This window comes from Mirounga leonina, unplaced genomic scaffold (assembly GCF_011800145.1).
Source record: "Mirounga leonina isolate KUSES-001 unplaced genomic scaffold, KU_Mleo_1.0 Mir_154, whole genome shotgun sequence".
NCBI lineage: Eukaryota > Metazoa > Chordata > Mammalia > Carnivora > Phocidae > Mirounga > Mirounga leonina.
Window position 1 is genome coordinate 19,289,307 of NW_023270389.1, and position 144,179 is coordinate 19,433,485.

A 144,179-nucleotide genomic window follows, 5' to 3' on the forward strand; every position below is an offset into this window, starting at 1 on the left:
TAAAACTATGCCTGGTAAGTTCACAGTAACAACTATAATAAAAGGACAAAGATAAATCCTAAAACTAGAGAGTAAACAAGGTGGATGATGTTCAAAGTAGAAACATTCAATTGATAATGGATTTCTAAAAGAACACAACTGAAAGTTAGAAGAATATAGAATGGGATCTTTAATATCAGGAATAAATGGAGAATGTTAATAGAGATTCCAAAGACATCAAAAGGATAATAAAGTAATATTAAAAGTGCACAACTCTATGCCAATCTATTTGCAAACTTAGATAAAATTGACAAATACCTGAGAATACAAAAATTACCCAAACTGATATAAAAAGAAATAGAAAAATCTAATCAATCCTAAGTCTATTGAAGAAATTCTTTTGATTTAAAACCTCTAAATACAACTCCACACTCATGTAAAGTCACTGATATTTTTATCATATTTATGGAAGAAAAGACACAAATTCTATATAAAATTAATCAGGAAATATAGGAGGGGCCTTTCCCAATTCAGTTTATAAGGCCAATATGTCCCTAACACCAATACCAAACAGTGTTGTTTTTTTTTTAAAGATTTTATTTATTTATTTGAGAGAGAGAATGAGAGAGAGAGAGCAGGAGAGGGGGGAGGGTCAGAGGGAGAAGCAGACTCCCTGCTGAGCAGGGAGCCCGATGCGGGACTCGATCCCAGGACTCCAGGATCATGACCTGAGCCGAAGGCAGTCACTTAACCAACTGAGCCACCCAGGCACCCACCAAACAGTGTTTTAAAAAGAAAAATAAGTCTATAAACCAGTATCAGTCATGAACATAGATGTCTAAAAGCCTTAACAAAATGATAGTAAAGAGAGTCCATTTATTATAAAAATAATGCATAATAAGTAAAGGGGATCACCCATGAAATGCAGTTTTATTTTTATTCAAAATAAATCTATATTAATTTATCACAATAATATCAAGTGATACTTTTAAAAGATGCATAAATGGAGGAAGATGGTGGAGTAGGAGAATCCTAAGCTCACCTTGTCTCATGGATACAACTAAATGATACCCAGTTAAATAACCCAGAAAAAGACATGAAGATTAGCAGAACAGACTCTTCACAGCTAAATGTAGAGAAGAGGCCACATCAAAGAGGCTAGGAAGGGCAGAGACGTGTTTGGGAGCCGATCTGACCAAGAGGATGTCCATAGGAGGGAGGGGTTTTGTGGGGGTGGAATGGAGAGAGGAACAGACCCCACACCAGGCACCACAGGCACAAGGGACACGCACTGGGCAGACAAATCCCCATAATACTTAGCTGTGAAAACCAGAGGAGCCTAACTTCATGAGTTCTTACAATCAGTAAATCAACACCTGGAACTTTAAAAATCAGCAGGCTCAGATCTAGGAGAGCCGTAGGGTGATAGGACACTGAGTCCCCACCCTAAAAGAGATGGCACAATAAACAGCCCTCTTGAGATACAGCAAAGCAGCAGCAATTTAAAATTTAAAAACAATTTAAAAAACAACAGAGAGATTTGGTTACTAATCTCAGAGCATGTGCTGGATGAGCAGGGATCTTTAGGAGATTTTTTTAGAACAAAAGAGCTGATGGGTACCATTTCCTTCCCCACCCCCAGCCTAGATAACAGACACCTAATGATACTCTTCACCCAGCTAGCTAGCAGTGCACCCAGCCTCGTCACTCTTCCATGGACCTGCCCCTCCATCCAGGCCTCTGTTCCAGATCTTCTTCAACAGCAGGCCTGCACAAACATTGCTGTCACTACACACCCCATCCCCATGTTCTCCTGTAAACTGGCCCTCAGCAGGAGTCCGTTCAAAGCAGCACCACAAGAACGGCAGGTGCAAGCAGATCCCAAAGGGGTCAGCACCACTCCAAAGGGATTCCTATCCCTGAGTCAGGAAAAGATAACCACACACACCAGCTTGACTCCACCCCAGCAATGGTCTGTGGACAGACATCTGGTCTGACTGCAGGCCCCACCCACCAGTGAAAGCTTCTCAGGAGACAACAAAGGGACAGTGCCCCACAATAAAGTGCTTCCACAGCTCTAGCAAACATCTAGTCTGACTGGAGGACCTCAGTGAGACCCTCAACAAAGAGAAAGCATAAAAAAGAACCGGGGTGCCTGGGTGGCTCAGTCGGTTGAGCGACTGCCTTCGGCTCAGGTCATGATCCTGGAGTCCCGGGATCGAGTTCTGTATCGGGCTCCCTGCTCTGCAAGGAGTCTGCTTCTCCCTCTGACCCTCCCCCCTCTCATGTGCTCTCTGTCTCTCTCATTCTCTCTGCCTCAAATAAATAAAATCTTAAAAAAAATAAAAATAAAAAATAAAAAAGAACCAATCAGAGATGAAGAATTCAGTAACTGAAATTAAAAATACATTAGAGGGAATAAATACTAGACTAAAGGACGCAGAAGATTGGATCAACAAAATGGAGGACAGAGGAATGGAAAGCAATCAAGCTGACCAGGAGAAAGAAAAAAAGACTAATAAAAAATGAAAATAGATTAAGGGAACTCAATGACACCATCAAGCATAATAACATTTGTATTATAGGGATACCAGCAGGGGAAGAAAGAGAAAAAGGAGTAAAAAATATATTTAAGGAAACAATAGCTGAATACTTCCTGAATCTGGGGAAGGAAATAGACATCCAAATCCAGGAGACACAGAATGCCTGCAAAAAAATCAACCCAAGGAGGTCCACACCAGGACACACAGTAATTAAATTGGTCAAAAGTTTTGATAAAGGGGCGACTGGGTGGCTCAGTTGTTAAGCGTCTGCCTTCGTTCGGCTCAGGTCATGACTCCTGGGTCCTGGGATCGAGCCCCGCATCAGGCTCCCTGCTCGGCAGGAAGCCTGCTTCTCCCTCTCCCACTCCCCCTGGTTGTGTTCCCTCTCTCGCTGTGTCTCTCTCTGTCAAATAAATAAATAAAAATCTTAAAAAAAGTTTTGATAAAGAATTTTAAAAGCAGCAAGGAAAACAACCAATCAAACAAACAAAAAATAGTTACATACAAGGGAAACCCCTAAGGCTATCAGCTGATTTTTCAGCAAAAAAATTTCAGGCCAGAAGGAAGTGGCATGATATATTCAAAATGTTGAAAGAAAAAAACAAAACAAAACCCTGCAACCAAGAATACTTCATCCAGAAGGCTCTCATTCAGAGATAAAGAGTTTACCAAAGTTTAAGGAATTCATCAGTGCTAAACCAGCCTTATAAGAAATGTTAAAGGGAACCCTTTGAGTAGAAAGGAAAGACCATAACCAGGAGTAAGAAAAGTAGGAAGCACGAAAGCAGTAAAAATAAGTATAACTATAAAAAAAGTAGTCAAGGGATTCACAAAAGTATGCAAAGTGTGACACAATATACCAAAAACATGCTTTTAGAATGGGTTCAAACTTAGGAGACCATTAACTTAATAGAGACTGCTATATGTGTAAGATGTTATGTATAAACCCACTGGTAACCACAAATCAAAATCCGGTAATAGATGGGTGCCTGGGTGGCTCAGTCATTTAAGTGACCAACTAGGTTTCAGCTCAGGTCATGAAATCAGGCTCCTGAGTCTGAGCCTCACATCAGTCTCCATGCTCAGTGTGGAGTCTGCTTGAGATTCCCTCTCCCTCCCACTCCCCTCTTTGTCTCTCTCCCCCTGCCTGTGCTCTCTCTCTCCCTGCTCTCTAAAATAAATAAATAAATAAAATCTTTAAGAAAAACGGTAATAGATATGCAAAAAATGAAGAGAGAGGAATTAAAGAATATCACTAAAGTAAGCCAGGAAATCATGAGAGAAGAAAGCAAGAGAAAAGGGAACAGAGAAGTACAAAAACAACTATAAAACAGGTAAGAAGATGGTAATAATACATACTTATCAACAGTTATTTTAAGTGCAAATAGACAAAATGCTCCAATCAAAAACATAGGGTGACAGAATGGATAATGTGTTATCCATCATCTACCTCTCAAATTCCTACAACAAAATTTTAAGTTTTATCATCTCTGATATTCAAGTAAGGAACTGAGGCATTGATGAGTTAAGTTTCTTGCCAACAATCAATAATTAGTAAGTGATAAAGCCAAGATTTAAAGCTGTATCAGTTTGACTCAAACAATAAAGGGAGTATCTGGGAGTAAGATATAGAGGGAAATTATATGGTGGGAGAAAGCTGGAACACAGACAGAGCTGATAGGACAGGGGGGTCGTTATGCCACTGTCCACCTCTAAGAATCAGAAAGAGGTTCCAACAACTATTTTGAGAAAACTCTGTTATATATTCGTAACTTTTTAGACTGTTACATGAGCACATTCTTATTTTCTACATCTCCCGAAGGCATCAATTAGCTACCTCGATTTAGCTGTATTAATTGCTAAGTCATTACATCGTTTCTATAGAATAGCCAAAAAGAATATCAGCTTCTTGTTTGTTGTGGAAAACACTGCCTCAGGGACAGAGCCTCAGAGTCTAGGTACCTGCTTGAACCCTACCTCCTCAGAGTCCCACTATATCCTATATTATTTTCCTCAAAACACCTAGTGATATCTGGACTTTGTGTGTGTTTATTGATGATTCCTTTCATTAGCATATAAACTCCTTGAGACCATGGTCCTTGCTATGGTTCTTGTTGTGTTCTAGCTCACAGAAGACATTCATTAAATATGTACTAATCAACTGATTATGAGGTTTGTGAGATACACACACACACATATACATATTATACATATACACATTATATGTATATATTTATGTGTACATTAAATGTGCATATACATGTGCATATATGTCATACATATGCATACATATATCATACATATACACATCGTATGTCTATATTTATTCACATAAGGACACATACATTTTTTTCACCCTGCTCCTTCCCTTTTCTTTGAACTCATCCATGTATAATATGAGAAAAGAACATGAGATGCAGTTAGGTAGGAAACTTCTTTTCCGTTTGGAGTTTGAAGAATCATTTTTTTAGCACATATGGAGGCCGCATCAGCAGAACTTGTTACTAATTTTGAACAAGATATGCAGAATATTGTGTATTATTATTAGATTGCTGAGACACACTAGTTCACTATTTTATCTCCTCTATCACTAGAGTGAGGCTGTTCTATCATCACAATAATGGAAATTGCTGAAAGATTGACAGAACAATCCCTATGTGAGTCTCAGAACACTTCCAGAATAGAATCAAACAATAAAGTCATATTACCCAAGTCTCTATGACTATGTCCATTCTCCCTGACATCTCATCAATATCAAAGCTAATATTGTTCAGTGCATAATATCAGTCCCTTGTCTTTTATTTTTTCTTCTTTTATTTTGCTTTGAAAAGCCTGAGGTTGAAGCTGCATATAATGATAAATACTCCAGATTTCAGCTGCCTATGTGACTGAAGACTCATGACACTTCTCCATAATCAACATAACTGATCACAATTCTTTGAACAAATACTGCAATATTGGTTAATTAAAAAACAAATATGTTCATTGGTTGGTGTCATTGCATAAATGTTCATTGTTATCCAACAAAACTGAAATTATGTTGTTATCATATAGGCCATTATTGAAACATTCACAAAATCAAACCAGAACATAAAATATTGAGAAAGCTAGATCAGGAAAGGAAACAAATAAAAATTTGATAAAAGTATTTACTGAGTTTGGTTTGATTTGAAATTGTGTTTAACATCATATTTCCTGCACCAATAAGGGGCATGATACCTAGATATATGTTCTAACGAGCAACTCACTAGCTAGCAACATGAATTATGAAAATATAAAATTATGGACTTTAAAGTTGTCATTTGGATATTTTTAGTTTCATCATTTTTCCAACTACAACACATCCAATTCTAAAAATTCCTCTTATAAATTGACCTGTGAAGGGGAATGGAGTCTTTTTTAATTTGAGAATCCCTGTTAGCCTTTCTATGAATAAATATCTTATACTATTACTTACACTTGCTCCTAGTGCTTGTGGGGTCACTTTTGGAAATGTGTTGCTCAGATTTTGCCAGTAGCTAGATTTGTGGATTATCTCCATTCCTGTAACCAGCTATCCACCTCCTGGCTCCTGTCTTCCTATCACAGGCATACCCATTCTCAAGTTTCAATGGAGAACAATCACCTTTGCTAACTAGGTTTTCTCATAAGGGGATCAGAAAGTGACAAATCCACCTGTTTTTCCCTATTGAATAATCCTGAACACATCCCTGAAAGAGACCCCAGGAGTCCTTCTGTTCCAGGGCATTTGTAGCTCTCCTGGCTTAATTTCCTTACCTTGGGCTATGAATTCCTTCTTAAATCTGATAAAATCTGCCCTTAGTCTTTCTATGATTTCTCTTGATTTCTAGACATTCTTCTGATATCTCATAGCTGTTCATGAATTTGTTCTGTATTATGGGATTTGAGGTAGAAGAAAGAGCCATGTCCATGGACAGCCTCTGAATCTTTTTTTTTTTTTTTTTTGAATTTAATTTTGTAATTTGAGTATAGTTGGCATACAATGTAATATTAGTTTCAGGGGTACAACACAGTAATTCAACAACTCCATATATTACACTATGCTCACCATAAGTGTAGTTACCATCTGTGACTATGCAATGCTATTACAATGCCCTTGACTGTATTTCCTATGCTGTATCTTTCATTTCTATGACTTTTTCATTCCATAACTAGAAGTCTGTTTCTCCAACCCCCCTTCACCCATTTTGCCTGTCCGTCCACTCCTTCCCTTTGCCAACCATCAGTTTGTTCTCTGTATTTATACGTCTGATTCTACTTTTCATTTATTCATATTTTTTAGATTACACATATAAGTGAAATATGGTATTTGTCTTTCTCTGTCCGACTTATTTCACTTAGCATAATACCCTTTAGATCCACCCATGTTGTCACAAATGGCAAGATCACATCCTTTTTATGGCTATATGATATTCCTGTATGTGTGTTTGCATATGTCTATACCAAAACTTCTTTATCCAATTATCTATCAATGGACACTTGGGTTGCCTCCAATACTCAAAGAAAATGAAAACACTAACTCAAAAATATATATGCGCCCTTATGTTTATTATAGCATTATTTACAATTCACAACCTCTGAATCTTGATCCAGTATCTGAAGTAGGCTATGAGCTCTTTTGACATATATCACTCTATTAACATTTGGATTTCTTTCTTACTTTTAATCTTTATAAATACAGAGCTCTACCACTTCTGATTTTTCCAGAGAGATTATTTGGTGTTGGTGTTGTTGATGTTAATTTCAGAAAAAATATTATTTATATTTTATATTAATGGTGAGCGCTGTGAATTGTGTAAGACTGTTGAATCACAGGGCGCCTGGGTGGCTCAGTTGGTTAAGCGACGGCCTTCGGCTCAGGTCATGATCCTGGAGTCCTGGGATCGAGTCCCGCATCGGGCTCTCTGCTCAGCAGGGAGTCTGCTTCTCCCCCTGACCCTCCCCACTCCCATGCTCTCTCTATCTCATTCTCTCTCTCAAATAAATAAATAAAATCTTAAAAAATAATAATAATAAATAAACTTCTAAAAAAAAAAAAAAAAGACTGTTGAATCACAGACCTGTACCTCTGAAACAAATAATACATTATATGTTAAAAAAAAAAAAGAAGGTCGGGACGCATGGGTGGCTCAGTCGTTAAGTGTCTGCCTTCAGCTCAGGTCATGATCCCAGGGTCCTGGGATTGAGTCCCGCATCGGTCTCCCTGCTCCTTGGGAGCCTGCTTCTCCCTCTGCCTCTCTCTCTCTCTCTGTCTCTCATGAATAAATAAATAAAATCTTAAAAAAAAAAAAAAGAAGGTAGTAGGAAGGGAAAAATGAAGGGGGGGATTCGGAGTGGGAGATGAACCATGAGAGACTATGGACTCTGAGACAAATTGAGGATTCTAGAGGGGAGGAGTGTGGGGGGATGGGTTAGCCTGGTGATGGGTATTAAGGAGGGCATGTATTGAATGGAGCACCTGGTGTTATACGCAAACAATGAATCATGGAACACTACATCAAAAACTAATGATGTATGGTGATTAACATAACATAATAAAAAAAAAATTACACTGGTGGCCAGAGGGATAGCATCTTCATATGGACTCCCTCCTTGCCTGCATTACTCACCTCGGTGCCTCACTCCTGCTACCTGAGATTGTACTTCCTAATAAAATTATAGCAGAGAAAAAAAATCAATAAAAAAGAATTCAATATTATTTTCCCTATGTACATTCTACAGTTATAATCATAAAAATGCTTTTTTAAACTTATATAGGGTAGAAGGCATATGTTTTAACATGTTACGCTTCAAATTTTTATTTTACCAACATATACTAGAGCTATTTCCTTCAGTGAACACTTATTTTTATTTTAATCATATTGTTAGTCAACACAGTAAAACTTCAGTTTACATAAATATTCACTGAAATTTTTGTCTTATCTGACTGTGTAAAAAGTCAAAATGTTGTTTAACATAGTGAATTCAAAACTGGACAAACTTCTAAATAGAGTATTCCTAGAAGATACAAGATATTAATAATAAATAAGAGGACTAAGATATTTGATAGGGGAAATTGAGGAATATTTAATTGAGACTCTATTATTATAGCTTCTGGGCAAACACAGGCTAGTTAGGATGAGGTACATGCCTCTATAAAATAAAATTACATTTATGTACCTTCCCAGACTTCTTTGAAAAAAAGTTAGTGAATATGATGAATATAATTTTCTTGCCTTTTGAAAGCGCTTTCTAAAGTTACCATAGAAATTTTTTTTTTCTTTTACTCTTTTCACTTTAATGAAAGTTAAAAGAATTGTAAATGTAACTGAATTGGCCTTGAAATACAAGACATTATTATTAATTTTCAGTGCAGTAAAGTCCACAGGTATTATATATATGCCCTACAATATTCAATTATAGCATGTATGCTCTAGATAAGAAAATAATAATAATTAAGAAACTAAAAAGCACTCCCTACAACTGATTTCTTACATCTTTATTTTTAAATGATCTACTCCATAATAATATGTACTTTCACAGAATTCTGATGTAAAAATGTACTTAATATTCTTCTGCAAGCTTGAAAAAAGAGTGTTAAATACATTTTCAAGTCCAACTTTGTCAGCATTCTTTTTGCCTATCTACAATATATTTATTCTATCTGCATTGAAGTATTTTATCTAATCCCTTTATACCCAAATCCTACAAATATTGCTCTATACTATATAAGCAAGGCATTAAATATTCAGCACCTAAAATCTAATTTTATTGAAATGTGAAAATCAAGACCAGAGTCTATTGAACTATTAAAGTAATGGACCTTTTAAAAAATAATTTTTTAAGTGCACATACACATTTTTTTAACCAATGTGGAAGTCCCAATGGTTCCCAACTGTCCCTTTCCAAGGAAATTTCATATAAAAACTTCTACTTCTGTACATTCCTCAATATTCTTTCTTCAATTTCTTACAAACAAAAATAGGGAGTTTTCAAGTTCTGGTCAAGATATTGTATCTTAACCTTCTACCAAAAATCAAAACAAAACAAACAGCAACAAAAGAATAAAAACCCTATAAAAGCTAGAAATGTATGAAAACGCAAGCAAAAAACAAAGCCTCTGACAGGACTGAAGAACAGCTACAGTAAGCAGCACCTGAAGCTCTACAATCTATGAGAGGCTGAGATACTGTAAGCACTTTATTCACCACTGGCTTTTCATAGCAGACACAGACAAACTCTGAATAGAGTTCAAACAGAAATTACATTCACATGGGCTGAGGAGGCAGGATTTATATTTTAGAGATAAAGCAGGAGGGACTTAAGGACCAAACCCTAGAAGAGAGGACATCTCAGTGAGTGAGCCCATATTCTGTGAACAATTTTTCCTTTAGGCTATAAAAAAGTCTACAGATTTCAAAGAAAAGTATCTGGCATCCAATCAAAAATTTGTAAATGCTAAAATTAGAACCAAATTTTCAAAGATTAAAAATAAAACACAATAGAAAGAGATCGATAGGCATGTACTATAGAATAACTAATATTAATATGTATAAGAAAATACTGGAAAAGGTGGAGAATTTCTGAGAAACAAGTGGATATAAAAGAATGAAACAGAATTAGAGCTAAAATACTTTTAACTATAATTAAGTATTCAACATATAAATTAAAATGTTAGGTAGAAAAGAACACCAAAAGGGAAGTGAGGTAAGTAAAAATATTCAGATTAAAACACAAAGAGAGAAAATAGTGGAAAATACAGAAAAGAGTATGAGATATATGGGATATTGTGAAGAGCTCTAACATACATGTTAATTGGAGTCCCAAAGGAGTAACACAAAGGGAAAGGGAAAGTAGAATATTTGAAGAACTAATGAGTAAGAATTTCTCAAAACTGATGAAATATATCAAAATAGATATTTAAGAATTTCTAAAAACTCCAAAAAAAGATAAATGCAAAGATAATCTGATCTAGGTATATCAGCACAAAGCTAATGAAAATGTGGCATGGGGGTGGGGGTGGGGGGAGAGAGAGAGAAAGAGAGAGAGAGAGAGAGAATGCATTTGAAAGGAATATCCAAGAGACGGAGAACAATATTGCAATAGTGAAAAATAACGCTGACATCTGATACCAATATCTGAAGTGAATATTTCACCAAACAAAAATTCTACAGTATCTCACTTAATGATATTGAAGTGTGGCTAAGTGTTTGAGGCAGACTGAACAGATCAGTATCACTGAAAAGAGCATGGGGAAGAGAAGTAAGTCAAGTGTCCAGAGTGACAATGTGACTGAGATTTTACTCTAAATGAGATAGGTCGCCATTGGAGGATTTCAAGCAGAGGAGTGACTTGTTTTGAGTTAAACAGTATAATTCCAACTCCTGTGATTGTCATAAAATGAAGACGTACAAAGACAGAAGCAGAATATAGAAGATAGTTGTTGTAATCCAGGCAAAAAGTTATTATGACTGAATCTGATTTTTAACAGTAGAAGAGAAATGGTTGGCTTCTGGATATAATTTGAAGACAAGGGCTCTCTGGATTTGCTGATGCCACAGATATAAAGAGTGAGAAATGAGGATGGTAAGGAATATTCTAGATGATGGGGTGGAAGAAGGAAGCACCATAAATAATTGAGATTTCACATGAATGTATTAGGTCTTTGATCATAATTAAGAAAAAAAAAGTCAATTGTGCAGCTTCCAATTTCTAGGAAACAATTTTACATTGGTTTCAGCTAATTTTTTTTATTGTTATGTTATGTTAATCACCATACATTACATCATTGGTTTTTGATGTAGTGTTCCATGATTCATTGTTTGTGTATAACAACCAGTGCTCCATGCAGAACGTGCCCTCTTTAATACACGTCACCAGGCTAACCCATCCCCCACCCCCCTCCCCTCTAGAACCCTCAGTTTGTTTTTCAGAGTCCATCGTCTCTCAGCTAATTTTAATTCAATTAAATCATATTGATGAATCTCAGATCACAAAATCTCAGATAACGTCAGTTATTGTCAACTCCTGATAGTCTTATTGATGTATTTCACAGTGATTCAGCATGTGAATTTTTCTAAAATTTTGGTAAAAACAAACAAAAATCCCAACCTTGAAACAGGTTGTCAGTTTGAATTTTATGATACCAACAAAACTAAAGGCAAAATCAACTCATGCTCTCATCTCATAGCTAAACATGATGAACAAAAATTATGTAAACTTTGGCATATAACTCAAAAAATGCAAAGAACTAATTGGTATTTCTATAATATAAAAAACTTTCTATTTATATTTTAAGAATTATAGCAACTAAATTAATAAGGAAGTTGGGCTAGAATTGATAATCTCATTTTACCAATAAGTAATGGTCATTCACAAATATATGAATTCAGGATAATTAATCTCACATATTCCATTAAGACATGTCTTTTTAATAAAATATTTTTATACTTAATAACTATTTATCAAGTTATTAGTATGTGTATTTATTTTGATGATTGTATATTATTACAACTAATACTAATACATGTCAATAGTTTATAAGCAGTTTATACATAGCTTAATATCCTAATGGTCTCAGGAAATTAAAAGAATTATGTTAACATTTATATCTTTCATAGCAGGTATATGTGCTATAAAGATGAAAAGCTGAGGTTAAAGATACTTTTTATATGTTTTACATGTGCATCTGCAAAAACTTATTTGCAAGAAGTGGAATGGAAATTTGAGATCATGAAGAAAAAGAAATGATGTAAATTTCCAAATGTTAAGAAAAAAGTTTAAATGTACATTTTAATTTCTTTCTTTTCTTTTCTTTTTTCTTTTCTTTCCTTCCTTCCTTCCTTCCTTCCTTCCTTCCTTCCTTCCTTCCTTTTTTCTTCCCTCCTTCCTTCCTTCCTTCCTTCCTTCCTTCCTTCCTTCCTTCCTTCCTTCCTTCCTTCCTTCCTTCCTTCCTTCTTAAAGATTTTATTTACTTGAGAAAGACTAAGAGAGAGAGACAGTAGGAGCAGGGCAAAGGGAGAGGAAGAAGCAGAATCCCCGCTGAGCAGGGAGCCCGACACTGAGCTCAATCCTAGGACCCCAGGATCATGACCTGAGTGGAAGGCAGACATGTAACCAACTGAGCCACCCAGGCGCCCCTTAAATGTATGTTTTAAATAAATACTGTCGGGCTTTAAATCCATGTATGATTTATATTCCATTGGATAATACCAGATTAATTTTTAAATGTCATTATATACAGGGGCGCCTGGGTGGTGCAGTTGGTTGAGTGTCCTACTCTTGGTTTTGGCTCAGGTCGTGATCTCAGAGTCCTGGGATTGAACCCCAAGTCCCACTCTGTACTCAGAAGGATCTCTGCTTGAGATTCTCTCTCCCTCTACCTCAGCCCCTCCAGATCGTGCTCTCTCTCAAATATATGAGTTTTAAAAAAATAAATAAATGTCATTATATACTATATACTATATGATTTCAAGCAGAAATATATATATATATATATTTACATACATATGCATATATATATATAATATTACATCCTTTGTACCATTTAAACTTACTATGGTGCATCATTGTTCAAAATTATTTGAAAGCAAATAAACATTTTTGAAGATCACTGTTTTGGAGGAGGTTTTAATTAATTACAACTAAAGTTTTTGATTTACCCAAAAGCTTTAATTTATAATGAATTAGTATAATATTTTTTCTAATTTCTTAGGTTAGTGCATTGTAAGATTTCAGGGGTTGAAATAATTTTTTAAAAAAATGTTCATTATAGGGTGCCTGGGTGGCTCAGTTGGTTAAGCTACTGCCTTCGGCTCAGGTCATGATCCTGGAGTCCCGGAATCGAGTCCCACATCGGACTCCCTGCTCAGCAGGGAGTCTGCTTCTCCCTCTGACCCTCCCCACTCTCATGTGCTCTCTCTCTCTCATTCTCTCTCTCAAGTAAATAAATAAAATCTTAAAAAAATAAAAATAAAAATGTTCATTATGTTAGAAACTTTTGAAATAAAGAGCAAAATACAATGTATTGAGGGAGACAGAGATTTTGTGCAAGGGCCAGAGTACACATTTTATCTATTAAGGTATTATAATGACAGGAAATTAGAGTTAGGGACATTAGATTGCTTTCAAAAACTGGAAATACATGTTTTGGAGTTATATGCTTTTTTTTTAAATAGAAGGTGCTGGTTTTCTGAGACTTGACTGAAATGGTGACTGACATTTTTTTCAAAATATGAACCCAAGATAAAAGATCTAATGAAATAGTCAAGCCTCACTTTTGAATAGTAAGCATCTCTAAATCAGAGATAAATGCAGTGGACTCTGATATGATCTGTGTTGGGCCAGTTTGAACTGAATAGCTTAGTCAGATCTGATGCAGGCAATCTGCTGGGTTTGTATTTCAGAATATTACTAAATGGTTATGAAAATCACTTGCAAAATGTTTTAAGTACTATTTGCTGTACTCTCTGAAAACAATGCTATAAATATTTTTTAAAGGTGCATATAATTCATGAATATTAAATGATGTTTCAGCTCTATGAATCTTACATTGGATAGTAGCTTGTTTGCAGAAAATTCAGTCTATTAATTTTTTAGCTTTGAGGTAAAGTTGACAAAATTGTTAAGTATTTAATGTATATGTTATACATATTTTTAAAATACCTGTATGCATTGTTGAAAGGAGTCCCACCATCTAGTTAATTAACACCTTTCACTTACGCGCGTGCGTGTGTGTGTGTGTGTGTGTGTGTGAGTGAGAACATTTAGCAAATTTCAATTATGTAACACAGCATTAACAACTATGGTTACTATGTGTGATTTACATTAGATCCTCAGACCTTATTCATCTAATAATTCAAGTTTGTACACATTTACCAATTCCCCCTCCTATTTTCCCTACTCCCCAAGCCCTAGCAACCACTTTTCTAGTTTCTATGACTTTTATTTTTTTATATAGATTTCACATGTAAATGATATCATGTGGTATTTGCCCTTCTCTGTCTGGCTTATTGCATTTAGCATAATGCTCTTAAGGTCCATCTAAGTTGTTGCAAAATGTAAGATTTCCTCCTTTACGTGTCTGATTTATATATATATATATATATATATATATATATACACACAGAAATACAGAATATGTTTATATATGTATTATATATATATACAGAAATACATAATATGTGTATATATGTATATATATATATATATATATATGTATACTCACACACACACACACATACATCAGATCTTCTTTATCCATTCATTCATTGAAGGGCACTTAGATGATTTCCATATCTTGGCTATTGTCAATAATGCTTCAGTGAACATGGCCATGTAGATATCTCTTTGATATCCTGCTTACATTGCCATTGGCTATTTACCCAGAAGTGAGATTACTGGATATAATTGTTTTCTGTAGTGGCTGCACCAATTTGCATCCCTGCACAACTGCTTCATTTATTCCACATCTTTGCCAACACTTGTTACCTCTTGTCTTTTAGATGACAGTCATTCTATAAAGTGTGAGGTAATATCTCACTGTGGTGATTTATACTTCCCTGATGATTAGTGATGTTGAGCACCTTTTCTTGTCTCTGTTGGCCATCTATATGTCTTCTTTGGAAAAATGACTACTCTGCCCATTCTTTAACCAGATTTTTTCTACTGAATTGTATTTTTTTATATATTTTGGTTATTAACTCCTTATCAAAAATATGATTTGCAAATATTTTCTCTCATTTCATAGGTTACCTTTCCATTTTGTTTATAACTTCCTTTGCTGAACAGAAGTTCTTTAGTTTGATATAGTCTCACTTTTTATTTTTGTTTTTGCTGCCTTTACTTCTGGTGTCAAATCCAAAAAATCACTGCAAGACTGATGTTAAGGAGCTTATGCATATGTTTTCTTCTGGGAGTTTTATGGTTTAGGTCTTCTGGTCAAAGTGTGTGTGTAATCCACTTAAGTTGATTTTTGAGTAATTTGTAAGATAGGGTTCTAGTCGTTCATTCGATACGCTTTTGATTAAAGTTATATATATATATATGTATATATGTGTGTGTGTATAAAAAATAGATGTTTTAAGACTTTTGCTTAATTCACTGTCTATGCCCACTTAGATTTATTTTATTGCCTAGGTCATCATTTTTTTTTCTTTGCATGTTTAGTTGGTTGGGAAATAGGCATTGCTGAGATTAGATTGCAGTTGTTCCATATTCTGCTGTATTCTTTTAAGGATATTTTGTTGTTGCAGCAGCAGACAGTCAACTTGCATGGACTCACACTAAAAATGCTGTCTCCCTCTTGGTATGCAGCAGCTGATACCTCTTCCTTACTCCTGTTATTTTCTACTGCTGCCTTTTAACCAGGACCCAGGGGCTCTCCATTATTTATACATAATTTGGCTTTCAGTCAAGGATTTTTTTTCAGCAATATGGCTTGCTCTGTGATTTTCTTAAATCCATAGATTCTGCCCCAATGTATAGCTGCTTTACTGGCCTCAAATTATCTTTCCTCTGATGCATCAAGCCTAGAAAGCTTTCACTTCTGCCACTTGAACTGCTCACAGCTAAGAAATGCACTCAGTTGAAAATAACAAAGTGATAAAAATAAAAAAGGGAGGAAACATTTCTAGTTTTATCTTGTCCTAATATTCAAGAACAAATCCTCTCTTGCCTCTACTTGCATTAACACTGGATCATCTTGCATGTGTGTGTGTGTGTGTGTGTATACCCAAATATACATATATAATACATATATACACATATTATGTATTTCTGTTAAATAAGTTAAACAAAAATTTTATTTTATTTATTATTTTTGTAAAGATTTTATTTATTTATTTGAGAGACAGAGAGCATGAGAGGGAGGAGGGTCAGAGGGAGAAGCAGGCCCCCCGCCGAGCAGGGAGCCCGATGCGGGACTCGATCCCGGGACTCCAGGATCATGACCTGAGCCGAAGGCAGTGCTTAACCAACTGAGCCACCCAGGCGCCCCCAAAACTTTTATTTTATATTTCTATTTCTTGCTTATATTTATATTTAAATATACTTTCATATATCTCTCTTATTTTATCTACACACCATATGAATTATTAAAATATAGAACGTGGAGGCGCCTAGGTGGCTCAGTTGGTTAAGCGTCTGCCTTTGGCTCAGGTCATGATCCCAGGGTCCTGGGATCGAGCCCCATGCCAGGCTCCCTGCTCAGCCAGGGAGCCTGCTGCTGTTCCCCCTGCTTGTGTGCTCTCTCTCTCTCTGACAAATGTATAAATAAATAAAACCTTTAAAATATAGAATGTGGAAAGAAGGATGTTTGGCCAGCACGGGTGATGCTGATGTCAATACCCCAGATGAGGACACTGGTAGGTAGGACAGGTTTGGACACTCTACTTTTAAGGTACCTACAAGGAATCCAAGAGACTGGCAACTAGTCAGTTAAATATATAGGCTTGGAGCTCAGAGGTGAAGTTGTGTTAAGACAGAAGTCTGATTCATGCAGACTGGCAGGCAGCTGACATATACTAGTGCAGCCTTTTTGGCTGTTCTCTGCTGTCTGCTCTGCTTGGCAGTTCCCATGCCATTACACTTGCTTCTGTGAAAGTGTTGGAGAGGTCTCCTTTTCTCTTTCTCTTCACCTTCTCATCCATCATCCCCCACCCAAACTCTGCCTCCTTTATTTCTCTTCAGTCTGTCATTCCCTCCCTTCCTCCTCTTTCTGTACTTCCTTTTCTCTTTTTACTCTTTTTCTCTTTTTAAAAAATTTTTGAAATCCATGTTAAGCCAGCATTTTCTACTTCTGCCTGTTGATTTTGCTTAAATTCTTGCAACATCCAGCTCTCTCATTTTTTTTTTTTACCTATTGTGTACCTCTTCTTTGTATGCATATGTTTTTTTTCTTTTTCTACAGCTGACTGTATCTCTTCTTTTCTCCTTAAAAAAAACCTCTTTTAACTTTGTTGAATGTACAAATAAACTATAATATAGTTTCCTAATCCTAATTTTGAAAAGCAGGTGAGTTGATTGTTTACAGTTCCTCCAAGAAAACAGTTAACACAATTCATTGTGCCTTGGGAATTTTCCTGTGGTTAATGATTGCTGATTAAAGCCATCAGGAGGAGCCCTCAGCTGGTATCTTTGGGTGTTAATGTTCATTATTGCTGGCACATCTTATTTCAAACCCTTTCCCATTGGTGATGTCATTTGTCCTCTTCTCACCTCCTTTTGGAAGTTCACAGATTACAAGTGAAGTTAGATCCAAAGCACTTCATGTGCTGCTCTGATTCAACTGTGAAAACCCAGCAGAGAAAAAGTAATTGATTGTTAAGTTCCTAAGTTATTAACACAGTCGATGGTTGACTTCATTAAACTAAAGCTTCCTCTGGATTCTGTAGCCACAAAAGTAAAGAGCCATCTTCGTCTTGTAATTTTTTAAAAAATACAAATAACTAAAAGTTTCCATTCCATGGACATAAATGGAATAAATGTTTGCAGTGTGCAAGACATTCTGCTTGCTGCTAGCACAAAGATAAATACATCATAATCCTGACCTTGAAGTGTGTTTCATCTGTGAAGAATCCTATAATAGGAATATAGACAGGGTCTATATACACCAAAAAAAAAAAAAAAAAAAAATTCCCAACAGTTACTACACATCCTGCCTTCAGTAAAATTATGGTTATATTTCATAAAAAAAATAAGTGGTATATTAGAGTTCAAGGAAATAATCTTGTTCACCATCTCTTTGCAAATACTATATATATATATATATTTATATCCTTATTCACAGACTCATTTATAGACTGTTAATTTAAGCAATGCCATTTAAAGTTATTGCATTAGCATTATTTATGTGACAGTATATATACATTATTTTATACAATATCTGAAATTATGCCATACAAACAACAAGCTATTCCCCTCAAAGAAATCTGTGAGTGTAAAATAAATAGCAAATAATGCCTGGGTATTTGAAAATGAGTCCCTGTATATATGTTTGTGTTGTTTTTATGTAAAGAGTGATCCTAGAGGCTATACTGTCTGTTAATTATTACTACACCATTTAGGTTTGATAAAAATAACTCTAGAAATCCAAGGACTTTTGACTTATAGTTTTAGAATGAAAGAAATGCCCTGTCTTCCAAGAGAAAAACAAACCAAGGAAAAATCTCAAAATACCTGGAGCTTATTAAACTTCTTTTTTTCAACGTATTTAGGTTCTTTATGCCAATTCCATTTAAGAAAAAAAAAAAGATACCTTTTTTTCCAAATACTTTTGTTCTGTTCCTCATTTTTGTTTGTGTCTATCAGAATGCTTACAGATATAATTCATAAGTGCTTGCCTGAAGATCTCATATGTATTTAAAATTAAATTAGGGACTAAATAAAAACTACATTAATTTTGCTACAACAAAACACATATTTTTTTTAGGGTAATGCATTAAATTTCTTATGAAATAGTATGTGACATACATACAGCATGAGATTGCAAAGGATTTTAAAATTCTATAACTCAATTATCCTAAAAACAATCCAAAGAAGTAAACTCAGAATAATCAGAGCTCCTAGATATTTTGTTTCTAATTCTAGTGTTCTATCTTTGTGGACTCTTTATACTGAATATTAAAATTCATGTCTTTGTTTTAAATATTTGAAATTGGTATGGATATGACACATATACAGATACCTTTAGCAAGTAAAGAATAGTCGAAAACTAACAAAACTCCTTAAAATCAGTTTGTAGATATGGGAGATAGAAATAAGTAGATTTGAATAGTGTTTGTGATGAAGACATTATAGGGTATTGTATTTATTTTCAAACTTTCTAAATAGCAGCATTAACAATATACCCATAAAGTAATTACCATGAGGCCAAATTTCTGAGATCCTGTATTTGACACATACCTATGACAAAACAGAAAATTCAAAGCCAAAAAATAAATAATAAATAAAAACTGAGGTAACACATATTTGCCAGACATATATCTGACCAGCCTAAAAATAATCAAACCCAGAGGGAAGAGGCACCATGCAAATGGAAGATTATTTAGAAAGCCGTATTCTAGCAGGACTAAGGAGGAAAATAAAATAAATGGAAAAGGAAGTAATCAAGTCTCTAATAGCTGGGAAAACTAATAACCCAGGATGCCCTTGCGACTCATTAGAGTAAACAAGAGGAAATGAAAACCTGTATACAGATAGCCCAGTCAACGTTTTTAATCCATGGAAATTAAAGCTAGAGAGAATATTGTAAAATAAATTCACAGAAAATCCTGACATACCATTTTAGATTTTAACGGCTTTAATTTAATTATATCTGTTTTACCTGTTATTTCTCTTCTGTCATCTAGCATTGATACACAAAAGCAAAGTGAGAAAGAATGATGAAATCAACATTTATGAACCAAATAATTTCCAAATATGTATTTACCTGGAAGCCTTATATTTTTGTCAGGACTTCTGGGCATTTTATGCATTCATTCAACAGTCATCATTCCGAAATCCAGACTCATTATCTTCATGTCACCATGTATCATACCTTTTTGGAGTGTGCTAATGACAAGAATCTTCAGTGAAATAGCCTTAATTTTACATAAATGGTTGTTATCTCATTTTCTTCCATTCCTATAATCAATTACTTATGCATCTCTTTCAATTCTTTCTTCAAAACAAATAATCTACCTATCACCCTACTGTCTTTTTTTTTTTTTTTTTTCCCTTTACCTTAGCTCTAAACATTACATGTTCAGGCTTTATTTAAGTTCCAAATACATTTTGACATTTTAAAGGTGTTCAAAATATTTTTGATTGATTTAAGAATATACAAACTGGATTTTCAATCACATAATAATTTAATTTATATAATTCAGTATCTTATTCTAATGTATCTCTATAATGCTTAGTGTTGTTTTATAAACATTTAAGATTAAATCAATATGGGCAATGACATTTTACTGATTATATAAATGTACTGAAAGAACTCTAGTGTTGAGATTTTGTATATTAACAGATGTGTGTCCACATGGGATGCATATACTTAAACATGTAAAAAAAGGTGAACTACAAAGAATACAAATGCATTCCAGAACTTTTAAAATCAGTCTCAAGCCTAAAAAATTCATTTTCCTCAAGTTAATTAGGTTAGGCTAACACTTTCTTGCCCCCACCCCCACCCCCCCCGGCCTCACTCCTCTATCCTGCTGCTTCCTCTGCCTATCCTTTGAGCCTTCTTAGTAATTTCATTTGGATTCCTTATAACTGACCTTGGCTTTTCCCCTCTATTCTAGCCTTTGTCACTGGTACTACACATCATGTTTCCGTCTCTAATTCCATTACCGGTGTCATTTGAAACCTTTGTTTATTTCATTATCTTATTACATTTTACACCACTGTGAGAAAGATAATGTGAGAAACAAATGAAATGAGAGATAGCTTGGAAATGTGTAAATGAATTTGTTTACAGTGAAACGGGTTATAGAATTGTGCATATATTTTCACACGCACACCCCAATAGATGGAGCAAGGGAAATGTGTTTCACCAGCAGCGGAGCCAGGTCTCTGCAGCAACAGAAGCTTCTCTTTGACTCCATTCCTGGAACACACGAATCTTAGACAACGAAACACAGCAGCACAGATGGGATATTTCCCTCACAGGATATAAGTGATTTTAATGAGGCTTGAAAATTATCAGCTGCGTAGATGAATGTATTTACATTTTTTCCTTATTTATTCACCTACAGCTAACTCTCAATTAGACAGCTTTTCTTGTCCTCCTGATGTTTTTTTGCTGATATCACAGACTTATATCATTCTACCTATTCATCAAAAAATTCCTTTATTCTATATTCTTATTTGCTTTTAGTAACACTCTAGAATATTTTATTTTATGTAATGGTATTAAGCAACTTGCTGAAATAAAATCTCATATCTAATAAGTCAGGAGCAAAACTCAGATGTTCTGTTTTTGGGTCAGTATTTTAAAATACTGTACTTTATTATTATATTATAATTCCTAGACTGAATTCCAGCTGGATCCATCATATAATGTGTTTTGTCCAATAATTTTACTTGACCCCCAGAAAGAGAAATTGATTTATATTGGAAGTATAAATGTTTATTGCCATAGTGCTCAAATATGAAATATAACATTTTAAATGACAAAATTTTGTAATTAAGTTACAAGATTATCATACCTTGCATACAAAATGTATTATATTTTGTTGCCTTGAGTCACTCACTGACATTTATATATATTTTGTTCTCTTCTATTTTCTTTATTTCTAGAAGAGCTGCTTGCACTCAATACATGTTAAAAAAAAGTGAATAAAAATTTAATGAATGGGCCTCCATTTCTCCTCCAATAGAACTTAAAAATTAAATTAGTATTTCAGACAAATTGGCACATTAAATGGCAAAGTAAAGAGAATATAATTAGTATTTATAATATAGAATGTATAGGTTTAAGGAGTAAAATAATTGAAGGAACTTGGTGAAGATGCTCTCTTACTACTGACAGGTTTTCATTGAAAGACAATTCTTTCTTAGAATTTCACGACAGTTGCACATGTCACATCTACAATACTGAAACACAATATCCAGAGGCAGAAAAAGAACCCTTGGATATTTTGTTTCTTTCTTAGGGATAAGCAACATCTTCAATGTCCCCAGGAGACCTCTCCCAAGCCTCTGTGGGTATGATTGGGCGACATGCTCACCAAGGAGGAAAGCTTCAATGCACAGGTTCATTTCAGTATATAGAACGTGGCCGATGCTATGTCCCCTCCAGACCTCATTCCACCAAGGTGGAATGTCGGTTTGGGAATGTTAGCATGTGACTCCACTGTGGCTCGCTTCCATGCAGAGTGAGTTTATAGGTGATGAGAATGAAGTTGGCTATACATTTAATCCTGAAAACATACTCTGTTAAGTGGTCTTTCACCTGCTTTATTTAAACTCTATTATCTCGAGGTTTTAGGTATGTAAATAACTCCTTCTATAATTTTTGGCAACAATAGAATAATTTTCATCATCCCAGGGCAAATTTCACCAGAAATTATGGGAGGAAATATTAAAAAAGGAGTACTCAAGATGTCACACTTAGAAATCCTTAGGTGTTTTGTTTGTTATAAGTTTTATTGCTAATCAAAAAATGAACAAGATAATTTTAGTAACAAACATATTGTGAATGCAGTTAGGAACCAAACTGATATTCCTCTGATATCTGCTTTTAGGTAGAAAAGTGAAAGGTTATCAATAACTTATTAAACTTATTCAAACAAATGGTCCTTTCCAGTAGATTTATATGAAAATAAAGTTTGAAAATAGTTTTATTTCAAAATCCTGTCATTACTACAACTTAGTGATCAAGACTTCATTCTCTATATTTGAGTTCAAAAAGAATTCAAGCTTTTGGATTTTTTTTTTTAAAGAAAACAGTAAACTGTCTATCTTGTCTGAATATATCACTCACATGTAACAGAAAATATCATTCTTAAATACCTACAATGCTTTGCAAGGATAAAGGAAAGAAGGTAAAAATGGTAGTCACTTGAAATATATTTTATAGGCAACTTTATTTCCTACTGTCCTTCACAACTGTCCTAATTAATGTAACATTGAGAAACTCTTCATAAATAACCATTCTTCAGAAAAATGTAACATATAGAAAACATAATTTTCCTATATACAGATCCCTTTGATTCCAGAGAAAATAATCATTTCATAAAGGAAATAGATATAGGATTTTCAGATCCTTTGTGAGGAAAGGGAGCTTCTTCAAATCATTAGATAGGGGACTAATAAATTAATATAGAGACTACAGTAATACCTTTTTGGCTTACACAGTGTTGAAAGTAGTTACATCACAATGAATTGGTTAAGAAGACTCATTGTATTATGTTTATCAATACAATTTCAATTAAGTTAGCAATGGTCTCCTGGGCAAAATATCATTTCATCTGAATGCATTTAAAGACTACTGCACATTTAGAAAGGATATTTATAAACTCTCTGAGGACAGAGACTCTGTCTATATCACCTCTGAATTTTGATTATCTACAACAGTACTTAGCAGATATAGCAAATCCTCAAAAATAATTGGTGAAGGGATGCTGAATGAGTTTTCTATCATAAGGCAACTTCCACAGCCAATAACTATGTGGAAAGTGAATAAGAGTTGAGTGAATTGGATAGCATACTTAATGCAGATAAAGTTTAAAATATATATGGAATTTCTACTCATACTTTTTATTGTGAAATATAACACATATAAAAAGTATATAAAAAATAATTGTACGCTTCAAATTTTTGTAATGTGAACACTGATAAAACTCTCACCCTAATGCATAAAACATTGTCAGGACTCAAGGATCCCCCATAAGCTTCCTTCAGCAAATTCCCTCCTCACTAAAGTTAACCACTATTCTAATTTACATTAACTGTGTTTTTTTTTCATATACACCCCTAAATACTAAACTTTAGCTTTACCTGTTTTTGAACTTAGTATAATGGAATTAGGCAACATATGTCATTTTGTATTGTATCTCTCTCACTTTGCATTATGATTGTGTTTCATCCAGGTTACTGTGTGAAGGTATAGTTCATTTATTTTCAAGGATATGCTGTATATCACTGTATGAATCAATACAATTTATCTATTTACCTGTTATTTTTTCCATTTATAGCTCTTTTTAATAATGGGTTATTCATATTCTTGTACATGTCCTATTTATGTAGGTATGCATGCACACATGCATAGATTTCAACTAAATATATACCTAAGGCAGAAATTAGTGGAGCACAGACGTGTAGTTAACATTACTGATCTTAAAATCTTAAAAAAAAAAAAAAAATAAGTCCTTTGTTGGTTACATATTTTGCTAATATACCTTTTCCATTTTTGGTTTGCCTATTTACTCATAAACAGTGAGTTCTTTATTTTAATAAGGCCATTTTTATCTGTTGTTTAATACTGGCTAGTGATATTTTTCCCTATTTAAGAAATATTAATCAGAAATCAGGGTCATATCATGCTATATTATAAATAATTTTATTTTTAAACTATTTATTCCTCTTGAGACTATTAGATGCATGAGGACAGTAACAATGTTATTTTGATGTATGTTGTATTTTGATGTATGTTGTATAATAATATAGAATAGTGTATAACACAAAGCAGACAAAAAAGTAGCTATAAATGTATTTATCTGTCTATAGCTATATATCTCTATATCTCCATATTTCTATCCATCCACCTGCTAACCATCAAAATATCCATCCACACATATGTACAATATGATATCTTCACACAGTAATATATATTAATCTTTTAATTATTTTCCTATTAATTAGAAAAAAACTAATTGAAATCTAAATAAGATAAAAACACTGGAGGTGTTTCACAGAATGGAAACTTTTGTTGGAGTTCTTTTCTGATGCACATAACCATTTATATGCAGCTTTATTTTAAAACATTTTAACATTTCCTTTAATTTGAGGTTCTGAGTGATCCTGTTAGGACTTCAGAGTATATAAATACTCTGAAGTTATACTGATATTTTTCATGATGAGTGAAGTCAAAATCCTAGATTCCTGAATGTTCAGGAATTTGACTATCACGAGCCCTTAGAATCCTATGAGATATATGCACAGCATACCGTTGTTATACAAATGTTCTTTATTTAATCCAAATGCTTTAGTTCTAGCTTTTGTGTAGGCTCCTTACTTGGAAGATGTGTGGGACTTGTATGAACCATGAGGACTAGTCCTCTAGCCTAAGTGGCTCCCTTGCCCTCTTTAATTTATAGAACTTGGTTAAAACTTGGCTCTTGGGTTCTTTATACATTCTGATGTTTAGGAGAAAATATACAAAGATTAACCAAGAGACAAATAGTTTCTCCCAAGAGCAGAACTATTTTAACCATTTGCCATGTCCTAGAAATTACGCTGACCCTTCTTGGCTTTCTAAGGAACTTGCAAGAACTTAGCTAAAGGCTAAGGTGTTTTCGCAAATCACACCTGCATCTAACTATTCCTACAATAGCTACCTCGGTTGCACACAGTTTAAAAGAAAAAAAGAGAAAATAAAGCAATCAGAGCACTTAAAATACAGAGGTCATAGAAGAGGAACAAATCCTTTAATAGAGCATGCTCTGCATATAGGAAAGAATTTTATTCATTTAGATCCTTGGAAACATGTCTATTCATGTCTTCTGCCCATTTTTGAGATGGATTATTTATTTTTTGGGTGTTCAGTTTTATAAGTTCTTCATATATTTTGGATACTAACCCTTTATCTGCATATACAATATTTCTAGCCAAAAGAAAGGACTTACTATTTTTATTTCTCTTCTTAGAAACTCAGTTACATACTAGTAATTCAGAAGAAGACTGTATTGAGCTTCAAATATCTGTGATTTTTAATTTTTTTAATTATTTAAAGTGCACTAATATATAATCTATGAATGTTTCACTTAAACAGAAGCTATCTTAACTATTATTATTTATATACATCATCATATATTTATTATTTTTTTATGTAACATTATTGGTAATCAATGGACATTAGAAAATGAACTGTCAGAGAACACTTATAAAACTTATCAATGTAGGGGTGCCCGGGTGGCTTAGTCATTAAGCGTCTGCCTTTGGCTCAGGTCATGATCCCAGGGTCCTGGGATCAAACCTCAAATCAGGCTCCCCACTAAGTGGGGAGCCTGCTTCTCCCTCTCCCACTCCCCCTGCTTGTGTTTCCTTTCTCACTGTGTCTCTCTCTGTAAATAAATAAATCTCAAAAAAAAACCTTATCAATGTAATAATGACAAGATTAAAAAGGAACCATTAAAGCAAAATAGAATTTAAAATGGCAAAGTTCATAAATATGTAAATCAACAATGGATAGGATACATAAGGAAAGATTAATACAAATAGCTGATGCTGAACTGGAACTTGAAGAAAGAATATCTGGGTGGATAGCAGTAAGAAACTGTTTAAGTTGTGAAAAACAAAGGTGAAAGAATAAGTGAAAAATTAGCAGTTTTCAAAAGTTTATGAAAGAGTAACCAGAAAAGTCTTACAAAATTACTGAGCTATATATGAGTTATGAAAAACAAATTTGGATTATGCTGTCATTATTTTCAAAAGGGTCTTCAAAGACTACAGTTTAGATTTAATAAAGTTGCTAATGACCTGAGATCATAAAAGGAACATAATTACTACAGTGAAACAGAGCTTAGTTCATACACTTGTGAATCTGCTCAATTATATTAATTACTAGTTCTGTGAACTTGGGCAAATTAATTTACTTCTGTGACTAGCAGAAGCACTGATACATAGTTCAATAAACAATAAACATTAGTTCTCATTTTTCTCCATTTTCTTTGGGGTAATATTAAAGTAAAAAATAAGAGGAAACAAAGTGTATATGCACAAATGAGATTAAAAAAATCATAGTCTTATTTATAGATTAAACACAAGTTGCAGGTAACATTTGCATATTCAACTTAATCTATATACCTTGAGACTTTTGACATGTTTAGACAAACTATCAACCTCATTTCTAAAAATATTTATGAAAAATCATTTAGTGAGTTCTAATTGACAATAAAATGCTCACTGAAAATATTGTTGGAAATTTCCTTATATTCATTGCAACTCTACAAAAGTGTAAATGTATATATTACAAAATAAATGTTCAGTGAAATTGTACTCTGGACACATTATCAAATATCTTGTATGACATTTATTTTCATTTATTGAATATCAGAAGAATATTATGAGTCAAGAATGAAATTGAATTCAGAAGTTAATTATTACATGGATACAGTATTAATAAAAAAATTAAACTATGAGAACTTATATCTCACATGATCTCAAATAATTTATAATCAAATTATGTAAAAAGCAAATTTTATTTCAGCCATTAGAGGCAAAGATGTATTTTTTAAAGTAAAACTAAAATACTGTGCAATCAAATGTTATTATCATTTGATTATTATTGTTACTATCAAATAAGTGAATTACCAAAGGATAACTTGAATCTCAGTATATTTGGATTTGAAACAAAAAAAACAACTGCATAGTTGCATTTTGCTAGTAAACCAGAGACAACAGAAAGATAAAGCTGAAACATTTAATGTCTTCAAACTGTTAGAAAAAAAGTTTTTATTATGTGTTTTTCAAAATACTGTTAAATAACATGGTTTGAAATTGGTGTAGAGATTGAAACATGAAACTATTTGTTTTTTTACCACTTACTAGTAATACCTGGATGATTTAAAAATTTAGCATACAATGATGACTTGTGATGTTAATATTAAAGCTTATAGTTTAATAAATGTTTAAAACTATTTATTGTGCAACTCATAAAAATCAAACTGAGATTGAGCAAAGTAAGTGGTATATATTAATTTTTAAAATGTCCATAATTTTGGGGGGGGAGGGATGAGAATTTGCAAATGAAGTTTTATTTTTTTTATTCAGGTATAGTTGACACACAAAGTCATATTAGTTTCATGTGTACAACATAGTTATTCAATTTCTCTATGTTATGCTACGCTCACCACAAGTGTAGCTACCATTAGTCACCAAGCAACACTATTACAATATCATTGACTATGTTCTCTATACTGTGCTTTTTATTCCTGTGACTTATTCATTCCATAACTGGAAGCCTGTATGTGTAACTGGAAGCCATTCTATTTCACCCATTTTGTCCATTACCCCACCCTTCTTCCTTCTGGTACCATCAAGTTTGTCATCTCTATTTATAGGTCTGATCCTGCTGTTCATTCATTTGTTTTTTAGATTCCACATATGAGTGAAATCATATGGTATTTGTCTTTCTCATTCTGACTTATTTCATTTGGCATAATACCCTTTAGGTCTATCCATGTTGTTACAAATAGCAAGACTGCATCCTTCTTAAGGCTATGTAATATTCCATTACATATGATTCTATCACATCTTTATCCATACATCTATTTAAAAGTGGCCATAATTTTTGGAACTGCATTATATGTCCTCATTTCTATATTTTACATAATAAAAATAGGTAAATAAAATAAGTAACATAATCAACAAATAATTACTGAAAATTATAGGCAAGGCACTTGACAAGGCAATGCAAAGACATTAGAAGCACAGCCTACATCTATCCATGTGACTTTTGGTCTGCAGCCTCTTTCAAGGTCAAACATACCACAGGACCCAAGGCCCTAACCAACGATCACACTGTTAGCATAAACTACATTTAGTACGGCCAAAGAACTCCTCCAAAAATCACATTTGTTAGCATAAAGTATTTGTGTGGCCCTATGGCCTTAGGTAAACAAAGATACTATTAGTAGGCAAGAATCAAAGGCTTAAAGATTATATCCCAGGAGCTGAGCAAAGACCAAATATTTCTTTGGAATGAGCAGAATGGAGACAACCCAAACCTGCTTAATAATCCTTTGCTGCACAACAGAAAATCCAAAATAGTGTGAACTGATTTTCAGAAAGTCTAGGAAAGTCTAACAGTTAAGATTTTAAAACTATTTTCTTAGTGATATTTCCTTTTCTTTTCCTGGGAAATAAACTTATTTATAAATTAAACAGTTTGTTGAGTCAAATAATGGCCATTTGACCTTGGTTGCTGCACTAATTGCTATGCAATATCTTGAGACTCATTAGCATTATCTTACCTTTCCAGACCATCTGGTATTTGATAGAACTAGATACAAGTATAAACAAAATGATCTTTCTGTATTTCTAGGTCACTCTGGCACGACAATCTATTCTATTCTCATGTTTCTGCACATGCATCAAATGCAAGTATTCATGACAAAAATTAATTTTTATAATGAAAAAGTAAATTATTCACTGCTACAGTAGCATAAGAAAATGCAGGGAAATTTTTTATTTGGCAGTGAAAATTCTTCCAATTCTAATTCATCATCAATGTTATAATTCTTCAGCCAAATGTTTTGCTCAATAAAAATGTTAAAGGATAGAAATAAAGATAACAAGGTCATCTTGACAAATTACTATTTTAAAAACCACAGATGACATATTTTCTTTCTCCAATTTATATTTAAGGAAGGATAAACAGTAATCAAAAAAATATACTGAACAATTACTTGGGAAATTTTAGAATTGTCAAATCATGTTCCTTATATGAGAAACCAACTAGCTGTCAAGAAGTTTTAGAGGATGGGGTTATTGTGATGAATTCTGGATTTTTCCATCATACTTGAATGTCCTGAATATTTCATCAAGGGAGAGCATGTTTTCCAATTTCATGCAGATGCTAATATATACAAATTACAATACATTGCTATTAGCATCAATAGAGTCTTCCTGTCATGATGACCATAGTTTTCCTGGGCACTTTGTACAAAAAAAAAAACTTGTCTAGTTAAGGTGAAAGTCTAGTTTATAGCTATAAAACCAGTCATTCTGTCTACTTGATTATTTAGAATCATTAGTGACAGCTACTTATTTCTGAACATTAATGTGAGACACAAGGATCCATATACCCTCAATCACATAGGTACCTTCACACACATCTCCCTCAAAATTGTGTATTCTGTTTCTTTCAGACTTGTTCATTCCAAGTTCTAGACAACTACCCAAGATCTTTTCCACTACTCAAGAGTCACCAAATATCCATACCTCCTACTACTTTCCCATATATGCAGCTTGGTTATTTAAGTATTTACTTTTAGCTCTGTTACTAGGAAGACTTTTCTTCATAACTGTCCTTCAAAGCTGTCTGAAAGTGAGAATATATCAGATATAATATATCAGTAGTCTATTTCCAGCCATCTGGGAAATTGACTCAAATCTTTTTCTTTTAGTTGTTCATAGGAAAGCCTCTTAAGACCAATGGTATGACCTGAAGAAGAGGTACTGCTCTATAAAAGGAGACCTGGGAGTCTGCATCATCAAGTCATGTGATTTGTGTCTTCTAGACATTCTTAAACCTGATCTTGGCTCTACCTCTGAAATGATTATATTAATCAGTTATTGCTTAATAACAAATTACCCCCAGAATTTAGTGAGCAATCACTTATTTTTACTCATGAATCTATGAGTAGTTGAAGGTCAGATGATTTACACGGGGTTTAACTTTGAGTTCAACTACAAACTGGGTCTAATGTGCCTTAGTGAACCAGCTGTAGCAGGTTTTTCTCATAGCAATGATAAACCAACAGATCACACCTTTTGGCTGCAGATTTTTGGCACTTTCAACTGATAAATGGGCTCTATGTTTACTCTCCTTGTGATTGCTCCAACTAGCAAAGTAAAGCAGAAGGGTCATTATGCCTGTTGCAGGCCTAGTCTTTAAAAAGACTACAAATTCCAACAGTCTCTTGGAGGTCTGAACACTTTGTAAAATATTCCACCATCTTACTTGAGAGACTAAATGAAAAAACGCTGAGATTACATAGAGAAAGAGGCCTATGTGAGTGCAACCTCTCAACTATCTCTACAACAACATCATTTATGTAAATGGAAGCTATTTATTTTCAAACCTGACCAGATGCCAGGTGAATGTCACCAGTGACCCCAGTGATAACACACTGAGCAGAAGAGTCTCTCAGCCAAGTTCAGCACAATTTCCTGAACCACAAAAGTATGATATAATGAAATAGTTGTTGCTTTAAGTTATGCCTAGAGGGTAAGGACTAGAGATAAGTAGGTTTAGGGGTTCATTTCCGTAGGTCAGGTGCTAACTATGTTTATCCTAATTATACATTTGAAGGCTGGAAAAATTAGCACAGAAACCACTGTGAATTGTACTTAGACCAGAGCTTCAATTATAATCTAACTTCCATAAGCACCACTATAACCCAACCTTTTGAGTTTCTTGGTAGTAGAGTCAACTTAGCAACTATGTCTAAAATTCATCAAAATATTAGATACTCTTCTTTCTCCAGTAAACTTATAAAATGGTCACAGAGCCCTTTTAAAAAGAATCAAAATGATTTCTGTTGTATATTTTTAGAGTGGTATTATAAGGTCTTTAAAGAAAGTATCCTCTTCTTCCAACAGTAGACTATGGGATTTTGAAGTGTCTTACATTCAGAAAGCGTAACAACAAACATCATCTTACTGCTCACTAGGTCTTATTGTTATTTTTGTGATTATATGCAGTTCAGCAACATTCTAGTGTCTGTCCCACTATGTAACTCCTAAAACAATTATGATATATTAGACACTGCCCCAGATCCCCTTAGATGGGGGCATCCTGAATTTCAGTCTCCCATTGCTGCATTTTATGTTGATTTTGTGCATCACGTGTCAATATTTAAGCACTGCCACCTAGCTTCTGCTATCCTAGAATTCCACTGACCCCATTCATATTAAAGAGCCTGGTTCCACAGAAGCATTTTCTACCATTAAATGTAGTCTATAGAGGTCAGCCATCACTGAGCCACTAAGATGCCAGTGTGGTCTCAATCAGGGCATGAGTAATTGACTAAGTGAAGGAAATGTCCTCAAGGACCTGCTGGGGAACACAATTAAGTTGTAGATATTTACATCTTGCAAATTAAATTAATTCTAACATGCTACTTCCTTAAGCTTTTAACCTTTCCTTAGTGTTGTAACAAAATGTCCTTTCATTACCATTTCAAGTACTGAAGGCTATTATCCTGTCCAAGTTGTAATAAACCACCTCAGCCAACTTTTAGGACTGTTTCTAGTACCACTGCCAGACCTGGGAATCCCCAGCAATGAGTGAGTTCACCTGTCAATAAATTATTTTCTTACAGCCTCATACTACATGCCTATCCAGCCTAAGATATTTAAGATCTACTTATATATATTTGAAGTTAGATTGCCTATGTTTACAAAATGGCTCCAATTCCTACAATTTGTGCAAATTTTGGTAATTCACTTAATTAACCTGTGCCTCATTTTACCTATATGTAATAGCATAATTATAAAAAGGTTTCTAATAGTGATAGAAGTGAGAAAATTAAGAAAGTACATGTGAAAGGTTCAGATCATTGCTTTCAAAAAGAAAGTAACTGGGGCACCTGGGTGGCTCAGTTGGTTAAGCATCTGACTCTTCTTGATTTTGGCTCAGGTCATGATCTCATTGGTCCTGGGATCGAGCCCTGCATTGGGATCCGCACCCAGTGGGCAGTCTGCTTGAGTTTCTCTCCCTTTGCCCCTCCCCCCACTGTGCTGTCACTGTCTCTTTCTTTCTCTCTCTCTCAAATAAATAAATAAATCTTAAAAAAAAAAGATGCTCTCCCTTTCCCTCTGCCCCTCCCCACCTGCGCTTGCGCTTGTGTGCCCTCTCTCTAAAAAAAAAAAAAAAGCAAGTAACTGCTTAGGTTTCATTATATCCCCCCAAAAGATAAGTTGAAGTCCTAGTCCCCAGTAACTAGGAATATGACTTTATTTGGAAATAGGGTCTTTGCAGATGTAATCAAGTTAAAATAATGTCATTATGGGTTAGGTTGGGTCTTAATCCAATGACTAGTATCCTTGTTGGAAGAGGAAATTTGGACACAGAAAAGCAGAGACACACATAGAAGAGAATGTTATATGAAGACACAGAGAAGGCTGTATGACAATTGATACAAAATGATGCACCTACAAGCCAAGGAACACCAAAGATTATTGGCAACCAATAGAAGCTGGAAAGAGCCAAGGAACCCCAGACCCCCTCCAGATCTTCAGAGAGAATAGCACTCTCAACCCCTTGATTGCAGATTTCTGGCCTCCAAAACTGGGAGAGAATATATTTCTGTTGTTTTAAGACACCTGGTTTGTGTTACTTTGTCATGGCAGCCCTTAGGAAACTAATGTAATACCCACAAGAATTAGCCATTAAATTTTTTTAAGATTTTTTATTTATTTATTTGAGAGAGAGAGAGAGAGTGAGAGAGAGAAAGCATGAGTGGGGAGAGGGGAAGAGGAAGAGGGAGAGGGAGAAGCAAACTCCCTGCTGAGCAGGGACCCCTGACATGGGGATTGATCCCAGGACTCTGGGATCATGACCTGAGCCAAGATGCTTAACCAACTGAGCCACCCAGGCGCCCTTCATTTAAATTTTCTGAATACAGAAAGCATATCTACGTTTTTTATTATATCTTTGTCCTTATTAAAACATAATATATTCACATAATTATTAGCCTATAATAATATTTCTAAGGAATATTTAAGTTTTTTTTTTCATATTCTTAAACCTAAACCAATGACATGTTTAGTTTGTAATAACATATTAAAAGTTATAGTTAACATGCATGGAATTCTACTCCATTTTAGGCATTATACTAAGTACTTTATGTGAATTACATTAATTTTCCTTATAACAAATATGGAAGGATGTCGTTTATTTTTTTTTTTAAGATTATATTTATTTATTATGAGACAGCAAGAGTGAGAGCCAGAGAGCACAGAGGGAGAAGGAGAAGCAGACTCCCCACTGAGCAGGGAGCCCTGACACGAGGCTCAATCCCAGGACCCGAGATCATGACCTGAGACGAAGGCAGATGCTTAACTGACTGAGCCACCTAGGTGCCCCAAGAATGTTGTTTAAATGAGGAAACTTTGGTGCAGATAGGATAATATTCAAGTTCTTATGTTGTGGAAGTAATGGAAATGCATCATATAATATCAAGGAAATCTTTGAAGGTATAATGCATGGAAGACAACATTTATTAATGGTTTATTACATGCCAGGCACTGGATACTGAAGTTATGTTTCTCAAAGGTACCATCACAATTTATAATCTCTGCCCCTCAAAAAAATTTAGAAAGTTTAAGAAAATGAATACTTCAATTACAGTGATTAGAAAATGAAGTTCATTGGATGTTAATTTCCTTAGACCATGTGATTAGTAGGTGATTAAGCCAAATAGAAATTTAAGATGATTCGTCTCCCCCTCCCTGAGAGACTATGGACTCTGAGAAACAAACAGGGTTCTAGAGGGGAGAGGGGTGAGGGGATGGGTTAGCGAGGTGATGGGGATTAAAGAGGGCACGTTCTGCATGGAGCACTGGGTGTTACATGCAAACAATGAATCATGGAACACTACATCAAAAACTAATGATGTAATGTATGGTGATTAACATAATAAAATTTTAAAAAATTAAAAAAAAGAAATTTAAGATGAAAATGAGACAATAAGAAGTACAGGCAATGGTGCAGTTTGTCACATGCAATACCTTTGTTATTAGTCCCACAGTATCAATGACTCATTTTCTAATGTGCACTGTATCTGGATACATTTGTGTAATGTGTCTTCCCCTCTGGAGTGTATGTGTGTGTGTGTGTATGTGTGTGTGTGCGTCTCCCTCCCTTTCTCTCTCTCTCCATATCTCTATTAGTAGTATATAAAGGTTATATCTTATATGTAATAAATAAATGTTTTATGAATTTGACACAAATAAATATATGATAATTAGGATTTGGCAACAAAAGAAATACTGAGTTGATTTGTCCGAAAAGGTTAAACAAAATGTTTATTTGTTTTCAACAAAGTGGATACTACCAACAATTTTAATGGGAATACCACTGTTTGACATTAGACATTACCGCACACAATGCAAGATGTTAACATCTCTGGCATTCATACCCTCCATGATGGTAGCAATATTCGGTCTATAACAATCGGAAAACACCCCACTATTTTCCAAATATCATTAAAGGAGGTGGTACCAGCCCTAGTTGAAAATCTCTGAGACAGAAGATGACAAAACAGGTTGGAAGATGGATTATGAGGTTGCATGTAGCTTAATACTGTAGCTGACACTGTAGATTATATACCCAGGGCCCATTACTAGACTTGTGTATCCTTTACTTTCTTGATTACAAAGAATGGGAAGCCAAACATATTGAACTTTCCTTTCAGTTAAGGGTGATCATGTGATCCAGTTCTACCACTAGGACATATGTAGATGTGTTGGGGGCTTTCTTCCATTCAAAAAAATAAATTAATTAATTAAAGATAAAACTTCACAAGGAAAAAGATGTTTTCAGTTACCTGGCATGGTTACACAAAAGTCAAGGTAGCACAGCCATCTGATGGGATCATGATCATAAAAGGAAACTGCTGGACATAAGGCATATAAAGACAGGAGAAATCTGGTGTCCTGATGATAACTTTGAACATCAGCAACAGCCCCTCATTGATTATACCTTCTTTTATTGCTATACAAGCATCATATAGTTCCAAGTCATTTCAGTAGAGTTTTCTTTCCATCATAGCAATATGATCCTATCAAATATATTGTTAGGTAACCTATATACAGAGAGAGGATTTTTTTAAGATCTATATGAAATTATGTCACAAATGGGTAGGAGAAGTCGTGATCAATAATATAGATAGTTAAGCTATTAGAAGACAAAGAGCAGGGGTGCCTGGGTGGCTCAGTCAGTTAAGTCTGCCTTTGGCTCATGTCATGATTCCTGCTCTCTGCTTAGCGGGGAGTCTGATACTCCCCCTCCCTCTGCATGCCACTCTGCCTACTTGTGTACTCTCTCTGTCAAAAAAAGAAATAAAATCTTTAATTTTTTTTTTAATAGAAGACAGGGAGCAAATCATTTCCATTTGAGAATACAGAAACAGATAAAGATGGCTGGCAGGATGAACAAGAACATAGGAAATAATTCATAGAGCTTATGGTAGCATATAAAGGACAGGTTGAACTGATTTTTTAAGAATAAATTCAAGTAAGAGAAGGAATTGAGATATAAAAGAAAAAGAGGAAGTTTAATAAAGGAATATTTTCAGGTAAAAAGGAAATGTCTCAGCTACTGATAAGGAAGAAAGGTATGTTTACATGCAGCAAATGTGTGAAAAATGTAGATGGAGAGAAGTATGTGGCCAATAAAATACTGCTAAAATGAGAAGTCTTAAGTACATAGTAATTTGAATGATTAAGAATTTACTTGAGTTCTATAAATAATGTTAATAAATGCTTACATAAAGACATGTGTGTCCAGCTTTTAAAAAAACCTCCCCATGATTAAGTCATAGCCTTTTATTTCAGAGTTCTTCTATTGTAATCAATCATTGGGATAACAATTTTAAAATCAGTTCATTGTCACTTTAAAATATTTTCATTTCAACATGGTAAATCAGTGGCTGTGATTCTTAGATAAAACATATAAAATAATTTTATTTTCTAAAGCAATATGGAATGAGTGAGAAACTCAGAAGGCAGGGACAGTTTTCCATGAATCATAAGCTACTCATTAACAATTTGTTGTTGTTAAAATGCATTTCTCTTGCATCTTATTTTCATCTTTACACATACATATTTCTTTTCATGGCTAATGAGAATAAAATATTTGACCTAAAAGTAAAAAATAAAATATTGCTAGTGTAAAAAAATGTGACTCTAAGGTGCAATATAAAAATAGGTAGTTTTTCTGAAAATATTTCATACGGTTAGTTTTATCTCATGGAAAATGCCTGTGATCATTTTTTTAAAAATTCTTCCAAGCTAATCTAATAGACCATGAATGAACTAGAAATATCAAATTTATAATTCACTTGAATAACTTTTATTTGTTAAATGATAAATCTAGGAAAGAAAACTGTAGCAAATTTAAGAGAATTTGTTACTTACAAGGTCTATGAGTTTTATTATATGCAACTTTATTCTGAAATCCTTGGGAATGTATTGATAAAGTGACAGAAAATTTATCCAAAATGAAGGGCCAGAGGAATAAATTAAATTTATTATCAGAGGAAATAGAAAATATCCGTAAATTACAGCATCCATAGACAGCTATGTTTGCAACATCCCTTTAACTATGCTATGATATTTGCTAACCATGCTTTTGCTATTTGTTCTTATTACAGACCCAGATGGCCCAGGTTGATCTTTAATTTGTTAGGCTCAAAATAAAATACTGTCCTCTCCAGAGTTTAACAAAGGTTGCCCAGCTTTATAGTTTAAGACATTCCAAATAAATCTGTTTCATACTGCAATTTAGCCACAAGCAGGATATAAAGATTAGAACTTTCTCTTGGGTCTTCCCAGCTGCTCAGATTTAAATACCCTCATTGCTTGACCATCCTCCTTTGCTTCCTGTGGACTCTTTTATTTGAGTCATTAAGTAACTAAATATATATTTTGTTTGTGTTTAACATTTTCATGTAAGATACTCATATACCTGATGGAGTGCTTTTAGTGTAAAGTGAAATGTGTACACCTTTTGAGATGAAAAATGCTTCCTCTTTCTCTTCACCTTCCATGATGTTGATTCATTTTATGCACTGCTTCTATTTGGTTAGGTTTCTACTGTCATTAAATATGATTCCAGTTTAAATTTTTTTTTTTTTAAATATCCTATGGTAGAAGTTTAGTAGCTGCATGGTGAAGTACCACCTTGGTATGAATTCTTTGGTGCTATACAACAAATTTCCATTCAAATAATAAAATTATTTTAGCTAATTCATGAATAATTTTTAAAATATTTAAAAATAATAAGTAAGTTTCTTGATTTATACACAACTCTGTTCTTGGCAATACACAGTATTGCTACACTGTGTTTAGTTGTAAATATGTGATGGCATTACACTGATTTATTTAATATATTTTGTTGAAAGTCTGTCATGCTCAGGTAATGTATGAGGTATGGATGATAAATAATGAGCAAAGCCAAAATGTTCAAACAAAAATAATTTCTTATGAAATATTACTTAAGAAATAGACTGGTGAGAGACTAAATGTCTGGATTCAAAATTATTGTACAGATTAAAAAACAAAGAAGTAGGAAATTTAGGAAGGACACACATGGAAGTTAAGTCATATTGTTGATATGCAAGATAAAAGTACTTTTACCTTTTTACTAAAGCAAATGAATGTACATTTTTTGATAATATAGTATTTCCTTATTTTTTATTTGATTTATATTCATTTGTGGAAAAGTCCTATGAAGAATATTCTTATTCCTTTAACATCTCTTTCAGTCTGAACAGCTATCTTTAATTAGCTACTAATGGACAAATGTATACAAAAAACTCTGAGGATTAGATAAAAAATTAGCAGCTAGTGAAATAACATATAAAAAACCTAATGCCAGACATGGAGTAAGTTCACAGTAAAATGTAATTGTCTAGTTCCTCTTCTTCGCTACAAGTTCCATTTTCTTTTTTTTTTATTTTTTTTATTTTTAAAGATTTTATTTATTTATTCATGAGAGACAGAGAGGGAGAGGCAGAGGGAGAAGCAGGCTCCCAAGGAGCAGAGAGCCCGATGCGGGACTCGATCCCAGGACCCTGGGATCATGACCTGAGCCGAAGGCAGACGCTTAACCATCTGAGCCACCCAGGCGCCCTACAAGTTCCATTTTCACACAATTGCTTTACCTATTTAGATCCCACATGGTCAGTAGTCTGTTGTAGTTTCTAATTTCTTAATGCTATCTTTAATTCCCTTTATGATTATATATTCTCTATTAGGCAATTTTATTCATATTCCTTTTCACTGAGGTGGGTTTTATAAGCTTCCCAGTTATGACCAACTAGAAATACTTTGTACTGCACACATCACAGAGAGAAAATGGTTGTCTCACTCAACAGATTCACCACCTTGTATATACTATGCGATTGTTAACAAGAAAATTAAGAGCAAAAACAAATTGGAAAACAAAACAAAACAAAACAAATCCACAAAGCTTACAAGAAATTTTAAACTTTCTAATAAATGTTTTTATTTAAAGTGAATTGACTTATATTTATGGTTTTCTTCATTAGGGTCTTTTATTAAAAAGTACAGTACTTGCCATGCTTAACAATAAAAACCCACCCATGTATATATGCCATGTTATATCATGCTGACTAGACATATATGGAGTGGCTTATCCAAAAACTATGATTTATAATTGATCAATTACATGGCAAAATATGCAAAAAACAAAAAACATTTATCAAAACGTAGTAAGGGGAAAAAGTAAGAAAAAGCTAATAATAAAGTATTAAGGAAAGCAGAAGTAAGGTGAAATTAAAAGCAAAAAGGAATTGAGGTACTAAATAAGAAAGCAGAGTAACATTTGGCTTTGGCCTCAGTCTTTAGCCAAAATCTAGTCTTCAGCTTCTTCAATTTCAGCCTTCTTTTTAGAAAAATAGTTTAAAAATGTCTACTTCGATATGATTTTTGGTAGCCTAAAATTTTTATGTAATCAAGCCATTTATTATCATATATGATTATGATATGAAAGTGATGCAAATAAGATGTTTTATTTGGATTCATTTTAAACATATAAATACTTTCAAATACTGGATGTAACTTACAGTTAACATGATGGAATAACCCACAATGACATATTGAAAGGTTGCAAAAGAATACCTTTTTCCTCTATTTTTTCAGACAACAATACTAACACAGCAGCCTTACTAATAGCTGCTTGCAGAGAAATAGTTTCTTTACTGGAATCTGCTAAACTGAGGTAGCTTGACAGTACAAGGATTTCTTACAGGATACCAACTGCAAACATTTTACAGTAATTCTACTGTAGGGAAGATGGTAGAATTACATGCAGTGTAAGATAAGAAGCAAATGAAAATTGAGAAAATATTTTCCTCACTTTAAAGCCAGTTATATGACCAATTGCCAGATTTCCAGATCTAAGTTTTAAGAAGCAGTATTTGCCAACAGATTTAAGAAACAAGTAAAATATTTTTAAAGGTAGAAACAGAAACATAATGAGGATAAAAATATTAAGTTTACTTCACAAAACAGGGCACATACCTTCTTTTTGAGAGCTTGTATAAACTGCATCTCCTCTGAAAACCAAACTTCAAGTCCAGGAGTAGCTGAGATAAGTCTCGGTCTGTTATCATAGAAAAAGAAAAGTTAATAAATTACTAGCATTTTCCTGGCCTTGATTCTGTAGCTAAAAACATCTTTCTCCTATAGTTACATCAGTTGAAAGAATGTGTCTACTTAGTATTTTGATTGTGCTGTATAGGAACGGTAGGAATCATTGAACAGCAGAGAAAGCTAAAAATTATTAACCTGAATCACAATGCAAATTCTCAAAATCTGAGAATTAAACCTTATAACAAGAAAAATGTAATAAAATTCCAAAATCTAAAAAATCAAGTTTGTGGGGGCGCCTGGGTGGCTCAGTCATTAAGTGTCTGCCTTCGGCTCAGGTCGTGATCCCAGGGTCCTGGGATGGAGCCCCACATTGGGCTCCCTGCTCAGCGGGAAGCTTGCTTCTCCTTCTCCCTCTCCCCCTGCTTGTGTTCCCTCTCTCGCTGTGTCTCTCTCTGTCAAGTAAATAAATAAAATCTTTAAAAAAAAAAAATCAAGTTTGTTTTTATATCCTAAGACGTTCATTCAAGGACTTGCAGTGATTTTAACACTTGCCTTTGAGAACAATAAGTAGGAAGCAGTTAGTTCAAAAGGGTAGGGGCAGTGAAAGAAGATACAAAAAGAGGCCGAATAAACTTAGTCTGGAACACTTAACAACCAGTGTGAAAGAACACATACACTGTCAGGGATGATAGGATATCCAAGTTAAAAAGCTGCATTGAATTCTGAAGCATCTGAATTGTTGTCCACTTCCTAAGAGGCATAACTATGTACTACGATGCTGGGTTTGGCTTCACAGATTTTGTATGTGAACTCTGTAGGGTCCCATTCAGATACATGACAAGGTCAATAGTGTTCCCAGAGTTGTGCACTGCATCACTACTCAAATATGTGGTGACTAGCTATATAGCAATTCCCAGGATTGGCTCAGTGGTCCAATATATACCTTTCTCATTTCTAAAATTGTACTTAAAATAAATTCCCTGATCAATGGCCATAGTTGGAGCAATTTGGGCAACAAACTAAACAAAGTAGTATTAGAATGTAACACAGACTATAAAATAAATACTCATGAGCCCATATTGATATAAATGCATGATTGAACAAATAAATGAGAAAGAAGGGACAAATCTCCTGTGCAGAAGAATTCCAAATGAATTAAGTAGATGGTCTGCCTCAAGGAAATAAAAGATAACTTTTCACTCCTTAAGTATGGGCAGCACATAATGATTTCCTTACAAAGAAGACAGTATGGAAGGGGTGGGGTGGAGGAGAGTAACTTTATAATGCAGAAACTTGATAAACACTACCTCAGGCAGGTGACCACCATCAATACCAACAGTCATAAGTCATGTTGATGGATTGTATATTTGATATGATGTAATGAGCATGATACATTAGATTGAAGAGTCTGGATCCTGGCCAAAACACTATCTGTGATTTTTCAGGCCTGATCTTAAGAAATTAAAAAGGCATTTACCTGGCAGGCCTCACTGAACATTAGGACATTAGGTAAAACTAAGTATATCTGAATAAACTATGGACTGCAAAAATGTATCGATATTGGTTTATTAGTCTCAACAAATAGTGCATATTAGTATAGGATGTTAATAATAGGAGAAACTGGATGTGGAGGATATAGGAACTCTAAACTACTCAATTTTTCAGTAAACCTAAAACTGCTCTAAAAAGTAGTCTATTGACTTTAATGATTAAAAAAAATAATAAGCCCCTTGTACCTGAAGAAATACAGGTGGGTTTTTTTTTGGAAAAATATCAAGTCTAAACAATAAAGGCTTTAAACATTTAAAGTTCTAAGTCTTTAATCTGAAAATTCCTTTGTTTCATGACTTTCTTAGACTCTTTATACTAACTTTATCTATAAATAAAATTTATCCAATAAAATACTGAAAAACACTACCTCAATAGGAGTTGGGCTTTTGTTTTTGTTTTGTGTCATTTGTAAGAAACTATTCTCTTCTGAACTGGAAGATTAGAGAAAGTTATTTTTGTTGTTGATGTAGTTTTTCTAATTATTTTCTTTTTTATTTTCTTGGACATACACATGAAATAATATTTTCTATAACTAGTCTGATTCATTACCTGGGAAAATTAACAAAATAATAAAGTCTATATAGACTGATATGGATAGATAGATAAATAAGTAGAATGATTAAATAAATAAATGATTAATAGATACCTAGAAAGAGAGAGAGAGAGATGGTCTTACGATATTCTCCATAGCTAATGCTTATAAAGAACAACAGCTCAGAGCAGTGATTCTGGAGAACATCTTTAGTCATTCCTCCAAATCATAGATTTCATAGCATTTGCAAACTGCAAAGACAGCTTGTATTATAGATGATGAAACTACTAAAAAAAAAGAAGAAATTACATTTTTTGCCCAATGTCACACATTTAATGATTAGATATTTTATTAAGTGGCAGATGCACTAGGATATTCATAAACTTCGAAGTGCTATAACATGACCATCGAGAATCTTTGACCTTATTTCCAAAAATATGATAATTATTTTCTCTGCATTAGTAAAATTGAGTAAGAATAATTAATTTCATGTAGTTCCTGGTAAAAATACAATTAGATAACAAAAATTTTTTTTTTAAAGATTTTATTTATTTATTTGAGAGAGAGAATGAGACAGAGAGCATGAGAGGGGGGAGGGTCAGAGAGAGAGGCAGACTCCCTGCTGAGCAGGGAGCCCGACGTGGGACTCGATCCAGGGACTCCAGGATCATGACCTGAGCCGAAGGCAGTCGCTTAACCAACTCAGCCACCCAGGCGCCCGATAACAAAAATTTTAATGCTAAAATTTTATAAGTTCTGAAATTTGATATTAAAGTTGACTTGAAATTAGAGTGGCAGTGAGGAAGTTTTCATATAGATTTCTGAAAATGCCAAAAGTGTACACCAATTTATAAAGAACGAAAATTGAGCTTCTAATGTCTGTAGGTTTATTAGTACATACCAGGACCTAATCTGTAAAGTACGTGTGCAAACTTGCAGATGTCTAAAATAAGCCTCTATACTCTGCGGTGGGATCATTAATGTATCTAGTTGTATCAATAGCATAGCCATTTATTAATCCTAAAAATATAACTCAAGAATATATATTAAGCCCAAAAGACACTTAATAAAATTCACTGATTATCTTTAAAAATGCACATCTTGAACATTTGTTTTATCAAAATATATGCTGGAATTCCTGAAATGTGCAGCCTAATCAGTAAAGTGATTTTATATAGTTAAATATATTGTTAAATATCTTTTAATATTATAAATAATAAAGAGGCCAAAATCAAACTTCACTTCTTCTTCAAATATAGAATTAAATTTTGTGAACATAATTTTATAGTGTAAGGTATATTTTTGTATCCTACAAAATACTGACTTATTTTCAAGATATGTAAGGTTTTTGTTTTGTTATTTTTATAAACTCAGAGTATAGTTATTTATAAGATACTGTGGTATTTACTAAGAACCAGGATAGGACCCTGTATCTGAATCCAATTAATTCAGGGGACTACTCAATAAAATAGTCATTCTGTTTCTCAATGTATGTAAAGTAGGCAAAATTCTTAGCCCCTTAGTATTCTTAACCCCTGGTATACATGTCTTCTCCCAGTTATTCAATCAAATACTAATCAAGGTGTTGCTGTCAATGAATTTGGAAGATAAAAAAGTCTCAAATTGGTTGACTTTAAGTTACAGAGATTTCCTGGGTGGGACTAGCCTAAAAGTGCATCCAGAGGCCAAAGAATGAAGTGGCCTCAGAGAAATGAGAATCTGTAGCAGCTATCTCCTTCTGGCCATGGAGAAGCAAACTGCAGTGTTGTAGAGAAGGCCACATGGCAGATAATGGTAGGTGACTTCTAGGAGCTAAAAATGGCCCCTGGATGACAACACAAGAAAGGGGGGACCTCAGTGTGAGACCTACAAGAAACTGAATCCTTTCAACAATCACTGAACTTGTATGAAGACTGTGAACTTTAGATAACACTGCAGCCCCAGCTACACCTTGATTTCAACCTGGTGAAATACTGAGCAGGGGATCCAGCTAACAGCACCCAGACTCATGACCTATGGAAACTAGGGGTAATGAATTTGTGCTGTTTTAAGCTATTAAATTTGCAATAAGTTGTTACACAGCAATAGAAAACTAATATAAGTATTGCATAAAGTAAATATATTTATAAATATCCTATTAGTATTCCCTTGTTAGATATAAATATGTAGTTTAGGATGAATTAAATAAAATTAAACAGCCATAAAAAGAATGAAATCTTGACATTTGCAATGACCTGGATGGAACTAGAGAGTTTAATACTAAGTGAAATAAGGTCACTTTAAACAACATAAGCTAACATTTTGCTTTGACTAAAAAGTTCTGTTTTTTTTAATCACTTTCAAAAAAGATATATTTAATAGACAATGAACTATTCCATGTTTTTCCCCATGTTATGTGTAGTAATTAAAAAAACATGTAATTTTCAGTTAGGCAAGCATCAGAATTAATATGAAGTAATTTCTTCACAAAAAAACCACTTGACTCGTTTTATGAGTATGTCTGTATTACCTTTCAAACAGTGAAATAACTATGTTGTTATTTTTCCTTTTTGTACTTTAATGCAATGATCATAAATATGCTTTTTCAATTTCTCAGATATCTAAACAGTTAACCAAAAAATGTACATTATACATACATCACACACGTTTACATTATATATTGTATTATAAATATATCTAAATGAATAGCAAATAAAATTATCAAAAGATGCTTAAGATTATTAGTCATTAGGGAAAGCAACTTAAAACCACAATAAAAAAAACAAAAAGAAAAAAAACCACAATGAGATATAATTACACCTCTATTACTATTGAAATGAAAACAATTACAACTGGCAACACAAAACACGAATTACACAGAGCAAATGGAATTCTAATACAGTGTGGTGGGAAGTGAAAAGTATAGACATTCTTGTCTTGTTCTTCACTTTAGAATGAAAGACTGCTTTTGAAGTTATTCTTAATTAAAATTTCAATTGCATACAACTATAATAGAAAAATATGTACACTATTAAAAATTTTATACATCAGAACAAAAGTTAATATAAAATAAAGCAACACATTAGCATAATTTATAAGAAGTTTCAAATAATTTTTTTGGAAGAAGAGGACACAAGTGTAAGGGCATACAGATACTGTTATATAGATATGCAGATGTGTATAATGTATAATATATATTAGAGAATATGTGATATATTTAATATTCTATATTATATGTATATTATATGTATTAAATGTACAAAGTATATATATATTTTTAAATAAATATTGTTTTTCTTAGGAATATTCTTTTTTTTTTAAAGATTTTATTTATTTATTCATGAGAGACAGAGAGAGAGACAGAGGCAGAGGGAGAAGCAGGCTCCCCACGGAGCAGGGAGCCCGATGTGGGACTCGATCCCAGGACCCTGCGATCATGACCTGAGCCGAAGGCAGACGCTTAACCGACTGAGCCACCCAGGCGTCCCGCAAAGTATATATTTACATGTGTATCTGCATAAATACATTTTTACTTCCTTCCAGTTATTTTGAAACTTATTTTAAGTTTTACAACCTTACATATATAGTGCTCACTTCGGCAGCACATATACAACCTTACATATATATACTTCTGTTTCCTTAATTATACTTTGATAACTGTCTTTTTTTTAAATAATTCTGTCTGAAAATTATTAGGTATATTATGTTACATGATGGTAAATGTACATTTGTCTAAATTCTTATAACATCAAGGATTATTAATACTGATAGCAATTAAATAAAATTTAACTATTATCATTATGAACTTTCTTTACATTAGATAGTTCACAGTAAATAAAATTATTTATTTTCATTTTCTACTGCAAAAACTTATCTATATTTTATTTTCATTTTTATTTTTTGTTTGGATCATATTCCTTGTGCCAAGAGGACTGTAAAGTCATAAAATCCAAAGGATAAACTATCTTCTCCATCAATGTACATATGAATCTTTGTGGTCACAAAATTTAAGAATTAAATAGACAAATTATCTGCCCTCCTACTTCACACACACATACACACACACACACTACACCACTGCAGAGCTGGGAGAAGATAAATTGAAAAAAAGTTCCCAGTAAGACTGAACATGGGAAATATAGAAGTCAATGGTTCATGGTCATGGTGATGGTATACTACTGCTGGAGAGACATTGAGAAGTCCATCAACAATGTCTTAGTAGGAGAAATTCCTTAATTTGAATTAGATTGTGTTTACTAAGAGGCACTTTCTTGCTTACTGTTTTTGGTGGGAACACAATCTATTTTCTGAGAAAAGGCTTCCAAATTGGCAAGGAAGAAGTCAAACCTCCACTATTTAAAGATGGCATGACACTCTACGTAGAAAATCCAAAAGACTCCACCAAAAAAATTGCTGGAACTAATACACAGATTCAGCAAAGTCACAGGATATAGAATCACTGTACAGAAATCTGTTGCAGGTCTATACATCAATAATGAAACAGCAGAAAGAGAAATCAAATAATCGATCCTATTTGCAATTACACCAAAAACAGTAAGTTACCTAGGAATAAACCTAACCAGGGAGGAAAAAGATCTGTATTCTGAAAATTACAGAACACGTATGAAAGAAATTGAAGAGGACACAAAGAATTCAATCTTTGTTAATCCAGGTTCTGATTTTCTTTGTAAGTATAAATCCTTCAAAATATTAGAAGGTATTTGACCAGTTTTCTCCCATTTAGATTCATGCGGCACTAATTATCCTCAAATTTCTTTACTAGACAAAAATCTCACAAATCCTTTCCTTTGTTTCATGTACGCATGCAATACTCTCTCAAATTAATGGCAGCCACATAGAAGCCACCTGAAACTAGGAAGGCTTAATGGCATTGCGGCATAAAGCACCATACAGGCTAGTTTCTTATTATTTGGCATCTAAAACCAGTTCTATCTCTGCAAAGTCCCCATTACTGGGCTTCTTTTACTGCCTTTCATTCCTGCTTGTAAACTGGACTCCCTTATCTTCCCCTCCCACCACCTCCCATAAGCTTACCTCTTTCTTGTATCACACATTACTATTCTGGATCTTCCCAAACAATCACATGAGGCTAAGGAGTTCCATAGAAATCTAGGTCACTTCTCACTTGCCACATGTGTTAATATTGACAACTGTTTGTCAATGGATAACACTGATTCTAGCTTTCCAATATCAACTGTCTATTTTCTCATAGTCAAAAGGCCACTGACACATATTTTAAATTCTCCTAAGTCCATTTCAAGGTACATATCTCTGCATCAGATAAATTGTCTAATTCTAAACAAGAAAGTATTGAGATATTTATAGGCTCAAACATGGAGAATGTATTTCTTTCTCCTGCAACTGTACTGGGTAGATAAAGAGATTGGCAGGACAGCTCTCTCTGCTTAATCTCAGGGATAGAGGCTGACCAAGGCTCCACCATGGTCTTTAACACATGGCTTCCAAGTTATTCCTAATAATCTGTATTCCAGTCAGCCAGAAGGAAGAATAACATAACAGAGGATGTGTGGGAATTGTTATGAGACAGAACTGGAAAGAATTCACATTATTTCAATGTTCATACCTCATTGACTGGAACTCAGCCTCATGGCTCTATTTAACTACACCAAAGGCTGGGAAATGCTAATTCTACCCAGGAAGAAGAGGAGAAATTACATTGTGGTGGGCAATTTCTAAGCATAGACTAGAACTGAAGAATATTAAGAATACTTTTTATTATCAGAGGTAGATCTTACACAAATTTCAAAAAGAGTATTAACAAGCATGGCCATGTTTGTATTAAGCAAACATCTGTAGACCCCTGGAAATAATACAAGGTGCTTTCAAAGTACTTTGAAGAGAGCAATGAAAGGTTAATATTAAATGATAAAGATGAAATGTAGGCAAATAACATGCTTAGGTAATCTTAAAATTTGAATGTTCATTCATAGTCATTCTAATGCTGAGAAATTGATGGTGCTCAACTTGACATAGGTGGTTTAAATGGGTTGAGGGAATGTAAAAAATTTTGGTGAATTCCAGCCTTGGCTGACACAAATCTCTTTTTGCTTCTTAAAGTGTATTGATCATGCAGTACCTAATCTTGGATATCACCGTATATCCACGCCAAGATTTGAACATTTTCTGTCATCAAAATAAATTATAGAAAATGATTAAAGGCCCAGATTATGAGTGAGATGCTAAGCAAAAAAATCACTTCAAATTTCAAGTTACTATTAAAACCAATCACAGTTTTGATGTTGAAATTTACTTTTGAATAAATTTAAAGCATCTTTAAAAAAACACAATTTGCAACATTTGAATTCATCTCACTTTTTTCAGAATTGTAGCCATTGGTTTTTGCATAAAAATAGAAAGATATACAATTGTTTTTAAAGTGTTTCTCTCTGAAATACATAAATTCCAAGAAAATGAAGTAAACCATAATATTTGTACATGTTAAAATTGTTCTTTTTTCTCTGGAAAGAGTTTGTGCCTTTCAATATATACTCAAAAGTGCTTAAGAAGCCAAAATGGCTCACTAACATTCATCTATATGGTTGTCAGGATTTGGTCTTTAACTAAATTTTATTTTCAAAAAAAGGTTAAGTACATCATTTTCAATTATATAAAGTAGACGGGAAAAATTTAGTGTGGACCAGACACTGTGTATATTAGATTTCCATGAAATTCTGGTGTATTGTCTTCCTAAAACCTATTCCATAGTCAGAGATAGCACAAAATTCTACCCTGACAAGTTTTTGTGATCTCATGTCTACCTTGTTCTGGGTCCTATCTTCTCTTATCATTTTTCAGTTTCTCAATGTTCAGCAATCACAATATCTTTTGACCTTGAATATCCCCTCTAAAAAGTCTCTCCAACTCTTTCAGTCATTTTCCTGCATTCTTTCTTATGTGTGCCATTCTCTTTTATGTGAGGGAACATAATCTCTTTTCTGCCCTGCAGTTTGCTTTCTCCTGCTGTCTTGTTATTTCCTTTAAGGCCTCTTGTTGAATTCCCTTTATACCATGTTTTCTTCCTGTGCTTCTAATCCCCCAGTACTACTTCTGCTCCCTCACTGAATTCCTGCTGTGCCTCCACTTTCTAGAGCTATACTACTTCCCTTCATGCTATTTTTAGGATCTGCACTGAAAGGTGCACCCTGATGTTTAGGTTGGAAATGCTTGGAAAGTGTACTTTAGAATCCATGCTTTGAGGAGAAAGACAATTTCTCAGCAAATGGAATGTGAAATCAAAGGTAAAAATGAATCCTTTAACCAACTATAATTTCTGACTTTCTAAATTAAAAATAGTATTGTCCCTAGTATACTTAAATATCACTGGAAACATGTTCTCTGAAGGTTTTAGATAAAATTAGAAAAGAGGTCTGTGCTTCCTTTTTACTTTTACTTCCTATCCATTTTGTGTGGGTTACACTGTGATAACTTCCTTCCAACACTTCCTGAAATGACCTATGTGGCCCTTCCACCTAGAGAGTCCACCTCTCCCTCAAAGCCATCATTAAAAGTAACTTGGTATGTAAGTATTTCTTCACCTCAATGAATAGAATCCTTGATCATTTTTTGACCTACATAATTCATATAAAACCTGCATTATCCTCTGTGATATTTAACACATAATTTTTTTTTTTTTGAAGATTTTATTTTAATTCAAGTTTGTTAACATATAGAGTATTATTAGTTTCAGGGGTAGAATTTAGTGATTCATCATTTGCATAAAGCATCCAGTGCTCATTACAACAAGTGCCCTGCTTAATGCCCATCACCCATTTACCCCATCTCACCACTCCCACCCCTCCAGAACCATAAATGTTAGTTTTGATGATTGTTTTCTCTGAAGTTATGAACAAATGAGGGCAATAAACAAAACTTAATCAATGTAGTATGTGAAACATAGTTTGTAGAAGTGAGTACATGTCCACTGACTGTTAATACTAACTTACTTTAAAAATAACAAAAGAGAAAAATTCATCTAATACTATAAAACTGAAATTTTACTATGTATTTACTTATTTTATTTATCTTATCCTATTACTTTTGAGTTTATGGCATACAAATAAAATGAGTTTATGGCATATAAATAAAATGGCTTAAGTCACACTTTCTTTGATTCTGTAGTGAATAACCTCTCAGGTGACACCAAACAAAGGTTTCTTTATCTCACTGAGATCAAATGGCTGGAGAAATAAGGTACTTCATTATTTATAATGTCCAACACTACTTTAAAAATAATTTTCAATTATTCTTAAATGATTCTGATTTTTCTCATTTTATATTGTCCTTGCTATCACCAAAATAGAAGTATATATATTTGAGATTCTGCTGCTAAAACAACAGCGATGAGGATTTAAGACATTTTTATATTTAAGTTGAAAGCTAGTCAATCATTTGCACAGTTATTATCATAAAACATATACTTTAACATTTTAAACTTCTGTAATTTTTAAACTGGGAACTCAAGGAACATGACATAATGAAAGCAATTTTTTTACACTGATTCATAACATTAGATATTACTGTTTATACTTTTTATGAATCTTTACTTGATTCTCATGAAGAATTTAGCAAATGAAAGCATTTGTTAAATGAACTATTAAAAGTGTGGTATATATGTCAAGTATATTGTTACAAGTGTGTAACTATAGTAATAATTAATGTAAAAGTAAAAAATCTTTATGTTCATAATATGTTACTATTTTCCCAGAATGTTTTCAAACCGATAAGTGATTTTTGTACAGCACTGTTACAATTATGTTAACCAATCTCATTTAAGGCTTTTTTCAGAAATAGTTTTATATTATATGAACATTTTTGCATGTTAAATTTGTAATCATTTTTAGAGTTTCCACCAGAAATGCTTCAATAACCAGAAAAACTTTACAGTATAATTATACAGTGGTCATAATATTTTTGCAGTGATGTCATAATGGTACTTGGTGGTAACTTTTAACTATTCTTATTAGGTTTGTGATATATATTCAATGATTATGAAGCTATTTAGCTATTTAATCTCATTATCACTATGAGTCATATATTTAAAAGCCCCCATGTCCTATTTTTTTTTCTTTCAGATAAGCAATATGTTTTCATTACAGAAAATTTCAAAATATGAGCATACAGGGAAAAATAACTCATTCTATTGCCAATCTTTAATGATTGCTATTAGTTTTGTGGTGGGTTGAATCATGTCATCTAAAAGACATATCCAAATTCAGACCTCTGGAATGTCAGAATGTGACCTTATGTGGAATAAGGGTCTTTGCAGATGTCATTAAAATAAGAATTGCAAGATTAAATCACATGATCCCAATGACCACTGTCCTTATAAAAGGCAGAGAGAGCAAAGACACAGACACACACAGGGTAGAGGGCCATGTGAAGATAGAGGCAGAGACTGGAACTATACTGACACAAGCCAAGGAATGCCAGGATCCACCAGAATCTCTAAGAGGCAAGGAGGGCTTACATATGTCTGTGTGTATATATCCTTTATATATTTCTTTGTTAAATTATTTCCTCCAGTTTTCCATTTCCTTTATGTAACTGATTTTAAAACATTTTATTAGACCTAAAATTATTTTTTTTTTACATTTTAACATCTGTTATAAGGATGTGTCTTATGATCAATGTTTTATAATTCATTTAGCAACACTCTTTTTTAATGGATTCTTAATAGTGCATCTTCTAACTGTTGGGGTCTTAGATTGAATTTATTATGGCATTTAGATATAGCAACCTCTAGATTTATGTAATTTAAAAATATTTTTAATTTTTCACAGTTTTATCTTATCTCTGAAGAATTCTTCAATTTATGTCCAAATTTTCTATTTTTTTGTTTTTATATTTTACCTAGCTTTATTTTCTGTTTTCTTCAATTCTAATTCTTCTCTGTTCTTATAATGGATGTTATATTGTGTCTGTTTCCTCTAGTTAATTTAATTTTTTTTTTTTTTTTTTTTTTTGGAATCTCATGTTAGAAGTTAGAGACTTTACCTTAAGACCTTACACCTTAAGTTTGAAATCCTTACCTTGGCTATAAATTCATATTTATATTGACTGGAATTTCTGTGTGTATTACTAAAATTTATGACAACACTCTATCATAATAAAGAGAGGGAAGTGATGAGTTGGCTTTATGCCCTTTCTCTTTGTCTTATTAATATCCCCCAGAGAATCCTTTCTCCCCCTACCTACAGGTTTAAAGCTGTTTGTTAGGATGCTAGCAACTGAAACAGCAACATAAGTATAAGCTAGCTTTCATGATTTATCATGCTGTTTATTTGCTCAATACTCTTGTTTCCACCCAAATCCTCTCATCTTGCCTTCAGTTGTGTTCAGTAGCCCTGAGTCTGGTGGTATTGTCCTTGTACCTTTCCAATAAATATACTGCTAATCATCTATGGTGAAAGTGTAGTGTAAAGGTATGTATCTGTTGCAGTATAACAATTTTTTTTATTCAATGAAATGCTTTGTTTTCAAGATCTTCCTACCATACATCTGAATTCACAGATAAACTGTACCATAAATTGTTAAGCGTTTCTGGTACATTTCAGCAGGCTTGATTTCTATTAGTGACTCTCCTGTGAGGCTTTCAGTTTCCTGGTGCTGTTAGGTAATTCAACATTTATTTACTTACTTTCTTCTATAATCATGAGTGTTTGCTCATGTGCTGAACTTAATATTTCAAGCTTTATTTTGCATGAGCCACTAAATTATTTTTAATCAAGATTGTGGATTTTTTTTTAATTCTTAAAAATATTCTGATTGCAGGGACATCTGGGTGGCTCAGTTGGTTAAGCATCTACCTTGGGCTCTGGTCCTGATCCTGGGGTCCTGGGGGATGGAGCCCTGGGGCTCCATGCTCAGTGGGGAGCCTGCTTCTCCCTCTTCCTCTGCCCCTCCCCCCGACTTGTGCTCTCTTTTTCTTCCAAATAAATAAAATCTTTAAAAAACAATAATCTGATTTCAATGTGAAGCACATATTATTAAAAAACTGTAGACATGAAGTGGATATAAGTCACTTTTATATATGGAAGGCCACCTTCCTTACCATCCCATTATTAAACACACTACTATTTGCCTTAATATCAAACAAGTTGGTAAATTACCCCCCTGGGAGAAGATTTTGCCATTGGAAAGAATATAAGTGTATGTGTTTGGGCCTATGAAACTTGAAAAGGTGCTAATATTAGATTACATAGGATTTTGAGAACATTAATAAAGTGGTTTAAGTTCTGGATAATTTAAAATGTTTAAAATAAAAATACATGACATAAAACATTGATAATAGTTTTATAATTTACTGAAAACTCTGGTCTAAGAAGTCTAAGGTCAAAATTATTAAGAAGCGTATTTCAAATGATTAGATGGCTCTTATTTCATTTGTAAATATTTTTTACCACTACAACAAATACACTTTAAAATAACAAACTTTAATGTTTAAACTTGATATTTTCAAGGTATCTTTTTTTCCAAAAATTTGTGTTGTCACGTGAAATCTGCAGCAGTAATTCCCTGTATTATAATATTCTGCTATAATGCTTTTTAAAAGACTAAAGAAAGAATATAATATAAAAAATTTTAATAATAGGAAACATAATTTCAGAGCTCCTTTGGTAAGGCTTTGAAATTATTCTTCGTGCAACAAAATACCAGGTTGGGAACAATGTAACAAAATGCTTGAGAAGAAAATCTGTAATAACAGTGGGAAGTGTGAAAGAAAAATTACATAAGAATTATGTTAATTATTTTTGGGACTCCAACTAACTGCTTGTTTTGTTTTTAATTATTTTTTTGGGGGGGTGTTTACTGCTTTTTTTGTGTTTATTGTTTTTTATTGCTTCACTCTATGCAAAAAGAAGTGAAAGTGCAATATTTGAGTATTAAACGGACATAAGAATACTTTAAAATAAAAAGGATATATAATCTTTTGTAAATCTCTATTTGCCTTACTATCAAACAAGTTGGTAAATTACCCCCTGATTTTCCTTGTTTTATAGTCTTTTATAGACTATAAAAGAGTTTTATTTTGGGTGGGTGTCTGAGTGGCTCAGTTGGTTAAGCATCTGCCTTTGGCTCAGGTCATGAGCCCAGGGTCCTGGGACTTGTTTCTCCCTCTCCCTCTGCCCCTCTCTTCCACTTGTGTTCTCTCTTGCTTGCTCTGCTCTTTCTCTCAAATAAATAAATGAATCTTTTTTTTAAGTTTTTTTAATAATATAGTTCTTAAAATACACATCAGTGACATGTAGATACACACACATTATATACAAACAGGAGCACTCTAGTACCATGAATTTTAATTATGTCTTCGATTTTTATGATCAGTATTCATATTGTTTTTAAGTGTACTGGATTTGAAGTGAGATGGTGTTTGAATCCCAGTTTCACAACTTACTAACTATATGACTATGTGAAACTCAACTTCTTTGTGCTTTAGTATTTATTTACAAAACAAATACAATGATTAGCGCTGCCTCATGGTTTGTTGTGGAAAATAAAATGATTATGAAAAGCATTCACAATAGTGCCCTTCACAATATACACTCAGTATATCATAGCCATACACAAATTCTAAAACTTTGGCAGCTGAGCATAATTTAAATACAATGGATATACTTATAAACTCTGCATTCCCATTGTTGACATTCTAATGCAGTTTTGAATCTTACTGAACTGTCTTTCCAGTTCACATGGCTTTCCCTGCCCAGGATATTAGGATATAAAAACTATAAAAACTGAATCTTAGCTATGAGAAAGCTAAGAGTCTTTTGTGTTTGTAAGAGAGTACATTAAGGAGATTAATCTAAATTTTAAAAATTTAATATTAGCATTTAAACAAAAGCAGATTATGGTGTGTAAGGCATGTAAAAGAATATGCTGTTGCCTTATTTTTTTGTCCAATTTGTAATAAAGAGGATTAAAATTATATTTAAAGTTACTTATAAATGATAGTAAACAGTGAAACCACACATGACTGCTTTTGATGACATGCTTTCTACTTTTGAACAACCTGCTCAATGTATCCCTTACAAAGGAAATTTTTTCTTGAGTAAGACCCGAATAAGAATGTTCTTCATCATCAGATACTGTATTTATGAAAGTGAGTGCATAGTCATAGAAAGAGAGAAAAGTAAAGATGGGATAATTTGCTTATAGAGAATGAAAAGATGTATATAATGCACTTATTCCGTTGGCACACAGTCTGTGGTTACACATTAAATAAATTATGTAGAATAATTCACAAATAATTCATCATATTTACATAAAGGTCATGATCATTCTTTCTCTACTATTCCAATTTTAGGATATGCGCTGCTGAAGAAAACAATCTGGTCAGTTTTGTATACTTTTATAATGTAATGTTACATTATAACTTCAGAGGCAGGAAAATTTTAATGCCATTAAATATTCTTGAAAGATATGACTGCAAATGATGGCTTGGATCTTTCTTGTATTAATTTACTTTGCCCTTCTTTTAAAGGTTTCTTCTTTTTTTTTTTCCTAGTTTGTTGTGAATATCCTGGTATTACCTAACAAAACTAATTCTGCCATCTACTGTTTCCTTTTATGTTTAAGGGATATGGAAAGTGGCCTGGTTTAAGAAGTAGGTTATAGAGTAAATTCCATAATGAGATAATATACCGACATATCAGAAACAACATGGAGCCTCGTTACTCTGAAAAAATGTGCATCTCTTTTGTGCTAAGCCCTCCCATTCATTTCTTCATGACATCCTATTATAAGGGGGGAAAATCAAATATTTAGAGTAAGGCTCTGTTTTCTTAGCTTTCTTGGCTAAAGCTCAAACAATGAGGATAATACATGAAAATTACCCTTCATTTCTAAAGCTACATATACCCTATGGTAATTACTCTGAGTTATCAAAACTAGTCAATTGACCAACACCTCATTCAAGTGATAGAACATAACAACAGAGAACTGGCTGCTAGAGATAACAATTCTCAAGTTTGGCCAAAGCTTGATCTCTTTTTATTTTGGAGATAAAAGTTTGGGTGTTGTCAGAAAATATTTATACTATATTTAAACCAAAGGGATTAGATGAAATCACTCAATAGACCTGCTTAGAGAGAGTAAGATGGAGAAAGTGTTCTTCGGACCTCAATATACAGTGGTGTGAAGAGGAAACTAGATGAAGAATCAGTGAAGTGGGAGGAAAAGGAGAGCGAGTGGTTATAAAATCCAAGAAAAGAGCCTTTCAAGGTAAAGACGGTGATGGATTTCATTGAGTGCTGCTGAAAGGCCAAGACAAAATACAAAAGTAACCATTTGACAAAATTAAAATCATTGATGTTCTTGATATATTATTTTCTTATTTTAATGATATTAATTAAATCCTTCAAACCTGCTAAGCATTTAATGGTGCAATTTCAAACCTGCTGAGCATTTAATGGGGCAATTTTAACTATTGTTTTTTACTGTGTCTCATAAAAGTTATTAATGTTAAAATATCTAGAGAAAAAAATTCAAGTTCTGGTCCTAAAAGCCTTCATCTGATTGTTTGCTTAATATACTTTCTTGCTTTGGGGACCTGAGTGGTGCAGTCAGTTAAGCATCCAATTACTGGTTTTGGCTCAGGGTTGTGAGTTTGAGCCCTGTGTGGGTCTTTGTGCTCAACTCCGAGTCAGTCTAAGACTCTTCCTCTCCCTCTGCCCTTCCCCTCAGCGTGCTCTCTTTCTCTCTCTCTAAAATAAATAAATAAATGTATAAAAAGTATATTTACACTTCCTTGCTTTTATCAGAGGCAGGTCAGGCAGAAGCTATGACTATGAGATCACTGTTACAGGCTACAAGCTTTGAAGTCTTTCCAGATGCATTCTAAATTCCCATTTAAGTCTCTCCTCTCTCTCTATGTTGTTTGCCTTCTTTCCCCTTCCCTTCCCTTCTCTTTTCTTCTCCTCCACTCCTGTTTTCCTTTTCTTCTCTGACTTCTTTGTTCTCTCCTACCCGGCTTTTCTCCCATATCGCCAATTCACATTTCAACTCCTTTTGCTAAACAAAATAAAACATAAGATGCCCTCTCTCCTTTAAGCTTTCAATCCACCTGTTTCTGCCTGTTAAAGACTTCTTCTGTACACTTCCACAGATTGTCTGAGAATGTGCAACAGTGGAGATGACATAAAGTGACCCAGTAAGATTGAGAATTTATTTTCATGGAATAAAGGAAATATTTCTTTTTCTTCCTTCTATCACCTAGCCCTCTGCATAAATTCACAGGGTACTTTTATAATCAGAAGTGTAAAAGCAGAGAGAGGTGATCAATCAGATTAGAATGACTACTTCACATCAAAAGCCACAGCAAATTCTATTCTCTTTAGGTACCATGAGGCCCCTCCCTGCTAGCCCTGCAGTTCTGTATCTGAACATATTTCTTTCCTTCCTGGAAATGAGAATGGAAGTAATAAGAAAAATGAATATAATTCCTATGTTGTAATACATAATGCTTAGGTAAACCTGAAGGACTTTCCACCATTTAATAAAATCTTCTCCCGCCTCCATGTGTTATACTTGGTTCGAGCTTTGGTCTAAATATTACATTTCAGCACCCAAATAGGGCAGAAAAAAAGTAGCACTGAAAATGGAAAGTAAATGTGTTATATTCATGCTTGAGTGAACCTAGGGTTCAATTTTATTTTCTACTACTTATAATTACCAAAATGTAAGTTTTGGTAAGTAGCAAATCTGCCTGTGGCCTATTTCATAACATTGGATTTTTTGTCTTTTACCTCAGACTCAACAAGTTGATTTCACATGTGTGCAGGGAAATATATTCAAAGAAAAGTTCTTAGTTCTCTGAATGCTGAACTTGAGTTCATAAACCAAGTCAATAATATATTATGAAAGTTACAGTGGCTTCGTCCTTCTTGAGGCCAGCATTGAGTCTTATATAGAACGAGCTGCTTTATCTCCCAGCACACATAACTCTAAGAATTGACAAAAGGAGACTAAAAAAAGTTGAGCAAGATTGAGTCACTCTAGTTGTCAAAACTTTAGAATCCTGTCTTCTAGAGGCAAGAAACAGGGTAATCACTTTTAAACTCATGAAGCTGACAGGAGCACCTGGGGGGCTCAGTTGGTTAAGCATCTGCCTTTGGCTCAGGTCATGATCCCAGGGTTTTGGGGTTCAGCCCCGCCTTGGGCTCCCTGCTCAGTGGGGAGCCTGCTTCTCCCTCTCTCTCTGCTGCTGCCCCTTCTTATGCCCTCTCTCTACCTCTGTCAAATAAATAAATAGATAAAATCTTTGAATAAAATAAAATAAACTCATGGACCTGACAGATATAACTCTGTAACTTTATGCTATAACTCTATCAGAGACAGAAGAGGCCAGGAAAATATATTATTATTTTTTTTTTAAAAGGGCATAGGGTGCCTGGGTGGCTCAGTCGGTTGAGCGACTACCTTCAGCTCAGGTCATGATCCCAGGGTCCTGGGATTGAGTCCCGCATCGGGCTCTCTGCTCTGCGGGGAGCCTGCTTCTCCCTCTCCCACTCCCCCTGCTTGTGTTCCCTCTCTCGCTGTGTCTCTCTCTGTCAAATAAATAAATAAAAAATCTTAAAAAAAATAAAATAAAATAAATAAAAAAGGGCATAATAATAAATTTTACATATAAATTACTTTCTAAGAATGACAATATACTTTTTAAATAAGATGATTTTTCAAATTTTGAAAATTTTCCTAGATTTAAAGTACAGGAAAAAATTTAAATCCAAACATTTTTATATCAATCTAACTATCCAAATATAGTAATCTTTCTTCCAGTTCTCTCAAGAACTTGCTGTAAGACAAGCTAACAAGTGTGATACACTAATTATAAAAAAGGTGCTAATGGTTCACATGATGGCACATCTGTTCAACTTTTTATAATTTAGAGACTATGCAAAGAAAAAACAACAGAGAAGACTGAATGAGGTAGACATCCTTTTCGACCCCCCAATTTTTCTGCATATATAAAAACACATACAATCATGTACATTTATTCATTCATTCAACAGCTATTCTTGAGTACATACAATATGTGAGTTCCTCTTCATAAATAGGATTTACTTCAACAGAAAAAGTACTTGTTCTCATGGAATTTACATTATATATGGAGGAACTAAGCAAGTAAACATGTAATATTTCAGGTGAACCTAAGTTCAAAAAAAGGTAAGTAAAGTGGTAAGACAACAAAAAATGATGGTGAGAAAATACCAAGTTTTGCTTAGGTTAAGGAGCCACCAGAATTCTCAATCACCACTAGTCGGAGCGTAAATTGGTAAAGCCATCTGAAAACTAATCAGCATTCTCATTAAAGCTGAGCAGTGCCCATCCTATGACTCAGGAATCCCATTCCTAGATGTATTTCCAACAGAAATGTATTTATATATTTACCAAAAGGTATATGGTAAAATGTTCATAGCAGTACTGCATGTACTAGGCTTTTAAAGGAAAATAAAAAATGCCCATCAATAGTGTAACATATCAATAAACTATAGTTATTCACGCCATGGTATTTAATACAGAGATGACAATGATCATCGATCACATAACCAAAGGAGAAAATAATGAGAGATTCCATTTATAGAAGTACTAAAGTAGTTTATATTAGTCTGTTGTTAAATGACAGGAGAGTATAATCTTAAAGGTGGCGAATGCTGAAAAAGAGCACAAGCAGTTATTAGCATGTGGTGATAGTGTCTGTTTTCTTGATCTGGACACTGGTTTCCTAATTGAGTGCTTTATTGGCTTAGACTATGACCTTGTCTAAAGCTAATATTCTGTTTTCTTTCATGGTACATCTGTCAATACTCTCATTTTTCTAAGTAGTGTAGCTGTGCGTTATGAAATGCCTCTTCTTTATTACATTTTAGGAGGTGATTTAGTCTCATTAATCCTCACAACAGGGAGTCAATAACAAGTGCTATTCCATAATAATGCAACTGAGATTCAGTGAGATTACATCCCCAAAACATGACTCAGTAGCAAGAATAACAAAAAAATAGTCTTGTTGGTCCTAAATACTAGTCTTGAATTTGTAAAATCTGCTGAATTAACAAAGTGTGTCCACTTATTACAGGCATTAGTGACCCTCACCACCACTTTGATTTCAATCTAACAGCAACTAACTTACATTTCAGAGACAAATCCTTACTAACTATAGTATAGAAATTAAAAAGTAGACCAATCTATTTACAGTGTTTGGAGTAAGATCAAAACTACCTATTATATAAAAGCTATTAGAAGATGCATCTTTGAATCTCATGAGTCAAAATTATTCCTGACCTTCCTCTTGGTTTGATATATTGACATTGTAAGCCTATTGTTACCATGGTGTCCTCACATTTTTCTTTTGTGTTCAAAAATGTATGTGCCAAAATAATAGACATTTTTTTTTTTTGCTTTTCAAGATTACATAATTCCTACAACTAAAATGATTTCATATTATGAATTCTTATCAAAAGAGAGGATCTGAAAATTAGAAGACATATGACTAAAATAGATTGTCCCTGAAAAATTAATTGAATTCATGCTAGTCTTTATAAAGTGGATTTAAAAACATGTGCATATAATATTGAGATCAGATAATACTTGAAGGGCATTTTTATAGGCAGGAAAAAAACTAAAATAATGTTGAACATGCTTATTGATATTTTGACACTGCAGATAATATGTTGAGGTTTCTGAATATACGGAAAACATTACTGTCATAAATATTTGAGTACTATTTTATTATCATAAAAAGGCATGACCAAAACTTTTGTGTGAAATGCTACAAATTTTAATATTTCTTGACCTGTGTACTGTGTAAAATAATCAAGAGATTAACATTAGGTTGGTTGTGTTATTATCTGTACACATCTCAAACCCCTGACTAACCTATGGCAGTCAGTGCTACATTTACTTCAGTCTGTATCTATGACATACCACACCTGATACCCACAATAGGTAACTGATAAATATTTGGTGAATAAATGACAAATAAATATATAGCTTTCTGAACGAATAAACACAAATACACGTACAGTAGAATGATTCTTGATAAAAAGACTTGTGTCAAATGAACTGGCCCTATACAATTTTGAAAATAGTGCAATCTTGCATGATATCACAAGAAATTTTGTCCTGCTTATCCTGTTATCATTATCCTGAAAACCACAGACCACAAAATTGGACACTCCCACAATTACATCATAAACCAAAATAATTTTCAGCTAGATTAAATATTCAAATGTGAAAAATTAGACCATGCAGAATATAATATAGATAAATAATTACCTGATTTAGAACAAGGAGAACAAAAAATATGATAATAACAATAGTTCCACAGAAATAGATTGATTACCTTAATTATATTTAAGTGAAAGGAACCCTGCACTTCTCCACACTGTCAAATTTTATAAAAGAATTTGGGAAATATGACTAGGAACATATATTACAGAGTAAGGTTTACTATCCTTAAGAATTACTATTACAAATTAACACATGAAAAATTTGCAATTAACAGAAGGATAGGTAAGGTACATAGATAAATAAGATGAAAATTATATAAATAATATAATAAAATTTTTCTGAAACAAAAACAGCAACATATCTGTGTACATGTTTCTGTCCGTACCTCTCTCCCAGGTGCTTATATTAAGTATACGTGTAAATTACAACTTCCATTTATATTGAATCTTCATTGACTATTTTTTAAAATTTGATATTATTGGACTATAACAAAATAGGGTAATTCATTTTTACTGTAAATGTCTGATTAACTGTAGTGGAAAACCATCTGAGAATTCTTAGAACAAGACAGCTGTGAGGAAGAGGGTTAATGGAAAGGTCTGGAGCACAGAAGTCATCTTCTGTGAAAATCCTGGAAGTGCCTTATAGGGACAAAACAACAAAGGTGATGTCAACCATAAGCGAGTGAAAATTGTTTTGGGAATGGTAAAAAAAAATCCTAGACATTATAATGGTTTATATCCCTCCAAAGGGCCATTGTACTAAATGACATAAGCAGCATTCATCAGCAGGGTTGGGGGAATGATTAGGACAATATGTCTAAAAAGGCTACTGCTTGGAGTATAATAAAAAAAAAAAGGGGGGTTGGTAATGAAAAAAAAGATTCAAGAAAAACTGCATAGGAAAATGGTAGGTGTCTTTTTTTTGTTTTTTGATTTTTGTTTTTTTAAGATTTATTTTGAGCGAGAGAGAGAAATAGAGAGAGAGAGTGGGGGGAGGAGCAGAGGGAGAGAGAGAATCTTAAGCAGACTCTGCACTGAGTGTGGAGCCCAGTGCAGGGCTCGATCCTACCACCCTGAGATCATGACCTGAGCTGAAATCAAGAGTTGGACACTTAACCGACTGTGCCACCCAGGTGGTGCCCCAGAAAATGTAGGTGTCTTTAAAAAGGAAAAAAAAGTTTAATAAAAATCAAATTGTGATCCATCATCTTATTACCTTAAACATTTTTCCTTATTCTGCTTTGAACACCACATTTTACATCACTAAAATTGAATAACATTTTAAAAGAATAAAATCTTTTCCAAAATAAAAAAAAAATCAAGGTAGTAATTAAAATTTTAAGATTAATTTTAGCATATATAAATAGTAATAATCTTTAAACAAAAATATAGGTGTATGCATGCCTGCAAAATTAGAACAACTGTCAACTAGATGAAATTTGAAAATACTGTGCATTAAATTACATAACATTAAATGACTGAATCTTATTGCAAAGTATGAAAAGTAAAAATTGCTCTTAAGACAAATCCAAGATGGTATTGGAATGTATTACCATTCCTAATGTTTGGAAATTATAAGCTTTACTCAGTGTAAAGCAACATAAAAAACAGTAGTCAGTATAAAGAAACAAATACAGAGTAAAAGAAAAGAATTCCCGGGCGCCTGAGTGGCTCGGTTGGTTAAGCGACTGCCTTCAGCTCAGGTCATGATCCCAGGGTCTTGGGCTCGAGTCCCACATCGGGCTCCCTGCTCTGCGGGGAGCCTGCTTCTCCCTCTCCCACTCCCCCTGCTTGTGTTCCCTCTCTTGCTGTGTCTCTCTCTGTCAAATAAATAAATAAATAAAATCTTTAAAAAAAAAAAAGAAAGAAAAGAATTCCCATCAGCTTTTTAATCTGAGAAAAGGGACCTATTGCCTTAGCATATCACACAGAACTATATTTCCAGAGGGAAAACTGGAATAGTTGTATATTTCAAGGTAATATTGTCAAAAAGAAAACAAACATAGGCTTGATAATTTTGTGATTTCCCTATGGGACTAGAAAATCCATTTAGATGGTTTGTTAGCATCTGGAATATTGAAAATATTCTCTAAAAAGATTTTAGCCACAGATATGATTATATACATCTAGTAACTGAAGGCCAGTGGTTATTGTGAGCTGTGCAGACATACCAGTTAGATATCTTTATTGTAAAACAGGAAAATCCAATCTCTGCCATCATTTAGTAGAAACATTATACTAAAGCAAAATTTTAAAAAGCAACACAAGGCAAATGACTCAAAATTGTAGAAAACACCATTGCACCTATATCTGAGCACAAGAAATTTGTGACAGGCCATAAATCCAACATATGAAAAGTAATATGAATTAGAAGAAACAAACAAACAAGTGATAGTCCAGTGATAAGTATTAGAAAAGAATAATGTGAACAATGCATCTATATTTTTCTTTGCAGCACTATCACAAACATAATAATCTCCTTGTCCTTTAATATTATTTGGAATAATCTTTAACAATAAGATTAAGCATACAGTCCATGGTTATGTCTTAGCAAAAAGGAGTATTAGTGCCTCTTAAGAACTAATATAGTCATCAATAAGTATTAAATGCTACAGTGTAGGGGCGCCTGGGGGGCTCAGTCGATTAAGCATCTGCCTTCTCAGGTCATGATCCCAGGGTCCTGAGATCAAGCCCTGCATCAGGCTCCCTGCTCAGCAAGGAGCCTGTTTCTTCCTCTCCCTCGGCCGCTTCCCTTGCTTGTGTTCTTTCTCTGTCAAATAAATAAAATCTTTAAAAAAAATACACACATACACACATACTATAGTGTAGGCAGTAGTAGAAATCATAAAACATGATTTCATATAATAAATTGACAGTCAAGTGGATTTATTTGCTTTCAAATGGAACACTCTGGTTATGATGGTGACCTGGGCACAATGTCCCGAGATTTGTTCTTCTTTTCTACTCAGCACTTGCATGGTTCTATCACCAATTAAAATAAGATGGGCTACTAGCGAAAATGTAGAAGAATCTAAGGACATCTGAAGCCACAAGTTTTGTGTTAGAGAGATCTCATGGAAAAATTAAGTGATCTGATGATATAAGGGAGAAACTAGAAGGAAAAAGAAGACTTTCTCCCTGGAGGAAGAGAGGAAAAAGACCACCCACTCTACTGTTGCCTGAAATGCCTAAGTCACTCTAGTGTCCTCTAGCCTAAAGAGAAAGCTCCCCTGTTCATTAAAAACATGGTGTCTTTTTGTGGCCACACATACCTCCTGATAAAATGGCAATCACAACAAATCCCCCCACAGAATGGGTTGAGGCCATTCTGCCTGGTAGGCAAAGACTTGCTTAATCCTTGTCAATCACTTGTTAGAAATTAAGGACAACAGGGGCACCTGGGTGGCTCAGTGTTAAGTGTCTGACTTTGGCTCAGGTCATAATCTCAGGGTTCTGGGATCGAGCCCCATGTAGAGCCCAGTCTTTGGGCTCTGAGCTCAGCAGGGAGTCCGCTTGTCCCTCTCCTTCTTCTTCTGCCCCCCCCCCCACCTCCCACTCTCTGTCTCTTTCTAATAAATAAAATCTTTAAAAAAAAGAAATTAAGGACAACAGAAGTACTCAGGAAAAAGGTCTCATCATAAAGGTCTAAATTTGTACTCTGGTTCCCTATATAGACATGGAAATGCAGTATTTTTCTATATTGCCTTGCTCTTGCCACTTAACAATTCCAGAGACATTCTAATAGAATGATCTACATGAGGACAAAGTAAAGCAACAAACAAGGGGGTGTATTACATGAGTGTCCGAAGAAAGATTAATCACATTAAATAAATAAAATAAGTAGGATACACAGCTGAATTAGTAGGGCAGGTTTTTCATACTGAAATAAAACAAATGGAAAAGATAAAAGAAATTAATGAGGAAAATAAAACATAAATAAGATTTTTCTTGACTAAAAATAAATACTAAGCTTAATGAAGGAATGTTAAATTAGTAGTCTCTGCTGAGAATAAGATTAGTATCCTGATAAATGGTGTTGGGGAAACTGGACACCTACCCGCAAAAGAGTACATCTGGACCACTTTCTTACACTATACACAGTAAACACAGATTAAGGACTTAAACGGTAAGACTTGCAACCATAGACTCCTAAAAGGAAACTCTTGGACATTAACCTTAGCAATACTTTTCTGGATCTGTCTTCCCAGGGAAGGGAAAAAAAAACAAAAATAAACAATTAGGACTACATCAAACTAAAAAGTTTTTGCACAGTGAAAGAAACCAAAAACACAAAGGCAACCTACTGAATGGGAGAAGATATTTGCAAATGATATTTCTGATAAGGGGTTCATATCCAAAGTACAGAAAGAATACATAAAAGTCAACACCCCCCAAAATAGTAATAATAATAATCTGATTAAATGTGGACAGAGGCCTGAATAGACATATAGGTGGCCAACAGAGACATGAAAAGATGACCAACATTACTAATCATCATGGAAATGCAATCAAAACCACAATGAGATATGACTTTATATCTGTCAGAATGGCTAGTAACAAAAAGACAATGAGTGTTGGGAGGCTGTGGAGAGAAGGGAACCCTTGTGCACTATTTGTGGGAATGTAAATTGGTGCAACCACTACAGAAAAGAGTATGGAGATTCCTCAAAAATTAAAAATAGAAATACCATGCAATCCAGTAATTCTACTTCTAGGTATTTACCCAAAGAAAACAACAATTTTAATTCAAAAAGATATATTTGCCCCTATGTTTATTGCAGCATTATTTATAAAAGCCAAGATATGAATGCAACCTAAGTATTTATTGAGATTAATGGATAAGGTAAATACGGTATATGTATATACACACCATAAAAAATAAGAATGAAATCTTGGCAACATGGATGGATCTAGAGAGCTTTATGTTAAGTGAAATAAGTCAAAGAAAGACAAAATACCATATGATCTCACTTATACGTGGAATCTAAAAAACAAAAAAACAACAGAAAGAGACATAAATATAGGAAACAAGCTGCTGGTTTCGGGGGTGGGAGGGTGCTGGAGGATGGCTGAAATAAGTGAAGGGGATTAAGAGGTACAAACTTCCAGTTGTAAAATAAATATGCCATGGGGATGAAAATTACAGCATGGGGAACATAGTTAATATTGTAGTAACTTAGTATGGCGACAGACAGTAACTATACCTACAGTGGTGAGCTTTACATAATGTATATAATTGTCAAATATTTTACACTTGAAACTAATATAATATTGTATGTCCACTATACTTCAATTTAAAAAAAAAGAAAAAAGATTAATATTCTGAGAGATGAAAGAGATCACTCAAAACACAGGGCAAAAACATAAAGCAAATGAAATTATAAGAATAAAATATGTATTTCTGAGTAATAGGGATTCTAAAAAATAAATAAAAGATTATTTTAATTTTTTTATTTCATTATGTTAATCACCATACATTACATCATTAGTTTTTTATTTATTTTAATTTTTTTAAGATTTTATTTTTGAGAGAGAGAGAATTTTAATAATTTGCAAATAATTTTACTAAAATCATCTTTTATGGGGTGCCTGCGTGGCTCAGCCAGTTAAGCGTTTGCTTTTGGCTCAGTTCATGATCCCAAAGTCCTGGGATCAAGCCCCACGTAAATAGAAATAAAAATTAAAAATTTTTAAAAAAATAACCACCCAACTGTGTCCAAACAAAATTCCTGATCTACAAGTTAAATAAATGATTGTTCATTGAAGTGACAAAATTTTAGAGTAGTTTGGCAGTAAAATCTTAGAATCAGTTTCTTCCTCGTTTTTCATACAACATGTTTACTCTGTTTCTTTAAATATAATGCTGTAGATATTTTATATTTTGTCCCTGGGAAGTGTAAAGTTCCCTATCTAAATTCTTATTCATTAAAATCCAACTGATTTCTTCCCTACTTGTTCTCACTATGGCACTGTGATCCATTTTGGTTTCACTGTCCCTTTTTAAATGTAATTTTGTGTTTTCTCCTTAGTTGTGAGCCCATGTGCCTCGGATTTTATCTGTGAGTGCTTTGAAGACTAGACCAAAAAGTCATTCCTCCAAAGAGAATTTGTGTTTGCTTCTTCCAGTTAACACTTCTGGAAAAGATAACTTGAGTGAAATCTGAAATTTGAAAATGTTAAGAATCACAGGATAGCTGGCATACCCTTATGAACTGTCTAGGGAGTAAGCTGTTTGCTTCTTCTACTAGAATTAAAGTTAAGATAGTCACCTTTCTATTGCAACTTATATTCATTTCTTATTCACAGTTACACTGAGAATCTAATATATGTGGGGAAATCATTTTTATGTGGGCATCTACTATGGAATACCCACCATGTGCAGGCTCTGGGCTTTATTTTCTGTCCTCTATAACTCATGTAGTCATCAAAACAGAATTTCATTGCTGGTAATTGGAGGTGGGGTCTTTGGGAGGTAATCAGATCATGAGGTCAGAGCCCTCTTGAATGAGATTAGTGCCCATGAAGGAAGAGACACCAGGGATCTCTCTCTCTGCCATGCGAAGGGAAAGTGAGAATCCACAGCTGTCTACAAGCCAGGAAGCAGGTCCTTACCAGATGCTGGATCTGCTGGCACCTTAATCTTGGACTTCCCAGCCCCTACAACTCTGAGAAATAAAGGTCTGTTGTATAAGCCACCCAGTCTACAGTATTTTTGTTATAGTAGCCTAAGCTGTTTATGATACCAGTTGGTAAAAACTGTCTTGATGCTTGATTACCTACCATAGTTCCTATTTTTGCAATGTTTTTAGCCTCTGGAAATTCTTTTGTGACAATACAAAACTGAATTTTAATGTTCTTACAGAAGGGTTGTTCATGGTTTATTTTCTACTATATTGCCACTAATGGGTAACTCATTAATTTTGTTTGGCTATCTAACATAGGATAGAAATGACTGATTTTCTTCCACTGCCTTGCCTTCTCAAATATTGATATGTGCATCACATTTTGTCTTAAATCAGATTATTAGCACATTTAGTTCTTTTAGACTATTACATATTTTTGGTCAATCAATGTACAAACACATCAGACAACAGTCACAAAATGTTCAGCTGTCCTAAACTCTCAGGCCACTGACTTGCAATGATGCTTGAAAAGCCAACATTCTAATCAATCATTTCATTTAATAACTTTTATGTGAGATTTTTCCTAAACATAAGAGAAGGGCAATGAACAGGGAAAAACCAAAGACACACATTAATTTACTTAACTATTTTGCCTAGGGCTGGCCCTAAATATAATAGTGTATATTTTTCATTAAATAGAATAATAAAAAATCAAATGCAATTAACTGAACTAATATGAAGGGACAAGATAAATGCTATATCCTAATAGAATTCCAATGCTAACAACTTCAAGCCATAGCTGTCTTATTTGTGGACTAGAGCAAATAACATTAAGCTAAAGAACCAACTAATGGATGATTAATGTTCCTTATTAAATTAGATGAAGGAAAATAACAATGTTAGTTGTTAGCAAGTCACCAGAGTGGAGGGGAAAAAAAACCTTGACAAGGATAATTTTTCTGAAGTTTTATTTTATAAAGATGGTGAATATAATTACCCAGAGAAATGGAATTTTGTTCTATTATTGACTATAAATTTTCTTTCTAATTTTATATGAAAATATAGTTTATGATTTATGGTTGCTTTCACAAATGGACAGAAGCCTGAACCTAGATTATATACTTGTGTGTAAACAGTACACATTACATTTAGGAATCTTTTTCATGATCTCATAAAAAAAGTCTTAATAGGCAACTTTGATTAAAGGTATATATTTGTAGAACAGTCTTACCTAAAGGATTGCTCATCTTCCTTTATTTAACATTATCTTTTGTAGCATTTTTGTATAATTCTCTTCTTTCTGACATTAAGAGGCCAGACATGGAAAATAAAATTTTCTTTAATATTGTATATGTTAACCTATTTTTGTGCATAATTTTATAATCAAATAGGGAATCAAGAGAGTGTCTCAGAAAAAGGTTAATTTTTTTTGGTGCTGAAACAGTCACTAGGTTTATAGTACAAGACAAACCATAGAATCCCATTAAATAAAAGACTAAGTGGACAAGTACTTGAATGTTGGTGAACTCCTCTGCTTTCTTCTTCCCTACTAACCGTGCTAATCATCATCTGTAGGTTATGAAGAAATGGTACATGGAAGGGGGGATTACCTCTTCACTAGCATGAATTACTGACTAAAAAGTTTTTATATTACATATAAACAATCAATGCATCATTACTGTTATTGTCTTATACAGTCAGTTACCGTGATCTTTAAGAGCACTGTAAATAAAAACACACACATGTATACACACACATGCACACACACACACACAACTTTCAAAGCTACATGTATTCCATTCTAAATGTTCTTAATTTCTCTGTACAGAGGCAAGTTTCTGATGTTAAAAAAATTCTTTTGCCTGCAGAACTTTAACATATCTTGTGAAGCAGGTGGGTTGGCAATGAATCCCCTCAAGTTTTGTTTGAGAAATATCTGTACTTCTCTAATTTTGAAGGATATTTTCTCTGGATATAAATTTTTAGGCAGATGAATAGACTTTTTTTCCAAAGAAGACACACAGATTGCCAACACACATGAAAAAACGCTCAACATTACTCATCATCAGGAAAATGCAAATCAAAACCACAATGAGTTATCGATCACCCTATACCTGTTAGAATGGCTAAAATAAAAAAGGCAAGAAATAACAAGTGTTGTCATGGATGTGGAAGAAAGAAACCTCTGTGCATCATCGGTGGGAATGTAAATTTGTACAGCCACTGTGGAAAACAGTATGAAGGTTCCTCAAAAATTAAAAATAGAAATACCATATGAACCAATAATTCCACTACTGGGTATTTAACCAAAGGGGGAAAACACTAATTTGAAAAGATATGCGCACCCCTACATCTATTGCAGTATTATTTATAATAGCCAAGAAAGGGAAGCAACCTAAGTGTCCATTAATAGATAAATGGATAAAGAAGATGTGGTGTACAGATACAGTGAAATACATGGCCATAAAAAAGAACAAGAGTGTACCATTTCAGTCAATATGGAGGGACTTAGAGGGTGTTAAATGCTTTGATGGCTAATAATATGTGTGCTTGTTTGTCTGTGTGTATTCTTAAATTTTCCAGTTTTCATCTTCAATATAATAAATTGTGAAGAAAAAAATTAATACTCAAGTATTTTATATATAAATTGTGTTCATTCTACTGACTGCCATGGGACCAATTAAAGATACTTTTACTGCCTGTGACTCACATGTTTCCTCTTAAAATGGGAAGCGTCAAATGAGCAAAATGTATATATTCCAAACATCAAGTTATCATTAGCTTAGCTCAGCCAAACTACTCAAATATAGAGAACTGGGGAAAGTATGTCTTACATTATTTTTCCCTAAAAGGGTTTATTTCTAGCAACTCAAGCATTCTTAATTTATAGAAAACAAGCACCAGTGAATTTTTTTAAATAACATGAATAAGACTGAGTTTATCAAAAGGTATGTTTCACTGTGTGGCTACTGGTCGGACTCCAACATAACACAGTCAAATCAAATTTTCAGTGAAGTTCACTAATTTGAAAATTAACAAGTTTGTTTTTCACATACCTACTGACTCTTCCCTATGTTGGTCATTCAGTCTAAGAGCTTGTGGCATTTCTTAGTTAAAATGTTTCTGGCATGCTTATGGAGTTTGGTTTTATAGATAAAAAGAGGAAAAGAAACCTCTGGTGTATTACCTAGATGAAGACAGAAGATTTAAAAGTGGACAGATATAATTAATATATTTTAAATACTTTTGTTTGACAAGCATGCTTATGATTCTTATGATTTCCAAAACTGATTCTTAAATAGTGTAAATCAGTAAAGATTTTACATTTTTAAATTATGATCTGGATCTTAGAGCCAGTTCAGTAAAATTATGACATCAAATTAATTGAGATAATGGGTATGAAAGAACTTAGCACAGTGCCTGGGACATACAGATGCTCAAGAATTTTCTTAGTAACTGAACACTAAATGCATGATTTTTAAGCCAAGAAAGTACACTGAAGAAATTATAAAATGATTTGTACTTAGTATTGCTAAGTTTTTATATTTATAATTATTTATCTTGACATAGCACACGACATCTCTAGATCAGAGACCAGATTGCTCATTATTCATAGAGCATCTTATTGCCAGTTCCCTGAACTTCAGTCCACATGGAATGGCATGATAGAAGCCAGACGTTACCCTGCACATACACTGTGGTTGCACCACAGGACAGGAATCCCCAAATTATATGAAAAGCTTAGAGAAGCTGCCACATCTGTTCCCTCATTTCCAGAGAGAAAGAGACCTTAGCTCTTCCGAAAGCAAATGCTCTGGAAAAGGAAAGGTCCCTAGGTTTTCGTTACCTTTAAGGTAGGTAAGGGTAGAGGAGATAGGTTAAATTTCTCTGGAGCAATTCACTCTCTTACTTTCAAGTCATGTTTGCTCTTTAGTCATCTAACCATTTACTTAGCTCAGTAAGCCCTAATTATGCAGAAAAGTGAATATATTCATGGAGTATTGTGTCTTCCCAAAAAGTATATTATGAAATATTACAAATACTTAATTATATTTAAGAAGCTAGATTTCTTGAGCATGATTAATTCATAGTTAGTTCAGATACTTTATGATCTAGAAAGAAAAGACCACTAGATTTAACCCCATTGCTCATATGAGAAACTAAGGTCCAAAGACGCATAAGAACTAAGACATTTACAAGGAACCACCACATAAAGAAAATATAATATTCTGCATTTCTATAATTACCAATACTAAAAGTATGCATTGAGGTGACATTTTTAAAACTGACGTCAGTCAAGACTATTATATTCCAGAAAGATTTTCCACTACTCCAGATCTTAATGGCTACTATAAATATATTGAAATTCACTGTAATTATTTTGCTTAAGTGTGTCAGTATGAGCAATATGTGTTAGCATGTTTCATATTTAAAAAAAAAAAGAAAAACACTGCTGTAAAGAGAATTTCCAAGTTCTCAATGTTATTCTCAATTGATAATCTGTTTAAAATTGGCATTTTACCCAATGGAAATCAATGGAAGCACAAAATGTAATACAGGTTTATTTGTCCATTTGATTTTAGCTCTTCTAACAGGTGTGAAGTGATACCTCATTGTGGTTTTAATTTGCATTTCCTTGATGACTACTGATATTGAACATATTTTCATGTGTCTGTTGGCCATCTGTGTGTCTTCTTTGGACAAATGTCGATTCAGGTCCTCTGCCCACTTTTTAATTGGATGATATGAGGTTTTTTTGGTGTTGAACTGTATAAGTTCCTTACATATTTTGGATATTAACTCCCTATCAGATATATAATTTACAAATATCTTCTCCCATTCAATAGATTGCCTTTTTGCTTTGTTGATGATTCCCTTTGCTGTGCAAAAGTATTTTTATTTTCGTAAGTCTAAACAGTTTAATTTTGCTTTTGTTTCCCCTGCCAGAGGAGACATATATATTTTCACATATGTTTCTGTGGCTGATATCAAAGAAATTACTACCTATATTTTCCTCTAGAAATGTCATGATTTCAAGTCTCACATTGAGGTCCTTAACCCCTTTGAGTTTATTTTTGTGTATGGTGTAAGAAAGTGGTCCAGATTCATTCTTTTGCATATAGCTGTCCAGTTTTCCCAATATCATTTATTGAAGAGACTTTTTCCCACTTAACATTCTTTATATTTAATAGAATTATTTTTAGCTTTGTATCTTTTCATTTGGCATTTTGAATATTATACACTCATAGTTTAAGGCCAGCAACATAATGTATATTTACAACTATAATAATATTTAATAAACCTAAAAATCCAGAAATTTATTCTAAATCATAAGTGGTCAATTAATATACAATATACTGTTAGGGTTGAAGGAGTATTATTATTTAAATATTTATATTTAATATATGACAAAATATTTGATCAGAATATCTCAACCCCTGATGGAAACAGATAATAAAAGTGAAAGAGAAATAACTTAGGAAAAACACTTCAGTTTTTAAACTTAGCAGGGTTTTTAAATTTTAATTACAGAGTTCATAATAAAAGCAAGTGATATTTTATTTAATTCTACCAATGTGCTTAGAGTTTCATCAACTTTATTATTCCAGTATGCTTCTTTCATCGTTTTATTTTTTTTTTCCTGGAAATATGCTTTTGGTACTCTTATCTATCACAATGGCAGTGGGCATTTTAATCCCAATTAGTCTAGTTCTGTCTGTTATTTTCTATAAGACATAACAATGTATCCTCCTGAGATATATTCTCCAAGTTTATCTTTTATCTTTTATGCCTGTGGGAACTTTGTGGGAGGCAGTTTAATTCTATCATTCCCATAAAATCACAGGGCTTCCATCCCTTAGGTTAAATATCAAGTTAATCATTAAAGCGATAAAGACAAAGTGCGTATGCTTACTGGAGCCAGTGCATAAATAAACATGAAGAACTTAAATGAAAACTCCTCAGGTACTTGGGATGTTGGTAAGTATTTAACAGTAAAAATGTGCTAGCAACATAGAAAAGTTCTTTAGAACAGCAGGGTAGCCTATTTCAGTCACTCAACTGAAAACCGTTCTTAACCAGGCAAAGCCAAAGTAGTCTACAAAAAACAATTCTCTCAGCCAGTGCTATACCTTGGGAAGAGGACAGGAGGCAGAGGAAAGGCATGCATATTCTTAAAAAGGAGCAACTGATGTTTTACAAGTCATGACCTGAAAGAGAGCTATACTATCTTTTTCTTAAATTATTATGCAAATATAGCTGACATACAATGTAATATTAGTCTCAAGTGTACAATACAGTGAATGGACAATTATATATATTATACAATGCTCACCATGGCAAGTGTAATTACCATTTGTTACCACACAATGTTACTACAATATTATTGACTATATTCCCTGTGCTGTACTTTTCATCCCTGTGACTTATTTATTTTATAACAAAGTTTGTACCTCTTATTCTCCTTCATTTCTTGTCAATCCCTCCACCACAATGTCAACATTTACGTGAATCTGTGCAGTGGTAGTAGACATAGAAATAACTACAGCAATAGAGAACTATTTTTTCAAATATTTGACAACACCATGTCCTCCTTTGCTTGAACAGGGTGGGGACATATTATTACTCTAAAAGCAAGGAATTTGTATATAGCAACTCATTTAATAATTATACATAACCCTAACAGGTAGGTATTATTCTTATAACTATCCATTTTAGAGAGGAGAAAATTGAGGCACAGCTATCTTTTCTTGGGTCACACAATGAGAAACAGAAAAGGTATCTCTACATTTGGTAATATGATGGGATAAATATTCAGAGGGCCCACATACTCAAAAACAAGTAGATACTGGATAAAGTATATTTTAAAGTGTTTATGTACTTATATTAATATCATAATAACATTTTAAATCACAATAAGAACTAATTAAAAATAATTTAAATAGTCATTTAAAAATCCAGCAAGGACCACCTTCATGCCTAATAATCTAACAAATTGAGGATTAACTGGAGCCAATAGAAATGTAAAATAAGGAAACACTAAAAATAAGATTTTCTTGAAGACACAAGCCAATATCAAAGATCAACAGAATTCTTTTTTTAAAAAAAAATATACTTTCAGTAATATAATAGTTATAAGTGAGTTAATAAATCACAGGAAGAAAGAAAACAATAAAGGTGTGAAAAAGTTGTATTAGGTAAACAATACCCAAATAAAGCTAGGGGGACTATAATTATCAGAAGGTATAAACTATAAAAGGGAAGAATAATGTTAGAAATAAGATTACTAAATTATGATACAAATCATCAGGAAAAATTTATCACTCTTGCCTGGCATGTGGTTAGCTTCCAAATATATTAAACAAAAATTGATAGAACTAAAGAAAAAATAGTAATATAACAGGATAGCAGATTTCAATGTAATTTATCAATGGGTCATTTGGAAAAATATTGATAGACACTGAATTCAAGAATTGGAGAATCCATATCTTACATACACAGAGAATGTACAAAGGCATAAAGCTTCTCTCCAAATATCAGGTATTTGTTATCCCAAAGAATATATTCTTAGGCCACTATGCAATGACAAATAATTAAAAAAAACAATCAAACTTCACCACAGAATTCTACATAATTCATGTATCAAAGAAAGAAAAACTGTAAGCATTAAAAATAAGTCATAATATGGTTTCATTAATTTGTATTTGATAAAGGTAATATTACAGAGATTATGGTCTTAAGTGTTTATACTGGAAGAGAAGATGGTAATTAATAAGCACCTAAATCATGATATTAGAAAACAAATCACATATCTCCCACCCCCAAAAAAAACATTGAAAAAGATAGTTATAGATGCCAAACTATAGTAAATATGCAACAGGAGGAAAAATAACACAAACGTAAGGTCAAATGCTTATTCTTTAAAATGAGTAATACAATAAACATTACAGTCTTACTGTCCATGAAGAAAGAATTTTCAAATAAAAATAACAGGTTGATAATTTTTCTAGTACTCTGGTTTCTCTCATCCTTGATTGTGTCTCCTCCAACCTTCCTTCGCTACTTCGTTGCTATACTCCAGAAGTGGCTTTCAGTTTTGTTACTATATGCCATGGAAGACAACACCATGACCAGGATGTACATACATAAACACACAGGCACATGTATGTGAAAAATGTTTTATTATAAACACTACTTCCAATGTACTAAATGTTCTATCCTCTCCTAAAATGCTAGCCATGACCCAAGAAACTGATCTTAAAACACACTAATATGTTGTGACCCTTATTTGCAACACTTCTATAATCTGAGTTCCAACTGTTCCACTCTACAAAAACTCACTTCTATCTCTCCAGCTCACTCCCTTTATATTCACCCCTCTGACAATATTTTGTCCATTTTTTCCCAAAAATATCCCATAGATGCTATCACTCATACACTCTTGCTTACCACTTTCATACCTTCAAATCGCTCTGTGCCCAAATGAGGGATCATTCTAATCATACACTGCATGTACAATCAACCCTCTTGCCCCTTTCTCTTTCTCATATTTATCTGGAAGAAGTCCACACTGTGCTAGATAAAACTCCCTATTCTGTGCCTGCATCCATGCAGATGTATTTGGTGGGGCAAAAACACATAACTATATTGGCTGGATAACACGTTAAATTTAAGACTACTAACTTCACCATTACTTTACTAGTACACTATCAAATGGCAATCTTTTTCCTAGTTTATCAAGAAAATAGAAGCCCTCAGATGAGAACATTCCAAAGCCACCAACACCAAATTTATCTGCTTAATTTTACACATACCAGTGAACTCTGCCTTCTCTCCCAACATTAGGCATACATAGGACATTTCTTTTCTGATATGCCAAACTCCCACTTATGCACTGATTTTATCTTCTCTCACCCAATCAATTATAGGCTCCAGCAATTTTCCCTTTCATTTTTGCATCAAAAAGGTGTTTCTGGTACTGATTATTCTCACAGTAAATACATTTAGAAATAAATGAATGTAATTTTATTGGCAATAATCTACAGTTAATAAAATAGATCAGAGAAATTAACATTGCTAAGTTTTCAATGTTTGCATTGAAATAATTCAATGTCTGTATTGAAACCTGTAATACTGAGGTTTAAACATCAAAACACATTACTTCAATATGAATAATAATGGCTCAAAAATTATATACCCTAATTTAAGAAAGGATGACTTGATGCAATGGAACGCTGGCTTTACTGGAGCATCTTTTCCCCCTGGAGCTGTCTGATCAGCTCATTTTAATAATGTCATAGCAGGCAATCAATGTATTGTCTCCATGTTAATGGGCATAAATCTTGTTCTAACTCCAGAATGCATGTGTAAGGCTTTATGATCTGGGATTTATTGAGAAAATTGCAGTAAAAGTATTGATGTTCCCATCAGTTTGGGTCTAAGCCTATAATTAATAGCTTGTTTCCTTTCATTTCAATGGAGACAATCAAGTTCTAAGCTAATTAAGTAGAGGTAAGCCATAAATTACTGTTCTACTTAAGAAAAAAAATCTGGTTTTGAAACAAAAGGCATTCAGAAGTTTAGAAAGGAAAATGCATTTACAATACTTGACATTTAGAGATGTTTCTCTTAAAAATATGAAATACATTGCTTACTTTCTGAAACTAATATAATGTACTAGAAACCATGATTTATTTTTAGTCAAAACAGACATTCATTAGCTAGTGCATTTTCTGGATAATCAGAACTAGTGGTTTTGATGATTTTTATTTTTCACTGCAGATAATTTTGTGGTTCATTGGCAGTGTGTCTGTTTCGTGGCTGAAGAAACTGTTGTCATAAAGCCATGTCTGTTTTGCATGTCATGATCACAATTGATAAGATTTTTAATATTGATATATTTTTTATTATTTAATTTACTGTTTTGTTTTTATCTTACCTAAACCTAATAAAATATCATTTTAATAAAAACATTTCATAATTAAACTACTTGGCATTATTTCAGTTTTTTTCAAGACTAGAATCTCAATTTGTGTCATCTTAAAGCAGCAGTTTCCAGTTTTTCCCCACATAACACAACTGAGTGATGATACCACCCAACACATTCAGGGGGTGAAAACGTAATTTGGCTGTAATGGCCCAACTAATAAAAACAAATAAATATATTTGAGACCATGTGTATTCAATGCCTACTTAATACCCACTTAAAACAACCTAGGCATGAAACTGACCCTCCTAACTTCTACCAAGCAATCGTCTTTGCTGAAAAGGATAATTAAAGAAAAATGAGAATATTGTACAAATCTTCATAGAAATCATTTCTAGAAAGTTTGGATTTGCATGTTCACAGATTTTAAAATACTATACTCATTTATTATGTTCCTTGTCACTACTACTAGAAGCAACAACTTCAATTCCCTTGTTATATTTATATTTAAATATCCCAAAATCTCAATTATGTTGAGAATACTAAATTTACCAGTCACTCTGACAACTTTAAACTAAGTCTGCTATACTGGTGCATTGTTCTCTCAATATCAGTATAACCTACTCACCACAGTTCACTCAGGAGAAATCTAGTTTCCAGGTGAACTGTTATTAGTACCCTCTTTCACGACAGACCTTGTACCAGACCAGACAGTAAATTATATGGTCAGCTTAGGTCTGTGCATGGTCTTAACCCTCTTTTCACCTTCTTTTTCTGAAAGTTCCAGAGGATCAGGGAGAATTGGTGAGTGCAGTCTCCCAGAAAATTATCTTACTCTTGCCTTAAATTATGTTCCTTTTTCCTAAAGTTGCCATTCTCAGTACTACTCCTGGCCATCCTGCTCGGCCCCCATGATCTCACCTGCACCTAGCAAACATTCTCCCTTGGCAGTCCACACAGGAGCACAGACCCCTGGGGTCTTAATTCTCACAGGAGGTTTATACCTCTACCTAATGCTTCTGGATCACTGCTCTACTCATGAATCTTGTACACCTAACTTACCTGCCATTAGATCATCAGGGCTTACCTCCTTCCTGTTCTTAAGAAAACACCTTCTCTCCTACTTTTTTTTTTTTTTTTTTTTTTTGTAGAGGGTCCCCATGCAGTCCCCAAACTAGTTGCTACCCTGGTTGGTCTTTGCATTTTATACGGGAAACCTTCTTAGGTTATATAGATACTTACAGAAGGCTGGGTTCAAGTACAGGTTAATGTTATTTCCTGAGTCACTGCTTTTTTTCCAGGGTATAAACTCAGTTGGTGATGCTTCCTTGTAGGTCCAAACTACTTCCTCTATAGTGATTTTTTTCTTTCCAACAGGGCCTTTTAGTTTCTCTTGAATTTTAAGTACCTCTGAAATAATCTTAAATTTGACACATAAAACATCTGTGCAAAGTTTGTATTTCTTTCTTTCTCACTTATGAAATTATTGGTCTCGATGATATTTAAGAGGTAAGATCTACATAGGTTCTAAACAACACTGAAACATTGCTTTGCATTTGCTCTGTATTGCTATTCTGACTTCTGATATTAGCCTGTAAGAAAAAAAAAAAAAAGCACACATACACACAAAAGAATAGGGGTAGAAGTACTTGCCTTTCATCTGTGGAATGCCCCTATGATTATTTAAATACGCACACATCCAAACACATATGCATGCACGACAATGATGCTTTCTACCTAATAGATATTATAATTATTATGTTTGAATGTTGTGCTAGTGATAGGAAATGATAGTTCATCTTCTGATCCTCTGGACAATGCTACTAAACCATTTTTAGAGCCTCTACCCAGCAAATGCAGGTGCAGCTGTCGGTAGCCTGGTTTGCACTTGCTTGGTCAACATTATATATAATAAATATTAATAAATACTACATACATAGGATATATATGATATATATTAAAATAATACCTGAGTATTTACACATATGTAATATACAAAATTTTACAAACATATATATAAAATACATATTTACATTATACTTATAAATACAGTCTCCCACAAAGAACTTTTATCTTGCCTTATAGCCCAATAATAAGAAAACAAGCCAGCTTAAAAATTGGAAAAAAAAAATGTTTGAACAAAACCGAAGGAGACATTTGGATAACAAAATATCACATGAAAAGGTTCTCAATATCATTAGTTCTTTAGAATGTAGAAAATTCAAATTAAGGCTATAGTGAAATTCCATGACAAACCAATTAGAGTAACTAAAATTAAAATCATACTAAGTGTTGGCAGAGATGTGGAGCAATTCTAACTCTCATACACTATGGGTAAATGTAAAGTGGTACAATCATTTTGGAAAAAGAGTTTGACAGCTTCTTTAAAAAGTTAAAAATACATCCATCATAGGATTCAAACATTCTCCTACGAGGTATTTATAAAAAGGAAATCAAAAACATCTATACAAAGACTTGTACACAAACTTTAATACCAGCATCATTTGTAGTAGTCAAAACCTAGAAACAACCCTAATGTCCATCAACAGGTGAAAGTATAAACATATCGTGGTATACTGTTATCATGAAATGTAATAAAAAAGGAACTACTGATATATACAAAAATAGGATGGATCTAAAAAGAATTATTCCCAAGTGAAAGAAGCCAGACCTCCATACTTCTATACCACCCACACACCCACACCTAATTACATAGTATATAGTTAGTCCAATTATATAAATTCTAAAAATGGAAATTAATTTTTAGTGACAGAAATTTGATAAGTTTTGCCTGGGACATGAAGAGTTGGGAGGAAGAAATTACAAAATGCAAGGAGCAAAATTTTAGAGATGATGAGTATGCTCATTTTCTTGATTGACATGGTTTCAGGAGTATAGATACACATTAGAACTTACAAATAGTACACTTCAATTATGTGCAGTTTAATGTCAATTATACCTCAATAAATTTGTAAAAAATATAGATTCACAGTCCAGTATTAACAGTAATATCTTTGTCCTCTTTGAGATTTTTGGATTTTATTAATGAATTTCAAATAAAAAACTAATAGTAAATGTTTGTTCTTAAAAATTATTTCTACTTATTGTTAAACATATTGTCATTCTTGATTTCTTTAAATTTTGTCCCAAGTAAGACATATTTGATAAGAAGAAAACCTTCCATCAATTAAAATATGATTTATAGTAGTTTTTATTATACAGTTGACCCTTGAACAATGTGGGGGTTAGAAACACTGACCCCCTGACACAGTTAAAATTCCCCATATAACTTTTGACTCCCTAAGAACTTAATTACAAATAACCTACTGTTGCCTGGAAATTACCGATGATATAAATATATTATTAATACATATTTTGTATGTTAAACGTACTATGTACTGTATTCTTTTTTTTTTTTTAAAGATTTTATTTATTTGACAGAGAGAGACAGCGAGAGCAGGAACACAAGCAGGAGGAGTGGGAGAGGGAGAAGCAGGCTTCCCGCCAAGCAGGGAGCCCGATGTGGGGCTCGATCCCAGGACCCTGGGATCATGACCTGAGCTGAAGGCAGACGCTTAACGACTGAGCCACCCAGGTGCCCCTATGTACTGTATTCTTACAACAAAGTAAGACAGAGTACAGATGTTATTAAGAAAATCATTATGACGAAAGAACACATTTACAGTATGAAGTACTGTATTTATCCAAAAAATTGCATAGAAGTGGACTCAGTTCAAACCTATATTGTTCAATGGTCAACTTTAATTACATTATAGTAAGATAACAATAGAATTCTAATTACAATCTAACTTGCAAATAATTTACTAAAATGCATACAACGAAATTCATATAAACTTTAAGTAAAGACCCTTCCATAACTAAAGTACCATTTTTTGGTTCATTTATCTAAAAAGCACAATAATAAAGGGGACATACTTTGAAATCACACAATTTTTTCAGATGATTTGGGCTATGTCTATCCTTATTGATTCCCCCCCCAATTAGATTTAGAAACACCAACAATATCATATTATTGACACCATTTTGAGATAATATATTAATGATCATTATGTTTTAGAAATTATTTTTTTCAAAGGAATATCACTCATTTCTACTAAGCAGTTTATCCATTCCACTGCCAGCAGACAGTATGAAGTTTGAAGACTCTAGCTTTGAAATCACGCAAACCTTGGTTGAAGTTCAGACTTAAGACTTTCTAGATATGTATATTCTGGTGAGTTATTTAATCTTGATTTGTTTCCTCCAACAACAAAAAAGGAATTTAGTGAGATTACATTAGTAAATTTTAGACTAAAAATTCTCTCAAGTGCCTAGCACATGATAAAAGTTAAAAGTACCAACTAATAATATTAAAACATTTTCAAACACTCATTTTTAAAATGTCAAAATTGTAGGTTAAAAAATTGTAAAAGGGTCAAAGTTTGTTTTAGTGTTTCTTCAAATTCTCATTTGTCTAATCTTCATACCTTGGCTATTTATCTTTTTCATGTTGTAATGGCCTCTTTTCATGGGGGAGGGAAACGACTTTCTTTCTTTTTTTTTTTTTTTTAAGATTTTATTTATTTATTTGAGAGAGAGAATGAGAGAGAGAGAGCACATGAGAGGGGGGAGGGTCAGAGGGAGAAGCAGACTCCCTGCTCAGCAGGGAGCCCGATGCGGGACTCAATCCCAGGACTCCAGGATCATGACCTGAGCCGAAGGCAGTCGCTTAACCAACTGAGCCACCCAGGCGCCCGGAAACGACTTTCTTAAACTCTTCAAAGTGTATTAACTCAGTAATTATGTATTTTATGGTCAGAATGTTTGTACAGTTTGTGTTTGCAAGTTAACCTTTCAAGGCAAAACGTATTCCTTTTAATTTAGTACTTATTTGTGACTGATGACTTTTGCTTAAGAGGTGATTTTATCAGAAGAGATACCAGCAATTTAGGCAAACAAGGGTGATGCTATTTTAAAGCAAATTATATAATCTTGCATATCTCAAATTATAAAGGGTGTAATCTAATCCATCATATAAGGCAAACCTATCATCTGTAGAAAACAGGTATTTCTAAGGATTAGTAAAGACAGACAAAAGAAAAACAGAGAAGGAGACTATGAATATTACATACTCAGATTACAATTGAAATCTTACATTTGAAGTGCTTCCTAGGAAAATTTAGTTACACAATTCCAGATTCAACCTAAAACCTTCAAAGGGGTTTAACAGCAACAAAAATGAGTAACCCTATCCTAAATTGATATTTCATGTAGATATGCTAATTGGGAAAAGATATATGCAGGCAAATAACAAGAAAAGGTAAAATTTGCATTTGAAGAGGGAAGATACCATTTATGTATTTTAATTCAAAAAATCACTTTGCTATCTGCTAAAATGTACAAATATATATTGTAAAATTAGTTAAAAATTGCCCTATATTTAAATGGCTGACTTATTTCATGAAAATAAATGTACTTCTCAGTGCTACAAGGCACAAATAAAAGTATTAATTTAGAATTCTATTCATAACATAGCTTATTGTATATATTATTTTCGGCTCACTACAAAATTGCAATTTTACTGGCACATGCAATGAATAGAAGGTATTATTACAGTTTAATTATCTTTGTTTAATCAAGTAAAAACCACCATGTCCAAATGTCTTCTTCACCCACAGAAACTTAAACTATATACTTTGGACTCTGATCTTACAATGATGTCCTTTTAAGATTTTGTTAGGATTTAAACATTTAATCAGAAAATTTGTAATTCTGCCAAAAAGAAATCCTAACAAAATTATCTAAAGCCAATATACACATGAAAGAAACAATACATGCTTATATTACTTGTGTTGTTCGACCCATCTCTTCCAAGACTACACACATATAGAGAATCTGTTGCAGAAAATTAAAGTCCCATAAATTAATAAAACAATGAAAGAACATATATACTGATGAACTACTGGAAGGTTGCTTTTTGTTACAGATTTTTAATAAAATGTTCAGTGTATCAAGTCAATTATCACCCTTCCTATACCCTGTAGTTATTATTAACTCACTTTGTTCAAACAAACATATACAAACATTTATATACATGTATTATCTTTTTAATTAAAAATATAGCATGTCTACTTTCTGCATAATGTTTACTAACATATTATATAGGACACTGATATTATATAATTTATTGGAGGATAAAATCTTCTGTCAAGAGTTTTGCTACTATCTGCAACACTGATTATCATATCCTTTTTGAGATATGCTCATATATTTTACTTTTTTTTTTTTTTCTTTCTCTGATTTTCAGGATCTTATTAGTCAGGGTAAAGCTAGGTGCTATAACAAGCGAGCAATAACATATTAGTGGCTTAACCCAATTACAGTTAATTCCTCACTCATGTAATGATACTGGGTGAGTAGAACAAAACAGAGGGGAGCCTCCTCCATGTAGTCTTCGGGGACCCAGGATGACTAAGTTTCTGCTGTCTTCTACATATGTCTTCCAAAATTTCCCTGAGAATATCTTCTATTGCAAACCAACCAGAAGGTGAAAGGGCATAGATAATCACCATTGAAGATATTTAGAATCTAGGCTTGAAGTAGCACATACCCTCTGATAGCTAGATCTCAGTCATATAAACACCTCTACTAGCAAGGGGACAGGGACACATAGTCTTTGTCAATGAATCTGAACAATTCTAAACGGGAGAACAAGAAACATAAGTTTTTGTGGACCATTTTATTCAAAGTTTAATAGATAAAAGTTGATATATTCCAGGAAGTTTGAAATATAACCCACTCCCTACAAGAATGCATAATAGTGCCTTTTCCCTATATTTTAATTAGCACTGGATATTGTCAATAGTTTACATTTCTGTCAAGTGTATTAAATGGGTGAAAAGTGTTATACACTGCATTTTCAGTCTACGAGTAAGTTTGTGTATGTCTCATTTTTAAATGACATTTGTATTTCTTATTCTGAAATTTATCCTTGTATCCTTTGCCTTATTTTCCAATTCATATATATATATATATATATATATATATATATACATATATATAAATTTTGTGCACAAAAAAGTTGTAAATTAGAGCATTTATTCATTTTCAGTCATATAGGATACAAATACTTCCAGTGTATTATTGACATTTATTTATTTTGATTATAGATTCCATATTTTTGAAATATTAATATAAATTTATTAAGTTACAAATAATCATTGAAAATGTGATATCAATAGAATAATTTATTTATTGCACTAATATGTCCTCTTGACAAAAACTTTTGTCAGGAGAAGATGTTCCATGACTAATTTTATTTCTGCATGTTCAGGGTTTTCTGAGCACTGGCACTAAAAGGATGATTAAATGGCCCCACACCTTGGAAGTTAGAGACAGTGAATTTCCCCAGAGCCATTTGCTCCTATTCAAATGGTAATAAAGCTTAGAGGTACCTTTCTAATCTCCCTCAGTATCAATTGCTTACATTCCAGGGTAGAGACCTTCTTCTTACCCCCAAGGGAAGATTTGTTCACATTCCAGAGGAAAAACAAACAAAAACCAAACCAAACCAAACCAAACAAAACAAAACCACACAAGATCCCAATCCTCCCTTCAGAGGGATGGATAAGTATGCCACCAGCTTCTAGGTGAACTCAGAGTTTTGTAATTCCAGAGTCCCTCTCCTCTGATGCAAACTCTATGCATGCAGGGGTCATCTGGCTCTCATCATGCCACACTGTGGGGATTCGGATCTGGGGCCTGGGGAACTGACTTAAGCTTCTCTGTGAGTAAAAGGTCTTTTCCCTGATCTAGAGTTTTGTGTGTGTTGGGTAATATCTCATAATCTGTACAGTTTCAGACTTAAACTTTACCGAGTTTTCTCTTTTAGAAAATAAATGGTAAAAAGAACATCATTCGTATTTAATTAAAGTACAAGGCTAACTCCCATGCCTTATACTAAAATTAGTACTGTTACCTTATATGTGATAGCCCCATATGTTTTAATTCCATGTTGTAATTTAACACCCTACAATAAAAGAAAAAAAATTGAAATATAAGTTAACTTAATAATAGCAATTTTGATTTGAAGAACAGCAATATAAAGCTAGAAAAGTGGCATAGACATAAGAGCTAGGATATTCTCATGACTTGGGACTTCAATAAAACTAATTTTGTTTTGCTCTTTCCACTTTCTTTAAAAGACCATTTTTACACTTCTAAGAGGTTTATATTACTTTTTATATACCAAACTAACAAAGCCATCTGTGATTTTCTTCTTGTACTCCTTAAAAATATTCTCTTGGCATCTAATCAGAAACTAATTCATACTATAGTTGAGTCTTATATTTCCAGTAAATTTTTTTAAAGAACAATTAGCATAGGTATCTACACTGGACCACAGTTCATCCCTTTGCAAATAATGAGGAATCACCAAGTATTTCCAGGTCTTTAAAGTGAAGTCAAATGAGTTCAAGAAATAAGCTGAATGTCTAATATCTCCTTGTAGAGTTGGATAATCTTCTTTGAACACACCTAATTGCCATAAAGTGGAACATTCCTGCTACCAGCTACATTAGGTGAGTTGATATTTAAAATTTGTCCTTTCAGAGCTGTCATAATAACTAAAAATAGTACAATGAGCTTTAGACTGCAGAGTATAACAGAAAAATAACTTGTTTCAAGTAAAGCCGAGAGGAAAGTGACATTGCTCACAATCAGTCTTGTGAGATCCTTGGACACAGCAAACTGTCTACAACTATGTTTCCACCCTCACAGGTCTATGCTAAGGGATATCTTTGGAAGGTTCATTTCTCAATACTCCAAACTAGGCCAAAATGTCTTGTGCTATGTATCTCCAATGCACTAGGGCTAGTGAAGTTACATATAGCATTGCATAATTCATATTTGATAAGCATTAAATACTAATTACATAATTTAAAGGGCACACTAAAACTGGTACCATTTTCAGGATTATAATGACTGCATGATATTCTAAATTAACATACATACATGTAATGTGTATGTATAATATATAATTTATATTATATATATATATATGTATGTATGTTACCAGTTTAGAAGCTGTTCTGTTAAAGCTGAATGTTTCCAATACCCAGTGCTTCTACTAGAAAGTCAATGAAAACTAAGTATGTATGTCTTTTCTCTTCTCCAAAAGGTTATTTTCCATTCCCTCTCCTACATTTCTTTTAGAATTTTCTAAATGTCTATATACCAAAGACAGGTAGATTGAAGGTATGTATTTGTATAACATAAATCCTTAGCATGCTAGGGGTATTGACTACTAATTTATTTATTTATTTGGTCAGTGTTCATTTATTCTGAGAAATGTGTTTCTTGTTTCAAAACTCTGATGAATATTTAACCTTTATATGGAAACCTTGCCCACATTATACAATTATTTCCTGTAATTTTCCTATATCACAGTGTTGTGTGATCATTTTCATGCATAACATTTTCTATCAGATATAGTAGAGACTTTCTTAGGTTTTTAAAGAGAGGAAATTATGAAAGGGAAACAAATGTTTTTGGACATAGTCTATGTGTTGGACACTATACAAAGTGTGTTACATAGATTATTGTAAGAATCTTTGTAATTGTATTATTATATTCCCTCCTCTTAGGAAAATAAAGTTTAAGATTGTCACCAAACTTGAGTCAAACTTTGGAACCTTGACTCCAAAAGCTCTTTCTGTCATCTTTTCTTAAATAATCAGTATAAATTCTTAGTTTATGGATATTTCCTGGTATAATTTTATAGCATTTTTACTACACTCTATATGAAAATTCTTACCTTAGCAGATTGAAATACCCAGATAATCTAGGACCATTTGTCCTTTGTTCAACATGCAACAGAGTGAGACTTCTTAAGATAGTTACAGACTACTGATAAAATTAGTTAAAATCTAAATTCAGAGCATTTAGCTATTAAGACATAAGTGTTGGCTTGGACTTAGAATAATTTTATCTCGGTGGAATTACAGCTGAAACAATTGGGTACAATTGGTGATGAGCCATAAGAATCATAGCTATAGACAGTTAACTCTCAAAAAGTTAAAATACTGCTACTGTTTTTTCTGTATATCTGAAACCCTCAGAAGGAAGAAGGTAATACAGTATTTGCTGTATATACATAGATACTGAGCCAAACTTCTACTCCCCTCTTCTTAGGACAGTGAGACTGAGGTTCTCTCCAACTAGGAATACTTTAACCCCATCCCACCTTATTTTGGGCTGACATTGTTTATCAATCTTTCTAGGAGCAATAAAATTACCTGGAAGTATATGCACATGTGTATTTCTTTTTAAAAATAAGGAAACTCAGAATAATCATAAACAGTAAGGTGGGTAGTTCCTAGGGAACAGAAATGCATTTTTACAAATTTATTGCCACTTTTAGGTACTAATCAAGACTTGTTATTCATCCAGAAAGTAAAAAAAAAAAAAAAAATTAAACCCCATATTTGACTTAAGGATCCCTATACTTTTGAAAAATTTGTTTTAAGATGCATGAGAGACATTTTACCATGTGTGACCTATAAAGAGTTATTCTGTGTTTTGGTTTGGTGCCTTAGGTTCTAGGAAATGTCTGCATTCCTGTAGGTGATGGATAGTAGGAGATAACATTACATCTAATAAAACTTGGGTCGAATAAAATTATTGGTGGACCAATGATGTTATTGGACTTTAGAGTCTGATATCAGTAATATCTAACTATCTTGAAGTTATGTTGTCACCTGTACAATAAATTATATAGTAAAAATATTATGAAATGTAAAAGTATTATAAAAATTTACTATGCTTATTGTTATTAAAGTCCATAATACTTGATTTAGATGATAAATAATTGTTTTCATGGTATCTGAGTTAAATGCTAAAAATATTTAGTAGATAATAGGCCTTCTGTCAAAACTCATCAGATACTCTTTGAACCTATGAATTTCCAAATCATATCACCTCCTCCTGGGCTGATTAATTGAAAACCATTGAGCTGAAATATTGTTGCTCTTCTTCTCTGCACCACTGTTTTATACACATGATTTGATCTGCCTAAGAGGAAAAAATCCACCATAGATACTATTTCAAAAGTGGAGCATATATATAAAGTCCATATATTGAGGGCCTAATTAATCAAGTAAATAATCCCAGCTAAAGTAGAAAATATATAAAAGAGGTTTTTTTTTTCTGTGTGTGTGTGTTTCTCTTTAAAATACTCTCAAGATTTATATTTATTCATTGTCTGATCTAATAGCTTATAGAATGCATAACTCCTGCAGATCAATACAATTTACAGACCTGTCACAGTGTATGAAAGAAAAATCATTTAAATTACTCAAGCACTCTTATAGGAAGCACTTTCAAATTTAAATAATAGATTCCAACCAAAAGACAGGTTTGTCAAACACATTTTTTAAGCATTTGATGACTGTTTCTTATGAATTATAGCACAAGGTGGAAAGCTCATCTCTTTAGTAAAAGCAATGTTCACATAAAATTATTCCAAGTTTTAATTAATGTTGTACATTTGATGCACTTTTAAGGTTTCTAAAACTCTTTCATAGAACAGCCAATGAGGATGTGTTGTTTTAAGCTCCATTTTATAAATCATTAAACGAATTTCAGAGAGTTTTAATAACTTGCTCAAATTCATACGACCATATATGTGGCATATTGAACACTGATATCCAGGGTTTCTCATTCCATATTCAATGATCTTTTTGTTTTACCACATTAAATATTTGTCACATTAAACAGAATGTATAGTAGTCATCTTGAACATGGAAATGCATTTGAACGTGAAACTGATATGCTTATGCCTCTTGTAAAAAGGAATTCAGGGGTGCCTGGGTGGCTCGGATGTTAAGCGTCTGCCTTCAGCTCAGGTCATGATCCCAGAGTCCTGGGATTGAGCCCCACATTGGGCTCCCTGCTCCGTGGGAGGCCTGCTTCTCCCTCTCCCACTTCCCCTGCTTGTGTTCCCTCTCTCATTGTGTCTCTCTGTCAAATAAATAAATAAAATCTTTAAAATAAAAAGGGAAATTCAAAATCCTATTTGTAGGATTTGCAAAATAAGTATGAAAACAATGTAAATGTGGCTGAACAAAAATAATACCAAGGAAGAAATAGTAACGTGGAAACTTTAAGAAATGAAGAAAAAGAAAAAAAAATAAATGAAGAAAAAGACAATACAAGAGATCTACCTAAAGGTATCCAGTAGTTTATGGTCATTCGTTATAGTAGTTTATAACTTTACACAATATCAAATAAGTCCAACTGCTTGATACAATGTCTTTAAATATGTAAGTCCATAATTACTATCTTTGTATAACAATATTAATATAGTATAGAAATAATAAATTCTATGGTGAAGCTTTTTAGAATAAATTGACTTATATTCAAAGATAAAAAGTCATCTGGATTTATTTCTTTTTACTCCCAAGACCCTGCCAATGTGCCACTAATGGAGAATAAACAAAAAGAAGTAAGAAGAGGAGGAGGAGAAAGAGGGATGGGAGTAGAAGGGCAGAGGAGGAAAAGAAAGAGAAGGAAGGAGGGAAGGAAGCAGGGAGGAAGGAAGAATCAAAATGGTAGAGGGATCATTAGTCAACTAGATTTTTCAACATGTATAATTATCCCAGAAAGCTTTTGGAATATTGGTGATTGAGAGGGGGGAGAGGGGTAAGGATGAATCTCTACAGTATATGTGGGGAGATGACTCGAACTGTCTGCAAAGCTCCTAAAACAGGATTCCCAGGTATCAAGGAGCAAGGGGTAGACTGAGATGTGAAAGTACAGAAATGGATCTATAAATCAAACCCTTCGAACCATCCACATTAGCCACATATTACCAACAAAAATATTAAAAACACAGAAGAGAGAAAATGGAAGTGAGGACTACAAAAATGGTAATTCCATGGTGCTTTTCATGCTGTAATAGTCACTAGACTTAAAAAGTGACAACCAAGTACACAGGGCAAACCCTTTAAAAAAAAATAACTGCACATTGGCAAATACTGTGAAACTGTATCTTAAAAATCTTAGATGCCTCTAAAACTTTCAGAGAATAGGTTACCTACACAAGAGCAAGATTAGAGTTCTCATCAGCAAACCTAGACAATTGAACAATACCTTTGCATTTCTAAAGGAAAGTGACTTTTATCTAATATTCTACACCAAATCAAAATATTTTTTTCCTATGGGAGGACTTAGAGAACTGGAACAATAGCTTATAGAAACCTCCAGGAGAAAACAAAACAAAATAAAACACTTCAACAGAGCAGCTGATTACATGAAAATTTTAAGGGCATACTATGTGCAAAATAAAGTAAAATCACACACAGACACACACACACACACACACACATGCACAGTATTCTCCACATGAGAAAATGTAATCTTTGGCTGTGAGCATCATTTATATAAAGGGATTAGAAATATTTTATTAATTTTTTTATTTATATTTGAGCTACAGACCAGTAATTCTTAACTCTGTCTTCAAAGCAATTAAATTAGAATGTCTGGTATCAGGGCCCAGTCATGAGCTTATTTGTAAAAGTGCTCTGGATGTTTCTGTTGTGTAGTTAAACTTGAGAAACACTCAAAATATAACATAAAATACAGAAAAAACACAGATATCAGTCTTAGGATTTCAGAAGAGGAAGTAAAATTAATTTTTTTTAATTATAAAGAGAAAAATGAAGATGACAGAGGCTGAAAGTCAAAAATGAGGAGGTATGCCAAAAGAAAGTGCATAAGGTTGTACCCATAATGCTGTTCACTGACTGGGTCTCTTCTGATTGTCCAGAGTTCAGAATCCACTCTACATAATTTGTACACCATATAAGTTGTTAAATACTTTTAATACTAACCTTTAGGCATTAATATTCTCACCTAGAAAAATATGATATTAATATATTCTCTTAAACTCTAATAGAAAACATGTAAAAACAGGTAGAAAAACATTATTTAAGGTTGCAAAACTAACAGATAAAAATGAAAATTAGTAGTAACTATATTGGAAGGATGTGGAAAGAGTAAGAAAGGAATGGTTTAAGTAAGTTAACATATTATTGTCTAAAATAGTTAAATAGAGAACCTAGTAATATAACTATTGCTGATTTAGATTTAAAAATTAGCTAGGACCTAAACATGTTTGCCTTTTTAAAAAGGGAGCTGGGATTAACAAGTCAGGGAACAACTAATGTTGGCGAGGATGTGGAGAATGGGGAACCCTCTTACACTGTTGGTGGGAATGCAAGTTGGTACAGCCACTTTGGAAAACAGTGTAGAGGTTCCTCAAAAAGTTAAAAATAGAGCTACCCTATGACCCAGAAATTGCACTACTAGGTATTTACTCCAAGGATACAAAAATAGTGATCCAAAGGGACATTTGCACCCCAATGTTTATAGCAGCGATGTCTACAATAGCCAAACTATGGAAAGAGCCCAGATGTCCATTGACAGATGAATGGATAAAGAAGATGTGGTGTGTGTGTGTGTGTGTGTGTAATGGAATATTACATATATACATATGTATACATATATACATTATTACATACACCCACAATGGAATATTATTAAGCCATCAAAAAAATGAAATCTTACCATTTGTAATGATGTATATGGAACTAGAGGGTATTATGCTAAGCAAAATAAGTCAATCAGAGAAGGACAATTATATGATTTCACTCATATGTGGAATTTAAAAAAACAAAACAGAGGATCATAGGGGAAGGGCGGGAAAAATAAGGAAGACAAAATCAGAGAGGGAGACAAACCATAAGAGACTCTTTTTTTTTTTTTTTTAACTATAGGAAACAAACTGAGAATTCCTGGAGGGGAGGTGGGGGGGAGATGGGGTAACTGGGTGATGGGCATTAAGGAAGGCTCATGATGTAATAAGCACTGGGTGTTATATGCAACTGATGAATCACTGAACTCTACCTCTGAGTCTAATAATCTACTATATGTTAATTAATTGAATTTGAATAAAATAAAAATTTTAAAAAGGGGGACTGGGGCTGCAAAGTGGGTCTTTCATTATAAGTCCACAATCAGGTTTCTAACCACGTGCATAGATTAATTAGATGGAAATATAGTTTAAATAATAATTATATATTGAGCTTAATTTGCAAATTAAAATATGAAATTATTTGAAATTTAATCACTCATTATATAAAGAATCTGAATGTGAACTCATGCAAAAATGTTGCAGCATGTGTGGGCAGAAACAGATAGAAGCACTTCTGGATCCACTTAGCACGTACAAGAACTGATCATCCTCCTCTAATGCACTGCCATTTTTTTGTGAGTCATTTCTCTGCATGGCTACTACCAATATATAATAAAATATGCTTCCTCTGCTCAGAGAATTCAACTCCAAGAATTTCAAAAGGTTTATGATATCCTCATATTATTGGTATCCTTCAGTATCCTGGTTCTTCTGCCAAGGAGAAATATTTCACGTAAAGCAAAAGATCTCTTCTATGTGCAATGATCTCTCTCATTTTCTTCTCATTTGTAATTTCTATTAAACCGAAGATGGACAATAGAATTGTTTGCTTTTCTGCTGATGGTTGCTTTGGTGCAGCCATTTCTAATTTCTTGGTTACTTGTAAAGATATTATGACTTCTAATACAGTATAATTACTTTTACTTTTAAAAAGATTGGAATATAGCAGGGATATATAACTGAGGACAGAAGCTTGGGGAGACTGGCTTTACTAAAAATCCTTTAAAAAATTAGCTGGATGGAAAATATACCCAACTCGGGTAAGAAGTAATTTTCTGAAAAAAAAAAAAAAAAAAAGAAGTAATTTTCTGGCCAAATAATATAAGTCCTTGGAGGGGGAGAGAGAGAGAGAGAGAGAGAGAGAGAGAGAGAGAGAACAAGCATATTATCAGAAAAGAAACAAAATTCCTGTCTAAGCCAATCCCCTAAGGAATGGTAAAAAGATTACCATTCTCATACGTATCTTCCTCTCTCACCAACCAAAGCATTAACACTCAACTGATTTTCTTTGAATTCTATGACAACTCATTCTCAAGTCTTTTTTGCTAACCCCAATCTCCCTTTAAATGTTGGCAATACTGATGGCTGTATCCTGGATCTTTCTGTATCATTCTGGATTCTCCCTGATAATCTATCCACTGAGATGATTCCCTTTGGACATGGTTTTTCTTTGGGTATTGCTGACTCTAAAACCATTTCTTAAAAGATCTAGGCTCATGTAATCCGTTTACTTACATCTTAGATGCATATCAAATTTATTATCTGAAACCAACAAAAACCTGTTTTGTTGATTTCACCTGTTGAATATTTCACAATTCTGTTTCCTCCTCTTCACTGCCACTATCCTGCCTGAGCCATTATCTATCACCTGAACCAATATAAGAACTTTCTACCTGGTCTTTCTGATTCATTCCTACGTGGGACTTGCCCATTTACTCCCATTTGCCAAACTACAAGATACAAATTTTATATATGTATGTAAAATTCTATATATTTATATATTTATATGTAAAATTTTCCTAATATCAGAATACACACACACACACATTCCCTTTGCAATGCAAAAATACAATGGAAAAAAAGTGAGTGGAAGGTATTTGTTGTTGTTTTTAACAATGAGGATACAAAAAGACTATTTTAGACACTCAAGTGTCTAAAAGGCAAGAAAGGAGAAGGGAGATTAATAAATAGGATTTGGAAATCATTTATACAGTAAAAAACAAAGGCTTGAATTAAGACAAGAAGAAAGAAGTAGGAGACATTTTGATTCATAAATGGTAAACTGATGGCAGATAAAACATGGCTGTTCAAGAAGTAGTTGAACGTAATGAACGTTTCTCACTGGAAAGGTCACTTCTTTGGATTCTTGAGATTAGCAGCAGATTAAAGGCATGGAGGCAAATAATCATCTTGGCTTTAGTCCTCTGCATTTGCACCATTTCTGGTAAATTTGACATGCAGTGTGAAACTTGGGTTTGAAACTCAGGGGAGAATTAGATCTAAAATTACAGACTTGACAACCAGTAAAACTTTGGCAATTAAGGTCATGAATGCTTTCCTCCAGTAGGAGCATACTACAAGAGAAAACTAAAATTGCAACCTTGAGGAATACCAACAAATGAAGAGTTTGTGGAAGAAAAGATCTAAAATGGGAGCCTAAGAGAAAAAATTCATTTAATGAAAATGAAACAGCATTTTTTTTTTTTTGGTAGCATCCGGGGTGGGGCGGGGAGTGGGGTGGGGACAGCTTGTGTAGGAGTGGATAAGAATTGAAGATGCAGAGTCAGTTTTCTGAGTTTAACGATGGCCAAGAGAGACAGCAACAGATTTAGTAAGTGGTTGCATGTAGAACTTTTTCTTCCCTGAAAACTGATTGTAGTTTCTTTTGATTACAATCCTGTAGCTGGCTACCTGTTGGGTATGCTCATCCTTGATGCCCACCCACAGACCTAGAGTTGCTCAGCCAGAGAATTTTTCTATTTTCAGGCCTTTTGCAGAAAATCAGCAAACAGAATTTGATACCAACACCATTTAAAAAAAATAGATATAAAAACTGTTATTTCTATAGCAAATAGCTTCAGTAAAAAAATCCTGATTCTTGGAACTCTAGGCCCTTATTTACCATGTGATCCACTTCACTGAATGAGGGCTTTAATTGTATGCCTTATTAACCAAATCAGTTTCAAATGGTGTTTGTTTTCCAACATTTTCATCAGGCCATAGAAAAAAACTGAGTACGTACATTTTATGCCAGATTTTTTTCCTCGCAAGAGTTAGAAATTTCTATGAGAAGATACATTAGGCTGATTTCAAATTTCTATACCTAAAGATGCATTTTACATTCATAGCTTTATCTGCTTTTTGAGAATGCAATACAAAAATACTTTTAACAACAGAAAAAAATGAATATTTTATTAGATCATGCAATCTTCATCTTTCTCCAACTAGTGAGTAAATCGAAGAAAATTTAAGAAAAGCCAATGTGTTAAAATGATTTGAGCAAATAATAACTGGCATAGTGCATTTTTTTCATAATCTTTTCCTTAAAAAAAAAAAAAAACTTTATCACTCCATGAAATTACAATTTCAATCTCATTTAGTTGACCTATCAAATTGGTGCTAAAACAGTATATCAAATATTATTCTATTACCTAAAGTACTAGAAATAGGGATTTGCTTTTCTAATTTTTGTTTTTTTATAACCTATTCAAGAATCCTTCAGAATCCTTGAGGATATCCTTAGAATTTCCTATACAGAGGGATTCTTGAGAACCCTAATAAAAATAGAGAAAGGAAGTACAAATAACCAAATGCAGAAGGGTTACCTACATCTCTTTCTCCTACTTAACTTCTGTGTTGAAACATGAGTTCAGGTCTCCTTGGGATGTTTCAAAGCTTTTAATACTCTCTCCTTACCCAATGTACTAACAGAATTATTCAGTATGGGGATTGCAAAAACATAATTTCCTACTTGGGGAAAGAACTTCTTAACCACATATCTTTTTTTTTTTTTTTTTTTTGACAGAGAGAGGCACAGCGAGAGCAGGAACACAAGCAGGGGGAGTGGGAGAGGGAGAAGCAGGCTTCCCGCAGAGCAGGGAGCCCGATGCGGGGCTCGATCCCAGGACCCTGGGATCATGACCCGAGCCGAAGGCAGATCCCAACGACTGAGCCACCCAGGCGACCCCACATATCTTAAAAAAAAAAAAAAATTAGTTCAAATGTTCTCATGTGTGAATACGCTTCCACAAAACCCTGGAAAGTTGAAGTGTTCTAAGAAAGAGGGAGTGGGAGAAATAATTGTCAAATGCTGCTGAGCGTTCAGTAACTGGAAAACTAAAATTGGACTTGATGTTGTCAAAATTTTGGCCATTATGGACACCGATTAACAAACAAGCAAACAAACAAAAACACAGGAGTAGGATCTGTTCCAGTCTGAAAATACCAAGTTTACAAAATATACGTGTCTTAACGAAGCTCCTGAAGATTTTTGATGAGTGTTTCAGAAGGTATTTGACCAAACTTACCCTAATAACCTTGAGGAAAGAAATTGTCTTCCCAGTGTTTCTCCCCTCCCTCTCCCCCTCATCTTTTCAAATATAATTTAAGATAAAACTGTATTAGGGCCTACTGATCCTGGGAGTAACTGCTGCCATCTTTAACTTTCTCAGGGTAAAGATGTATGTAGATGCTGAAAAATTCCTCTCTTCTCCTTATTTGGGGAGGAAACCATCCTCCTTGGCAATAATTAAGTGAAAGAACAGTGAGTCAGCAAGTTGACATTAAGTACTACAATCCCAGTTCTCCTTCCAAAAGGATGAGCTCTGCTGTCTCTGTCCAAAAAGTCATTCATACAGAGTTGCTGAAATGAGACAGTGTGTCTTAGTATCTGAATTATTCACACTGACTTGTGACTGTGGCAGTAGTAGAAAGACAAATCTATGCAGGATCAAGAATTCTTCATGCTTTCATTCTGGGTGTGACAAGTTACACAAAGCCAGAAATCTTGCCTCTGTTCCCTCTGTTTAATCCATCCAAGATTTCCTCTCCTCCCCACTTCCTGCCAAGGGTCTTACAGTGATGTTGCTGTTCTGGACCAGACAAGAACTGCTCTTAGTCACTTTTTCTTTTTAATATTTTATTTATTTATTGGTCAGAGAGGGAGGGAGAGAGGGCACACACAAGCAGGGGGAGCAGAAGGCAGAGGGAGAAGCAGGCTTCCTGCTGAGCAAGGAGCCCAATGTGGGACTCAATCCCAGGACTCTGGGATCATGACCCGAGCTGAAGGCAGATGCTTAACAGACTGAGCCACCCAGGCGTCCCTGCTCTTAGTCACTTTCTACTGCCATGTTGCTATAATATGGGCAGAGTCCAAGACAATGTTATTTGAATACTGTGGAGTCTTTCTTCTGAAACAATGAATATATTTGTTTTATGTGATCAAAACAGCTATATAACTTTTTTAAAATTTACATTAGAATATGCCTATTGCAGGTGCCTGGGTGGCTCAGTTGGTTAAGCAACTGCCTTCGGCTCAGGTCATGATCCTGGAGTCCTGGGATCGAGTCCCGCATCGGGCTCCCTGCTCGGCGGGGAGTCTGCTTCTCCCTCTGACCCTCCCCCCTCTCATGTGCTCGCTCTCTCTCATTCTCTCTGTCTCAAATAAATAAATAAAATCTTAAAAAAAAAAAAAAGAATATGCCTATTGCATCTCTCTCTTTTTTATTCCAAGTCCTTTTACTTTTAGTTCTTAGTTTTGACAGGGAATATTTTTTCAACTACTCTTTGCTTATTTTTATATTTCTAAAATAATATTAGTCCTATTTAATTTCATTCTTCATCAACTACTAACATTTTCATAATATTTAATATCATCACAAGAACATATTCCCTAAAATAACTTCATAACCTGAGCAACTTCTTTTATAGAACTATAACAGAAGGTAAACCAGCTGTTTCTCCTCATATCTAAAATTTCTTTCTTTCTTTCTTTTTTATTTTAAGTAGGCTCCATGCTGGGCTCGAACTCACATCCCTGAGATCAAGACCTGAGCTGAGATCAAGAGTCGGATGCTCAACCAAGCCACACAGGCACCCTTCTCATCTAAAATTTCTAGTTGATGCCAGCTATTATAGAGGCTTAGCAGTATTATCATATTTTGTAGGGAAGTCATTTGAATTTTATTTTTAAAATTTTTACCATCTAAAGTATTTTTTTTCAATTATCTTTATATTGTCTTGCATTTTCCTAACTTTTAGTGGCTACCAAAAAAACAACTTTAATGTGACCCCAACTATGCTTCACCATAAACCTGCCTTTATTATCATGGATGTACATAAAGCACTAGTACCCCTGGCATCACATTGTTTGGGTTCAAATCCTGACTAGCAATTAGTATCAGTAAATGAGGCAATTTACTTAACTTCTGTAAGTAGGGGTTTTTGTATCTTTAAAATAGGGAGACTTAATATTATCAGCCCTATGAAGTTTGGAGATTACATTTGATAATTTACATAACCTGCCTAACATCTGGCAAATAATCAATACAACTTTTACAGAGTCTTATCTTTGTATTAATTATCATGTTCATAACCCCGTTTTATCACTTTATATTGAAAGAATCCGTCTATGTCACAGGATTCTAATCTCCTGCAGGGCAGGAACCTGGTTGCATCTATCTCTGTACTATCAGTATTAATAGGCATGTGTTTTTGATGTATACTGCTTTTACTTTTTGTTGTATAGCTTAGAGTTAAATTCAACTAATATTTAACAAGTGACTGAATGCTCTACAAATGAAGCTCTTTTTCTAAGTAAGCCAAATTTTTAAAGCCTTTTTTCCTACCTTGAGTTGCTTTAAATCCACTTAGAAACTGACAGCTTTGAAGAACTAGTATAGCATTCTTACCCACCTAAATATTTGAAAACTGAACTGCAAGTGCCAAAAGTTTAGAATTTTAATACAGTTTATAATTTAGCTAGCTTTCCACTTAAATAAATGAAAATTTTGAAAAAAATCTAAATAGTAGGTTTATATCATTGTTAACCCTAATATTTGTCATACAAAGTCCTATAAAGCACTTAATTTGTATTCGTGGGCAATAGCTAGATGGCTATGAAAAACAATTATTATAAGGTGTTTTATTCTTATACTTTTAAAGATGTGGCTTCTAAGGCAAACAGTTTTCTATAATGGTGATAATTTATGTGATTAAATGTTTTCTTATACCAGGTCATGAAATTAATTTTCATCTTAATTAGTGCCCACAGCAATGATTATATTAATAATCCATTTAGCTAATTGCATTTTGCTAAGTTAGTTGTGTTGTATTTTGGATACTGCTAATGTGCCAAGGTCAGCATGTCTCCTCATCAGTATCCAATAACCAATGAAAAGTAATAGTGATTAATATAGCTTATATTTGCAAATTCTAGATTATCTATATACTCAGATTTCCTTTAGTGGTATATATCATTTTCCTTAAGAGTCTTAGGGTCAATTATCTCAGTTTCAAGTCTCCCCCGCCCAGGATTGAAGTGTTTATTAGGCCTTAACAGTGGGCCATAGGCTAACCAAATTCACAGAACACTAATTTGTTAAAGAGAAGGTCAATATATTCATTTACCATGAAAATTTTAACTACCTAGATAACCTTCTTCTTGTTTCCCATCAATATATTCCTTTCCCATTAGAAGAAACTTATTTAGGAAGGCAAGTTAAGTTCATGAAATTATTCTGAAGAACACAAAGTCAAAAAGAACATGATGGAAAAGAGTTAAGCAAATATTATAAAGCCATGAATCTTCAAAGGCATAAAGAGATTAGGTCCTGTTTTCCACTTTAGACAAACCATATAATATATATAAATCCTTTAGAAGATCACAATCACTATTCTCCTTGAAGATTTGTAGGTATCAAAGCACCACCCTTCCATTTAGTATACTTTCTGTTTCAAGACTTTGTAACCTCAGATCTAAGTTGTAAATGTTCACCTCTGAATGAAAGAACTGAAGTCTTTCCATCTTTCCCCACAGGCTATATTATCTATTTATTCACTTCACTCAATTCTCTTCAAAAAAAATTTTTTTTTATTTTTTTAACCTCACTTTTGGCACATGGCAGCAAAGAAGGACCCAGTATGATGAGTTTCAGCCTAAAGTGATTGAACTTGTCTATGTATTCCCATATCCAAGTTTGCAGAAGATTGCTTACATTGACTTTAATGGTAAAAACTTTTTTTTTTTTTAATGGTAAAAACTTGCCAAATGTTTTGCTTTATTGTAGTTTCTAGAAGTGAAAAAAGTTGAGAGCAGGGAAAGATAAAGAAAGCTACTCTAAAATGTGGAAGGAGGGTTGGTAGAAAGGACAGGACATTTTCAAAGAAAATGGCAAGTGCAGTTTTTTTGGGGGGGGTAGGAAGACTTAATTTTTTTTTCCTTAATTCTTGTTTACTTAAGACTAAGTATTAATCACTAAACCTGTATGCAATGTAAAATACATTTTAAAATTAAAACATGATTTTTGTATTTCTAGTTTCAGCTTCAATATGCAACATGCTTGGAAGCCATCACCCCCAACCTTAAAATAAGAAAAAGATAAACAAATTGAATATCAATATTTTCCTTAAATCAAAGAACTAAGGTCATAGGGCAAACTGTCATCCCAAAACTACACCCCAAAGAGAAAAATGCATCCAGAGTGTCATAGCTATTTGCTTATAGAGCCATAAACCTGCAGAAACACATAAATAGTGATTTTGATGAATTTCTGGAGGTTCAGTGTGGAGAAAAAAATTGTCTTGCCAATGGCAAGGGAAGGATAAGAGTAATCATTGTGAAATTCTCCCAGGGACTTTTCCAGAAGCAAGGGTGACTCTCCAGGGCAAGTGACTTTTCCTTTTCCTGGAGTAGAGCCTTATGCCTGCTGGTTGAAGGCCAATCCTCCCGTTCCAGCTCCCTATAGTCCTCTGTCTCAAAGGAAAAAAAAAATCAACAAACAACAAAGGAATCAAGGAAATTGGCTGGGGATGCAGAAGCCAGGGATGGGAATCGGAAGTGGGAGGGTAAGGGTGGATGGAGGAACACTCGTGAAAGTCCCAGCCCAAAGACATTTGTTGACAAAAGGAGATTTAAATGTAAGATTATAGAAAGTTCCCCTTTATCTTCCACACTCTATCACCACACTAACAGGGCTCCAGTATCATCACAATGAATTAATACTGAAAGAGTTATAAGATGCAAAGTATAAGAAGGACTATCTAGGAAAACACAAGGTAAATGTGGGACTCAAAAATAAGGGCATTAAAGGAATTTGAAGTCTCTAACACCTATAGTTATAGCAAACATTAAACATAGCCCAACTCCTAGAGAGATTAACATGTATTCCACGCTAAAGACCTATTTTACTCATTTTTCATTACTCAACACAAATGTTCACTTTGCAACAAAAAATTACAGGGCATGCTAAAGATAAGAAAAATCCCCTGAAGAAACAAAAGCAACCATCAGAACCAGACTCACATATGAGACAGATGTTGGGATTTTAATGAAGATAACTTAAATAAGCATAATTAATATGCTATGAGCTCTAATGGAGAAAGCAAACAACCAAGAATAGATGAGTAATATAAGCAAATATGAAAACTTAAGAATCAAAAGGAAATGCTATAAATCAAAACACAGTAAAGGAGATGAATAATAACTTCGACAAGATCATTAGTAAACTTGACATGGTCAGAAATCATAGGCTTGAAAACAGGTCAATAGAAACATCACGATTGATATTTTAAGAGGAAAGTAATGAAAGCACACACATACAGAATAGAACATTAAATAACTGTGGGACAATTTTAAAAGGTGTTACATAAGCAAAATTGGAATACAGAAGGAAAAGAAAGAACGAAATCAAAGAAGTATTTTAAGTAGTAATGGCCAAGAACTTTCCAAAAGTAATGATACCAAACTGTATATCCAGAAAGCTCAGACAAGCTGGACTGAAAAACAAACAAATAACAAACCACCCCATGTGTTATGTTTAAACTCCAGAAAAAAAATGCCCTACCTATAGAGATACAAGAATAAATATTATAGCAGACTTCTCATCAGAAATGAAGTGAAGAAGAGGAAGGTGAATCAAATATTTGAAATGGTGGAAAAGGGGACTAGAGTAAATAAACTAGAAATCTATATGCAGCAAAATTACCAATCAAATGTGAAAAAGAAATGACTTTCTCAGACAAGGAGTGATAAAATTCATTGTAAGCAGAACTTCCCTGCAAAACAAAACTTTTCACACAGAATAAAAATGATACAGACTAGATATGTGAATCCACAAAAAGAAAGAGTAAGCATAGGATAATAAAGGCAAAATAAAATATTTTAGACTTCGGGGAAGATTGTGGAGTAAGAGGACCCTAAGCTCACCCATTCCATGGATACAACTAAATAACACTCACATCAGTATAAGTAACCCAGAAAATGATCCTAAGACTAACAGAACAAACTCCACAACTAAATGTAGAGAAGAGGCCACATTCAAGAGGGCAGTAAGGGTAGAGACATGGTCTGGAGCTAAATGAACTCATGGGTCTGTCTGTGGGAGGCAGGGAGTCACAGTGCAGAGAGGGAAGAAAAACAGACCCTCACACCAGGGGTCCCACATGGGGAAGATGAATCCCCATAACATCTGGCTTTAAAAACCAGAGGGGCCAAGTTTCATGAGTTCTTACAACCAGAAGGAATTAAAAACCGTATTTAAAAAATCAGCAGTGTTGGCTGGGGTCCTGAGGAAACTGAGGAAACTGAGCCCCTGCCCTTCAAGACAGCACAACAAACAGACCTTGGAGATAACAACACAGAATCAACACTTTGAAAGGTCCTGGGGCACAGTGAAAAGAGAGTCAGTTGGACAGATATCCCTGAGGAACTCCTCCATGAACAAAGAGCTAGCAGGCACCATTTCCCTTCCCCACCTCTCAGCATAAATACAAATGCAGTATTCACTACCTAACTTGCTAGCACTGCCACCCCTCCCACACTGTGCTTCCACCAATCCACCCCTCCAGATAGTTTGCCTCAGTCCAGGCACTGCAGGGCCCCTCCCTCAGAGTACTAGGGGGTGCAAAGCTTGCTAGAACAACTGCCCTGTTCTTCCAGGGATCCATCCCTCCAGACAGGCCCACTTCAGTCACAGCATTGCTGGGCCTCTCAGGCAGAGGACTGGGGACACTCAAAGCTTGTTAACACCATAGCCCTGTCCCTTAGCACTGTGCTTCAGAAGACCCACCCGTTCCAATACCCTCTTAGATAAAACCCATATATGGTGGTGTCACAGGCCTCACAGTGTGCAAGCAACCACGACAGTGGCCAACACAACTCCAAAGTGACTCATGTCCCAGAGAGAGGGAAAGATAATGACACACGCCAGTCAGAGGCCCCAGCAGTGGGTGGGCATCAGACAACTGGTTTTGACTGCAGCCTCCATCCATAAACAAAAGCCTCTCAGGGAACAACACAGGGAAAGTACTCAGCAGTTTGGTGCTACTTCATCTCAGGCAAATGTCTGGTCTGATTTAACTTAAGGCCAAGGCATCAACAGACTGGGCCAATAACATCAGAGGACCCAAACACTGCCCAAAACAGGCAAAGAAGTCCATTGCAGCAAACTGGACCAAAGGAAAAAGCAGTTCAACCTCATTACCAGGGTGCACACAACACACATAAGAGATACCCATGAAGGTCCAGGTTCTAGTGAAAAGGGGACACTGCATGGCAGGACATTATAGGACCTATTCTTCATAAGGCCATTACTTTCAAGTACAGGAGACATAGCTATCTTTCCTAAAATACAGAAACACACAGAGTGGGGTGCTTGGGTGGCTCAGTCGGTTGAGCATCTGACTCTTGGTTTCGGCTCAGATCATAATCTTGGATTTGTGGGATTGAGCCCTGCATTGGGCTCTGTGATCAGAGCAGAGTCTGCTTGGGATTCTTTCCCTCTCCCTCCCCCTCTGCTCCTCCCCCCACTCTCAAATAAATAAATAAATCTTAAAAAAAAAAAAAAAGAAATACACAAAGAGTTAGACAAAATGAAAGACAAAGGAGTATGTCCAAATGAAGAAAACAGGACAAAATCACAGCAAGAGACCTAAATGAAATAGAGATAAGTAATACACCTGATAGAAAATTCAAATTAATGATCATAAAGATACTCACTGAACTTGAGAAAAGGTGGAGGGCATCATTGAGAACCTTAACAGTTAGATAAAAAAGAACTAGAGATGAAGACCACAATAAATGAAATTAAAATTCATAAGATGGAATAAATAGTAGACTGGGCAAAGCAGAAAAACAAATCAGCACCTGGAGAAGAGGAAGTAATCAAGCTGAGGAGAGAGAAAAAAATTATGAAAAATGAGTAGACTTAAACTCAGTGACACCAAAACTATAGTAACATTTGCATTATAGGGATCCTAGAAGGAGAAAAGAAAGCAAAGGGGGGAGAAATTTGATGAAACATTAGCTGAAATCTTCCTACATCTGTGGATGGAAATAGAAATCCAGATGCAGAAGGCACAAAGATACTCAACAAAATCAACTCAAGGGAGTCCATACCAAGACACATACTAATTAAGAGGGCAAAAACTAGTTATTAAGAGAGAATTTTAAAAGCAGCAAGAGGAAAAAAAAAAAAAAAAAACAGCTATAAGGGAAACCCCATAGGGCTATCAGCAGAAACTTTGCAGACCAGAAGAGAGTGGCATGATATATTCAAAGTGCTGAAAGGAAAAAATCTGCAACCAATACTCTCTAACCAGCAATGCTATCATTCAAAATAGGAGAGATAGTTTCCCAGACAAACAAAAGTTAAAGGAATTCATAACCACAAAACCAGCCCTACAAGAAATCTTAAAGTGGACTCTGAGTGGAAAAGAAAGACCATAAGCAAGAGTAAGGAAAGTAGGAAGCAAAAAAGCAGTAAAGAACTATGTCTGTAAAAATCAGTCAAATGACTCACAAAATAAAAGGATGTAAAGTATGACACCATATAACTAAAATGTGGGGAAGAAAGGAGTAAAGAATGGGTTCAAATTTAAGTGACCATCAACTTAACACAGATTATTATATGCAGATTATGTTATATGCAAACCAAATGGTGATCACAAGTCGAAAACCAGCAACAGATATGTAAGGAATAAAGAGAAAGGAATCCAAGTATATCACCGAGTGGCACGAGCCAAGCTACTCATGCTGTTTGACAAGGTCCAAATATGGGGAATGATCCTGAAAAACAGGAGACTCCACAGCTGGCTCCTGCTACTCTCTTTCATTTTGTTTGTGGCAATCTTTGTAATTGTGGGAATATTTCTGGGGTTTCATTATAAAGTGACTACTCATTTTAGTTACACCTATTTAGCAATCAAGACAGTCACACTCTGTCTAGCACCTTTCTCTTTGCGTACTGTGTTTTAGTTTTAGCAGAAGTCAATAAGCGGAAGTCAATAAAGGTCATGTTAATCATTATGAAAGAAGGCTTTGTCTGTAATCCAGAAAATGATCTAAGATTATCTTGATAAATTGTAAAAAAACGTAATCACATGTTACGAAAGTATGGAAAAACAAAAATATCCTAACATATAAATAAAGTTCCTCCGAGGCTGTCAGGAGGAGATGCTTGCAACCTGATCCTGTGTCTGTGTCTCCTCATTCACTAACTCTGTCCTTTCCTATGAGAGACCCACCCCGGCTGGAGCTGGACTCCGGCAAGTGGGGCCCAACATGGGGCTCGACTAGGTAAGCCTTTCTACAGGGACAGATAGGACTCTGTTCGTGGGTACTGCAGACCCCTCTGTGAAGGAATACAGAGTGAGCAAAAAGACAGAACTTAGAAAAGCTATGGGCCATAATGAGTCAAAGGAATGACAACTCTTTATTGATATTATTAAGCATATGATTGAAAAAAGAGGTGTTAAGGTTACTCATGCTCAACTGGCTAGATATTTGACCTTTGTAGAGAACTGTTGCCCTTGGTTTCCGAAAGATGGTAGTCTCAATATTAGAATATGGAACAAGATAGGGGAGGAAATGCAGTTATACTATTCTAACCATGGTCCTGAAAATGTACCCGTGGAGGCATTCTCTTTATGGACATTATTAAGAGATATGTTAGATCCTATGCCTAGCTCACAGGCTTTACACAAAAAATTATGGGAGACACATAACGCTGCCCCTGCTGAAGAGACATCTCTATTACAAAAATCAGCCTCTCAGTACTGGGAATAAATGAAATGAAATCAGAAGATGAGGACAAAGATAATAAAACAGTTGAAGGGAGAGACGATCAATTGTCCTCCGAAGATGAGGTAGCTCTTGAGGAGGAGGCTGCTAAATATCATGAACAAGATTGGGAACTTTTTGCAAATGCCACAGCCCCTGAATGCGGCTCTGTGATTAATCTACATAGACAGTTAAAAGTTCCACAGAACAAGGCCTTAGTTTGTAAAAAACCCTTGCCACCTATTAAGAATATTGGCTTTAAGGGAGCAATACAGGAGGCCTTGCGAGATGGGGATTTAACTTTTAAATGTTTTCCAGTGACTTTTGATGATGAATGGGACGAATCTCAGTGGGAACCACTCCCTTATAAGGTCTTAAGGGAACTAAAAAAGGCAGTTTCTGACTATGGTTCTACATCTCCTTATACTATGCAGTTGGTGGAGGCAATTGCTAGCCGGTGGATGACTCCTTATGATTGGCATCAAACTGCTAAATCTTGTCTCCCTGCGGGGGTATATTTACTTTAGAAGGCTGAATATGAGGAGTTAGCAAAACAACAAATTGCTATTAATACAAAGTCAGGCCGCCGCTCCATAACATTTGATATGCTTATGGGCCTAGAGGAATGGTCACAAGCCCGTGATCAACTAAATTTATCTAAGGAGGCTCTCAGCCAAAGCTCCAGCCTAGCTGTTAATGCCTGGAGATACCTACCTGCTGGAGAAGTAAAAACTATAGGCTTAAGTAATATCAAACAAAGTCCAGAAGAACCTTACCAGGATTTTTTAGCTAAGATTATTGATGCTGTTGAGAAAACTATTCCTAATGATGAAGCTGAACAAACCATAATCAAACAATTGGCCTTTGAGAATGCTAACGCAACTTGCCAAACTTTAATTAGACCCATTAGGAAAACTGGCACACTTAATGATTTTGTAAAAGTTTGTTCTGAAGTTACTCCATCCTATCTGCAGGGCATAGCAATAGCAGCTGCCTGTCAGGGACAAACAAGTACTCAATTCCTTGCCAATATAAATAACCCTAAGCTTTCCAAACCTAATGGAGCCAATAATAATAGTACTGCCTGCTTCTCATGTGGCCAAATCAGCCACTTCAGTAGACATTGCCCTCAGAAATTAGGAGTTCTTCATGGAGGCACAAGTTCCCCTACCACTATAGCACCTCCAAAGACTCTATGTCCTCGCTGTAATAAGGGTTTTCATTGGAGCAGGGAATGCAAATCTAAATATCATAAGAATGGGACCTTGCTTCCTCCCAATGGACAAAGAACAGAGAACGATACACCCAATTTACAACTTCCAACTCAAAATCTTTCAGGAAACTGGGTGTGGGGCTCGATGCAGGCCCCACAAATAACCGGGAACTCCAACAACCCCTTCAGTACCAGAGAACAGTGTCAGACCTCACAAAAGCTTCCCATGGGAGTGCAGGACTGGACTTGTGCTCCACCTCCTCAACAATATTAACTCCTGATCAAACATATGTGACTATAGCCACAGGGATTTATGGCCCACTCCTGGGTGGCACTGTAGGACTCATTCTGGGAAGAAGTTCTACATCCCTACAAGGGATAAAGGTTATACCTGGGGTTATTGATTCCGATTATGAGGGAGAACTTAAAATTATGCTGGAACCACCCCTTAAGACTATCCAAATTCATCCAGGTCAAAGAATAGCACAATTACTCTTACTACCCTTGGTCTCCCTTAACAATCCTGCAGCCATTGACACCCCCAGAGGCGAAGCAGGTTTTGGGTCTAGTGACATGGCTTTTGGGTTCAAAGGGTAAAGACATCATTATAGTCATACCCATTGCTCATACTCTGACTGGAGTATTATGGCAGGAGGGACCCTTGGAATGGATTCACCTCCCCGGAACGACCAAAAAGGTCGTCTGTGCCTATACCACCTTGGTTGCCCTATTAATCATTAAAGGAAGAACTAGGAGTGTTGAGCTATTTGGAAGAGAATTTCAATCATTAACCCTGCCTTATAAAAGGGAGCAACTTGATTATTTATTCCAACTGGATGATGACTGGCAAATTGCTATCCAATCTTTTACTGGAACTATTAAATATCATTTGCCTTCCAACCCTCTACTTCAATTCTTAAAAGAACAATCAATTATCTTTCCAAAAATTGTCAACTCCTCACCCTTAGCTCACCTAGCTGCTCTCGTCTTTACTGATGGCTCCTCAACCAGAAGAGCAGCTTATGTCATTAATAACCATAAAACAGCTGTACAAACTACCGAAACTTCAGCCCAAAGAACTGAACTCTTTGCGGTTATAGAAGTCTTTAAGACTTTACATGACCAACCATTTAATCTTTTCACTGATTCTCAATATGTGACCAGGCTGTTCCCCGTTATAGGAACCGCTATTATAGCTCAAAAAACTACTATTGCTCCTCGCTTACAGGAACTCCAAGATCTGATCAGAGAGAACGCACAAGGTGTATGTGGGTCATATCCGAGATCACTCCAAATTGCCAGGACCCCTAGCAGAAGGAAATAATATAGCTGATTTGCTTACCAGAGAGGCAATCTTTACAGTTAAAGAACCAACTGCCAACCATGCCCTCCATCATCAAAACGCAGCCTCTTTAAGAAGGCGATTTCACATAACAAGAGAAGCGGCCAGAGAGATAGTTCGGAAATGCTCTATATGTCCAACCACTCAGCCCTCTTTGCCTATGCGGGTTAATCCCTGAGGCCTTAGACCCAATGATCTCTGGCAGATGGATGTAACACATGTTCCCAGCTTTGGTAAATTGAGCTATGTACATATTTCTGTGGACACCTTCTCTCATTTAATTATGGCGAAGGTCGCACCGGAGAAGCTTTTAAAGATGTGTCTCAACATTTGATGTTTTGTTTTGCCTATGCAGGAATGCCCAAAGCTATTAAGACAGATAATGCACCTGCATATACTTCATCTGCATTCAAAAAATTCTGTGATTCGTTTAAAATCTCCCATAATACGGGGATTCCCTATAACCCGCAGGGACAAGCTATAGTAGAAAGAGCTCACCAGACCTTAAAAATCCAAATCTCCAAATTACAGAGTTCAGAATATAAATATAGTTCTGTGCATCATATACTAAATCATGCACTATTCGTCATCAATTATCTAAATTTTGACTCTCGTGAGATTTCTCCCATTATGAAACATTGGGAAACTGATGACATGAAACCCAAACCACTGGTTATATGGAAATATCTCTTAACAGGATCTTGGAAAGGCCCCGATATATTATTAACGTGTGGGTGAGGCTAGCTTGTGTCTTTCCACAGGACGTTGACTCACCTATCTGGATTCCTGATAGACTAATCCGACATCATGTCTTGCAGACACCCTCCACTCCCACGTCCGATACGTAGACCTTTACCCCCTATAAATATCCCATTTAGAGAAAGTTCTGCCCAATCTCCAGAAGCCGCTGACCCTCTGATTCCACCATTATGCTGGCTGCGCCTTGAAGAATCGCAAACCAGTCCTTACTGCGCCACCTACTCTGACCACACTGCGCAGCAACCCACCAACCTGGGGACAACTGAAACAACTCTCCAATCAAGCACAGCGTCTCGTGGAAGGACAAGGTATTAACATAACCCCTGAGAATATGTTTGTGGCTATGCTTGCGATCATCTCATGCCAGGTGATATGTGTTTCTGCTTCTCAATATTGGGCATATATTCCGGATCCGCCAATCTTGCATCCTACACCTTGGGGATCCTCTTCCATTCGTGTGTTTACTAATAATTCTGATCTTTTGGGGGGAGAATCAAAATCATTTATCTTGCATAAAACAGATGCAAATTTCTCTTTCCATGGGAGACTTGATGATCCTCCTATATGCTTTAGTACCAATACGACAAATTTACCTGATGGCTGCCTTCCCCTCAATTATAGAAATTTATTAACTGATTCTCCCAATGGGAATCCAAAAACTAGGGATCTTTGGGTACTTAATCTACAGCATATAGGAAGTTATAATTATCAAGATACTGTGGTCCATGATAAACCTCCTGCAACCATTCCTCTATGTGAGGCCTTGTTAGGAGACCTAAATAATGCTTGGGGCAATATTAATAAATTTAAAGGGTTTCCCTTATGGCATGAATGTATGTTCCAATCTAAAGGATTGCGATTTTCGCCTTGCAACTCTCAGATGTCCATTTATGACTACTCCATATCTAGCCCAGACCATGACTATAGAAGATATTTAAATAATCAATCAACAAAGTATTATTGGAATGATAATCTAATAAAAAAGCCAGAAAAAATAAACAGATGGTTCTCATTGGGATGGGTTAGTCGTTGCTCAAATATATCCTGAATTATATAGATTATTAGCTGCTACAGGAATGATTTTTCTAGAAAGGCCTAGAAGCCCTGACCATATGGAGGTGGTCACGGCATGTGTGGGTCCCCCTCATGCTCTCTTGGTGCAAGGTCATGGCCAATTACAGGTAAACAAGATTAATCATACCTATTATGTATCCTGTTCAAAATGTACATTAACTAACTTCATTGATCCAACTGTTGGACCAACTGTCTTTATAGTTATTCATCAACCTCCTTATGTAGTGTTACCTGTAAAATTAGAAGAACATTGGTATGATGATCCTGGCATGTATACGATTCAACTTGTAGATAAAGCCTTACACCTCCCTAAGAGATTTATTGCAGCACTTATATTAGGTATTACTGCTCTAATAGGAATCATAAGTTCTTTTGCTATATCCACAACTGCTTTAGTACAGGAAATGCATACTGCATATCATGTGGATAGATTAACCCAGAATATTTCAACTGCGCTTTATTTGCAGACACAAATAGACAAGAAGTTTGAGGCACGATTAAATGTTCTAGAAGAAACTATATTATATGTAGGAAATCAAATTCAAAATCTCAAAATTCAGTTAACCACTAGATGCCATGCACAATATAAATGGATCTGTGTTACTCCCCACCATTATGATTCCTCATCTGTCCCTTGGGACAACGTCAGAAATCACCTATTGGAAATATGGAGCAATGATAATGTATCCTTGGACTTAAACTCCTTGCAAGAAAAAATTAAGGACATTAGTTTGGCACATGTGTCCTCAGCCACAGCCTCAGAAGTTGCAGATTCCTTTCTTGCCACTTGGCAAAAATACACCTCCACTACTGCCTGGTTTCCATCCCTCATCAATCTAGGTATATCAGCACTAATTATTATCTCCCTTTTGTTTCTCTTCCCAGTCTTTGTCAAATTACTAAGTGGAGGAATAAAACAAATTCATTTGGAATTGAAGACTTTGCAACTGAAGGCCAAAAATAAAAAAGGGGGAGATGGCGTGAGCCAAGCTACTCATGCTGTTTGACAAGGTCCAAGTATGGGGGATGATCCTGAAAAACAGGAGACTCCACAGCTGGCTCCTGCTACTCTCTTTCGTTTTGTTTGTGACAATCTTTGTAATTGTGGGAATATTTCTGAGGTTTCATGATAAAGTGACTACTCATCTTAGTTACGCCTATCTAAGCAATCACGACGGTCACGCTCTGTCTAGCACCTTTCTCTTTGCGTACTGTGTTTTAGTTTTAGCAGAAGTCAATAAGCGGAAGTCAATAAAGGTCATGTTAATCATTATGAAAGAAGGCTTTGTCTGTAATCCAGAAAATGATCTAAGATTATCTCGATAAATTGTAAAAAAACGTAATCACATGTTACAAAAGTATGGAAAAACAAAAATATCCTAACATATAAATAAAGTTCCTCCAAGGCTGTCAGGAGGAGATGCTTGCAACCTGATCCTGTGTTTGTGTTTCTTCATTCGTGGACGCCGTCCTTTCCTACGAGAGACCCACCCCAGCTGGAGCTGGACTCCAGCAACCGAGGAAAGCCAACTAATGTGAGAAAAGAGAGCAAGAGGAAAGGAATGAAGAAAAACTAGTAAAGTTTAAAGCATAAAACAAGTGACAAAATGGCAATAAGTACATATCAATCAATAATTACTTAAACATTAATGGATTAAATGCTCTAATCAAAAGACAAAGGGTAATGGAATGGATAAAAAACCAAACCCATCTATATGCTGCTTACAAGAGACTCATTTCAGACCTAAAGACACACACAAATTGAAAGTGAGGGGATGGAGAAACATTTAACATGCAAATGAATCTGAAAAGAAAGCTGGGTTAGCAATACTTGTATCAAAGTAGACTTAAAACAAAGACTGTAACAGGAGACAAAGAGGACATTGTATAATCATTAAGGACACAATCCAAAAAGAAGTTATAACAATTGTAAATATTTATGCACCCAGCAGGAGAGCACCAAAATACTTAAGCAGTTAAAAACAAACATAAAGGAAGTAATAGATAGTAATAAAATAATACTAGGGAACTTTCACACCCTGCTTACATCAATGGACAAATCATCAAACAGAAAATCAACAAAGAAACAGTGGCTTTGAATGACACATAGGACCAGATGGATTTAAAAAATATATTCAGAACATTCTAACCCAAAAGAGTAGAACACACATTCTTTTCAAGTGCACATGGAACATTCTCCAGATACACCACATATTAGGCAACAAAACAAGTTTCAACATATACAAAAAGACCGAGGACACTCCATACATCATCTCTGATCACAACTTTATGAAACTAGAAATCAAAAAAAAAAAAAAAATCTAAAAAGAGCACAAGTGCATGAAGGCTAAATAACATGCTACTAAACAATGAATGTGTCAACCAAGAAACCAAAGAAGAAATCAAAAAACACATGGAGACAAATGAAAATGAAAACAAAATGGTCCAAAATCTTTGGGATGCAGCAAAAGCTGTTCTAACCGGGAAGTTTACAGCAATACCACCTCAAGAAGCAAGAAAAATCTCAAATAAACAACCTGTCTTTACACATAAAGAGACTAAAAAGAGAAGAACAAAACCCAAAGCCAGCAGAAGGAAGGAAATAATAAATATTGGAGCAGAAATAAACAAAATAGAAGCCAAAAATACAATAGGAGAGATTGAAGAAACCAGGAGCTGGCTCACAGAAAATATCAACAAAATTGATAAATTTTAGCCAGAATGATAAAAAAGGAGAAAGAAGACTTGAATAAACAAAATCAGAAATGAAAGAGGAGAAATAACTAACAGTACAGAAATACAAAGGATTATAAGAATATTATGAAAAATTGTACACCAACATATTGGACAACCTAGAAGAAATGAATGAATTCCTAGAAACATAAAACCTCTCAAAACTGAATCAGGAAGGGCACCTGGGTGGCTCAGTCAGTTGAGCATCTTCCTTCAGCTCAGGTCATGGTCCTTGAGTCCTGGGATCGAGCCGCACATCAGGCTCCCTACTCAGTGAAGAGCCTGCTTCTCCCTCTGCTTCTCACTTGAGCTCTCTCTCACTCTCTCACTCTCTCTCAAATAAATAAATAAAATCTTCAAAAAAAAAGTGAATCAGGAAGATAGAGGAAATCTGAACACACATATAATCAGCAGTGAAACTGAATCCATAATAAAAACAATTCCTGCAAACAAAACTCTAGGGTAGGATGGCTTCAAAGGTGAATTCTACCAAACATTTCAGGAAGAGTTAATACCTTCCCTTCTCAAACTATTCCAAAATATAGAAGAGGAGGGAAAACTTCTAAATTCATTCTATGAGGCTTATATTATTCTGATAATAAAACCATATAAAGAAACTACAAAAAAGTAGAACTACAGGCTAATATCTCTGATGAACATAGATGCAAAAATGCTCAACAAAATATTAGTAAGCCAAATATAACAATACATTAAAAATAATTCACCATGATCAAGTGGGAATTAGTCACAGGATGCAAAGTTGCTTCATATTATTCATCAATCAATTGATGTGATACATCACATAAATAATAGAAGGATAAAAACCATATGATCATTTGAATAGATTCATAGAAAGCATTTGACAAAGTACAGCATCCATTCATGATAAAAGTCCTCTGCAAAGTAGGTCTAGAGGGAACATACCTCAACATAATAAATGTCTTATATGAAAAACCCACAGCCAACATGATATTCAGTGGTGAAAAACCGAGAGTTTTTCCTCTTAGATCAGGAACAAGACAAGTATGCCCATTCTCACCAATTTTATTCAATGTAGTATTAGAAGTCCTAGCCACAGCAATCAGACAAGAAAAAGGAATAAAAGGCATTCAAATCTGTAAAGAAGAAATAAAACTTTCACTATTTGCAGATGACATGATACTATATATAGAAAACCCTAAGGACTCTACCAAAGAACTACTAGAACTGAAAAATGAATTCAGCAAAGTTGCAGTATACAAAATCAATGTACAGAAATCCACTGCATTTCTCTACACTAATAATGAAGCAACAGAAAGAGAAATTAAGAAAGCAATTTCATCTAGAATTGAACCAAAAATAACAAAATACATAGGAATAAACATAACCAAGACCTATACTCTGAAAACTATAAAATACTGATGAAAGAAATTGAAGAAGACACAAACAAATGGAAAGATATTCCATGCTTATGGATTAGAAAAACAAATATTGTTAAAATATCCATACTACCCAAAGCAATCTACATGTTTAATACAATCTCTATCAAAATACCAACAGCATTTGCCATAGAACTAGAACAAATAATCCTACAATTTGTATGGAGCCACAGAAGACCCCAAATGGCCAAAACAATCTTGAAAAATAAATCAACAGGGACACCTGGGTGGCACAGTTAAGTGTCCAACTCTTGGTTTCGGCCAGGTCATGATCTTAGTGTCATGAGATCAAGACCCACATCAGGCTCCACACTGAGCACGGAGTCTACTTGGGATTCTCTCTCCCTCTCCCTCTGCCCCCACCTATTTCTCTCTAAAATAAATAAATAAATCTTAAAAAAAAAAATGAACAAGGTTGGAGGTATCACAATACAAGATTTCAAGTTATACTACAAAACTGTAGTACTCAAAAGAGTACTGGCACAGGGATGTCTGGGTGGCTCAGTCAGTTAAGCACTGCTTTTGGTCTAGGTCATGATCTCAGGGTCCTGGGATCGAGCCCCATGCAGGACTCCCTGTTCAGCAGGGATTCTGCTTCTCCCTCTCCCTCTGCTCCTCCCTCTGCTCATTCTCTCTCTTTCAAATGAATAAATTTAAAAAAATCTTTAAAAAAAAGAGTACTGGCACAAAAACAGACACACAGATCAATAGAACAGGATAGAAAGCCCAGAAAAAAGCCCACAATTATATGGTCAATTAATCTTTGACAAAAAAGACAAGTATATGCAATGGGAAGAAGACAGTCTCTTCAATAAATGGTGTCGGGAAAACTGGACAATTACATGCAAAAGAATGAAACTGGACCACTTCCTTACACCATACACAAAAATAAACTCAAAACGGACTAAAGACCTAAATGTAAGACCTAAGACCATAAAAATTCTTGAAGAGAGCATAGGCAGTAAGTTTTTTCATATCAGCTATAGCAACACCTTTTAGATATGTCTCCTGAGGCAAGAGAAATAAAAGCAAAAATAAACTATTGGGACTACATCAAAATAAAAACTTCTTCACAGTGAAGAAAACAATCAACAAAAATAACAGACAACCTACTGAATGGGAGAAGATATTTGCAAGTGACATATCTGATAAAGAGTATCCAAAATATATAAAGAACTTCTAAAACTCAACACCCCAAAACCAAATAATCCAATTTAAAAATGGGCTGAAGACATGAATAGACATTTCTCCAAAGACTTATGGACAGCCGACACATGAAAAGATGCTTAACATCACCCATCATCAGGGAAATCCAAATCAAAACTACAATGAGATATCACTTCACATTAGTCAGAATGGCTAAAATTAACAACACAAGAAACAACAGGTGTTGGTGAGGATGTGGAGAAAGGGGGAATCCTCTTGCACTGTTGGCAGGAATGCAAACTGGTAAAGCCACTGTGGAAAATACTATGGAGGCCCTCAAAAAGTTAAAAATAGAACTATCCTACAATTCAGTAATCACACCACTAGGTATTTGCCCAAAGACTATGAAAACACTAATTCAAAAAGATATATGCACCCTTATGCATATTGCAGCATTATTTATAATACCCAATTACAGAAGCAGCCCAAGTATCTATGATAGATGAATAGATAAAGAGTAGATGGTATATATATACAATAGAATATATTTTTTAAAGATTTTATTTATTTATTTGAGAGAGAGAATGAGAGAGAGAGAGCATGAGAGGGGGGAGGGGCAGAGGGAGAAGCAGACTCCCCGCTGAGCAGGGAGCCCGATGCGGGGCTCAATCCCAGGACTCTGGGATCATGACCTGAGCCGAAGGCAGTCGCTTAACCAACTGAGCCACCCAGGCGCCCTGCAATAGAATATTTTTAAGCCATAAAAAAAAATGAAATTTTACCATTTGTAACAACATGAATGGAGCTGCAGAGTATAAATCTAAGCTAAATATGTCACAAGAGGCAAATACCATATGATTCATATGTGAAATTTAAGAAAGAAAATAAATGAGAAAAGGGATTAAAAAGAGAGACAAACTTAACTATAGAGAACAAATTGACAGTTATCAGAGGGGAAGTGGCCAGGAGGATGGGTGAAATAGGTGATGGGGATTAAGGAGTACACTTACCATGATGAGCACTGAGCAATGTATAGAATTGTCGAACCACTATATTGTATACCTGAAACTAATATAACATTGTATATTAAATATACTGGAATTAAAATCCTAAAAATAAAAAAATAAAGTTTGATAAATAATTAATAAAATATTTTATTTTTAAGATTATGAACAACAAAATATCAGTTAGTTTAATGTAGTAGTATTTTCATAATTATACTTTATTATGTGTATATCTTTTAAATATTTTAAGTATATGTATATATATTTTATTATGTATAATTTATTTTTATTTTATATGTCATTCAAAATATATATATTACAGAAAGAGAGAAAAGGGAAAAATAACATAATTAATAAGTGTACAAAAGTACAACTTTATTACTTTAGTTTAATACTGAGTGATTATAGCATATGGATGATTATGTCTTTCCTAGGACAGAGTTTATGAACATTTCCTCCCCAAACTGCCAAGTTTGTCCATGTACACTTCACCTTTTCACTGTACCACTTGTACAATTATTATTTTGAAGATTTGGCTAGAAATTCCTTTTAAAATAATTATATCACACGCATTTTCTCAGAATCATCAGCATACCTAGCTCAGATACCTCTTTTTTTAGCACTCTCCTAAATTCTTCAATACTATTTTGCATATTACAGAATTTAACTTTGAATACAAAATAACTACCCAAGAAGTTTTTTTTAATACAATTGAGAATCCACATGACTTTGGTCAGATTCTCATATCACATCATTTGGAATCATCAGTGTCCTTATACTGGTTTCCAAAGGCCTGGGCACTACTCAACTCTGTACGCCTATAAAGGATTGATTTGATTTGTCCTCCGACCTATATAATTTGAGTGGTAACAACGTGGTGATCAATAGTGAAGTCTGTCTTTAGTTTTCAGTAATCTGTATGCTGCCACTTCCTAAATCTGCCATTGCCAGTAAATGGAATGAGGGCAGCCCTAACATTTTTTTTACAATTTATATTATAGCTCAAAAGTACCTCAGCCCAGAGTTCCTGCACTTCAGCTCGTTTAACATTGAAGGCCATATTCTATATGAACCTGTGATGCTGCAGCTTGGTAGTGGCAGAAGATACAAGACTCCTAGATCAAAGACAATGGGGTTTATTTTTCACAGTAGCTCTCAGCATGAGCTTCATATTCACACTAACTCCCCTTGTGCCCTAAGTCTCACAGAAACAACAATGAGGAGCCAGCTTTTCTACAGTAGGATCTGGCACCTATTATAAGATCATAAGCCATTCGATCAATCCATATTGTTAGACATATATCTTCATACAGTATCTTTTTTATACAGTTTCTTTGATGAAAATTCATCATTCATATTATAACTCAAGCCTCTAACTAGATTATCTATTTTGCTAAAAGTGTAGGAGTTTCTCCTCTTTCCCACCCAGTCTCTCACTGACATAAGTGAAATATATAGAAACCTCACAGGAAAGTTCCTATCACTCTATATGAAATTTTATCCTAAAAATCCCCCATTAAATCAGCACTTCAATAATGCAACCAACTGTTCTCTATTTTATAAGAGAGTTTTCTCAATATATCATTACCACTCTATTTATGTGTAATAGGACATTGAAAAGCCAGGAGTTCAGCTGCTCAATAAAAGCAATTTGCTCAACTGATCCTAAGATGTGGGGTCTCCCAATGAGTGTAACAAGTTGGATTTGTGTATGTATGACCCACTCATTTAAAGAGATCCAAGGGGAAAAACCAGAAAATCAGACAACAGCAGGGAAAAGAGCAATGAGATAATGTGTCTCCATAGACCCAACTATTGTCTGCTTCTGCAAATTACATTTAAGTTAATATGTATAAATTGCCTATTTCTGTGTATATCCTGTGGCTTTCTGAATTATTATATAACCAAAGTTTCAAATCTTTTTTTTTTTTTCTGAATAGAATCTACTTGAGTAATATATGTTCTTGGCATTTACAATATTCCATTGTGGATTAATCAACTAGGATAAATTTAGAATTATATGTTAGAAATGCAAATGAATGTTAGACTCCAAAAATAAAGAAAAATGATACTAATTGTATACCTCAAGATTCTGGAAAAGACAAACCGAAAGATAGGAGCAACCCAAGGTAAAATGTGAAATGTTCAAAATGAGAGGTTAAAAAGCATGAGGTCAATAAAAGGTCTGAGGACTCTGGAAAACTAAGACAAGAAGGCAAGAGTGGATAAAGACTGTAAAATACCACACAAGTAAATTTCAGAAGATTTTTAAGGCAGTAAAAAATATTTTGCATGATAATATAATGGTGGTACCTGTAATTATACATTTCTCCAAACCCATTGGATGTATAACAACAAGAGTGAACCCTAATATAAGGTAGGAACTTTGGGTGATTATGATGTATCAAGGTAGGTTCATCAATTTTTATAAATGTATTACTCTGGTGGGGGATGCTGATAATGGGATAGGCAATGCACATGAGGGGGAAGGGTATATGGAAAATCTCTGTATCTTTCTCCTAATTTTTCTATGAACCTAAAACTACTCTTAAAAAATGAAATCTTAAAAAATTTACTACGGTTTTAGAAATTATAAAACCATTAATTTTTCCAGAGGGATAGATAGCCTAACGCAAATTACTTTGCCCCCGTGGGCCTGGAAACTGGTGTTCTAGTGGTCAAGTAGTCACAGCTTCCAGCATTAGGGGGACAGACATAGATCATACCTCTCAATGGCAGGAGTCAAAGTGACAGGAATGACAAAGAATTTGTGGCCATATTAAAACTGCAGCAGAAATTACATTTTGGTCTTCTGCTGAATCATCTTCAGTCTCTTATTTTAGAAAGAAGAGGATATATAGAAAGAGATTCAGTTAGGAAGCAGGAAACTACTTATGAATTTATTGTTATAGTCCATGCAGAGTAGTAATAATGGCAATGAGGATGGCAAGTGGCAATCACATGGATATTGAGGAGGTACATCCACAGAATTTGGTAATTTATTGTACAGTAGTGGGGGTGTAATTGAGAGATCCAAGTCTGAGTAAAGTGGAATGAATGTGGAGTCTTTCATCACTATGCAAAATGAGACACCAATTGGGGGGATAGGAAAGCTAGATAATGAGTCAGTAATGCATATGTTTAATGTGAAATGGCTTTGATAAATCTAGATGAAAATGTCTTGTGGAAAATTGAAAAAAATAGACTTAGAACTCAATAATTACATATTCACATTTAAGAGTCATCAGTGTTTAGGTTATAAGTAAATTTGTTTTAAGATTTCTCTTGATGAGGATACATTATGGGGAAAAAGTAAGGCTGAGACTAAGAAACCAAAAAGTACTACTTTTTAAAGTATGACAAGAAAAAAAAAAATCACTGATGGAAACTGAGAAGAAATTAAGCAAAAGAGGAGGATAATGCCCTAACAGCCAGAACAGGAGAGATTTAGAAGAGGCAACTGCCTGCTTATACTGAATTTTTTTATTTTGTAAACTGTAAATTATTTGGCTAGCTCCCTTAAGATTTTAAAACTAGGCTCCTTAAAGTTATAAATAAAAGGAGTAAATATCAACGAGTAGTATAAGAAATGAACTTTACTGTTCCTCCTTGTTCTCCAAGATTCATCTTTTCTGCCATTATTGAAACTGGATTTAAGAGAGCATTTTCTCCCCCTAAGCAATCTGTTTCAAGCTGTAAATTAGATACTTTTCTTAATGTATTGCACACAGTTGAGATTTTACTAAACTTTACTAAAGTTTGTGGATTAGGAAAAGGTAAATAGGTACAGTTTACAATAAGCAATTAGTTAATTAGACTTTTAGTTTGTGGCCCACAACATGACAACTTCCCTGCTTAATATTCTATCTGCTTTTGTGTAGCAAAAAATAATTTAATTCCCAATAATAGAAACAATTTCAAATATACCCTTATCCTCAAAGCCTCAGAGGTCTTCTACTCCTGCTTAAGGCCCATCGTCCAAGACCGGATTTCCTATATGAGGATCAACTTAATGATCAACAGGGAGGATTGTTACCTCAGGGTAACTTCAGGAATAAGCCTACTCAAAACAGCACTCTTAATCTGCAGTCAGAGCACTTTGCGTCATCAGAATCTCTATTCACAAAAAGTATTCTACAAATCTGTGTGTTTATAACATTAAATTAAAGACAGTATGACTGACACAAATACTTTTAAAAATGAATAGAATTATGTAATATTAAATAAATGGTATTTTATAATAAAAATACACTTTACTAAATAAATGTCCAGGGGCGCCTGGGTGGCTCCATGGGTTAAGCATCTGCCTTCGGCTCAGGTCATGATCCCAGAGTCCTGGGATCAAGTCCCGCATCGGCTCCCCACTCAGCGGGGAGTCTGCTTCTCCTTCTGAGTCTCTCTCCTCTCATGCTGTCACTCTCTCTCTCAGATAAATAAATAAAATCTTAATAAATAAATAAATAAATGTCCAGCATGAATTAATTAGAAAACATAATGAAATAGCCAGTTGCATGCCCCTCAGCACAGAATCACCATGAATGTAACAACAGCAAATGCAGACTGGCTCAAAAATGTGTTTTGTGTAACATACATAGTACCATAAGTGGTGTTATGGTTGATGACACATTTTTATGAAATGGTAAACAGCTCCTGGAAGGCCTGAACAAAGTCAAATATCATCTCCCTCGACGTACATAATTATATTCTTAGAAAATTCAATGTATCCAAAAAACATGAAAAATTATTTATGTTTATATGTAGAAAAAAGTTAGGTTCTAGGTTCATAATTTGAGGAGGAGTTTTTCACATACATGAATGTCCAGCAGGGCATTTACCTTAGTTTGTAACAACTGAATGGCATGCAGAATTATCCTGTGCTGTACAATAACCCAAACACCCCTTCACTTATTGCCAATAGTCCTCCTCAATCACTGTAATGACAATATTACCTTCTAGATTCCCAAGATGCTCTGTAGAGAGTTTTACACTATCATGGAAAACCCATGCCTTAGAGCTTCAATCTGTCAGAAAACACACTAAGTCTATTATCACTAGAAATGTGGCCTTAATTCAGTCTCTACATAATAGCTGTGTTATAATACAGCTAAATGAGCATAATAGTCATTCAAGAAATAAATACAGTAAACGATCCAAACGTTTCTTTATTGAGAGCATGGATGATACTAGCAACAGTGCATTCGAGAGAATAAAGGGAGAAAAAATAAGATTTCAGCCGGATAAATCATATTAAAAGGCTGAGTAATCTAAGCCTGAGTGTATACAACTCATGCATATTGCTTAGGTGCTGAAAAGAAACTATTTTACTTTTTTTTTTTTTTTAAGATTTTATTTGTCAGAGAGTGAGAGAGAGCGAGCGAGTGAGAGAGCATGTGCACAAGCAGGTGGGAGCAGAAGGCAGAGGGAGAAGCAGGCTCCCAGCTGAGCAAGGAGCCCGATGTGGGACTCGATCCCAGGACTCTGGGATCATGACCTGAGCCAAAGGCAGATGCTTAACTGACTGAGGCACCCAGGCATGCCAACATTTTCAAATCTACTGGGTGAGGCAATGTTAATGAAATTAGGCAAATTTAAAATAATGATGTAAACATTCCTGGGAAAATGTGTATTCAACACAAATTTAAACTTCATTTTTAAAATTCTGTACTTTTCCATAAAAGAAAAAACTGCTAACTTCCAATTTTCCCCCTTCTACCTAACTTTGTCTTTAATTTCTTTCTTCTGTGCTTTGGTCTGGCTAAAATCCCCATAACATATGTTTGGTCTCTTTCTGGTCCTTAAAAAAAAAAAAAAAAAAATTGCCTTCATGAATGCACTACTTATTTAAGCTTTAGAAAAAAATACCTATAATTTTCCAAATTCATTTAAAATTGCCTTTCTCACTTTTTGGAGTTATTAACAAGCTTGTCTAATATATTAACACTTGAAAAACTGATGAGCAGATTTTTAATTGCTCTGCTTAAGTTATTATTAAGTATAGAACTCAAAGAATAGATTAATCTTCAGCATTTATTCTTCTGTCTAAGGATAAATCATTAGTAAGTCTCCTGAGTTTACCCTCAGTTCAGTTGTTCACCACTGTAAACTGAAAATGAGAAAAGGTTTCTCAGATAAATAATCTCAGTGTAATTACTACTAAATGGTAAGCTTTCTACTTGCACAATTGGGTCAACCCTGGTAGAGAGCTGTCTTAAAAGTTAAAGAAACAGAAACAGAACAAAACAAAAAACTCAGCATGTATTTATTGTTTACTGTTATTAGGGATAATGATTAATTTTTGACTTGGATTATCTCATTTATTCTCTGTAACAACCTTATGATCTAAGTATCTCTATTATCCCCTTAAGTAATATTTAAAACCAGAAGTCAAACACAGAATTTCTGAATCCTGAATCCAAATTACTTCAAAGCATGCTTCTCCAGATACGACTGAAAAAATTTTAGGTTCTTCAAATCTTCTCTTTTCTTGTATTTCAAAGTTTTGTTAGTTTGGAAAATAAAATAAAGCAAAAAGAAGGTAAATAAGTAAGTACCTAATGTGTTCCAAGTTTCTAAAATAGCTGTTCATACCAAAGGGAATATAGTCAGTGATACTGTATGGTGACAGGTGGTAGCTACAATTGTGGTGAGCAAAGCATAACATAGAGAAGTTGAATCACCATGTTGCACACCTGAAACTAATGTAACATTGTGTGTCAACTATACACAAAAAATAGCATTCATTTTTTATTCCCTGTTCTTTTCTGGGAAACATGTATTCAATAACTCTTCTTTGTCCAATTTGTGCTTATGTCTAGTTCTTCAGTATTTAACAACAGCTTTTTCATGATGTTTAGTGTCTAATAAAAGGGTGACAAACGAGTTCTTATAATTTACTGTTAGAAAATGTTATAACAAGATAAATTCAATATAATATGGAAGCCCAGAATGCAGGACCTAACCAGACCTAAAGGTCAGAAGAAATGTCCAGGAGGAAAGCATGTTTAGACACCCACTTAATGGATAGGCTGGAGTCGAAAAAGATGTAAAGTATTGTGTTAACTCTGCTAACTAAGCAAACTTTCTCTGTTACTCTATGGGCATCTCCATGAACATGTAAGCTATTTTCCTGGTCCACTTGCAGTTAGAGATGCCCATGAGATCCTCTTCTGGCCAAAGAGCTAATAAATGGAGTTAGACTTGGGGTGCTGGGGAGGAGGGCTTGTTTTTAAAAAATCTTTCCCTTTTAGTTAAAAGACAAGCTTCATATGAAAAATCTTTTATACATCTTTTTACAGAGAATAATACATTTCTTTTTCTTTCTCTTTTTTTGGAAAAGCCTTCTGAAAATGTTTTAATCCACATTTTTTACTCCTGAACATAGAAATGAGTCTCTAAATGGATATAACATAATACAATTTGCCCACAAAGGAAATTGGAAATTAAGAAAATGAGGATGATTTTGCTAATCATATTCTCCTTTCAATTAATTGTAGATTAAACAACTGGTGAGTGTTGATGGAGTTATGTATAGTCTAGGCAGAGGCAGCAAATCCAAGCATCTGTGCCTCTCTCTATAAAATAAAAAGCAATGAGAGGGTGGGTGTCTATGTGTTGTAAATTCCTATGAAAACAGTAAGTCTTGGGGATAGAAGATTATAAATTCAAATGAATTCTGTTTTAGTACAAAATAAAGTAACTCCCAAGCAACATGCCACAATAATAAGAGAAAAGCAGTGAAATTAAACTCATTAGATAAGTGGAAAAAGTAGGAAGTATCTTATTCTTCCGTGGAGAAGGGATAAAGAGTAAAGAGACATCTGTTATTTGCAAATTGTGTAAAATGTGACTATTTGTTTATATCCCAATATTATTTTCACATTCTTATATCTGAAGATGTGAATTATTCAAAGAATACTACTTTCAGTAACATATATGTGTCCACATAAGATCTAATCACTGTATAGACTATTTACAACATTTCCTTGTATGATTTAAGATTAGATAAATTATGATACATGATAGCCCTTTATTATGTTTTATGAGCTCTGAATATTTGCTAAACATGTAAAAAAATCTGAATTAAATATAATACACCTCCATTTTAAAGCTTCAACAACTTCCTATACCCAATATTACAGAATCACCATACAATACTTGAATTATGTTATCATAGTTGTATGTTAACATAGTTCTAAGACTCTATCCAGGTGAATGGATTTTGAACATGAAACATTATAAGAGGCCTAGACGTAAGGGTGAATAACACATATGGTCCATTTATTTCTGTTTTTCAAAACTGTTTTGTACCTACACACATACATATGTTTTAGACACAATGAACACATTTTGGTAACCACCATGTAGATAAAGTATTAGTTTTTTTTTTTAATTTTATTATGTTATATTAATCACCATACATTACATTGTTAGTTTTTGATGTAGTGTTCCATGATTCATTGTTTACGAATAACACCCAGTGCTCCATTCAATATGTGCCCTCTTTAATACCCATCACCAGGCTAACACATCTCCCCATCCCCCTCCCCTATAGAACCCTCAGTTTGTTTCTCAGAGTCCATAGTCTCTCATGGTTCGTCTCCCCCTCTGATTTCCCCCCCCTTCATTTTTCCCTTCCTACTATCTTCTTTTTTTTTTTTTTTAACATATAATGTATTATTTGTTTCAGAGGTACAGGTCTGTGATTCAACAGTCTTACACAATTCACAGTGCTCACCCTAGCACATACCCTCCCCAATGTCTATCACCCAGTCACCCCATCCCTCCCACCCCACCCCCCACTCCAGCAACCCTCAGTTTGTTTAGTGAGATTAAGAATTCCTCATATCAGTGAGATCATATGATACATGTCTTTCTCTGATTGACTTATTTCGCTTAGCATAATACCCTCTAGTTCCATCCATGTCGTTGCAAATGGCAAGATTTCGTTGTTGTTGTTGTTGTTGTTGTTTTGATGGCTGCATAATATTCCATTGTATATATGTATACACTGTATCTTCTTTATCCATTCATCTGTTGATGGACATCTTGGCTCTTTCCACAATTTGGCTATTGTGGACATTGCTGCTATAAACATTGGGGTGCATGTACCCCTTCAGATCCCTACATTTGTATCTTTGGGGTAATCTCACTGATATGAGGAATTCTTAATCTCAGGAAACAAACTGAGGGTTGCTGGAATGGTGGGAGTTGGGAGGGATGGGGTGCCTGGGTGATAGACATTGGGGAGGGTGTGTGCTATGGTGAGCACTGTGAATTGTGTAAGACTGATGAATCACAGACCTGTACCTCTGAAACAAATAATACATTATATTTAAAAAAAAAAAAGTAGGAAGGGAAAAATGAAGGGGGGGAAATTGAGGGAGAGACGAACCACGAGAGACTATGGACTCTGAGAAACAAACTGAGGGTTCTAGATGGGAGGGGTTAGTCTGGTGATGGGTATTAAAGAGGGCATGTGTTGAATGGAGCACTGGGTGTTATTCGCAAACAGTGAATCATGGAACACTACATCAAAAACTAATGATGTAATGTATGGTGATTAACATAACAAAATAAAATAAAATTTTAAAAAATTTGCTTTAGTATTTAGTGAGCCATTGCTATCCATGGCTCAGTGATTCATTTAATCATAACAGTTCAACACTGAACTCAATGGAATATATTGAACTACACATCCAGTTTACTTAAGAGTGTTCCCATCTGATGGGTGCCTGGGTGTTTCAGTCAGTTGAGTGTCCGACTCTTGATTTTGGCTGAGGTTATGATCTCAGGGTTCTGGGATGGAGCCCTGCATCGAGCTCCATGCTCAGTGGGGAGTCTGCTTAGAGATTCTCTTTCTCTCTATTCCTCTGCCAATCCCCCTGCTTGTGCTTATTCACACTCTCTCTAAGATAAATAAGTAAATCATTTAAAACAAAAAGTGTTCCTATCTGAGATGCTGTTAACTAACATTTTTGTGATATTAACACATATTTTAAATCAGCACATTGTATATACCTTAAGCTTTCATATGTTATGTGTCAGTAACTCAATAAAGCCAAGAAAAAAATAAATTTAAAAAAATTTTGATAAGGGCAGTGTTTATACACAATAAAACTTTTACAACTTATATTAATACTGAACTTCAAATGCCCTTTCAAGAAAATAATTACAATGTGTCTTGCTTCTAAATATGTTTCCACATTTTTAGTATAATCTACTTTAAAATCAATATAAATATTTACTTAGAATCCAACCTAAACAATATTATCTGATAAAAATTCCATGTCATTCCTTAACATTCCTTACCTATTACTTATTAGTAAAATGCCATAAAGAAAAAAAATCAAGAACTGAAAAAAATCTTCAGCAAGAAAAATTTCTATGATATAAAAGTTTTAAGAAAACTGAGTTATATAATATGCATTAGCCTCTATTTATTCATAGTGATCTAGTGAAGTACTCAGTAGAAAGAGATTCAAATTTTCATTTTAATCAAAATTAATCAAAATTAAGATGGGAACAATTTTAATAAGAAACATCCAACAAAACCCTCATATGGATGAGTTGTGTTTCTCTATGATTATTTACTGCTTCAATATTTATCACTTGGGACAAAGAGGAAAAATATAAAATATCGGAAAATAAGAGATTTGTTTGTTTGGTAGAAGTGCATTTCTTTTCAGACTTCCTTCCAACAGAAAAGTTAAATAAAATTCCAATAAATGGTTAAAATTAAATGGTTGAACTATCCAAACACTTTTGCTTTATTCATCATTTTTCTCACTAGAGCTTAATTTAATTCTTCAAAAGACTTTAAAAATACAGTTCTTCTCCACTAAACTTTTAAAGAAAGGTAGTAAGTTCCAGTCACAGTCCCATCAAAAACCTGAGTTAATGCTTTTCTAATTTCAAATTAAATGCAAGGTCGTTTGTTTTGCTAGTCATTTGTATTTACTATGACTCAGGATAAGATTAAAATCAAGCTGGGGCACCTGGGTGGCTCAGTCAGTTGAGAATCTGACTCAGTTTTGGCTTAGGTCATGATCTCAGGGTTGTGAGATTCAGCCCCGCGCTGGTCCCTATGCTCAGTGTAGAAGCTGCTGCTTCAGAGTTTCTCCCTCTCCCTCTGCCCCTCCCCCCTTCTTACACGTGCACTCTCTCATAAATCAATCAATAAATAAAATCTTTAAAAAAAAAATCAAGCTAGACAGCCTTTCAGAACTCATACCTGTATAGGATACCATGCTACCTCTAGAGATAAGGATCTCTAGTCAGACAGAGAGACAAAATTTTTCACAAAGGTAAACTGAAATACATTAAAATACAAACACGTTGGTATACAATGTTCCAAAGCCCTATGGTGTACAAGAAATCTACAAAAATGTTTGCTTGGGGAAATTACCAACAAGCCTATCAAATTGCCCAACTCAACCACAGAAAAACCAAAATATTTCCTGACAAAACATGGACCGGAAAGTTAAAATTGTCCCAGATCTAGCCATACTAAATAGACATCAATGTTTTCATTTAAATTCAGGTGTGAACACTGACAAAATACAAAAGGGAATCCCCAGGAGATAATATGAATGGTTGTTAATACTGCAGTGTGAAAATGTAGCATGTCTTGTATATCATGGATCCAGTGCAGAAAGCTGTTTTTCCTTCATTCGGGGAGACAGAGGAGCATCTGGGCCTATGTAAGGTGAGGACTGGAAAAGAGACCCCAGACAAAGGGCTAAAACACTGGTAAAAGAGTAATTCATAAGTCCAATCCCTTGACCAAAAAAGGAAATGTCAAAATGTTTTTTGGTGGTTTTTTTTGGTGGCTTTGCAGGAGAAAATATATAAGTGCAATATGAAATAGACATTTGAAGGCCAAGTTGTCATTATTCTTATGGTATTGGAAGCCAAAAAATGAAATGTTGAGTAAATATCACTCCTAGAATGGACAATTAAGAAGAGCAAACCCTAAAGAAATCTGCCTCTGTGTACGTTTTTGTCATAGAAAGACAGGAGGTATATTTCATTAATAATAAAACCATTGCAAGAAGGTAGATCATGGTAGGAATAATGGAGTATGATAATTCATCAGCTATATGTGCCAAAGTTAACACAGGCTAAAAAACCAGAATGTTCTTAAACTGACAAAGCATAATTACCAAAATACAGAAAGAAGCCAACATATTTAATAGTAAAACATTAGAAGAATTTTCTTTAAAAATAAAGAATGAGAACATTATACTGGCTTTAAAATTTCTTGGATGTTAACAAATTGCAAAGTCCTACATTATGCATGATACCATATATGCTAAATTTTCAAATGTAAAATTAGGATATATAACATTGATATGTATATATAAAACTATGCATGGGGTTGATTTATTCCAAGTGCCAAAAGTACTTATCTCTGAAGAGGGAGAATGAGGAGGACATGACAGGTAAGATTTAGCTGTATTTATTGAATTTTGTTCTTTTTAAAGAGATCTGACGTTAATCAGTGGAAATGTAACCATCTTTTAGATCTTTGTGGTATTCACCTGAGTGTTTGTTATATAATTTTTATAATTTCCTATACATTGGAGTAGTTTTGAATTGAAGTGTTAACTAACCTTATTGTGGTAATCATTTTTTAATATATACATATATCTGATCACACCATACAGCTTAAACTTATAATATGTTATATGTCAATGATATCTCAACAAAGCTGGGGGAAAATGAAAAAACAACTGTAATTTCCTTCTGGGGGGATTAAAATATTTCATTATTGTTTTATTTTATTTAAATTCAATTAATTAACATATGGTGGATTATTAGTTTCAGAGGTAGAGTTCAATGACTCGTCAGTTGCATATAACACCCAGTGCTCATTACATCAAGTGCCCTCCTTAATGCCCGTCAACGAGTTACCCCATCCTTTCACCCACCTCCCCTCTAGCAAGCCTGTTTTCCTATAGTTAAGAGTCTCTTATGGTTTTTCTCCCTGATTTTGTCTTCCTTATTTTTCCTTCCCTTATTTTTCCCTCCCTTCCCCTATGATCCTCTGTTTTGTTTCTTAAATTCCACATATGAGTGAAATCATATAATTGTCTTTCTCTGATTGACTTATTTTGCTTGGCATAATACTCTCTAGTTCCATACACATCATTGCAAATGGTAAGATTTTGATTTTTTGATGACTGCATAATATTCCATTGTATTTATATACATCTTCTTTATCCATTCATCTACCAATGGATATCTGGACTCTTTCCATATTTTGGCAATTGTGGACATCACTGCTTTAAACAATGGGGTGCAGATGCCCCTTCAAATCACTATGTTTGCATCCTTTGGATAAATACTTATCAAAAATGAACCATTGGGACTTCATCAAGATAAAAAGCTCTTGCACAGCAAAGGAAAGAGTCAAGAAAACTATAAGACAACCTACAGAATGGGAGAAGATATCTGCAAATGCCTTACCAGAAAAAGGGCTAGTATTCAAAATCTATAAAGAACATATCAAACTCAACACCCAAAAAACAAATAATCCAGTCAAGAAATGGGCAGAAGACATGAACAGACATTTCGCCAAAAAATACATACAAATTGCCAACAGACACATGAAAAAGTGCTCAACATCCCTTGGCATCGGGGAAATACAAATTAATACTACAATGAGATATCTCCTTATACCAGTCAGAATGGCTAAAATTAACAAGTCAGGAAACAACAGATGTTCGCGAGGATGCGGAGAAAGGGGAACCCTCCTACACTGTTGGTGGGAATGCAAGCTGGTGCAGCCACTCTGGAAAACAGTATGGAGGTTCCTCAAAAAGTTGGTAATAGAGCTACCCTACAACCCACTTGCACTACTAGGTATTTATCCAAAAACAACTGAAATTTCTAAAGTAATTTTACTTAACATTTTACTTAATAATAAATAATTTTAATTTTGAAGACTAAATTCTTAGTGTCCTCTAAAAAAAAGACTAGTAGCAAAACAAGTAATAAAAGCAATTTTAATATCAGAAATTATTTTACTAAATTATACCTATGATTTTAAAATAGTTACTTGAAGGACAATTCAGCAACTAGTATCAATTAAGGCATCATTTTATTATCAAGATGCCAAAAGCTTATAGGTCTATGATATTATAGGAAAAAAGACAGCCATATCAAGTTATTAATTAACCTACAAGTTAAAAGAGAGGAAGTGGAGAGGATTTGGAATTCTGCCTGATTGCTGTCTCCGGAATTTGGTATCTATCCCACTAGAAAACAAACAAACTAATGTTGATGTTGTTTTAAGGGTAAAGGTGCTTATAGCCATCAATATGACTCACAAATTTAGGTCAAGTAGTTTTGGCTGTTATTAAGGTGTTCAACACATTATAGTCATTCAAGCTGTTTACAGTCAGTGTCACTTCTGATTGTGTAGTAACTGTGTTAAAGGTAAATACTGGTAAATATTTAAAATATAACCCTTGTCCATAACATATCTTTTAATGAGGATAACATTAAAAAAAAACTATAATAAGATCTACTTAATATTTCTTTCTTCCTCATAAATTTTTTCTATATATTGGAGTACAATTTTTAAACATAGTGAAAGAATTATACCTTTAAAACTCCTGCTATTCCAGTAGAATAGTGATGAAAATATCCAGCCTTCTAATATAGGAATAGAAGAATATGGGAATGTTTGTTAGGTAAGAGAACTCTAATCTGTAATGTTATGCTTAAAATAATGAGCTCCAACAAGATGATCTCAAACTTGGAGAACACATAATAGTAAACAAATAGGCAAGTTTGAGAGTCCACAGTTCGGAGATAAACTTTAATAGCTCTGGAATTAAAAAAAAAAAAACTATATTTAGCATTTTTCAACTTTTAATTAGAAAATCTTTGCTAAATATTGTAGATAAAAATGTTCACAAAAGTTTACTAAAATATTCCATTATGTGGTATTTATTTGTATAGATCTATAAAATATTAAAATGTATGATTGTTTTATCAGTTGGTATGCATATCCTATAACATGTCTAGGGAACCTGAAGGATTAGTGCTTCAATCTTCTTCAACAAAAGCTATCTGGTACACAGAGGACAGGCAAGGTTTTTCTATTCCTTGTCGCTTCAATTATATGTTTCTAAGCTTTTTTTAAAGATATACATTCTATTCATTCATCAAAAATTTCCTAAATAGACATGTAGAATATCTGTCTTGAAATAGATTTGGGAAATACTCTTTAGACCGTGAACCAACCAATTTCACATTCTGTATATGATGTCATATTTAACATGATATAGTATTATGTACATTCATGTTTGGATCTCAGTTTCTCAGTTTACTTGCTATTTATTTATATTCAGCAAATCTGCATTTTCATTAAAATTCACTTTATTGACAATGCTGACTCACATACTAAATATGCATACTAACACAGAAACTGAGTTTTCAGGTAATAAAGTTTTGAACATTTACCTTACCTAAGAGTAACCTCAGATTCTAATAGCATAATTAACTGATGTCAGGTTTATTATCATTGGCTGCTCCATATGTGAAGATGACATATTTTTATAAAGGATTTAACATTCATTATATAGAGGTTTTCTATTAAAAATGGATTTTACTTTTTAAAAATTCTAATTTCTATCATTTATATCTGCCTTCTTGACGCCATAGCTAATTATTGTAGTGCAAGTGGGATAAAACTAGCTTAAAGGTCATATGGCAGTGTTTTTACAGAAACCTTTGGCTTTACCCTGCAAATCTATTGAGGGAAAACCAGTGAGCTTGTAGAAGGAAGGAGTAGCTCATAAAGAATTAGGACCATGCAACTAACTGATTCCCTGAAAAGAAAAATACTTGCATGAAAGAGATGCAAGACAAGATCTAAGATGACAAATGTTATGAATAACATTCTAAATGGTTGAAGTCAACTGTGTTATAAACCATCTGGCAAATTTAGGTCCTAACTGAAATGCATATGAATTATTGACATTTAATGGACTATTTAATGGACCTATGAAAAAATTATTTGGCAAAACAACAGGTTTTCAGTAAAAAAAAAAAAAAAAATCAATCTTTCCGAGAATCAAACCTAGAGAATATTTCCTCATTCCAATATAAATACTATACAGGATCAAAATACATATTCTTTGAATTTCAGAAAATAAAACCATATTTATTACATGTAAATAAAAGATATACATGCCAATGTCAAAGATAACATTTAGCAGTGTGACGGAGTGGCATCGAAATCCCTAGTCATCAATTATCAAGATGAATAAAATCTCTCTGAAGAAAAATAAAATTATACCTGCATAAGATTTTGGAAATAGTAAAATTTCAAAGCATGGATTTTCAATGAATGCAGGTTAATGTGTTAAATTTTATTAAATAAATAATATCACAATGATAAAATAGTTAATATTTCAGTAAGAAGTTACTATTGGAAAATATTATATTTCATAGCTGATCAGAAACAAATCTAAAACTGTTGTGTTCTGGATTTTCAATTACTACATTTGCTGCAGTATTTTCACATAGTCAAGCAGAAGATGGCAATTATGTTACTGAAGCTTTGTGTTCCCTGAGTCATTGATGTGGCATTGTTCTTTAATGAGGTAAAATTATTTTCTCAATTATATCATAATATTCTGCAACATTATTAGGCTTGATTTTTTTTTTTTACCATGCAGCTAGAAAGAAGGAGGCGAAGAAATTAATAACAATAATTATTTATGTGAAAGAAAGATTGCGTAGGCTGAGGGTATGACATACTGCTGATATTCAATGACTACTCCCACTGAAGCTGTGGTTTTAAAACCATATCTACATATTACTTAAAATAATTCTTCTAAACTGCAATATCTGGAACAAAATATATGGAAAAATATGTCCTGGTAGTTAGGGTAGAATCACATACAATAAAAAGAGAAAGACAGATAGGTTGTTTACATGCCATTTGTAGCTGATTAATTTACTTATTAACAGCACTGTATTTATAAAAACAAACATCATATTCTTTCATGAGACACAAAACCTAGTACATGGAACCAGTCATCTAAACCTAATATGATACACACATATATATGTATACATACGCACATATATACACAGTACATTGTGTGTGTGTGTATGTGTGTGTGTATGTGTATATTGTTATTTGAAATAAAGCAGAGAATGAGGACAAAAATTATTCATCAGGTACAAATTTGGCACAGCTGCTGGCATATCTAAATTCAATATTTTTTTTTAAAGATTTTTTATTTATTTATCTGAGAGAGAGAATGGGAGACAGAGAGCATGAGAGGGGGAGGATCAGAGGGAGAAGCAGACTCCCTACCGAGCAGGGAGCCCGATGCGGGACTCGATCCCGGGACTCCAGGATCATGACCTGAGCCGAAGGCAGTTGTTTAACCAACTGAGCCACCCAGGCGCCCTAAATTCAATATTTATGACACATAAATATCAGGACATTTTTTCCACACTATAATAGGGTTTGGCAAACTATGACCCACTGTCTATTTCTCTTAAGTAAAGTTTCTGTAAGTAAAGTTTTATTGGAACACAGTCATGCTACAATGGTAGAACTGAGTAATTGTAACAGAAACAGTGAAGTTCTCAAAGACCAAAATGTTTACTATCCAGTTCTTCATAAGAAAAGTGTCCCAAATTCTGCTTTATAACACACCAGCTTTTTTTAATCTTTTTAAAAATTTTTTATTGTTATGTTAATCACCATATATTACACCATAGTTTTAGATGTAGTGTTCCATGATTCATTGTTTGTGCATAACACCCAGCGCTCCATGCAGAACGTGCCCTCTTTAATACCCATCACCAGGCTAACCCATCCTCCCCTCTCTCCCCTCTAGAACCCTCAGTTTGTTTTTCAGAGTCCATCGTCTCTCATGGTTCGTCTCCCTCTCTGATTCCCCCCCTTCATTCTTCCCCTCCTGCTATCTTCTTCTGCTTTTTTTCTTAACATATATTACATTATTTGTTTGAGAGAAACACCAGCTCTTTTTAATTGCACAACACATCTAACTTTACTATGGCCCCACCTATTTAGCAGCTAAACTGGAAATTCATTCATTTATGCAACATTTATTTGTTGCTACCATTAGGCCAACTGCTTACTCTTCTAAGCAACAGGGAAACAGCAAGGCTTTGATCCCAGAACAACCCAGTGAGAAAATGTCTTAAGTATTAAGTTAACGTAAATTATACAATATGAAGTAACATTATGACATTAGCAAGGGGAAAACATTAAGTGCCCTGATAGCTCACTTTCTAAGCTTCTGGAAATGGGGATTATGTATCTTTCTTTGGCTCTTTTACACCAAGACAAGAGATGTCATCTTGGGGGCAGAGATGAAAACAGGGTAAGCAGAAGCATGGACACTCTCTGGAGATTATATTTAATGTTCTTTCTTGTCCGATGCCCTTCCATAATCTCTACACTTCTCACACAGTATCTAGGGGCCATTACTGACTTCTACTGCACAACTCAGCATTAAGAGACCTCTATTTTTGGAATGTTTCTGCCAGTATGGTGAAGATCTTTTGTATTCTGCATGTTCTCCTTCAAGATGTTTCCAGATGACTCAGAATTATATTTATGAAGGCACACTATTAATCTCTGAATCAATTATCAGATATCCTACACTTAATATATTCAAAAGCAATAGTTTCTTTATCCAAGGACACTCTGTCCATTCTGTAGTCACTGTATACTTTGTGTACCAGCTTTAATAGATATCTCCTTTGGTAAAAACAGACCCAGCACTAATAGAGAATTGGTGGGATAAGAGAAAAAAAACATTCTATTTATACAATAATTTATACCTAATAAGGTGTCATTTTCTTTTTTTTTTTTTTTTTTAAGATTTTATTTATTTTGACAGAGAGAGACACAGCGAGAGAGGGAACACAAGCAGGCGGAGTGGGAGAGGGAGAGGGAGAAGCAGGATTCCCGCTGAGCAGGGAGCCTGATGAGGGGCTCGATCCCAGGACCCTGGGATCATGACCTGAGCCGAAGGCAGACGCTTAACGACTGAGCCACCCAGGCACCCCTAAGGTGTCATTTTCTTAATATTATCAACATTGTGGCAGAATCTAATAGCTATTAGCCTTTTAAATTAGGAGGACCTGAGTTTGAATGTGGATTTTTTTTACTGTCTCACCTTATGAATTTGGATGAAAAATTAATGTCTCTGAGACTCAGCTTGTGTATGTATACAAGAGGAATTACAATATTTACTTTGTAGGGCATTACTGGGGATTACAATTAGTGACTGTAAAAGTCTAAGGAGGTAGCTATTCTTAAATCACGTAGATAGAAATGACAACTACCATTTACTATCTACTATTTGCAAGCACTCTAGTTAATCCTTTATATGCATTGCGCATTATTTATTTTTTTATGTTTTTAAAGATTTTATTTATTTATTTGAGAGAGAAAGAAAGAGAGAGAGAGCAGAAGCAGGGGGAAGCAGCAGGCAGAGGGAGAGGGAGAAGCAGGCTTCCCGCTGAAAGGGGCAGGGAGCCTGATGCCGGGCTCGATCCCAGGACCCTGGGATCATGACCTGAGCCAAAGGCAGATGCTTAACCGAGTCATCCAGGTGCCCCTATTGTGCATTATTTATTAAAAAAATAGTTTGAAATCGATATCATTGGCCCCAATTACTGACTAGAAACCTTAAGTTTTACAGACATTTAGAAGAAGGTGATAAATCCCTAGTGAATTCAGGAGCCATGATTTATATGGATTGTAGTAACAGTGCTACATGATCTGTTTTCATGGCATTACTCCTTTGCCTCAGGCCCTTGATCTGGCACAGATATTTGTCTTCTTGCCAGACCTCAGCTCCACCTCACTATGACCTGGCCTGTTTTCTTCAGGAACACAGCATCTACACGACTGGCTCCTACCTAGATAGCTTCTGTTTTGTATAATCAATCTGGCAATCCTCCATCAGCTAAAGGTGATATCATATATCCCACAATGACTTCAGTTATCAGAAATCTGATGTATCTTTCTTTTACATGACACAGAAGCTGGGCATTGCCAACATTTTCAAAACTAGAATGCACCTTCCTTTCCAGCTCCTTTTCATATAACCTATTTTCTAGTCAGGCAGAGCTTCTCTCAACTCCTCAAATACATCATAAACAATCATGTCACCATGTTTTTTACATCCCTTTCCTGGATTATCTTAATTTTATTCCTTCCATACTCACGAAAACCCTACTTTTTCTTCAAAACACAGGGGGAAATATAAAAGAAAATTGTTTCCCTCATTCTAATCCCCAGGTTGGTTTTGTGGCTCCATGATCAGATTTCTCCAAACATTTCATATGCAATTTTATTACAGCACTTCACTGAAAGTACCTGTCTCATACGTGGCATTGCAAAGTAATGAATTTAATCTTTTTTACTTCTGTATATCCCATGTAAATCAATGTTATTGGCATTTATAAAAAGCTGCAGTACAGGGAAATTATGTCACTTAGATTCATGCTTTTGATAGACTCTTACATCAATGGCCCACAGTAAATGATGCTCTCTCGTAGAGTCCTTCCTGCATTGATTCTCTGCTTGGTCATAAAACTTCCTTTGATCAAAGGCATTATAAAAAATCATGTTAACAGAAGCTTGATGGACACTTGCACATTGGGGCTCACCTTCTTGGAATGTATGTATTTAGAAACCAGCCTACATTATGTAATAAAACTCATGCTAGAGTACTGAAGGATGAAACTATGTGGTAAGAGACTATAGAGGATGAGAGGCCACTGTGAAAATTCCAGCTCACAGTTGATAAAACCACATGTGTAACCTCAGCTGTACCATATGGAGCAGAACTGCTCAGCTGACCAGTTAACTCACAGAATCATGACAAATAATAAATTATTGTTGTTTTGAGCCACTACATTTTGGACTAATTTGTTACAGAGCAAGAAACACTGAAACAATCCTCTAAAATCCTGTATAAAGAATGTATAAGTTCATATTACATACATATACGGCTCTGCCTCTGCTTTCTGAAATTTAGAGAATGCCTATTTCTACAATTTGGGGACTTTCTCACCATACTGAATATAAAAAGCATTTTGAGATGGCCCCAGCTATACCAATCCAAAGATATTCTGGAAAGTGTTTCCACTTACAAAGACTCAAATCAAACAAATGATGTCATCAGTAACAGTAAAACCAAGGAAGCAAGACATTCTGGGATTTACTATATATTTTTTTTTTACATTTTCCAGCAAAACATAATGGTTTCTGATATGTCATCTTCTTCTCTTTTTCTTAAATACATTTCCTCTTCTCTATTACTTGTCACTATTTCTAACTGTGCTGGATATCTTTTGCTTGCTCCTTAGGCTAGATCCATATTTCCACATTTCTTTAGCTTGCTCTGCGCTCTAGAAAGCGATTCAATTCAGGCTATGTCAATAACCCTCCCTGCTCTCTTTCGGGAAGAAGAGTATAGCAGGAAACTAAAGTAAAGGCAGAGAATGAAGCTGGTGATTTATATCCACTTACACATTTTCCTCCTTAAAGATTCCTATAGGCACCACTTGAACAAAATCACAGTTCTTCTCAGGTCGTTCTCCTCTCCATGTTTTGGTAACCAGTCCTACCCCTTGCTCCCATAAACCAAAGATGCTAATGGTGTCTTAGTAGACCTAAGATATTGCATAACCTTGGGTTTCACTAGAGTTGGCCCACATTTTGTAAATACTTCTCTTAGTAAATGCCTCTCAACTATTTAAATATGCTGTCTATGTCCTTTCAGGACTCTGATTTACTACTTCAGTATATCTTCATGAAGGTCATTCATACAAATGTCCCAGCTCACTTACAATCCAGCCATCTCTAAATGGACATGACAGCTGAGGTTCCAAGTAATATTTAGCCAGTGGTACCACAGTTGCTCTCTTCCTTGAGTCAACACTACATGTGCAACATGCAATGTCTGTCCTTTTACATGTTATATGAACTTATAAACTTCATGTTCACTCATGAAAAAAATAGAAAATAACAAAAATGTTGCATAGCTGATTGAAAGAATAACAAAAACTATTAAAAGTAAGTGTGTTTTTTCCTTGTTTCTTTTTTCCTGTATCTTCCTTTCTTTTTCTTATTCAGAAGTAAAGTACAGGAGAGTTGACTCACATGTCTCAGAAATCATTTTTATGTCTTTGAGAGGTTTTTTTTTAGATGTTTTTTGAATCTGCCAGAATGGCTTAAATGAACAATGCTTTATGCAGTCATAGCTACCACCTATTGGACAAGTTCCTTTCCTTTGACTGTCTTTGGAAGGATTTCTTAGCAGATGAAGTTTATATTCCTCATTTTTTTTTCAAATTCTGTTGTATACAGTGAGGATTCTACAATGAATATATAACCTATGTATGTTTCATCAAGGGCATTAGATGAGCTGCTCAAAGTCACAGCTTCAGAGAATCTGAAAGTTTTAAGGAAATAATGGAGGCTACTGGAATGGCCATTAGGAAGTGCCTCTGAAATCTTGGTTTGCTCATCATTCTAAAACTATTATTAGTGGATGAGAAGCATTTAAGAATAGATTACTAAACCTAAAATGGTAACTCGTCATTCATTCTCTTCTCTACAGATCTAGTTATTTAGGTCTTATCTATGGACATTTGGGGAAAAAAAGTATTACTGTTTAGTAATATTTAGCAAATTTTGTGATATTAGGAAATCACTGTGAACTAGATTCCTATAAGAATGAAAACAAAAGTGGGGCACCTGGGTGACTGCCTTCAGTTCAGGTCATGATCTCAGGGTCCTGGGATTGAGCCCCACATCATCAGGGTCCCTGCTCAGTGGGGAGCCTGCTTCTCCCTCCACCTGCCATTCTCCCTGCTTGTGCTCTCTCTCTCTCTCAAGTAAATAAGTATCTTTAAAAAATGTTAAAAGGAATGAAAACAAAAGTAAATGTAGAATTTCCCTTAGATCTTAATTTCTGAATTTATATGCATACCATTTTAAAAAGCCAAAGTATGAGCCCAAGAGATTAATAAATTGAAGAGTTCACTATACTGAAGATATTTCATGTGAATTTAACTCAAAAGTGGCAAATTTCAAAAAAACACCCTTCAAATTTAATCTTACATTTCCTATAGATACAAATACACACACATATATATACATACATATGTGTATATATTTTATTATATTTAAATATATATATTTTTTCTTATATATATTCTTCTAGGACTTCATATATATACATATATACACATATATACATAAATATACATATATACATATGTATACATATTTTCTTATATATATTCATCTAGGACTTTATATATACATATATAAAGTCCTAGAAAATAAAAACAATTGTTTTTCAGTTATTAAGTAATTTATGTAAGAAAAGAAATTCTAACTGATGACTGAGACTGAGCTGGTGCTCTATGCAAACAGATCAAATATCTTGGAAAGACTGTAGAGTTCAAATTCCCCACAGCTTTTTACAAATCAGGATTAAGGAGAAGCATTTTGACAAAAGCCCCCCAGGGGCTATTAAGAAAATGCAGTATGACTGTTTTTAACCTTTTGTATAGTTTGTTGAACTTCCTTCAAGTAGCTAGGCTAATTATATTTGGTCCACTGTGGCAACAAGATTTCCCCTCAACATGATTTCTAAGATGTTTTCTGCCTCTGTGCTTACAAACAAAAGAAACCAAACAATGCATATCTGGGTTGGACATTTAATACTGAGTCATTCCAAAACTTGTCTGTGTGTGTGTGTTTCTTGACAGTTTTCCAAAACTGCATAGATTCAGCATCTACGTTACAGAAACTCAGCAGAGTATTCCCTGGAATGAGTCATGTGTAAGCTACAAGAAATTGTTCAGAAAGGAAAAAATGAGCCTCCTAGGAATGAGTTCATGGTAGGTAAAGTGCAAAAATATTAGGGGAAATTACTCACAATCAGGGAAATAATGGATGATGTGGAACCTCAGATTGTTTTGTAGCCTTCCCCTAATGCTTCCTAGGAAGAAGAGGGAAAAAATACTGAAAAATAAGCAATTTTATCAAAATCTCTTTAAGATACTGAAATCCCAAGGCAGTGCTTACATTTATTCTAAAATGCAGAGGAACGCAAGAACTACTGTTTTAGTCTGAGTGCAATCAGGACAGAGAAATCACATAGTAATTTGAACAGGAAAGCTTAATATCAAAAATGCAACACAAACCAGGTACAAATATTATTCTATGAAAAATGAGGACAAGCTAAAGCAGATTGTCCTTAGTCTTAGACACCAGCACAGTATTACAGTAATCAGTAGTTAGAACATCTCATTCACGTCTGGCTCTAGGTGTTCATGGAGATCAACACAGGATTGTAACTGATCCTTAGAGAATCCTTTACTTTCACGTATACACAGCATCTAGATTATCTTTCAAAACAAAAGCCAACAGTGAATTATTTAACATATAATGTATTATATGTTAAAAAAAAAAAAGAAGATAGTAGGAAGGGAAAAATGAAGGGGGTAAATCGGAGGGGGAGATGAACCATGAGAGACTATGGACTCTGAGAAATAAACTGAGGGTTCTAGAGGGGAGGGGGGTGGGGGGTCGGCTTGGTGATGGGTATTAGAGAGGTCATACTGAATGGAGCACTGGGTGTTACTTACAAACAATGAACCATGGAACACTACATCAAAAACTAATGATGTAAGGTATGGTGATTAACATAACAAAAAAATTTTAAAAAAGAGGGCACGTATTGAATGGAGCACTGGGTGTTATACGCAAACAATGAATTATGGAACACTACATTAAAAACTAATGTAATGTATGGTGATTAACATAACAATAAAATTTAAAAATAAATTTTTAAAAAAGGCGACAGTGATATCACTCTGCTCAAAAAGCGAAAGTATGAGCTCAAGAGATTAATAAATTGAGGAGTTCACTATACTGAAGATATTTGTGAATTTAACTCAAAAGTGGCAAATTTCAAAAAATAACAAAAAAACCCTTCAAATTTAATCTTACATTTCCTATAGATACACACACACAGACACATATATATACCTATGTGTATATATTTTATTTTATTGAGCGTGAAAACCACAGTAACTACAAGAGGCCAACCATAAAATGACTGTTCCAGTTACACTGACTTACCCCACATCCCACCCCAAATAGTTCAAGAGTGCTCACAAGTCAGGAATTTTCTATGTTGGTACTTGCTGATTTCTGTCTATAGCACTATTTCCGCTCAATATCATTATAACAAAAGGAGACTTTCATGACAATCTTACATGAAGTGGCAACCACCTATGCTCAGTGTTATTACTGTTTCCCCCATCCCTCAATGGGAAGAAATTTGGTTTGTTTCCTACTATGTCCTCTTATGCCTCAGAACAATGAAGACCATTCAATAAGCTATTCTTACCACAATTTGGAATGCTCTAGATCTTGATCTAGAAGAATCTATTTCTTCTTATATATAGCACCTAGCTCACTATATGTCTTAAATATTTAAAAGCATGAATTAATGAATAAATGAAGGTGTTAAAATGGCATTACTCTCTTACTATGAATCAGGATTTTTGTCACTAATGCAAAAAAAATATAAGAATGGCCTCTGCCTTCATGGACTTGGGGTTTACTGTTTAGGCCAATCATCATAAAGAAGAAAAGGTAGTCAAAACAATACAGTTGAGGTAGAAGAAAATATAGCTTGAAAAAATGTAGCATAGTCTGGAGCAGTTCATGAAGACTTCCTGGAAAAAGGAATTGGGCTCAGTTCTGAACAGAGTTGGTGAGGGAAAGTGGGATGTTAACCCAGCCAGAGAGAAGAGCAGAAACATAATATTGAAATATGAAATATCATGCTTTGGGAGAGTAGGTGAAACTAGTATATTTTTTATGCTCCATGGACCATGGGGAGAAGAATGCTAGGCTTTCTTTCCACCTTATAACTCTCTCATTTCAAATAGATTTCTAACAATTACATTCATAGATTCAGGGCAGTTCAAACTTTCAAGTTATTTTAGGCACTAGTCAAAAAGGTACCTGGCCCCATTATCAAGCTTAATTAAGTTCCCATATTTTTGCTTCTTAACATTTCTTACCTTGATACTGACACTGAAATACAAAAATCCTTTGCTGGGTTTTCTACTCCTTTATTTTTCAAGCTCTCAGTTAGCTTTTTGATGTTTCAAGCCTGAAATCTTAAATTGACTAGAGTGTGTGACTACAAAAACTGGAAATCATCTGTTTAGTTGAATTCCTACATTTGAAAATGTCATTTTTACGTGCTAAGGGAGTATCAAAATACTAATGCCCCTCTGCTGTTTAATATGCATTACCACAAGTTTGGAAAATTCTGGTGCAGAAAATACCTGGTACAGGGCGCCTGGGTGGCTCAGATGGTTAAGTGTCTGTCTTCGGCTCAGGTCATGATCTCAAGGTCCTGGGATAGAGTCCCACATCGGGCTCCCTGCTCCT